The sequence below is a fragment of the Callospermophilus lateralis genome, chromosome 15, assembly GCF_048772815.1.
Source record: "Callospermophilus lateralis isolate mCalLat2 chromosome 15, mCalLat2.hap1, whole genome shotgun sequence".
NCBI classification, from domain to species: domain Eukaryota; kingdom Metazoa; phylum Chordata; class Mammalia; order Rodentia; family Sciuridae; genus Callospermophilus; species Callospermophilus lateralis.
Window position 1 is genome coordinate 69,816,915 of NC_135319.1, and position 115,516 is coordinate 69,932,430.

A 115,516-nucleotide genomic window follows, 5' to 3' on the forward strand; every position below is an offset into this window, starting at 1 on the left:
TGGCAAACTTTTTTTTTTTTTTTTTAAGGCAAAGACAGTAGTTTATTTAGGAAGATAGATATACATTCAAGAGAAAATATGGGCTGTCTCAAGAGTGAGAAGCTGTGCCGTCGGCTGAGGGTCCAATATTTATAGAAAGGCGATATCAGGGGCTGGACTAGAGATGGATCCAGGGTGGAGGTGCACAATTTCGCATCTGTTTTTTCCTCCCTTGAGTGTTTTCCTTATTTTACAAGGCTATGGGCCAAAGGCATGTTACTCAAGATTATAACTGTGTTTTCTGCACCTCAAGGCTTTTGGCCATTTCCATTAAGATCCAGTATTTTTCTCTATCCTAAATCCCAGTCTCACTCTCCTCCCTCACCAGACTTGGATCCCTCAATTTTAAGGGTTAGTGAGAGTAAAGATCTGGATTCTTGCGCTTCTTCATGCTAGCAAGGAACGATGACCCTGCCTAATAGGGAATCAAAAATCTCACCCTGATTGCGGGGGTGGTGGTGCACTCCGGTAATCCCAGCATTTTGGGAGGCTGAGACAGGAGGATCACGAGTTCAAAACCAGCCTCAGCAAGGGCAAGGCACTAAGCAACTCAGTGAGACCCTGTCTCTAAATAAAATACAAAATAGGGCTGGGGATGTGGCTCAGTGACCGAGTGCTCCGGAGTTCAATCCCCGGTACCCACCCCCCACCCCACCCCCGCCGCAACCAAAAAATCCTGAATTTCCATCTTCACACTTCCTTTTTCTTGTGTGATTCTGACAAGTTACTTAACCTCTTTGGGTTTCGGTTAAGCCATCCGTAAAGTCAACAGGGATAATGGGGACAAGATTGCTGAATTAAATGACATATCATGTAAGATGTCTATCACAGTGCGTGTATATAGCTGGCCAGCAATAATTGGTAATTATTATCAAGCAAATGTAATAGGCGGTCACCAGCTCCCATTTCCTGCCTGCCCTTCACTCACTTTTGAAAGTAGCTCTCACGCCTATTCCTTTCCTCCTTCTCTTTCGCTCCTCCTCCTGCCGTAAATTGCCTACCACAGATGTCGTGAAATGCTCCTCCCCGCCCTCCATGTGGCGAAAACGCAATCACGCTTAACGGCGCGAGGTGGCTCAGCCGCAAGATGGCGGCGCTGGCGGAGGAGCAGACGGAGGTGGCGGTCAAGCTAGAGCCTGAGGGACCGCCAACGCTGCTACCTCCACAGGCGGGCGACGGCGCAGGCGAGGGTAGCGGCGGCACTCCCAACAACGGCCCCAACGGCGGCGGCGGGAACGTTGCGGCATCGTCATCGGCTGGCGGGGATGGCGGGACCCCCAAGCCCGCGGTGGCTGTCTCTGCTGCTGCCCCGGCGGGGGCGGCCCCGGTGCCCACCGCTGCTTCAGAGGCCGGCGCTCCCCACGACCGACAGACTCTGCTGGCGGTGTTGCAATTCCTACGGCAGAGTAACCTCCGAGAGGCCGAGGAGGCGCTGCGCCGTGAGGCCCGGCTGCTGGAAGAGGCAGTGGCGGGCTCCGGAACCCCGGGAGAGGTGGACGGTGCCGGCACTGAGGCGGCGAGCGCGCTTCTCAGCCGGGTCACGGCCTCTGCCCCCGGCTCTACGGCCTCCGATCCTCCCAGCACTGGTGCTTCAGGGGCCACAGTCGTCTCAGGATCAGCTTCAGGTTCTGTGGCTCCGGGGAAAGGTGAGCCGCGGTGTCCAGGGGAAGAAGGACCGGCTCAAAGGGGAGCAAGCCGGGAAGGCAGGGGCTGGCAGGCCTGCACCTCTGCGGGCTTGTTTTGAATTTCCTGGGCCCGCCTCTAGGGCCACATGCCCGCCCCTTTCTCCAGTGCGCCGGCTGCGCAGTCAAACCCTCTTCCTAGCTGTCAGTTCCAGCTAGAGGCTGAGCAGAGCTATTGAGCAGCGGGATGCATGGGGAAGAGGGGCGCAGAAAGGCGGGGAGCTCAGATTTTTGATTTTCCTCTTATTGGACTTTTGAGCCTTGGACAGGTCCGCACTAACACTATTTGTACAGTTCTCTACTATTGTTCTATAAGTACTTTAAGTTATATATTTTAATTTTCCCAATGGAACTGTGAGGTAGACATTACTTCCACTATAGAGATGAGGAAACAGATTTCTTGAGGACTTGCTTTGGACCACTAAGCCAGGGACTGATCGAACACAGTGTTGCAATATTTCTCAAAATATGGGCCACATACCACCAGTGTTAAATGTTTTGAGGATGCAAATTGTTAGGCATCAGTCCAGGCTCTGACTATCTAGAGGTGAAGTCTGTGAATCTGCAATAGTGCTTTTAAGGAGTATTAATGTATGGCAGAATTTGAGAGCCACAAATTCAGGAACAGGTGTGGGACAGACCTTTTTGTCCCTACTGGTTTTACTTGTGTGTTGCCTGTTCCTAAGGTTGAGTTTTTTCTATTAAATAGGTTATTATGAGGCTCAGATATATATGAAATGCCTAATTCTGAAAAGTTCATGCTTCTGTATTCATTCCTGAAACTTGTGTCCCCCACTTTCTCTCAGCAACTGTTGTCACAAAGTCCATGCAGTGAAACTTTTATGGGATATAAGATGTCAAAGGTGATCAATAAATATTGAATTAAATTATCCAGTGCAGCCCTCTCATAGCTAATCTGTACTTAGGAGGCCTAATCTTTGTAGCATTGCCAAAAGTGAAGTTTGAATACATAGCATTTTAATCCATAAATAGAAATGTGCTAAAATGTGATTGAGAAGAATCTTTTTTAAAATAGTTTTTTAGTTGTCAATGGATCTCCTTTCTATCTATCTATCTCTTTATATGTGGTGCTGAGGATCAAACCCAGGGCCTCACACATACCAGGCAAGTGCTATACCACTGAGCCACAACTCCAGCCCCAGAGAAGAATCTTTTTTTGGGTAGGGTTACTGGGGTTTGAACCCAGGGCCTTAAGCATTGCTAGGGAAGCATTCTATCACTGAGCTACATCCCCAGCCTCCCTGTCCTTTATACACATGCAAACACACACACACACACACACACACACACACACACACACAAAGCACATACCACTGTTTCTTTCACATTTTATTTCAAGACAGGATCTTGCTAAGACTTTGAACTTGTTATCCTCCTTCTCAGCTTCCTGAGTGAGATTGCAGATGTGTTCTACCAAAAATCTTTTCTGAATACTGAATTTTGTGAATGAACTGTAAAACAAATCATATTGTTATATTGCTATTATCTCTTATTTCTTAAGAAGCCTTTTTACTTATTTTTGGTTCTGAGGATTGGACTCAGGGACACTTTATTACTGTGCCACATCCCCAGCCCTTTTAAAAAATATTTTTAAATTTTGAGACCAGGTCTTGCTAAGTTGCTTAGGGCCTTGCTAAGTAGTTTATTATCATCATTTTTTTTTTTTTTGGTACTGAAGACTGAACCCAGGGACTCTTAACCACTGAGCCACATCCCCAACCTTTTTTATTTTTAATTTTGAGACAGTGTCTCACTAAGTTTTTCAGGGCTTAAGTTGCTGAAGTTGGCCTCGGACTTGCTGTCCTCCTGCCTCAGCATCTTGAATGGCTGGGATTGTAGGTGTGTGCCACCATGCCCAGCACTTCAGAAGCTTATTTTTAGATCTTAACTGAGAAACCAGAAAGGAGGAAAAGAAGCCATCAGAGTGATCCATAGCTGTGAACCCAGCAGTAGAGTGCTTGCTTAGCATGACTAAGGCCTTAGGTTCAAAACCCAGTATTGTCAGGTTTGATTGACAACTGTATCATTGTTTGGCATTGCTATGTTACTAAATACCCATGTTTTCTGCCTTGAAATAGTAGTTACGGAGGTTGCTTTAAGCTTATATAATTGAGTAACAACTCATTATCTTTTGGAGATAATAAAAGGCATCCTAAAATGCTGACATTTTACATGTGTACATATGAAAATAACACAAGATAGAAAGCGTTGGGCTGGGGATATAGCCCAATTGGCAGAGTGTTTGCCTCGCATTCACAAGGCCCTGGGTTCAATTCCCATCACCCCCCCCCACACACACACACACACACGAGACAGAAAATATTGCAGCAATGTCACAAATTATTTGGGTAGCTCAGAGAGTGGGAAATGTTTATAGCTGGTGGCTTGGTGGTGGGAGATGCCGTTTGCACTGAGCCTTGAGAGGAGATTAATAAACTGTTTGATTTGCATGTATTTATGTGTGTGGTGCTGGGGATTCAATCCAGGGCCTCATCCCTGCATATATGATTTTTTATACAATTTGTGTTTAAAAATAATGTAATTCTAGGAAAAATATTGAATTTTTTGTTATTGATTTGAAAACTTATTTTAAGATGTATACATGTGAAGGGGTTTTGGCCTGGGTAACTGAAACAAGTGCAAAATCCTATTAAAAGATTATGTGATTGGGTTGGGGAAGAGAGGTTGAGAGGAAAGGGACAAACTGAGAAACAGTTTACTTTTGAGGCATATCAAAACAGCAGTAGTCACATGGTACATATCAGATCATTTTCTTAAAAGTTGTCTTTCATTTTTTAAACAGTTGGAAATGTAGCTGTGGAAGACCAGCCAGATGTCAGTGCTGTCTTGTCGGCCTACAACCAACAAGGAGACCCTACAATGTATGAAGAATATTATAGTGGACTGAAACACTTCATCGAATGTTCTCTGGACTGCCATCGGGCAGAATTATCCCAACTCTTTTATCCTCTGTTTGTACACATGTACTTGGAGCTAGTCTATAATCAACATGAGAATGAAGCAAAATCATTCTTTGAGAAGTATGTGGATTTTTACATATATTTTATTTATACACACATACACACAACTGTAATCACACAAATGTAAAATTGCAATTCAGAAAGTACTTTGTGAATCTAGCATAGGATATTATTGAATTGGAGAAGTCAGGAGAAGCTTCCAGAGGAAGCCATACTTAAGGTGAGGTCTGAAGATTGCGTAGGAATTAATCAGATAAAGAAAAGAGGGGAAAACCATATATGAAAGCTTTGTGGCACGAGGGTCATGGTAGCTGCAAAGACTGAAAGAAGACTACAGTAGTTGGAATAGAGAATGGGGTGGGTTATGATAAAATATGCAGCTGGAAAATTGGTTAGGGGCTAGAACAATAGGTTCTTAGACCACGTTGAAATTCTGTTTGTCCTTAGAGCAGAAGAGAGTTGTATTGAGTAGGATTGAATTTGACTGAGAGTCACTGAAAATAATGATGGCATAAATAAAATTCTTCTTTTTATCTTTATCTAAGAGCAATAAGAAACTGATAGATTAGACTGAAAACCCAAGAAGAGACTTAAATATAGACTTAAACATAGTCAAAGTTTATTTCTCATAAAGGTAGAAAAGTTCAGAACTGGTTTTAAGCGTCCTTGATTATTGGGGATACAGGCTCCCTTGGCCTTATTGTTCTATCATTCTTGTCATGAAGCTTCCACCATGTGACATGATGGCTTTCTAGCTCTAAGTAGTCATATCTCTGTTATAGTCAGCAGGGAAGGCCACATTCTTCCTAGAAGATACACACATTTACAATTTTTCAGCCAGTGGTTATACTAGATACAAAGGAGGTAGGGAATGTGGTCTTAGGTGTCTATGTGCCCAGCTAATATTCAGGTGTTTTGGATATTTGGGGGTAGTGAGGCATTTCTGCTATAGAAGTCATTGGAGGGCCATGTCATTATTAAATGTGCAACTTCAAGGATCTTTCTTGCATGGTATGGGGAACAGATGGTGAGGAGACTGACTATTGATTGACCAGTCTTAGAAATTTCTGAGTGGTTCTCATTAGGGCTGATATTTCTTCTTTCCCTAGGTCATTTGCCAATGCAAGGAGATGTTGTTTTTTGTTTTTATTTGTTTTGGTGGTCATAGTGATTAGGGGGAGGAGCAAGGATACTGAATGTTCTAGGATAGGCAGGTAGTATACTTTTTTTTTTTAAAGAGAGAGAGAGAATTTTAATATTTATTTTTTAGTTTTCGGCGGACATAACATCTTTGTTTGTATGTGGTGCTGAGGATTGAACCCGGGCCGCACGCATGCCAGGCGAGCGTGCTACCGCTTGAGCCACATCCCCAGCCCCAGGTAGTATACTTAAAGAATTGTCCTACCTCAAATGCTAATAGCATTTGAGAAACAGGACTAGATCATGGTTGTGGTAGTGGGGGTAAAGAGAAATAGATCAACTGATGAAACACTTGATGGATTGAATATGGAGGTAAAGGAGATGGAAGTATCATTGATAATCCCAGGTTTCTGGCCCCCCATATGCATAGGGATTCCCTTCAGCTGACATAGAAAACTCTGGAAGAGGACTTGGTTTGTCAGGTATGAGAATAGTCTTTAGTTGCAATTCAGATATGCTCCAACTCATTTAAGTAACCTCCAAACCTGATCAATCAATAGTCACCTTTTCCCCTTCCTGTTTTTCCCTTGTTATAAGAGCTTAGAGAAATAAGGAGTGGAATCATAAATTGGAGTTATGTGCAATATTGATGGATATGGATGTGATTGTAGGAGAATATAAAATTAATAAGAGAACTAAGTCCAAGCCTTGGGGAGCTCTAGCATTTAATGGTAAAGTATAAAATAAAGGCTAGTGAAAAGGAAGAAAATCAGGAGAGTGTTGAGCTGTAGAAGCCAAGGGAAAGCAGCATTTAATAGTTTGAATGAGAGCTCTTTAAGGCAAGTAATAGAGCTTGAAGCCAGGACTTGTCAGATAACACAGTAGTGATAGAGGAACAATAGAACTCTTATGTCATTGTATACATTTATTATAGTAGGATGCTTCATAGAAAGTATAGAAATGCTCTGTAGCTTAGTATTCTTAAAAAAAATATTAAGGTTGACAATGACAAAACTTCTACTCTGGAAGCTAATTTCTCTTACAGTACTATCATCAAAAAACCTCTTGTGAGCTGGGCATAGTGGCACCTTCATGTAATCCCAGTGGCTCTGGAGGCTGAGGCAGGAGGATCTTGAGTTCAAAGCCAGTCTCAGCAATGGCAAGGTGCTAAGCAAGTCAGTGAGACCCTGTGTCTATATAAAATACAAAAAAGGGCTGGGGATGTGGTTCAGTGATTGAGTACCTCTGAGTTCAATCCCTGGTACTCCCTCCGCCCCCCCAAAAAATACCTCTTGCTCTTCCAGTCTCATGTTATAGCCATCTCCCCTCATAGGAAGATAGGAAGCTGAAATATCATAGAGGACTCTGTCTCCCAGACAGTTATGGACAAGCTCAGCCTTTGCCAGGACCCCACCATGCTCAGATGAAGGTAATAGGCAGTGATTGATATGAACCCCAAGAGGCTGAGATTTCTAATTTCATTCAAATCTTAGAAACTCTGAGTTCATTTAATGATGAGTCTATATGGGTAACAAGTAATAGTTTAGGAATCCATTGATATTGTATCTCAGAGCTAGAGCCCTATATCTTAAATCATTGTTTTCTTTTTTGGTACTGGGGGTTGAACCCTGGGGCACTCTACCACTGAGCCACATCCCCAGTCCTTTTTATTTTGAGATAGGTAGACTTGCTAAGTTGCTGAGGCTGACCTTGAACTTGGAATTTTCCTGCCTCAGCCTCCAGAGATAGTCATTGTTTTATAAATATTTTTCTTTAATGCTGCTCTTAGTGCCAAATATATATCTTTAATTTTACTTTTTAGGAAAGTTAAGATTTGTTAAAACAGAGAAGCACATTTAAATTTACCAATTGTTTGTAAGGCTGAAGGCTTTATTTAATTGCTTTTGGAATAGTAAATGGAAATGCTTATTGTTTATTATCAATATTTGTTCTTTAGTAATAGTATTAAATATAAGTATTTAATAAATGTTTGATATTAAGAACATTGGGAATAATTAAAAATGGTGGATTTATGAGAATCCATGTATTGATTGTTGTTGAGGCTGTAATAGGTACATTGAATACACTATATAACATTTTCTGCTTTTATATGTGTTTGAAATTTTTTATAATAAAGTTTTAAAATGTAGGGTTTAAAGAAAAAATAATTCAGCAAAGTAAGAGCTCTGACATTCTCAAATGTCTATCAAAGATGGTAAACAAAAGAAACTGTCTAACAGTGGTGGGTATCTTATCTTTCATTCACTTATGATGTTTATTTCAAATTCTTCTCTTAAAAATGTTAATGATAAATTTCATTAGAGAATTAAATTGGTCATTTTTAGGACAAATTTAGAAACTGAATTATAGTAATTTTTAAATGAGTTACTTCTGGTCCTACAGCTTAGTTCAGGGTTTTCTGAAAATATTCTGGGATGGTTTATAAATATATGGGGGAAAGGCAGATCCCTTGATGATTACATTGAAAAATGACTTTTTAAAATCACTGAAACAGGTTCCATGGAGATCAGGAATGTTATTACCAGGATGACCTACGAGTATTATCTAGTCTTACCAAAAAGGAACACATGAAAGGGAATGAAACCATGTTGGATTTTCGAACAAGTAAATTTGTTCTGCGTATTTCCCGTGACTCGTACCAACTCTTGAAGAGGCATCTTCAGGAGAAACAGAACAATCAGATATGGAACATAGTTCAGGAGCACCTCTACATTGACATCTTTGATGGGATGCCGCGTAGTAAGCAACAGATAGATGCGATGGTGGGAAGTTTGGCAGGAGAGGCTAAACGAGAGGCAAACAAATCAAAGGTATGGGAATAAACCTAAGAACTATATAATGCAGATTATGAAAAATCATAACATTTTCATCTACATAATTTATATTTTTTTGTAGCTAGTTTGAGAATAATTTTACACTGTATTTAAAATTTCATGCCCTAAGGACGGTGTATATATGTGAGGATTTGGGAATAATTGCATTAACAGAACCCTGACTACAGTGGCTGAAACAAGTAAGGAGTTTATCTTCAAGTGAAATGAAATGCAGAGGAAGGTCCTCTAGGACTGGCATGGTAGCTTTACAATACCATCAATGTCCCTGGCTCTTTCAAGTTTTTGGTCCACCACTTTTAGAATGTGACCTTCTTTGTGCTCACAAATGGCTGTTGCAGTGCCAGCATTGCAACTACTAGGAAGGAAAAAGGGAAAGGACAAAAGGCCGACTGAATCTCCTTTTTTATCAAGGAGATAAACTTTTTTTTTTTTTTTTTGGTAAACCATACCCAATATACTCAGAATTATGTTATATGTCCATTCCTAGTTGCAAGGGAGCCTGAGAACAGAAATGATTTAACTACTCCAATAAAATCAGGGTTCTGTTAGTAAAGAAAAAGGGGCATATGGCTATTGGTAAACAAATTCAGAACCCTGCCTTGGGGCATAAATTACTATATGTAATTGTGATTCATCCTGTCAAAGATGTGCAAAGAGTATATTAATGAACAAAAAATTAATTTAAAAAAATGCCGGTTCTTTTGACTTGTAGGTATTTTTTGGTTTGTTAAAAGAACCAGAAATTGAGGTACCTTTGGATGATGAGGATGAGGAAGGAGAAAATGAAGAAGGAAAACCTAAAAAGAAGAAGCCTAAAAAAGATAGTATTGGATCCAAAAGCAAAAAACAAGATCCCAATGCTCCACCTCAAAACAGGTGAGGAAGAAACCTCAGCATTTGTATGGAGCTTTAAGATATGTTACACAGGATTTGAGTTTGTTAATATTCAAACAGTAATTCCCACTCTCCCCACTTACCCCCACAGAATCCCTCTTCCAGAATTGAAAGATTCAGATAAGTTGGATAAGATAATGAATATGAAAGAAACCACCAAACGAGTGCGCCTTGGGCCAGACTGCTTACCCTCCATTTGTTTCTATACTTTCCTCAATGCTTACCAGGTTGGTAAAATAATTGGACAATATCTGCCTAGAGAGTCATATAAAATGGTGATTTACTATTAGGAGAAATGTAAATGTGTTAACTAAAATGGAGTTTTGTCATTTAAATTGTTGATATAATTTAAAGATAGGAAAAGAGAATTGGATACTATAGAGAATAGATAGAAGGCCATGTTTAAAAGACCCTTGCTTATACTAGTTCCTCATTTCACTGATTAGAATTCTTCCAGTCTTTGACTGGTTCATCCCTATTGAATTTGGTGTAAAAATTCATATAAATTTAATATTTTTTTGGTTTGTTTTTGTTTTTTTGTGGTGCTGGGATTGAACCCAGGGCCTTGTACATGCGAGACAAGCACTCTACCAACTGAGTTATATCTCCAACCCTAAACTTAATATTTTTTATTAAGCATTCTACATGTCTTGCCAGGGATGGTGGTGTACTTCTATAATCCCAGCGACTGGGGAGGTTGAGGCAGGAGAATTTCAAGTTCAAGGTCAGCCTCAGCAATTTAGCTAGGCTCTAAGCAATTTAATGAGAACCTGTCTCAAAAAGTGAAAAGGGATATGTTGCTTGAGATACTGGCATATGAATTGTGATATCTGCAGCATTCCCTTCCTCATTGGGCTAAGCCAAACCAGGATAGGTTAGGTGGGCAGACTTGTGCATAATCTCTTAGAGAAAGCAGGCTAACTGGCCTTTTCCACTGGGGATGGCCACCATATTTCTTGAACATGAGATGGAGACATGTGGCCTGGATTCGTAGCTAATGAGAAATTGGAGTTGTCCCCCCAAACTCTAGACTGCATCCCCTCCTGTTTATGGGGCTTTCCCTGTGTTGTGAGCCTTAAGACTCCTCCAGGACAAAACCCTGCAGGCCGGTAGAAGCTTGGTAGAAGAAGTTTAATCCCCCTACCTTTAATTTAAACCAGGAACATGAGTAACTGTAAAATAGGAAGACACTTAAACCCAGAGAAATGAAATGACTAATTCAAGGTCACACATTGATAGGGATGGAATCCAGACTTCCTGATTTCCTTATTGACCTGCACTATCTTTCAAATCCCACATTACCCATTTTATGGATGAAACCATGGGGATATTGAAGAGTGGACTGAATAGTCACTGCCTGCCCCTGGAGCCTGATGCATAACTCTTCTCTCACTTAAATGATAACAGCTGGTTGCCCTAACCCTATAGAATGTAAGCCCCATTTTGTTGGGGACCATCTTGCCACCCCAAGGAGAAAACTACACAAGAATGAAACTGACAGAGATGACAGCTGAGTTGTGAGATGGAAAGAGCTGGAGACTGGATAGTGTCTTGAGTACCTGGATCTAACCATGCCTTAAGCTGGTGTAACTCTGGACATTTCCTTTATGTGGGCCCAGACCCTCCCCCCCCATGAAAGTTTCATATGGATTTTTGTCACCTGCAGCCAAAAGTGTCTTAATTAATCCATGCCATAAGTTGTATATTGTTCTCAAAAATAAATAAAAAACAAAAAGGGCTGGGAATATAGCTTAGTGACAGAGGACCCCTGGGTTCAATCTCCAGTACAAAAAAAACCCAAAATAACAACAAAAAACCCTACGTATCTTAATAGATACAGTAAGCTACTGATGATATATTCAGTAAACTACAAAAAACAGCATTTGTTTCCTGTTATGTTCTCCATAGATAGAGGGCAAAAAGTGGGTAAATAATAACATGTTTTTCAAATAAGAGTTTTCAGACATGGGTTTTATAGGGGAATATAATCTCAAATGATCTTTTTTTAAAAAAAAATTTTTAAAGAGAGAGAGAGAGAGAATTTTAATATTTATTTTTTAGTTCTCGGCGGACACAACATCTTTGTTTGTATGTGGTGCTGAGGATCAAACCCGGGCCGCACGCATGCCAGGCGAGCGTGCTACCGCTTGAGCCACATCCCCAGCCCCTCAAATTATCTTTTTATATGAGAAAAATAGCCATCATTATGAAGTCTCTAACATATGGTTGTATTTTTTTTTCCTTTAAAAGAGTACTGTTTAGTCTAAAACTTCTTTTTATCGGCAGGGCCTTACTGCAGTGGATGTCACTGATGATTCTAGTCTGATTGCTGGAGGTTTTGCAGATTCAACAGTTAGAGTCTGGTCTGTGACACCCAAAAAGCTTCGTAGTGTCAAACAAGCATCAGGTAACTGAGATGACTTTTTGGGGTGTGAGCTTTCCATTAGTCTACACCAGTCTTGATTCCATGGAATATACATAGGAGATACTGATTTTTTCAGAAATTCACTTAATTTCTTTAAAGATGCTAACATTTCCAGCAGTGAAAAAGCATCAGAATAACTATTAGGAGACTGGGGTGCTAGTATTCTTAAATAGTAGAATAATACTTTTTGTTTCAGCCATAAAATTGGGTAAAAAAGATCTAATAAGTTCAGAATTCCATTTTTAAAGGTTTTTTTTTTTTTTTTTTGGCTAAACTTAAATTATCTAACCATAGTAACACATTTAAAATCATTGTGTATTTACATAGTTTTCATTTTTGTAAAACATTGTGGTATAATGGAAAAACTTGAATTTCAATCTAGTTCCAATACTGAGTACCTGTGTGCACTCTAGCAAACCAACTGTTCTGAACCTCAGTTTCATCTTCTACACACTGGGATGATATCACCTAATTTAGAGATGTTAGCACAGTGATTGGTATATAGGAAGAACTATTCAAATGTTAGTTCTTCTCCTGAACTATAATGTGATTGTCTTAAAATGTTTTGATTAATGTACTTTAAAAAAATATTTCTGGACCATTTTAGATCTTAACCTCATAGACAAAGAATCAGACGATGTCTTAGAAAGAATCATGGATGAGAAAACTGCAAGTGAGTTGAAGATTTTATATGGTCACAGTGGGCCTGTCTATGGAGCCAGCTTCAGTCCAGATAGGTAAAATACAAACAATAAAAATTAAATACTGCTATACCATGTAGAGGTAATATAAAAATATCTGGAAGGTATTTTTATATTACCTCCATATTACAGAGATAATATCTGGAAGCATAGTACAAATGCCTGGAAAATTTTCTTAGAAAAATCTCATGGTTGCCTATCATTCATAACCTTTTTTTAAAAGACTTTATTTATTTATTTATTTATTTATTTATTTATTTATTTATTCATATGTGGTGTTAAGGATCGAACCCAGGGCCTTGCATGTGCGGGGCAAGTGCTCTACCACTGAGCCATAACCCTAGACCTCATTTATAACCTTTTATAATCTTGCCATTTGCTAATTCATTTTGGGGTACTGGAGTACAAGATAGCAACTTCATATATATCTCAATTTATAGACTTCAAGATGCCCAGTTCTGGGCTGGGGTTGTGGCTCTGTGATAGAGCACTTGCCTAGCATGTGTAAGGCACTGGGTTCGATTCTCAGTACCACATATAAGTAAATAAATGAAATAAATGTCCATTAATAGCTAAAAAAATTTTTTTTGAAAGATGCACAGTTCAGAGCTAACTGGGTTTCAAAAATCAGCTTTAGCTTTGTATAACCCTAATTAGGGGTTGAATTGCTTGAGTCCTTGCGTTGTGTCTGTTGGTACATAAAAAATAAATTCCTGATATTAATGGCATACTAACTATGAAGTGGAACTTTATCTTTTGTATAATCAGAAGATAAAGAGGACTGGGGTTGTGGCTCAGAGTTAGAGAGCTCATCTGGCATGTGTGAGGCACTGGGTTTGATTCTCAACACCACATAAAAATAATTAATAAGTAAAATAAATATCATGTCCATCTACAACTAAAAAAATAAGTACTAAAGACTGCCTTTTTTCTTTGTTTTTCCATATTTTTATTGGTGTACTATATTTATACATCATGTTTGGGATTTGTTGTTCCATACTCTTACATGCACAAAATATAACATATTATTTGGAAAAAAAAAAAAAGTACTAAGAAATCCAGGCACTGTTGTATGTGATGTGTACCTGTAATCCTAGCTACTCAGGAGGCTGAAGCAAGAGGATTGTGAGACTTGCCTCGGCAACTTAGTAAGACCATGTCAAAAATTAAGAAGATACTAAAAGGAAATTTATAATTGCTATTGGTATTTTAGGTCTTTCTTCACTTTAGCCATATGATTCCAAAGTATGTATGTAGTTATTTACCTGTTTTTTCATGATCTGTAAGGTATAGTAATGGGTTGGGTATTTTATATTCATAAGACCATCTGTATCTTACTTAGCTAGATAATAGCTTTCAATCTATTAAGATTTTCCTCTTGAAACTTTTTTTTCCCTCCCATGGTGCTGGGGATTGAACCCAGGGCCTGTACATGTGAGGCGAGGCAAGCACTCTACCAACTGAGTTATATATCCCAGCCCCTCCTCTATGAAACTTTTTGGATGAGTTTTTGTTGTTGTTGTTTGACAGATAATATATATTTATATATATATATATATATATATATATATTTATTTATATATATTTATTTATTTATATATATATTTATTTATTTAGTTATTTATTTTTAGTGTTTGATAGATCTTTATTTATTTATGAGTGGTGCTGAGAATTGACCTTAGTGCCTTGCACATGCCAGGCAGGTGTGCTGCTGCTGAGCCACAGCCCCAGCCCCAGACAGATCATGATACATTTTTATTTGATTTCAGATTTAATTCTGATTTTAGTGAAAACTGTCAGGTTTTGTATTTATCCTTGTAGAGTATTGTTACCATGTTTGTAGTCTGCCCACTGCCCATAAAAGCCTTTTTTTTTTGTAGTGGTGGGTGCTAGAGATTAAACCCAGGGCTTTACATACATGCAAAGCACATGCTATACTGCTGAGCTACACTTCCAATCCCCTCTTTAATTCTTAAACAATTTATATAGAATAGGAAAATAGCATCTCCATTTTAGAGCCAAAAATTGTTGAGTTTTACATGGCAGCACATTTCTTTTTTTTTTTTAATATTTATTTTTTACTTCTTGGTGGACACAACATCTTTGTATGTGGTGCTGAGGATCGAACCCGGGCCGCATGCTTGCCAGGCGAGCGTGCTACCGCTTGAGCCACATCCCCAGCCCAAAGCAGCAGCACGTTTCTTAAACTTTCCCAATTAAGCTTCTTTGACTATACATTTTATTACCCAACATTTTTTTTTCTAAAGAACTGACATTTATCCTTTTATTATTTTTTAAAAATAATCTAATCTCATTCAGTAGGTGTTCACTATAAGTAATGTCAAGGCTAACATTTGGTTTTAACAATAGTTTAGTACTTTCAGCTTTTGGTATCTGTGAATTCCATGTATAAATTGAGAGTGATGTAACATGTTAATAAGTTACGTTTTATGTTCAAATGTAAGGAAAATCTGGGCAGGTAACCAAATGTTATTTTGGGAATATAATCTGGGAATGTACCAATTTTTCTTCTCTCAGGAACTACCTGCTTTCCTCTTCAGAGGATGGAACTGTTAGATTGTGGAGCCTTCAAACGTTTACTTGCTTGGTGGGATATAAAGGACACAACTATCCAGTATGGGACACACAGTTTTCTCCATATGGATATTATTTTGTATCAGGGGGCCACGACCGAGTAGCTCGGTAAGAACATGGTAATCTTGTGATTGTGTTTATTCAGTGAACAAACTGGTTTCTTGTTGAGCATTACCAACTTCATCCAACCTAATTTTCACTTCCATTATTTAAGAAAGAACAACTTGGGCTGGGGATGTGGCTCAAGTGGTAGCGCACTAGCCTGGCATGCATGCAACCCGGGTTCGATCCTCAGCACCACAAACAAACAAAGATGTTGTGTCCGCCGAAAACTAAAAAATAAATATTAAAAAAAAAAATTATCTCTCTCTTTAAAAAAAGAAAAAAAAAAAAAACCAAAAGAACAACTTTTGGAGAACATCTGAATTTATAGCTATTATTTGAAAATGAATTTGGGACAGGAGTTACCATATCAATATGTCTATACCAAGAGTCCTGCTTTTTTTTTAAGTTAGCTTATAAAATCTCCCCCATTAGATGATTATTTCTTCCATTACCACTTTGAGTAGCTTTGTTTCCCTATCGTTGTCTCTTTAAAAGTTCCAGATGAGGTACCTCAGGTTAGAAACTATATGGTTCACAAAACTAGGGGAAAATATATTTTAATGGTTTAGACTAAACTAGGAGTGAAGAGGAGGAAGGGGCAATATAGAATATTAAATACAGAAAGTACATAAAATTAAAGAATTATGAGGGGCTGGGAATGTGGCTCAAGCGGTAGCGCACTCGCCTGGCATGTGTGCGGCCCGGGTTCGATCCTCAGCACCACATACAAACAAAGATGTTGTGTCCGCCGAAAACTAAAAAAATAAATATTAAAATTCTCTCTCAAAAAAAGAAAAAAAGAATTATGAAAGCTAAAGATTCGTACCAGATCAATTCTTTTTCTAAAGAATGTCTCAGTCATTCCATCTTCTTCCATATAGTTGGCTGGCTTAATGGGAACCCATCTATTTTGGCATTTTACAGTTATAACTCCTAATTATCATCTTTCATATTTCATAACTTTTAAAAGGCTCTGGGCTACAGACCATTATCAGCCTTTAAGGATATTTGCTGGTCATCTTGCTGATGTGAATTGTACCAGATTTCATCCAAATTCAAATTACGTTGCTACGGGCTCAGCAGACAGAACTGTGCGGCTCTGGGATGTCCTGAATGGTAATTGTGTAAGGATCTTCACTGGACACAAGGTATTTTATATAAAACTTCATTATTCCAGCACTCAAAGATGATTTCCAGATAAATGTATTTTTTAAAGTAACCAGTGACTCATACATTTTAAAGATAACATTCATACCACTAAACTAAAATTCTAACTTTGTGTTATTTCCTTAGATATATTTAACTCTACTTTGATACTCTCCATGGAATTCTTTTCTAGGGACCAATTCATTCCTTGACATTTTCTCCCAATGGGAGATTCCTGGCTACAGGAGCAACAGATGGCAGAGTACTCCTTTGGGATATTGGACATGGTTTGATGGTTGGAGAATTAAAAGGCCACACTGACACAGTCTGTTCACTTAGGTTTAGTAGAGATGGTGAAATTTTGGCATCAGGTAATGGCTTTGTGGCAAACATATAAAATATATACAGCAAAATGTCAGAATCTAAATATGATGGATGCAACTAATGGTTTCCTTTGACTTCCCCTTAGGTTCAATGGACAATACAGTTCGGTTATGGGATGCCATCAAAGCATTTGAAGATTTAGAGACTGATGACTTTACTACAGCCACTGGGCATATAAATTTACCTGAGAATTCACAGGAGTTATTATTGGGTACATATATGACCAAATCAACACCAGTTGTACACCTCCATTTTACTCGAAGAAATTTGGTTCTAGCTGCAGGAGCTTATAGTCCGCAATAAACCATCGGTATTAAAGACCTTTTGGAAGCTACTGTTTGAAAAAGGGAGACTAAAAAGCAAATACCTCAGTGATTAATATTTAAGCTACAAAGAATGTTTTTGTCTATATGGATCTGGAAGTATGCTGCTTAGAAAATCTGAACAGGACAGTTCCACGTTTCTACAGCAACCACATTTAACTAATTTCCGTTAGTTGAATAAGAGAGATACTATGTTCGTGGAGGGGACATTTATGGTGCTTTGGATTGTGTGGAAACTATGCATTTTCTGTTCAAATGCTATTTTAATTTATTATGTTTAGAAAAAAATTTGATCTTAAAAATTCATCCTGCTTCAAGATTCAAATTAAGAAATATAATACTGTCTTGAATTTTAGCTGAAGAATTCTATGAGCATGTATGTTTCTGCTGTAAAAATGAAGTTACTGTATGGCACTCAAGTACTATGTTAAATGACCCACTAACATTTTTCTTGGCCCATGATTAGTGGAATTTATGTAACTGGGTAGGGTGAACTATAATTCCTTCCTAAGATGTAGATGAAGTACAACCACCCACTAACATCTCAATTTATACCTTCTGAGTTTCGAGTGCACCAAAACACTCTAAAAACAGGTGAAGAGATTTAGCTATCATGTTCTACTTCAGCTAAAATGGCTACATATACAACCTAGTACACTTGAAGTCAGACAGACATTTCAGTTGCTTACCTCCAGTACTGAGCCTTGCTTTGGAAAACTAAAAGATTTAGACCAAGTCACTGCCAGTTTTTGCCTTTGTTGCATTTTGTACAGTTTTTATATTTTTGATATCTTGTAAATAAAGACAACCAGCTTTTCCAGGTTCATAATTTATTGTACAAATTGAATATTACATGATGAGTTGACATTAGCTTCTCCAGGGATGGGAACTTAACAGATGAGGTCACACATTTTAGAATCCTATAAACAAAGCAAAGACAATTTTGACATAAATGTGTTCCAATACTACTTTTAAGTAATTACAAAATAGGACTATTTAAATCCCCAGAAACTGAATGTAAATTCATCAGATTCTTTTTAATTTTTTTTTTTTTTTTTTAGTTGTAGACAGACACAATACCTTTACTTATTGTGTAGTGCTGAGAATCAAATCCAGTGCCTCACACATGCTAGGCAAGTGCTGTACCACTGAGCCACAAACACAGCCCTCATCAGATTCTCAAACAGGTAAGGCCTAAACAAGGTGTTGCTCAGATTGATGCATTTTAACCTAATGCTCCACCTTTAAAGAACTGCCAACAAATTTAGTATGACCTTAAAGGCAAACATTTTAAGTAGCAGAAAGGAGATATCCATCTGTTATTTAAAATTCGAGGCATAATTTTACATTTTTTATGAGGCTACTACCACTTTCCCCAAATTAGGAGTTAACTTGCATAGAAAATTGGGCAAAATACTACCTTTTTGTAAAGAAGAAGCCATGGATCATTCTGGAATATGCAATCCCTAAGGTCAACAATTTTGACTGGAAAAACTTCACAGAAGAAAATCAGAATCTGAAGGAGAGCTATATTAGATAAAGATGTGAATTTGGGGATTCCTGAATATTACCTGCCACTAATGCCACAGATAGTTACTCATTTAAGAATGGGCAAGTGAGAGGCTGGGGATATAGCTCAGTTGGTACAGTATGTGCCTTGCATGCACAAGACCCTGGGTTCAATTCCCAGCACCATACATACAAAAGAAGAATGGGCAAAAGGAGTCTGAGGAGAAAATATAAGAAAATAAACTTTATGGGGGTTCAGGGAAAAGACAATTCAGTATTTGAAAACTGAAACTAGCAAAGAAATTACTGAAAAGAACATATGTAACTGTATACAAAAGGTCAGTTAAGGTTAGGGGAGCAGCTTAAGTGGCAAGAGTGCTTGCCCAGGCTGTACAGGGCCTTGGGTTTAATTCCTAGCACTGCCAAAAAAAGTATTATGTAAAGAGCATACGCAAGTTGTCTAACAAATAAGGACAAAAAACAATTTTAAGAAAAATACAAATAGTAAAAAAGGGAAACAACTTTATTTTACTCATCAAATTTGCAAAAATTAGAAACAAGATTCCACATTGGATAGACAAGACATACCCTTAGAAAATTGGTACCCCATAATCTTTGGGAAAGCACTTCAGCCTAAGGAAACATTCATAGATATAGACTATATTTCATGCTCAAAAACATTCATTGTAATATTTATCTTCAAAAAATTCTAGATTTTTTCTGTGAAGTATAGTTCCTATGTCAATGAACATGTGCATTCAAATCATAATAGTTATAAAATTAAAGACATGCCCGAAACTACTGGAAATGAAATACATTTTTTAAAAAAGTTAAAAAGAACAAAAATAGATTAATAAGATGGGCAAATTTTGCTTGCTTGCTTGCTTATATGCAATAATATTTGCAAAAAATGACAATAGTTTACTTTTATAGTTGGGGAGGGAGGCCCCTAACATCAAAGTGGCTTAGTTACGGACTTGGAAATGTCAACTTACTATTTATGTTGCTTTCACAGCTGGAGTTTTTTTAGATCTTAGCTTGAAGTATAAGACAGCCAAAGCAATGCCTCCATATGTAGCCAGTACACACTGAAAAAGAAAGAAAAATATAAATAAAAGTTACTGTTATATCCATATTATTGAAAAATACAACTCCTTAAAGATATCATCAATACTTACATTCATTCTACCAGTGAGAGTATAAGAGTTGAAATATTTTTTAATACCAGTGAACTGGAATTGGGCATCATTTTCTGGACCTGCCATTATTTCAATCTTAAAAAAAAAAAAAAAGAAAGCAACAATAAATTGGTTTTGAAGAAATTTAAAATAAAATAAGGATTTTTTCTTAGTTAAAAAACTCTAAAGTCAGTGCAAATAACTATTGTGGTAAAATTTCATCTATGTTTCATCCAACACAGGAGTAGCAAAAATGGTGACAAAAGCCTTGCCAGTTAAGAGGAGCTTTTGGAAGTAGGACTTCATCTTGACTGCTTTCTTTAAAAAAAAAAAAAAAATGTTTAGTTGTAGATGGATACAATACCTTTATTTAATTTATATGTGGTGCTGAGGATTTAACCCAGTGCATAACATGTGCTAGGCAAGAGCTCTCTTACTGAGCTACAACACCAACCCCTTGATTATAATTTCATAAACACCCCAGAATATGTCACATCATCCAGCATAGGAAAAGAACACAGTAGTTACTAAGTTCACTCTGAACCAGTATAGCTTAACATTTTTAATTCCAAGTTTTAGTCACATTAGTATACTGTATATTGAATTAACCAGTTTTAAGATTAGTTGAAAGTTGGAGCCTATGATACTTTCAAATTTTCTCAGGTGGACACCAATTAGCTTAACTCTCAGCTCCCTATTATAAGTCACTTAGGACTTCCAAGGGAGGGTAGACAAGGTAACATCTACTAAATGGAGTTGATACTAGCCACTGAAGATGGTGGGAAAGCTGAAATTCTTAACTTCTTATTCCAAAATAGATAAAGGATGTTGAAATGAACAGTGAAACCAAAAAGTCTAGGAAAAAAACCCGGGCAAACATTTTAATTATCTTAGGAAAGGAAAAATATAGGGCTGGGGATATATAGCTCAGTTGGTAGAATGCTTGCCTTGCATGCACAAGGCCCCAAGTTCAATCCCCAGCACCAAAAAAAAAAAAAAAAAAAAAAAAGGAAAACTGGTAGACATAAAATAGAAGTTTGCAAAAAAAATTATAAGCTTGCTTGGAGTGTAAACTGGTACAATTTTCCTAAAGCACAACTTGTAGTATCAATTATTTGTATACTCTTCCATTTAGCTAGTTCATTTTTCCTCTAGGAATTTCTTTTTACAGAAATATTATTCCTGTTTCAGCTTCCTGAGTAGTTGGGATGACAGATGTGTGTCACCATGCCAGGAGGCTGAAACAGGAGGATCTGAGTTTGAGTCCATTCTGGGAAACATAGCAAAACCCCATAAAAAAAAATACTGTAGCCAGGCGTGGGGGCACATGCCAGTAATCCCAACAGCTTGGGAAGCTGAGGCAGGAGGATCATGAGTTCAAAGCCAGCCTCAGCAAAAGCAGGGCATAAGCAACTCAGTGAGACCCTGTCTCTAAATAAAATACAAAATAGGCCTGGGGATGTGCCTCAGTGGTCAAGTGTCCCTGAGTTCAATCCCTGGTACCAAAAACAAACAAACAAACAAAAAAAACACCTGTTATGAATGAAAAAACTGAAAAGTTCATTAGGATTCTGTTGGAGGAAATAATAATGTGCATAGAACTTTGTGTATGGATGTGGAAAGAGGTTCCCAGGTAATGTTAAAAAAAAAAAAAAATCCAATTTCCGGATCTTGGGAGCATATCAATGGTTCTCAAAGTGTAGTCTAGATCACTAAGAAGAATCAGCATCACTGGAAACTTGTTAGAAACGCCAATTCCCAGATTCCACCATAGACTTATTGAATTAGAAACTCTAGAGCCTAGCAATCTGTTTTAACAAGGCCACTGATAATTCTAATGAACACTGAAGAAATGGAAACAGAAAATCAAATGTAATTTTATATACCCACCCCCCCCAAAAAATGCTACCAAGACATATTTAGGTGGGCATGGTGGCACACATCCATAATCCCAGTGATTCGAGAGGCTGTGGTAGGAGGATTGCAAGTTCAAAACCAGTCTCAGCAACTTAACAAGGCCCTAAACAATTTAGGAGACCCTGTCTCAAAACAAAAAAAAATAAAAAGGGCTGGAGATATGACTCAGTGGTTGAATACCCCTGGGTTCAATCTCCAGTACCCCCCTCCCCCCAAAAAGAGACATGTTCAAAAGGTCACCATAAATATCAGAATATCAGTTGGAAATTCATATGTGTGACCACCTATCTACCACAACTTGGCACACTGTGAGTTCACTGGCAACACAGACCAATCAGGTTGATCTCTGGTGGAGATTGGTAAGCAGTGGCAATGACTCAGTTAGGTCTTGAAATGGAAGAGGGAGTTGTTGCTATGGAAACTGGCACGTCTTTGTTGATCATTCAAAGCATTCACTTGCAAAGAATTGGCAATGAAAATTTGAGACCTTAATTTGAAAACTGATTTAGAAAGGTTCTTGGATCAATGAAGAAAATCCAAACTTTTTTAGATTCCTTCACAGGCCTTGACCAGTTTAAACCCATTAGGAAAGACTCCATTAAAAGAAAGCTTTATGTCAGTTACCTAGAAGGCTGAAGCAGGTAAACTGCAAGTTCAAGGCCAGTCTCAGCAACTTAGCAAGACGCCATCTCAAAATAAAAAGGGGACTGGGCGACTGGGGTTGTGGTTCAGTGGAAGAGCACTTGCCTGGCATGTGTGAGGCCTGGGTTTGATCCTCAGCATCACATATAAATAAAGTAAAAAATCCATTAGCAACTAAAAATATTTAAAAAAAGGGGGGGGGGACTGGGATGTAGCTCAGTGATGAGCACTCTTGGGTTCAATTCTCAGTACCAAACAAACAAAAAACCCTTTATGATGTATTTTCATATCAACTGTTTCATTTTACTAAACCTATTATAAACTAATTTTTCATTCATTTCATGATACTTTTTTAAAAAATTATGGGATGATGTCTTATTTTTGTACCAGGGATTGAACCCGGGGTGCTTAACCACTGAGCCTCATCCCCAGTCCTTTTTTATATTTTAGAGACAGGGTCTCACTGAGTTGCTTAGGGTCTCACTAAATTGTGGGGGCTGGCTTTGAACTTACAATTCTCCTCCCCTAGCCTACCATGCCACTAGGATTACAGGGCAGGCGCCACCAGGTCTAGTCTGATGTCGTTCTTGAGAAACCCTACAGAAAACATGGCTTAACTTCTTCAAGTCATTAACTGATAACCCCTATTACCTCGTGTCTAACAAAACTTTTTAGGGGGGAGTGGTGTCCAACTGAAACAATATTATGATGCTTTAAATTTCACTCTTAACTTACACAACATAGAAGGCTGATGTTCGATATTTCTCAAAACAACTTTGATCCTAGGAAAGGGCATGGTATAGGAACTGAAATTTAGAGTGTCTTAAAGGAGGTCAACACAGAAAAGATTGAGACAGATGGGCAGTGGAAATGTTGCTGGTGTGATAAACAATGGATGTAAACCTCAAAACATCTAGGTCTGCACCTTTCAACAAAGGGCAAGTTATTTTAGGGCAAAGATCAGGAACCTTCATGTTGGAGTACCCTTTATGGAATAATTGAACTGAAACTTGCTTTTGTCTTTGTCACACCTAAGTTTAGAAAGCTATGTAAATGAAGGAGAAAATCAACTAACACTCCTTGTGAACTTGTGATTTAATGTTAAACACTGCTTATGGGAAGGTCTAAGTAGATGAATCTCCTCATTTATTTCTAATTAAGCCACTAACCAGTATTAAATATAACCAATCCTTTCAAGCCTGTCTCTGCCTATAAAATGGTCATTTCATTAAAGGCTTAAAATGACCAGTTGCCCTTGCTTTTTCTCTGTTCTTCGATATTGCTATTCTGCTGTCTGATTGGACAGCCACCTGGAGTGGTGAGTTCATCACTTAGGGGTAAAACCAAACACAAGAGAGAGCTACAGCTCTCTCTCAGGAAGGCCTTTCGCTGTTCGTGCGCAGGCCTGGAGAAAAAAGCAAGCGCCAGGCCACACTAGCTCTCGCTCTGAAAAAGGTTGCCGCACAACTAAAGGGGGCTTGGTTGCCAGTTTCTTAATCAAAACTTAGTGTCAACAAACATCCACAGCCATACAGGCGAAAAGAGAGATGGGGTCAGAAGTCCGAGTCCTCATTCAATTTTTATCCGTGGGTGACCTTGGGAGACTTCTGCGTCGGGTCTCATCTTTTCCCACTAGAAAAAGCAATTTAAGAGTCTTCGGAAAGCGGCTGAGCCTAACCGCTGCTCTCTGAGGTTTCCTAGCTGCTGCAGGAGCCTTTAGGCCTCGATCCTCATTTTCTCTAGCCCCTTTACCATTCCCCACAGTTCTCGACTCCCAAAGAAAAGACCTCGTGGAGTTCCCGAATCAGAAAGTCTAGCTCAGCTCCACAAAGCCGAGGTACTAGGTCCGAGCCGGGGAGCCCTCCTGACTTACCCTGTTAAAGCCACAAATTCGACAGCCGACGTCCTTCAACTTACACAGCTATCTCCTGGACCCAGCCGGAAGAAGCCACCTCCTCCGTTCGATTTTAACGGGCCACAGCGATTCAGCCTTCTGCATCGATTGGTGAGGGCTCCAAGTCCCGCCCTTCCGCTTCCTGTCTATACAAAGCTTCCCAGGCCTGCAGGCAGCGACATAGTAACGGAAGTAGGGTGTTGGGCCCGCCCACACTTCCGGAAGAGCTTCACGCGCTTGTAGGTTTGGTCTCCGCGTGTATGAGTACGTCTGGACCTACTCCGGGGTAGAGAGGCTCGCGGAGCTGGTGAGTGAGGTCGGGAGCGAGAAGGGAGGAAACTTCATGGCTTTCAGATCCGCTTCTGGGCTAGGTACATCGGGTCCTTGTCATGCACCCACCTGTTGAATTGAGTACTTTGTACACTCGAGCCCAGTTCTGCTCTAGCGGTTCCTGTAACCCCAAGCTATCCTCGGGAAATAGCTTAAGTTCCTTCTGTTCTCCTGAATGGCCTTAGTTGTTGGAGCCTCGGTTTCCTTTTGTCTGAAATAAGATTGAGGGTCGAGTGCCCAGCGAACTAAATCCCTTGCACTTTCCTGTTTCTATGAAGCCCGCACTTATACTTTGATTCCAAACCCTAAGGTCTTTCCCGGTCGTTACTTCTATTAAGTCTCGAGCCCTTCTAGATTCTTATTTCCAAGTATCTCACAGAACCAATACCTCCTATTTTCTGTTCTCACTTGTACCTACTTCTGGTTTTCATGGTTTCTTGGCTATTGCATTTAAATCCTACCCGATTTCCTTCTGCAAGTCTCCTCGTTACCAGTCCAGTCTATATTCTTTATTACTGCTCTCTCGCTTCCCCACATAAGAATCTTACTTGCCAAAGTAAACATAAACTGCCAATTTCTAATTCAGATCTTTTCTCCAAATCCCAACCTTTTAGAATTTAACTCTAATTATTATGCATTAATTTTCCCTATGATCTAATTGAACAACTGTTCAAAGGCAATAGCAAGCCATTGAACAATTGATAGGCAAATTATTAGTGTTTATTGAGTCTCCCAAGGTCACCCACTTTTCCTTTTTCATACATTACTTTCCTACCCATCAAATTCCTATTTATCTTTTTTTTAATCTTTATTTTTATTTATTTATTTTTATGTGGTGAACTTAGGGCCACACACCTAGGAGGCAAGTGCTCTACCACTGAGCTACAGCCCCAGCCCTCCTATTTATCTTTTAACATTAAGCTCAGAAGCATTTTCCTTATGAAGCTTGCTTTCTTTTCCAAGGCACCACTTCCAAGCTCTTTGTTTATGGTTTATAATCTGATTTTTAGCAGTCATTGAACCAGGGTGCTTCAGTCCACTGAGTCACATTCCTAGCTCTTTTTATTTATTTATTTTATTTTTATTTTAAAAAACTTTTTAGTTGTATACGGACACAATGTTTTTATTTATTTTTATGTGGTGCTGAGGATCAAACCTAGTGTCTCATACAACTCCAGACCCCCCCTTTTATTTATTTATTTATTTATTTATTTATGGAATTGGGTCTTGAGGACACAATATCTTTATTTTTACGTGGTGCTGAGGATCGAACCCAGTGCCTCACGTATGCTAGGCAAGTACTCTACCTCTAAGCCACAAGCCCAGCCCCGCCTTTTTATTTTTTGACACAGGGTTTCGCTAAATTACTTAGGGCTGCACTAAGTTGCTGAGGCTAGCTTTGTATTTGTGACCCTTCTGCCTCAGCCTTCTGAGCTGCTAGGATTACATGCATGTGCCACTGCACCCAACTGATTTATATTTTAAATTACTTGTGTAATTGTTTTGTTTTCTTTTTTTCCATTGAACACAGGTGTGCTTTACCAATGAGCTACATCACCAACCCTTTATTTTTTTTTTAAGTTTATTTATTCTAATCAGTTATACATGACAGCAGAATGCTCTTTGATTCATTGTACACAAATGGGGCACGATTTTTCACTTTTCTGGTTGTACACAAAGAAGGGTCACATCATTCGTGCAATCATACATGTACCTAGGGTAATGATGTCTGTCTCATTCCACCATCTCACCTATCCCCATGCCTTCTTCCCACCCATCCCTCCCCTTTGGCCATTCCAAAGTTCCTCCACTGGATCCCATGCCCCCCACCCCATAATGGATTAGCATCCACTTATCAGAGAAAAACATTTGTCCAGCCTTTTATCTTGAAAGAGGGTCTCAGTACGTTGCCCAGGTTTTCCTAGAACTTGATGAGGCTGTCATTGAACTTGAGATCCTCCTGCCTCAGCCTCTTGAATTGCTGGGATTACAGGGGTGCACCACTGCACCCAGTTTATTTTATCTTTTATTTCTGTATCTCTGACATAATTGTAGCTGCTTAATGTATTTAATGTATTTGCTACATTAAATCTAAGTCTTTTTCATGAAGGAACGTGAGTGGTTTGTGGTTTTGAAGCAGAGATATTTGGAAAGATAAAATATGGATTAATAGAGGCCTGATATCTCAACCATCTGTCTCATAGTCTTAAATCTTATCTTCATGTGACCCTTTACTACTCTTTGGTATTTATTCTAAAGAATTAAAGTTATACTATAGCAATACATACATACCTATATTTATAGTGGCACAGTTCACAGTAGCCAACCTATGGAACCAACCTAGGTGTTCATAGAGGAATGGATAAAGAAAATGTGGTATGTATCCACAGTGGAGTTTCATTCAGCCATAAAGAAAGATGAGATTATGTCATTTGTAGGCAAATGGATGGAACTAGAGACTATTATGTGAAACAAAATATGCCAGACTTAGAAATTCAAGGGTCATATGTTGTCTGTCCTATGTAGAAGCTAGAGAGGAAAAAGAAAAAGGCTGGGGAATCTCATGAAAATCAAAGGGAGAGCAGTAGAACAGAGGAAAGGGACAAGGGAGTGGGGAGCGGGAAGTGCTAGGGAGTGCTATTGGCCAAATTATATTGTGTACATGTGTGATTATGTAGCAACAAACCCTACCATTTTGAACAACTATAATGCACAATAAAAAATATGGGAGGGAAAATCTTGTCTTGCATATTGGTAGGAAGTTCTCTTGCTCATTGATCACAGCCTTTATGAAACCTGCCATTAATGCTACTTCTCACCATTGTTCTTTGCATTGTTTTTAGGAGACCCAAATATGGCAACTGTAGAAGAAAGCTTCCCCCGAGGGGGTACAAGAAAGACCCACAAATTAGAGAAATCTTTCCAGGAGTCAGTTGAACAAGACAACTTATTTGATGTAGGTTATATGCTGCTGTGGTGAGACTCACTTGAAACTTTCTCTCTAACATTTTTGTGGAGAATGAGCCGTATTCGAGACTTGTTATTTTTCAGAATTGTTTTTCGTTGAAGTTCACTTCTGTAATTGAACTCATTATCGAGGCTCTACCATCACAAAGCTGTATTTTTGAAGCATGACATTTAGTAATTGAGTTTGAAGTAATGTTGTACCTTGTCCTTGGGAATTCTGTGCCATGTTGGTTAAGGAGAGGGGGGAAAAAGCATGTTTATTATTATGTTTTTAAATGGGATCTTTGCCGCATACCGTGGTCAGAATTTGCATTAGAATTTTTTTTAAATATTGTATTTTTCAGTTACTGATAGAGCTTTTATTTTAATTATTTATATGTGGTGCTGAGAATTGAACCCAGTGCCTCACACATGCTAGGCAAGTGCCCTACCATTGAGCCCCAGTCCCAGCTCCATGCATTAGAATTTGTAGTCAGTCTCACCTCAAGTAGACTGTATTCCGTAAGCTAGAGGAAACTAACATTTGAGTGTATGGCCTTAGATCTATTTTATGTAATCTTTCCAACTATATTATAATGTAGAAATTGTCATTCTGTTATGAGGAACTGAGGCTTAGGAAGGTTATTTACTAAGACTGCATAGCTTATCATGGAAGAGTTTGGGAGTTCAGCTTGGGTGTCTTGACCACAGATTCTGTTTTCATGCAGTGTTGCATATTTCTTCTTAAGCTGGGAACCTCAGTGTTCATTTCCAATCAAGGAAAGAAGAATACAGGAAAGAAAAGACTTAGGAACATGAAGGCAGCTTCTCAAACTTTGGCAGTGATGGGTGAATGGGAGAGTTGGGATTACAGCAGGAATTAAAGAAACAGTTGGGAGTGGAGAGGGAGAGTAGCAGAGTAATAAAACAAGGTGACATAACCTGAAATGTGAGGTAAAGACCAGGATTGCTGCTTCTCGTTCTTTTAGATCTTTGTGGGTCTTTTTTTCCCCTTTAGATTTCCACTGAAGAAGAATCCACCAAAAGGAAAAAGAGCCAGAAAGGACCAGCAAAAACAAAAAAGTTGAAAATTGAAAAAAAAGAAAACAGCAAGTCTGTCAAAGAGAAATTTGAAATTCTTAGTGTTGAGGTTTGTTAATTTTTTTTTTTTCTTTTTTTGTACCAGGGATTGAACTCAGGGTTATTCAACCACTGAGCCACATCCCCAGCCCTATTTTGTATTTTATTTAGAGACAGGATCTCACTGAGTTGCTTAGTGCCTTGCTTTTGCTAAGGCTGGCTTTGAACTTGCCATCCTCCTGTCTCAGCCTCCTGAGCCACTAGGATTACAGACGTGTGCCGCCTTGCCTGGCTTGGTTTTCTTTTTGACATATTATCTTGATTAAGTTTGTGTGTTCTTTCCTGCTTTTCTTTCATTTTTGCCTTTTATATATAGATTTCATCTATATATATGTAAGATTTTTACAGATGTTGAGTATTATTTGATTGCTAAACCAATGCCTAATGTCTTCCTTTTTTAAAAGGTGCTGTCGTCTTGCTTGTGTTTTCATGGGACTTTTAATAGATTCAAAGGTTTGCGCTGACAGTAAATTTAGCAATCATTCTACCCATTCATTTCATTTATTTTTATTTTTTGGCATTCAGGATTGAATCTAGGGCACTTAACCAAATCACCAACCCTTTTTCCTTTTTATTTTGAGACATGGTCTTAGTTGCTAAGGGCTTTGCTGAGTTGCTGAGGCTGGCTTTGAACTTGCTATCCTCCTGCCTCAGTCTCCTGAGCCACTGGGATTATGGGTGTGTGCCACTATGCCTGGCTACCTATTCATTGTATAAAAGTGAAGCTGCCTCAGATATGATGCACTTTATGTTCTTAAAATCTTACATTATTAACTCCTGATACATATTAATTAAAAAGAATGATTTGAGGAGAACGATTCAGCCTGTAGGCATATCTTGTTTGTCTTGTTTACTTAAAAAAAAAATTGTTTAACTTAGTGCCAGCAGTAGAAACTATAGATTTTACATGAAAATGTGATTCCGCCTCATTACAACTTGAAAGTGTCCATGTTCCTTCATGTTTATAGTCAAAAAGGAGCTGCATAGTGGTTGCACTCTTCAGAGCCAACGTGTGCACACCACACTACTTTTGTCTCCGCTGGCCTGCATCTATCACTGTGTTGTCTGCCAGATATTTGAATTTGGGTTGCTTGGGATATGATAAAAAGCAAAAGTGTCTTCTGGTGACTCAGTGCTGTTAATACTGTTGCCTGTAGACCTTTTACAGTGCTCAGATATCTGATAAATATGTGTGAAATTCACACTTTCAAGTGTTGTTTTTTTTTTTTTTTTTTAATTTACAAAATTCCTGTAGCTTTTAATTGTTGCAATTGATACTAGAAACCAGGTCTTCTAACCTTCCTATCATTGTTCTCTTCCTTACTGTACACATTTCCTTTTTTCTCTTCTAGTCCCTTTGTGAGGGAATGCGGATTTTAGGTTGTGTGAAAGAGGTAAATGAGCTGGAACTGGTGATAAGTCTCCCCAATGGCCTCCAGGGATTTGTGCAAGTAACTGAAATCTCTGATGACTATACCAAAATGCTGAATGAACAGGTGGCACAAGAAGACCCTCTGAAGGTAAGGGAAATCTCTGTGAAACCTGTTACTAGAAGTAGGTGGTATTCAAATAAAAGTAAAATTACCACTTTGCTAAATGCTAAGAAGGAAAGGTAAAGGTGCAATGAGAGTTTATAATAAGGTGTGCTTAAAAAATAAATAAATAAATAAAGGGTTTTTCCTTAAGTCCAAGGAGCCTGGAAGATCTCTATGAGGAAAGGATGCTTGAGCTGAGATCTGAAGGATGAGGGCTTCCTGGGTCAGAAGGAAAGGAGTTCAGGTAGAAGATGGATGCTGTGTAACAGAAAAGGCTGGTATGGCTAGAGTAGAGACAGCAAAGGAAAGTGTGGCGTGAGATGGGGCCAGAGAGCTGAGTGGAAGCCAGATTATACATGGCTTTGGTAGACCGTATTAAGGGTTGATTTTAAATTCTATAATCAACAGAAAGTCCTTGAATTGTCCTCACTGGAATGGGTGACACATAGACAACTTAGGAAATAGATTGAAAAGGCATAAGGAGATTCTTACAAATTGGGAAGACATTGTAGTAGTCCAGGCTCTGAGATTGATGGCAGCTTGGGTCCAAGATTTACCAACTTCTGAGAAGGTAAAGCCATTGATGATAGATTTCACATTGGTAGTGAGGCAGACAGGTGGCTGGGACAAGTCTTAGGTTTAGAGACATGGAGGTTACTGGTGATTTTTCTTGGGAGAAAAAAATGGAGTGAGGGGTGGAAAGCAGTTTGCTTTGAGCTGAAGAGTGAGTAGTAGATAAAGTGGAGATAATAAATGTAGATAGCTCTTCTGAGGAGTCCTTGACAACTGCTTATTATTTGGAGACCTTATGCTGAAATTCAAGATTCAAGATTATGACTTGGCCTCAGAACCATCTTCCTTTGTGGTGAACGGCTACTTTTTACTCACTTTTTTATATCTGTAAAAAAATAAAATAAAAATAAAATCCACGGAGCCAAGGAGTGGATTCTTGGTTCAGAGGAAAGGGATGTATCAGTTCTTTCTCATTGGTATTATGCAGGACCTGCTACGCTTGCCTGAACTCTTCTCACCTGGAATGCTGGTGAGATGTGTGGTAAGCAGTCTGAGAATCACAGAGAGGGGCAAAAAAAGTGTCAAGCTATCTCTGAACCCCAAAAATGTCAACAGAGTGCTGAGTGCTGAGGCCCTGAAGCCTGGCATGGTATGTATCCGGGGTCAGGGAAAAGGAGCAGGCAGCATGCCTTTTCCCTCCCCCCACCTCCTTTTACTTTGAGCTTAATGGCTACACACAGAGATGGATCTTTTCCTGGAGGGAAGGTCTCCTGAGGGCTTTGGGTGCTTAATGAACATTGAAGAATTGAGCCTAATTTCATTGTCTTGGAAGGAAGAAAGGGCAAGCAAGTTCAGGTTTGGCTCATCAGCACACAAATGCCTCCAGGGAACCTTAGTGGGGGGCTGGCTGATGGTGAGGAGTTCCTCATAATGACTTCCCAGGACTTCTTCACAGATTAACCCTTTTTCAGAGGCCTTTTGGCATTTGTGTGGAATGCTTGAGGGTAGCTGAGAGCAGGTGGCAGTGTAGATGGGGCCATAAATCTGCCAGCTGTTAGTGGATACCTTGTCACTTTATATCTAGCTCTGTGGAAATTAAGGAGAATTTAATCCTGGCTTGGATCCTTCAAGTCCAATAGGTACAAAAGAATAACTTATAACCTTATAAATAAGTACTCTGGAAATTAAGGGGCAGAAGATGAATGTAATTTTGCAACCTTTGGTTAAAAGTGACATTTGAGAAAAGCCTGGAAAGTTTGGAAGGATGTAGTTGGTTAAAAAGGGAATAAAAATAAGCCAAGTTGCAGGAAATTGCCAAGTTTTGAGAGCCTTCTCATGACAGGTATTGTTTTAAGCACTTTCTCACAGTCAACCAATGAGGCAGATAAACATTCTTTTCTTTCTACATTTGAGAACATGGTCTCAAAGGTTTAAGTGACTTATCAAAAGACCAGGTGGCTAACATCAGAGCCATGCTACTTCCCACAAAATGTAAAAGAGGTTAAAGGATTTTTTTTGATGTCTTGAAGGTGCTTAGAGAAGACATGATGATGGCTGCAATGGTAGAAACTGGAAGATCCTTCAGACCTTGGGAGAAAGTTGATTCCTTTTGTCCTCTAGTGGGATTGTGGCTTAAAGTTTAAAAGTGGGGATTGTGGTTATTGCATAGTGTTCAAGATTAAAAGTGGAAACATTCGTGTTTGGAAGTGAATGTTTCATGTGTCCTGTTGTCTTTGACTTGGAACTTTGGGGCATGCTTTCTTTTCCCCCAGCTGCTGACGGGCACTGTATCTAGCCTGGAAGACCATGGCTACCTAGTGGACATTGGTGTTGGTGGAACCAGAGCTTTTCTGCCATTACAAAAAGCTCAGGACTACATCCAACAAAAGAACAAAGGTGAGAGAAGCCCCTGTATGGTGGTGAGGTGGTACATGCATGTGGGGATTATATTTAAATGCCACTTTGCAGTTAGCATGACAGAATGGTGATTTGGCTATTTGGCTTTTGGGAAAATTGGTGGTTAATCCTAGCTGATGGGAAAGGGAAGATGTACAAAGGGCCAGGGAATGGTAGGACCATTTTCAGTTTTCTTCGCCTAGATGATTTCACTGAATTTGGGGCCCCAGGGCCTCTAACCAGCACTCCCCTGGCTTGTTAAGATTTTCATATTTTTGTGAGATAGTTGAATTTCAGATTCCCTTTTGTAGTTGGTCCTTTAGTGATTTGGAATATGGGGAATATGAGATGCTAATTGGGCATGTAGACCATAGATCTTTTTAGGTGTTGCTTGGGCCTGTGTTAAAGTCCTTCTCATTCTTTTGGGTGTTGGGAATGTGTTTCCAGGTGCTAAACTGAAGGTGGGTCAGTACTTGAACTGTGTAATTGAAGAGGTGAAAAGCAATGGAGGAGTTGTTAGTCTGTCTATAGGGCATTCAGAAGTTTCTACTGCCATTGCTACTGAGGAACAAAATTGGACCCTTAATAACTTGCTACCAGGACTGGTGGTCAAAGCCCAGGTACAGAAGGTAAGCTGTTCATTGTTACTCTTTTCCAAATTTTTGTTATAATAAGAACATGCATACCATCTAAACTGTGCTGTCAGGCAGGCTATCCCCCACATGTGGCCATTCAGCACTTGAAATGTGTCTAGTGCAATATGTTCAAATACTGCTATTCTGGACATAGTTGGTTAAGTAAGCTATTAAAATAAATTTAATGTGTTTCTTTTTTGGTACTGGTGATTGAACCTAGGGGTACTAACCACTGAGACATATCCCCAGCACCCCCTTTTTAAAATATATATTTAAGTTGTAGTTGGACACAATACCTTTATTTTATTTATTTATTTTTTTGTGGTGCTCTACTGCTGAGCTACAACCCAGTACCCGCAACCCCCTTTTTTATATTTTATTTAGAGATAGGGTTTCACTGAGTTTTTTATGACCTCACCAAAAAAAGTTGCTGAGGGTGGCTTTGAATTCGCATTACTCCTGCTTTATCCTCCTAAGCTGCTGGGATTAAGGTGTGCGCCACCGAGGTGGCTTCTTTGTGTTTTTTAAAATGTGACTGCCAGGAACTGAGCGCTGCAGTATAGGTCTGTAATCCAAGGTACTCAGGATCTCAGCTACATGGGAGGCCAAGGCAGGAGGATCACAAGTTCAAGGTCAGCCTGAGTGACTTAGAGAGACCCTTCTCTCAGAATAAAGTAAAAGGGGCTGGAGATGTAGCTCAGTGGTAGAGTACTGGCCCAGCATGTATGAGCCCCTGAGTTCAATCCCCGGTAATGGGGGACCTGGGGATTGATCTGGGGTCGGGGGAGTGACCACTAGGAAACTAAAGTTACATATGTGGCTTGCATTATATTTCTGTTGAACAGTGCTGATCTAAAAGGTCAAATGGTAATAAAAGGCTTATAATAAAGAACTGTCTCAGGGTGTGACTGTGGTTCAGTGGCAGAGTGCTTGCCTAGCATGTGTGAGGCACTGAGTTTGATCCTTAGCACCGCATATAAAAAAATAAGCAAATAAAATAAAGACATGCTGTATATATCTACAATTAGAAAAAAAAATTTTAAAAAATCTGTCATTCCTCCTAACCCTTATCATTTTATGCATGCATGTATTTGTTTATTCAGTGGTACTGGGGATGTAACCTAGGGCTAAGCAAGTGGTCCACCACCCAGCTTCAGCCCTCCCTTCCTCCACTTTTTTTTTTTTTTTTTAATTTCAGACAGGGTCCCACTGTGCCCTGCTCTAACCCATACCATTAACTTTTGTAGCTTGTCCTGTGAAATTTCCCTCCATAATTCCAAGTGATAAGCTGTTTAGCCACAGTTTATCCAAGTTGTGAGTCTGGCAGTTCCCAAACATACTTGTGTGAAGCTCCTTGCACTCCCTTGAGAAATCCCAGAGGATGGAGGGTTGATGTCTGCTATTGGCTAGAAGGGAGGTGAGCTTTCTGAATAAAGAAATAGCCAGTGCTTGGAGTTATCCTGCCAGTTAATTTTATAGGAAGAAAGATTGATAAAAGGTTAGATGGGGAGAGAAATACAGTTATTGTGGATAATGTGGCATCCAGTGTTTGCTATGAACAGTGTCTCTAATACTCCTGGTTCCTTCAGAGAAATGTTTTTTATAACTTGTTCTGTTTATTTCTAGGTGACTCAGTTTGGTCTTAGGCTAAACTTCCTCACATTCTTCACGGGCCTTGTTGACTTTATGCACCTGGAACCCAAGAAAGTTGGGACGTATTTCTCAAACCAAGCAGTAAGAAATGATGCACCTATCTTTTCTTGATTCCAACTGTGTCCCAGACAGCTATACAGTGTCCCAGCTAGCCTCAAGGAAGGTCCTAGCACTGCATATGTACAGGTGTATAGAGAAAAGATGAGGGGAATGATAGAAGTGTTTTGGAGGGAGCACAAGAAACTACTAGTAGTACTTAGGTTGAAATTAGACAAGGAGCAGGTGGTACCAGGGATTGAATTGGGGAACTTACCACTGAGCCACAACCCCAAGCCCTTTTTGTTTTTTATTTTGAGACAGGGTCTTGCTAAGTTGCTCAGGGCATTGCTAAATTGCTGAGGCTGGCTTTGAACTTGTAATTCTCCTGCTTCAGCCTCATGAACTGCTGGGATTACAGGAATGTGGACACTGTGCTCAGCTTGCTTTTATAATTTAAAGTAGTTTGGAAGGGTATTTATCATAGGAAGATACTTTTAAGTAGAAAAACATGGTTCTAAAAAGTTCTATAAGGATTGGGGATGTAGCTTAGTGGTTGAGTGCTTGCTTATCATGCTTGAGGCCCTGAGTTTGATCCGGGTGCCACAAAAACAACAAAAATTTTCTATGAGTAGTATGAATCCAATTTGGAAAAATAATTAAAAAGAATCACCTGGTTAAAAAACTGGAGGATTATGCAATCAGGCATGAATTGTGATTAACCCTGGGTGATTACTCTATTATATATCTAAATATTTGAATTTTTTACAATGAACATGGATATTTGAGAAGGATATGCCACTAAAAGTTATTCAGAATTTTTTAAATCCTCAAATACTTTCTTTTCATTTTTTAACAGTAATGCATTCTCATGGATACTATAGAGAAAAATAATTTTCAGAGAAAAGTAGATTTTTCCATCATCTAGTGATAATACTTTTAATATTTTGTCAAACCTGTTTGTGATAATATATTTCTTTTATAGTACTATTTATGTACAGAGTTGAGACATTTTGCATCTTTTGGCCTTGGGATCAGATCTCATATGTGGTAGGCAAGTGCTTGATCACTAAACCACTGAGTTATATCCCCAGCCTCTTTTTTTTTTTTTTACATTTTCAAATTGGGGCATTATAGCTGTACTTAATGATGGAATTTGTTCTTACATATCACACATATACACAATGTAACAATGTAACTTGACCAATATCACTCTCTAGCACTTCCCACTTCCTACCCCCTTGCCCCTTTCCTCTGTTGATCTCCCTTTGATTTTCATGAGATCCCTTCCCACCCCCAACCTTTCTTTTCCTTTTTCCTCTTTCCCTGACACATACAAGAGGAAATAATATGACCCTTGACCTTCTGAAATTGATATATTTCACTTAACATAATGGTTTCTAATTCCATCCATTTTCCTACCAATGACATAATTTTATGTTTCTTTATGGCTGAATAAAACTTCATTGTGTAAATATACCAGATTTTCTTTATCTATTCGTCTGTTGGTGGATACCTAGGCTAGTTTCATAATTTGACTATTGTGAATTATGCTACATGGGTATGCACTAGAATGCTTCAGAACCAACTATTACCATACTATTACTATAGTATGATGACTTTAATTCCTCAGGATAAATAGTCGTATAGCTGAGTCATATGTTGGTTCCATGTCTAGTCTTTTGAGGAACTATCATACTGATTTCCATAGTGTTTGTACTAACTTATAGTTCTAACAACAGTGTATAAGTGTTCCTTTTTCTCCACATCCTCTCCAGAATTCTTATTTGTATTCTTGATGACTGCCATGCTGACTGGTGTGAGATGAAATCTCAGTGTGGTTTTGACTTGCATTTCTGTAATTGCTTATGATGTTGAATATTTTTTTATATATTTGTTAGCCATTTGTATTTCTTCTTTTGAGCAGTGTCTATTTAATTCATTTGCCCATTCGTTAATTTCCCCAGCTGTTTTTACATTGTATTTTGAGACAAGGGTCTTGGATAAATTGCCCAGGCTGGCCTTGAATTTATAATCTTCCTCCAAGTAGTTGGGATTACAGGTCTGTGCTGCCATGCTCAGCTAGATCAGGCTTCTTGGTGTTACTAGAGCAAAAAACTTATGTTGAGTTACCTATGCTGAGTTTTTGCTGTAGGGACACCATTATGTATTTTCTGTTGTATGTGCATTAGCTTCTTGGCCCCCTAGTTGATTTAGTAAGCATTGATTTAGTCAGATGTAGTTTTTATGGTTTTTTTGTTTTTTTATAGTTTCTTTTTTTTTTTTTAATATATTTTTTAGTTGTCAATAGATCTTTTATTTATTTATATGTGGTGCTGAGGATTGAACTCAGGCCCTCACACGTGCCAGGCATACGCTCTACCACTGAGTCACAATTCTAGCCCTCTTTTTTTTTTTTTTTTTTTGGTTGTTGATAGAACTTTGTTTATTTGTGTGGTGCTGAGAATCAAACCCAGTGCCGCACATATGCTAGGCAAGCACTTTACCACTGAGCTACAGCCCCACCCCCAGATGTAGTTTTTACAGGACTTTTATTTAACTTTTCCTTATTGTACTTGATTGTCCAAGCTAACTTTACTAAATATGTTAATACTTTCATGTGTGATCAGCACATGGGGAGTCTGCTCTATTCCTCCTGCTGCTCATTTTGCCCTTTCTTTTGTCTAGGTTAGGGCCTGCATCCTTTGTGTTCATCCTAGGACCAGAGTTGTGCGCCTGAGCCTGCGCCCTATCTTCCTGCAACCTGGACGCCCACTCACCCGGCTCTCTTGCCAGTACCTAGGAGCTGTGCTGGATGATGTTCCTGTCCAGGGGTTTTTCAACAAGGCTGGGGCCACCTTCAGGCTAAAGGATGGGGCTCTGGCCTATGCCAGGGTAAGAAGCCTTTGTTTGGTCAGGGATCTTGTCACTGGAAGAACTTTGGAGATACATGGGTTCTTTTCTGCTTTCTTCATTTCTTTCTCTCTCTCTCTCTTTTTTTTTTTTTTTTTTTTTTGTTATCAGGAATTGAATCTGGGGCGCTGCACCACCGAGCCAGATCCCTAGCCCATTTTATTTTTTGAGACAGGATCTCACCAAGTTGTTTAGGGCCTTGCTACGTTGCTGAGGCCGGCTTTGAATTTGAGATCCTCCTGCCTCAGCTCCCAAGCCACTGGGATACAGCATGTGCCACTGTGCCTGGCTTGCGGTCTTCATTTATTTTTTGTTTATTTATTTGTTTTGGTACTGGGGATTGAACCCAGAGGTGCTTAACCACTGAGCTGCATCCTCAGCACTTTTTTCTATTTTATTTTGAGATGGGGTCTTGCTAAGTTGCTTATTAGGGCCTCACTAAATAGCTGAGGCTGGCTTTGAATTTGAGATCCACTGTATCAACCTCCTGAGCTGCTGAGATTACAGGCGTGCACCACTATGCTCAGCTCTTTATTTCTTGATATGAGTTTCTCATTTTTATATATCCCCAAGTGTGAAAGACTATTTGCAGGGATTAGAACAATGTCTTTATTATATCAGAGTGTTTTAGAACCAACTTGCCCTATTTGTTTCCTGGTCAATAGTATGTACAAGAATGAGTAAGGGGTTGGGGTTGTGGCTCAGTGGAAGAGTGCTCGCCTAGCATGCATGAGACACTGGGCTCGATCCTCAAAACCACATAAATGTAAAATAAAGATATGTGTCCACCAAAGACTAAAAAATAAATATTAAAAAAAAAAAAAAGAAGAGTTAGGATCTACACCAGGGCTCAGCAAAGTTTTTTTTTTTTTTAATTGCTTTTTAAATACATGACAGTGGAATGCATCACAATTCTTATTACACATATAGAACACAATTTTTTATAATTCTGTTTATTTTATAAGTATGTTCACACCAATTCATGTCTTCATACATATACTTTGGATAGTTTTTCTTAAAGGGCCCAATAGGGAATATTTTGTTTGTGGACTATATGTCTGTGTCCTAGCTATTCATCTCTGTTACAGCACGAAAGCAGCCACAGACAGCATGTAAATGGATGAATATGACTGTTTCAGTAGAAGATTTTTTTTTTTTTTTATACTGGGTATTGAACTATATCACTGATCTTCATTCCTAACCCTTTTTATATTTTGAAATGGGTTTTGGTCAGTTGCTGAGGCTGACCTCAAACTTGCAGTTCTCCTTTCTGCCTTAGCCTCCCAAGTTGCTCGGATTACAAGCATGTGCCACTACGCCCAGCTTCAAATAAACTATTTTTTTAAATTTTAATTTTTGTTTTTTATTTATGTGGTGCTGCGGATTGAACCCAGGGCCTCACACATGTGAGACAAGTGCTTTACCGCTGAGCCACAACCCCAACCCCTTTTTTTAAAAAAATATTTTTTTAGTTATAGATGGACCCAATACCTTTATTTATTTTATTTATTTTTATGTGGTGCCAGGGATCGAACCCAGTGCCTCATGCATGCTAGACAAGTGCTCTACCACTGAACCACAGCCCCGACCCTCAATAAAACTTTTTATTCCATAAAAATGGGTCTTGGCTTATGAGTGCAGTTTACCAACTTGTGATCTAGATTATTCTCTAATGTTACGGAGATTTGGATTCTTTTTTTCTTTTTTGGTTGTAGTTGGATGCAATACCTTTATTTTTATGTGGTGCTGAGGATCGAACCCAAGGCCTTGCATTGCTAGGCAAGCATTCTACAACTGAGCCACAACCCTAGCCCCATGTTGTTAAGATTCTATGATGGTAAAGAGTGAGAAAAAGTATTTTAACAGTTAAACTACTCTTTTTGTCATAAGTGATAAATGTATTGAGTCATCAAGTACTCAATCACTTGGTACTTTGCAGCTCAGCCATCTCTCTGATTCTAAGAAAGTCTTCAGTCCTGAGGCCTTCAAGCCAGGGAACACTCACAAATGTAGAATTATTGACTACAGCCAAATGGATGAACTGGCATTGCTTTCTCTACGGACGTAAGTCTGCCATTATCCCGTGTGGGGGTGTAGAGGAGTGCTCCTGTGTGCATGTGCTCTCAGTATCTCCTGGCCTTGCTGGAATTGGGATTCTTTTCTTGTCAGCAAGATTGTAGTCATGCTGACTTTTAGGCAACTTTAGCCCAAGCTTATTTAATCATGTATTTTCCTTTTGTCCTAGATCTATTATCGAAGCTCAATATCTTGGATATCATGACATCAAAACTGGGTCAGTGGTGAAGGTAAGACCTCAAGCTTATATATAGATACCCACCTTCAGACATTCTGTAGTTCACAGGTTAATTGTAAGTTCATTAGCCTTCCTGTTAACACATGTGAAATCATATTCCTTGCTTCTGCCTGCTAACTGGAATTTCTTTCTCTTCCCTTGGGTAACTTGTAATTAATTTCAAGGTAAGGTCTTAATTAGCAGCAGAGAGGCAGTAGGTGATAGTTCTGGGACTTGGGATTTGGTGGTGGTTATTAGAGCACATTGAAAGTTAGTTCTGTGATAATTGAGCTCTCTGGAATATTAGAAGCCAGTTCAAGTTGCCTGGCCTTCAGTGTACCTCCCCTTTTTGGTAGAGTTTGTTCCTTAGGAGACTTGGTCGCCTCATTTAGGGAATGTATTTTCAGGGCAGACCAAAAGTACATGCTCAACCAAAAGATGTGAATGCTTCCATAAATAAACCTCATTAAATCTTTATCTATGTGGTTATGTGCTTACCCATGTGAGATCTGGAATAACATGCATAGTTAGCCCAGGAAGGTAGGCTTCAAAAGAGGTGTGACATCTCTGTTGTAAAAGATGAAGGGAAACCATTCTTGAGAGACATCGTAGCATTTTTTTCTTTGGATTCCTTAGGGAAAAGTATTGACCATAAAGCCATTTGGGATCTTGGTGAAGGTGGGTGAGCAAATGAGGGGCCTAGTACCTGCCATGCACCTGGCTGACATCCTGATGAAGAATCCAGAGAAGAAGTACCACATTGGGGATGAGGTCAAGTGCCGGGTGAGCCTTTTTTTTTTGTTTTTTGTTTTTGGTACCTGGGATTGAATTCAATCAATTGCACTCAACCACAGAGTCATATCCCCAGCCCTCCTTTGTATTTTATTTAGAGACAGGATCTCACTGAGTTGCTTAGCGCCTTGCTTTTGCTGAGGCTGACTTTGAAATCTTGATCCTCTGTCTCAACCTCCTGAGCCTCTGGGATTACAAGTGTGCACCACCGCACCCAGCCCGGGGAACCTCTTGAAGGGTCTATTGGGGTTTTGACTAGATGGAGTTGAAGTTTCTGCCTTTTCCCGTAAAGCGAGGGTAGAACATCTGCATTATGTACAGGGAAAAGTGATTTCCTGCTCTTAGGAATTGGGTAGTATGATTGGGAGTTATATTATCCATATAGGAAGAGAGAAGCCAATGTGTCACTTTCTGCCACGTTTGATTGCAATCTATATACTGTTGTCATGTCTTAAAAAAGGAGAGGGGAGGGTGAGCTGGAACAACAAAATCATTGATATTATGCATAACAACTACCAAGTAGCATGTGTTCTGTAACAGGTACCTGACATGCATTATTTTCATTTTGTCACTCTATAAAATAAACATTGTCCTCATTTTGCAGACTGAGAAATTAAAGCTAAGGATAGCTGAGTATCTTGCCCCATATCACACAGTTAATTAAACAGCAGAACCAGTTTTCAGGTTTAACTCTGTGATTTTTTTTTTTAATATATTTTTTTAGTTGTCAATGGACCTTTATTTAATTTATTTATTTATATGTGGGGCTGAATCAAACCACATGCTAGGCGAGTGCCATAACCCCAGCCTTCTTATGTGACCTTAATGCCTTCTGGATTTCTGGTAGAGGTGGGACTTGGAACTGGAAAGAATGCTTAGGATTTGGAAGATTGTGGAAGACCAAGAGATGTGTTCCAGTATAGAAATAACCTAGACAAAGCCACAGAAACATGAGTGGTTTTTTTACAAGATCTTGAATTCCAAGAAAAATTTCATAGAGTTGTGAAGATTAAACATGATAATAAACAGAGCACCTAACTTAGGACCTGGTGTATTCAGGTTCTCGGTGTGAAAGTTTCTGAGGATTTTCGAGCCCAGGATTCTGTGCTTGCCAAGCATGTGCCTACCACTGAGCTATACTCCCAACCTTATATTTTCTTCTTTATTTTGTTATTATTGACTCAACAAAGGTAAAGACTGTGCATTGGTACAAAATCTTATATAGTAAAATCAAGAAATAAAAATAGAGGAGTTTCTCTGCCCTTAATGAGATTATCTTCTGAGGGGTGAAAGATGATTGCATCAGTCAGTCCTAGTGTAGAGGGAATAAACAACAATGCTAACGTGGTAAATTGGTCCTGTCATTCATTTCATTAGACTAGCTGTATAACCTACTAGGCAGGAGCTGAGGTGAGGTAAAAGTTACTAGAATACAAGATTCTGGAGGTGCTGTAAAATAATGAGCATTGCTGCATGGCCAGGATGGGTAGTTTTTCATATCTTATGGAAGGAAATACATTTGATGTAGAGATTTATATGCCTTGATGGTCATTCTGCAGGAAGCAGAGAAGATTTGCAACTGAGATTATTAGAGGAGATGAGGTTCTTGGGGAATTGCCCATGGCCTTTGGGTTCAGCGGGGTTATAGATACCAGTTCAGCAGCTTTCTTAATAACAGGTAACTTGATGACCACCATCTTTCCCCTAGGTTTTGCTTTGTGACCCTGAAGCCAAGAAGCTGGTAATGACCTTGAAGAAAACTCTGGTCACGTCCAAACTGCCTGCCATTACCTGCTATGGTGATGCCAAGCCTGGACTACAGACACATGGCGTCATCATCAGGGTCAAGGACTATGGCTGCATTGTGAAGTTCTACAATGATGTACAGGGACTGGTGCCCAAGCATGAGCTTAGTGCCCAGTATATCCCTGACCCAGAGAGGGTCTTTTACATTGGCCAGGTACATTTCCCTTGGATAGGATTCACTACTCTTATGACCTTGTGAACAAAAATTTGAGGGACTAGTAAGCAGGAAGACTACCTTTTACAAAAATATGGAGTAGAGTACAAACAGCTCCTGCACAATAATGTAGTGGTCCTGAGCCAGCTAAATGGAGGAGAAGGGGCGTAGAACATAGATGCCTTTACTGGCTAATTAACGGACCCAGACCCACAATCTGGAAGAAATCAGTCATTACCTATAATGAACCAGTGTCCTTAACATCAGAAATTCTTCTGAAGCCCACTGTCTCCCCAGGGGCATTGCTGTGAAACTAGTAAGTTTAGGTCTGATTAGAAAAAATAATTTTTTAAAACTTAAGGTTGTACCCAAAAAAGTTATTTCTGTCTTCCTTTTATTCAGAAGGCTGGTTTGTGAGGATTCTGTGTCACCTCTGTACATATCTTCTTTTCACTACATTCTTATGTGATCCAAGGTCTTGATGGGTCTCCCGAGGCTTCTGTAGCACTGGTAGAGGACACCATGCTCCTGGGCCTTGAGGCCTGCTGCCTGAGCAGGTAATCGTGTGCTTTCTCACCAGGTGGTAAAGGTTACAGTGCTGAACTGTGAGCCATCCAAGGAGAGGATGCTTTTATCCTTCAAACTACTGAGTGATCCAGAGCCCGAGAACAAGAAAGAGAGTATGGAACATGGTCAGAAGACAGGAAGAGTCGTTAATGTTGGGCAGGTATTTGGACTTCTTCAGACAAGTTATTCTGTTGTTCACTGACAGAGTGGGGAGCCACTAACATATGAGATACTATGTATAGCCCATGTTGGAGAGAAATCAAGGTAGCTCATGAGAGTCTGGGACCAGAGGAGTTTTTGAGAGAGGACTTCGTTTATGTTCTTTTCCTGTGTGCCAGAGTAAATGAGAGCTCTTTTGAAAGGAAAGTTTTGTTACAGGTGGCTTCTCAGCAGAGTGCCACTGGTTTGTGAAGGATTATCTTCTCTGGTCACTAGGGCCAGCCTCTTTTCTCTGGAACCTATTGGAGGGATCAGCAAGAAGTGATAGGACCCCACAGATGAGTCCTGAGTTAGTGGTGGGGTGAGGTCTGGAGGAAAGCTTCCTCCCTGCTTCTGGCCTCTCAGAGATTCCTGGCTCTGGAATTTTGTGCCTCTGACTTCTGCCTGATCCTGACTAGGTTTCTGTCTGCTCAAGACAAGTGCTAGACTTTGTCTTTCTATTCCCTGAGCAGGTGGTGGATGTGAAGGTTTTAGAGAAGACCAAAGATGGGCTTCAGGTGGCTGTCCTGCCCCACAACATCCCTGCTTTCCTCCCTACACCTCATTTGTCAGACCATGTTGCCAACGGTCCGCTATTGTATCGCTGGCTCCAGGCGGGCGACACCCTTCACCGAGTCCTGTGTCTGAGCCAGAGTGAGAAACATGTTGTATCCTTGACTGGTTCTATGGGGCAGTGGAAGGTGTGTGGGGGGGTCCTGGGCCTTTGGGTGGGAAATTCTGGACCAACCTCTACTTAGTTGAAAACCTCAGGGGGGAAAAGAATCAACCGTTTTATGTCAGATATTGCTCCACAGGGCCAAACTAGTGATGAAGCCTGTGCCTGAAAAGTAAAAGCAGGCGTGAGAAAGGGCTACTCACAGATGGTGGTGATAAGGGTGGAGTAGGCAGAAAGTTTGCCTGGGAGAGTAGGAGTCCAGGGGATGAGGAGGAGTTAACGCATACACAGACCCAGTGGAGCAGCCCCAGTGTCACGTGTAGTCTTCTTGGAACATTTAGGTTTGCCCCTTGGGGTGGAACAGTTAATAAGGTGCTGCTGTCCTTCCACTTTTCTCCCTACCACTCTCCTTGGGCACATGGGGCTCATAAATAATCCTTTCAGTGTTTATGTGGGTGTACTGAAGGAAGATATTGTCTTCTCACAGAATATAAAATAAGATCATCTTAAGAGTGGCAGAGGAGGTTTAGTAGGGTTTGTTGTGAAGATGGGTCAGCAGAGAATCGTGCAATGGCTGACCCAACTGCCAGACCTTGGGGATGAGCCGTCCCCTTTTTGGTCCCCTCCAGTAATCTGGAGATGAGCTAATCAGTAAAGGTCTAAAATTGATTTTCAAATATTAAGTGTGCATCAGAAGTCCCTGGAGGGCTTGCTGAAACAGATGGCCAGGCCCTACCCCGCCAGAGTCGCTGATTCATTAGGTGGGTGGTGTTTAGGAACTTGGCTTCTTCTAACCTCTGGGTGATTTTGCTGCTGGTCTGTACACACGCAGACTCGTTGAAGTAGCAGAGGATGTAAGTGAAAAAAGAAAAATGTGAGAGTTGGACATTTCTTCTGCTCTTATGAGATCATTCCTTGACAGAGTACCTACCACTAGCTCCTTTGCAGGAAGCCATCGTTGGTTTCCTCAGTAGAAGGTGGTCAGGATCCCAACAGCTTCTCAGAAATCCATACAGGAATGCTGCTTATTGGTTTTGTGAAGAGCATCAAGGACTATGGTGTGTTTGTCCAGTTCCCCTCCGGTCTTAGTGGACTGGCACCCAAAGCTGTAAGTTTAGTTCCACGAATGAGACACCAAGTTCATGGAACATGAGGGGATGGGAAGGATCAGGATACTTAACTCTTTGAAGATGTCAAGAGGCATCACTTGAGGTGTGTGGTGGGGTGAGTGGAGCTAAGAGCCTGGCTACACCTTTTACCTGCCATGTGGTCCTGGAGAAAGGACACCTATTGTTCCGTACATGGCAGTATTGGGTGAGTGGGCCGTAGCTCCATTTAGTCTCCAATATGAAGAGGATGAAACTATGTTTACACTCAGCATTTTCAGAGTTGGAAATGGATTTTCCTGAACAACCCCCAGTACCAGTTTTATAGCCTTCTGGGGTTTTGAGAAGTTAAGATACCAGAATATCCTTGAAATTATTATTCCCTCCTATTATTGAATTTTAAACTTTTCAGTCAGGAAAGTATCATAGCAATCCTGTGCTTGGACCTCCATTGTGCCTGCTGAATAAACTGGGACCTAGAGAGGGAAGGGCATTCAGACTAGATTCAGTGTAAGATGACACTGAGCAAATGGCACAGAGCTAATTCCTGCCATAGGTTGTTGATAAATATTTTTTTTCTCTTCATTGGTCTCGCTTCTAATATTTTATCAAAGAAAGTCTAATTGCGTTCCCTGCTAGAAAGTTTTTTTTTAAATGGGAACATGGGGGAGGACCCCGGAAACATGCCTAGAGAGGGCAAGAGGGTCACCAATGGGAGTTGGAGACACACAAACAGCCTTGGTCTCTGGTTTGCTAGTAATGTGCCTTCTCTGCTGCTGGGTGTCCTCTCTGAAGGCTGGGTTGGGCAGCCTGGTTCTCTTCCTATGATTTTAGGCATGGGCAGTAGAGCTGTGCTCAGAGAGGGCTGGGTAGAGCTTCCCAGATCCCCTTTCTCCTTACTCCCCCACCCCATTTTTAGACATATAAAATGGGTTGTCTTAATAGAGGCTTCCTTTATTTTCCCCATTTTCTGCCTACTTTTTCTTTCAGATCATGAGTGATAAGTTTGTAACCAACCCAAGTGACCACTTTGTTGAGGGGCAGACAGTGGTTGCAAAAGTGACCAATGTGGATGAGGAGAAGCAGCGAATGCTGCTGTCGCTACGGCTGTCAGACTGCACTCTGGGGGAACCTGCCAGCACCAGCCTCCTCCTCCTGAGCCAGTGCCTGGAGGAGCTGCAGGGTGTGCGCAGCCTCATGAGCAACCAAGGTGGGGGGCCTCTGGGCCTGTTTGGTGGGGCAGGAAGCAGAGGATGGGGGCTGGGGTGGTGGGGGGGCGTGTTGAAAATATACCCATTGTTAGGATAAGTTATTAGGTTTTCCATAATTCAAAAAAGAAAAAAAGGGGCTGGGGATGTGGCTGAAGCGGTAGCGCGCTTGCCTGGCATGTGTGCGACCTGGGTTCAATCCTCAGCACCACATACAAACAAAGATGTTGTGTCTGCCGATAACTAAAAAATAAATAAAATTCTTAAAAAAATATTAAAAAAAAAAAAAAAGAAGAAGAAGAAAAAAAAAGGTAAAACTTTTTTGAGGGAGAGCAGTCTTACTCTTTTACCCAGGCTGCCCTGAACTACTGGGCTCAAGCAGTCCTCCTACCTCAGGCTCCCTTCCCAGTACCTGGGACTACAGCTGCCACCACTGCACCTGGGTTGTCAGACTTTTTTTTTTTTTTTAAATGCAAGTATGACCTGCATCAAAGTACACAAATCATTAAATGCATAGCCTAGTAAATATATTTGAAATGAACACCTCTGTTGCCATCCAGATTAAGATAAAGGTCATTTTGAAAATCTTAGAAGTGCCCTTTGCCCCCTCTGCCAATTGGAATAAAAATTTCCCTTAGTTTTATGGCCTTGGGTTTGCATTTGTTATGAGTTTACTTACCTTTATTTTTCATTCCTTTATTCAGCAAATATATAGTGGATGATAAAAGGTCCCTCTTAGACTTTGAGCCATTATGTAAAATTAATTGCATTAGGCCTGAAAGGATAGATTGAAAATTTAGAAGCCAAAGGAAATCCTGTGTTCCTGGTATTTGTTGGCTGATTTCACAAATTATGGCCGGGTAGGATTAGCAAGTAGCCCAGGTCTGTCTGTCACAAGAACTTTCCTAGATTCTGGACATTTTTGTAAAACCACCTTGTTAGTGCAAGTTTCCACTGCCCTCCTTGGTTGGTGACAGCACATTCTTAGAGGAAAAAAAACAGCAAGTGTTATTTCATCTAACTAATCCCTGCTTCCTTTTGGGCATTTGGCAGACTCTGTGTTGATCCAGACGCTGGCTGAGATGACCCCAGGAATGGTCCTTGACTTAGTGGTGCAGAAAGTGTTGGAAGATGGCTCTGTTGTGTTCAGCGGGGGTCCAGTGCCTGACCTGGTCTTGAGAGCCAGCAGGTATCATCGGGCAGGTGAATGCATTATTTGCTCATTGTGGTTTGTTGATTTGTGCTAGTTGTTCCTCTGCTGGCTATAGCATTTCCAAATAGATAATGGTAAGTGGAGTTGTTCCATCTGAAGCTTTTGGCATGCCTAGTTGTGCGAATGCAAATTAAGGTAACAGCATGCTAAAGAAGGGTTAGGTATGAATTTTTTCTTATAATTGAATAAATCTAGATTTGTATGTATCAGTTGCAGAAATTAAGATCCACCTGAACTTTATCTATGTAGGTCGAACACCTTGGTTTACTTAATTGTTGTCCATAATAAACCCAGGAGATATGTCTTCTTTGCTATTTTGGGTCGAAGGGTCCCAGGAGATGTGCTGTCCTCTACGCACTCTGTTTTAAGGGAATCATCCTTGTTTTATTCTATACTGCAGGTCAGGAAGTAGAATCTGGCCAGAAAAAGAAGGTTGTAATCCTCAATGTTGATATGTTGAAGTTGGAGGTGCATGTTTCCCTTTGTCATGAGTTGGTGAATAGGAAATCTAAAAAGGTAAGCTGTATACCTGGCTTCATTTCTTTCTTTCTTTTTTGCAGGGCGGCGGGGTACCGGGATTGAATCCAGGGGCATTTACCACTGAACTTTTTCCCCAGCCCTTTTTTATATATTTTTAGAGACAGGGTCTCACTGAGTTGCTTAGGGTATTCTTTTTTTTTTTTTTTTTTTTTTTTTTTTTTTAGAGAGAGTGAGAGAGGGGAGAGAGAGAGAGAGAATTAATTTTTAATATTTATTATTTAGTTATTGGCGGATACAACATCTTTGTTTGTATGTGGTGCTGAGGATCGAACCCCGGCCGCACGCATGCCAGGCGAGCGCGCTACCGCTTGAGCCACATCCCCAGCCCTAGGGTATTCTAAAGTTGCTGAGGCAGCTTTGAACTTGCAGTCCTCCTGCCTTAGCCTCTCAAGCTGCTGGGATTACAGGCGTGCACCACCAGATCCGACCTTGATTTGTTTCTGTGGAAGCCTCATAGACTTGTAGCTCAAGGGGTTATAATACAGGCACCTGGAGGTATGGTGACTGGGTGCCTGAATCTGTCTAGGACATGTCTGAATTTTTTTTTTTTTTAAACATGGATCTTTATTTTATTCATTTATTTAAATGTTGTGTTGAGACCCAGGGCCTCACACATGCTAGGTAAGTGCTCTGCCACAACTCCAGCCTCTGATTTTTTTTTTTAATATTTATTTTTTAGTTGTAGTTGGACACAAATACCTTTATTTTATTTATTTATTTTTATGTGGTGCTGAGGATCAAACCTAGGGCCTTGCACGTGGTGCTAGGTGAACTCTTTACTGCTGAGCCACAACCACAACCCCCTGATTTTTTTTTTTTTTAATGTTTCTTTTAGTTGTAGTTGGACACAATACCTTTATTTTTTTGTTTATTTTTGTGTGGTAATGGGGATTGAACCCAGTGCCTCACGCATGGTAAGCAAGTGCTCTACCACTGAGCCGCAACCCCAGCCCAACGTGTCTGATTTTGACCTCTTATCCTGATGAGGTTAAGAGGACTAACTTTCACTAAAGTTCAGGTAATAAATTACATGGTCACCCTATCTTTAGGGCCACGTGGATAATGTAGATGAGTGAGTAAGTCGTGTGAATCAGGGAGTGTAGGGCTAAGACCCTGATAGATGAGAATAAGTACCTACCCATACCAAAGGGGCGTAGAGTATTTTGTTCCATCCTATTTCCAGGTGGGAATATCTGTGTCTAATGCCTTTATTTTTATTTTTTTTTTAATATTTATTTTTAGTTGTAGTTGGACACAATACCTTTATTTTGTTTATTTATTTTTATATGGTGCTGAGGATCAAACCCAGGGCCTTGCATGTGCTAGTCAAGCATTTTACTGCTGAGCCACAACCCCAGCCCTAATGCCTTGATTTTTAAGAGATGACAGAATTTGGATTTTTGTTTGAATGAATGTAGAAAATGTTGGAAACTAATTTGATTTTTACAAAACATTGTATGAACCTGGTTGGTTCTAACCTCCAGGCTGCACATCCTCACTCCTGGTGTGCTTCTTATGCTATGCTTTTGTGTGACGTAAAAAAAGTATTTGAAGAAAATCTGAAAATTAGTAGCATTTTCTTCTGGTACAGATGAGCAGGTTGAGTATTTTTTATTCAAAAGTCTTGAAACCAGTTCAGAGTTCAGTTTTTCAGATTGGAATATTTTCAGTAGTTGAAAACGATACGATTCAAAAGGTTTTGGATTTTAGAGCATTTTGGGTTTTAGATTTTCTGATTAGGAATATGCAACCCATATTTATTTGGTCATCATCCTAAGTACTTATTAAGCACATAATTGCATGAAGTATGGATTAAAATTACCTAAATATAATCCTTGACCTTGAGTTACTTATAGTTTTAAAACTTTACGAGAGACAAAGGGAGAACAGAAAGCAACACTATGGTACTGGGGATTGAACCCAGGGGCATTTAACCATTGAACTAAGTTCCCAGCCCTTTTTTTTTTTTTTTATTTTTAGACAGGGTCTTGCTGAGTTGCTTAGAGTCTTACCAAGTTGCTGATGCTGATCTCAAACTTGAGATCCTCCTGCTTCAACCTCCTGAGTCACAACTGGGATTTTGAGAAAAGTCAGGTTGGGTGCCTTGTGCATGATGATCTCTTTGTAATGATACTGGCTGAATGGTGGAAGTAGTGAACATATTGGTAGGAGAGTCACAGGATTGAGAGTTAGGACCCACCATGTCTTAAGGCCAAAAAGCCACCAAGAGATACCTGGCTGTGCATCAGAATTGTCTAAATAACTTCTAAATTTCAGAACTAACTAGTTCTAGGATAGGGCCAAGAAATCTGAATTCAAAACAGAAATTAAGTCCAGGTGACTCTGATGAGGTTCCATGAGTTGTGTTCAGATAGGGAAAGCTGGTTCTGGGGAGGGAAAATTAGTTGGTTACAGCTTAGTCCTCTGGACACCAGAAGGTTTCTCCAGTCTCACCCTGCCAGGTGAGGCCAAGAACAAGTGATGCTGCTGGGTAAGGAGAGCAGGGATGATTGCTTTCTTCTCTCTTCCAGCTGAAGAAAGGCAGCAAACACCAGGCCATCGTGCAACACCTGGAGGAGTCCTTTGCTGTGGCCTCCTTAGTGGAGACTGGCCACCTGGTAGCTTTCTCCCTGACCTCTCACCTCAATGACACCTTCCGCTTTGACTCAGAGAAATTGCAGGTGGGACAGGGTGTCTGCCTAACCCTCAAGACTACAGAACCAGGAGTGACGGGTCTTCTTCTGGCTGTTGAGGGGCCAGCTGCCAAAAGGACCATGAGAGAGATCCGGAAGGATTCTGAGACAGTTGATGAGGATGAGGAGGGGGATCCAGCTCTGACTGTAGGGACTAAAAAGAAGCACACCTTTGTTATTGGGGACATTGTCACTGGGACTGTGAAGTCGGTTAAGCCCACTCATGTGGTTGTGACTCTGGAAGATGGCATTGTTGGCTGTATCCATGCATCCCATATCTTGGATGATGTTCCAGTGGGCACCTCTCCTACTGCCAAGCTGAAAGTTGGGAAGACAATCACAGCCCGAGTGATTGGTGGACGAGATGTGAAGACTTTTAAGTATGGAGACTTTGAGGGATGGGCTGGCTTTGAGGGGAAGTTGTCATAATATGAGGGGAATATAGGCAGATTTCAAAAAGTTGCATGTAAATCAGATTCTGTAAAGAACCCTTTAGCAGGATACCTTACAAAAATAGGGAGTGGTGGTGAAGATTGTGGGTTTTAAGTCAGACTCTGGGTTTGAATTCCAGATTGACCATACCCAGGTGCTAGTAATTACTTAATTAATTACTTAACTACTTAATTCTCTGAATTTTATTTGTAAAGTGAGAGATTGTAGTGATTACCTTGTAGGGCTGTGGGGAAGACTGAGAGAACACGTATGGTGTGTGCCTAGTAGGCTGCATGGCTAATGGCTCTTGCTCAGTATACATCAGCAGTTGTCATAATCCATCCTCCACTTCACACCTTAATTACACTCATTTTAAATCTGTTATATGTTGTTCTAATGGAAATCCATGGTATAACAAGAAAAGTCAAAAAAAGAGTTCAAAGTCTGCTTGTGAATTTCAGGAACTAAGTGGATCTTCAGTAAGTCATATATCCTTTTTAGGCCTCAGTTTCCTTGTTTCTAGAATAAAGGAGTTAGGAATGTTCTTTTCAGTCCTAAAAGATGAGACAAACCAGCTCCTTATCATTTACTGCAAGGGATGAGAATGGACACATTCCTCTCAGACTGACAAATTTCCATCCATGGTGGTACAGGAGGGTGGTGGCTTAGGTGTGGTTTGTAGTGGAGTAGATAGAAGTCCTGATTTCCAGATCACCATGTTCCAGAGAATAAGAGAAGTGATTTGATTTGTTTGTTTCTCTAGGTTTCTCCCAATCAGTCATCCCAGATTTGTTCGAACTATCCTGGAGCTGAGTGTTCGGCCAAGGTGAGGGGGATCCTAGTGGCACAGTCCTATTACTGAAAGAGATTTGAACTTTGGAATCAGGAATCCTAAGTTTTCATCTTGATTCTGTATTATTTTGCCTCATTGATGAGAACGGCTGTGAAGGGAGGCTGAGGCAGGAAGAATGCAAGGTTGAGGCCAGCCTCAGAAGCTTAGTGAGACTGTCTCAAAAAATTAAAAGGGCTGGGGATGTAGCTCAGTGATAGAATGCATGTTTAGTGGGACCGAGGTCATGGCTCAGCAGTAGAGTGGTAGAGCACTCGCCTGGCACATGAGCACCACATAAAAATAAATAAAATAAAGGCATCATGTCCAACTATAACTAAAAAATTTTAAAAAAGAATGCATGTTTAGCATGTGCCTCAGCCTCCCTGGGGGAGCCGTCCAGGTTGCCATACGCACCTGGGGCTATTACAGAAGGAACTCTAAAGCAGCTTCCAAAGAAGAAGGTCTGGTCAGCATCTTGAAGGGATCAGCATAGAAAGCTAATACTTCTGAGAGGCCTTGTGCCTGACATAATGGAAACAGTCCTGGGACATTGAGTTCCAGAGCTGACCATACTTTTGGAATTTTAAGCGTCAGGCCTGTGGTTTTAAAATAATGAGATTTGATGAATGAACCACATTTCTATTTGCTTACTTCTTGGTTTCCTTAGTTTTTTAGATTTTGATTCTGTCTACTCCAGTCTTTGTTGTGAAATTAAAGAGACTTCATCATGTTAGTGGTTTTAGTCTTTACATCTTCACCTGAGTTGTGATGTCATATTTTAATTGGACCCATAATTAGTATTGAAGTCAAATAGTTTATTAAAACTGAAGGTGGTTGTCTTAAACTAATAGATACTGCCAGGGATAAGTTAGTGAACTCTGTGGGAAGACTCACTGTGGTCCTGAGAGTGCCTGTTGCCTGTCATCGTTACTGCTGTCATTGGTCTACCCTCCTATCCTGGGAGACTGTGGTATAAACCAGAGTGGCAGTGCCTGGCTGTGGCAAAGCAGGCCAAGCCTGAACATGAATAGATTTAATGAAGAGGTGGGAAATGCAGAGATATAATAGCAGATAGACAAATCCCAGGACTTGTCGCTCCTCCAGGCAGCTGTGTTGTATTGTGACTTATTTTAATCTCAGGGGCCCTGAGAAATATGGTATGAACATTATATGATATTTTTCTCATGCTTACATTTTATTTATTTATTTTGGTACTAAAGATTGAACCCAGGGCACTCTACCACTGGAGCCACTTATCTAGCCCTTTCTATTGTTGTATTTTATTTATTTTTATGTAGTGCCAAGGGTTGAACCCAGTGCCTCACACATGCTAGGCAAGTGCTCTGCCACTAAGCTACAGTCCCAGCCTTTATCTTTTGAGACATGGTCCCACTAAGTGAGGGCCTCACTGAATTGTTGGCTGACCTTGGACTTGTGATCCTCCTGCCTCAGCCTCCTGAGTTGCTGGGATTAAAGGTGTGCCCCACTACAACCCAGCCCTGTGCTTATGTTTTAAAATAAATATTTGGAAATCAGGATGAAAAACATTTAATTGATTATTTTTTTATCAGTTTACATGAATTTTCACTTGCTTTATTTCATTCACTATTTTGTTTTTGATATCTATCCATTTTTGTGTCTATAGATAAAATAGTAACCTGTCCTGTGATTGTGCCAAATTGTACAGATTCTCAAACTAATGGATGACATTTGGGGTTGTTTACAATTTTTCTCTAAATTATATAAAAATATTAAAAATTATACCATAGTGAACTTGTTGTATTGGACGTAAACGTAAGAATTTCTCTTGGGTGGAATTAGTGGGTCACAGGACATGTGCCCTTGCAACTTTAGTGTAGGAAGGTACCATTTTCAACCAGCACTTGTAATCATGTTTTGCATTTTTGCCAGCATTAATTGTACCATTTTATTGATGAGGGTTTTTTTTGGTTGTTGTTGTTGTTTAAGAAATTATTTGAAAAGTAGGGGTAGTACTTCGTTATTTTGGGGGAGGGAAAGTGATTTTTGGACTGGTAACTTTCATATCCCATGACTTTTTTGCTTTTCTGAAGAAAATAGAGGAGGGGCTAGCAGAGGGTCCAAGTTCTGGTTTTGAGTCAAGCCTTGACTTTAGCTCCTTTCAATAATGTACAACAGGCTTAATATCTACCCTGCCTAATTCATTATGAGATTGTTGTTAAGTTCTGTGAAGTTATTTGTGAAAGCAGTTCTGCAAATTGTAAAGCAAAAGCTAAAGTACTATGAAAGAAGTAAAACATTTTTATTTCCTAATTTTACAGAAATTGTTATAGTCTGGTTCATGCCTACATGAATGACATAGAAAAGATTAACCCTGGGTCAGTATTGTGAGGATTTCCCTTTAAGGAGAGAAATCAGCCATAGAGGGTAGATAAGAGTAGGGTAATCCTCTACAATTAGTTCACAGCCAATTAGGGGAGATGGTTTCAAACTAGAAGCCTCACCTAGAGGTTGTTTTATGTTTTCCATTGTCTTTCTGCAAACAGTGAGCTGGAGGAGGATGGCCACACTGCTCTTAACACTTATTCTGCCAGTCCCATGGAGAAGATTAAGCAGTACCATGCTGGTCAGATCGTGACTTGCTTCTTAAAGAGGGTGAGTAGTTGCTGCCCTGCAATGTGAGATGGTATGTCTTTCAGAAAAGAAAGGGTTGGGGGGCATGAAAGCTGGAGACATAGGCCATTAGGACTGGGCATTTGGTTCTGTGTTTGCTAGCTACCATGCTGAGCTTGTGAGAGGTGATATGTGGCCTCTGCTCCTAGAAAACCTCTGATCTGATCAGGGAGGTAAATTATATTTTTTAAAACAAGTATCAAGTCCTTTGCAATTCACCATGTTTATAGATTAATTGTATAAATGGAGACAAAAATAGACCATAGGGCAAGATTTGAAATAAGTATAATACTAGGTTTATAGTCTTGCGTTTCATTAAGTTCACCAGTAGTACAAAACAATATATAATCAGGTACCAGGTTATGTTTTCTTTTTTTTTTTTTTTTTTTTTTTTGGTGATGCTAGGAATTGAACCCAGGGCCTTGTGCATGTGAGGAAAGCACTCCACCAATTGAGCCAAATCCCCAGTCCCAGGTTGTGCATTGTGGCTTCTTATTTTATTGTATTGACTTGAACCTTGGGGTCTGTGTTTATGGCAGAACACTATAAACAGTGAATAATCAAATCTAACCCCAAGTGGAATAGGAGTTCCAAAAAGGAGAGATCATAATCATACCCATTAGAGCCTATCAACAGAGGAAATTGGACTGGCCTTGAATTTTAGGGGTACCTCCTTTTAGTTGCCAGAACCTCTTCCATAAACATCTGAGCATGTCAGTGATGCTTGATCTCTTTAGTTATCTACTACCTATAGATGTCCATAAACCCTGGATGCCTTTACAATAGAGTATAAGGCTCTTCCTGAGCTAACCTTAGGCACCTATGTACCTGTCTCTCTGAAAACTCCCTGTCTTTTCCCTTCCTGTACTCATCATGGTTTCTATACCTTGAGTACTCTATTCCCATTGCTTACTACCCTTCAGGGTTCAGCACAGAGCCCCTTTCCTGATTACTCATTATCAGTACTCCTGTAGTGTTTTGTACTCTCTGTATGTTGCTTATGGCTCTGTTATTCACATATTCTTTCAACTTACTGCTTAGACCACAGTTTCCTCAAAGGCAGCACCTGGCTTGTATTTACCATAATGCTCTGTGCATAGTGGCTTCTTGTTTTATTGTATTGACTTGAACCTTGAGGTCTTTGTTTATGGGAGAACACTATAAACAGTGAATAATCAAATTTAAATTGATCTATAAATAAGATGTTGGGGGTTGAGGATATAGCTTAGTTGGTAGAGTGCTTGTCTTGCAAGCACAAGGCCCTGGGTTCAATCCCCAACACCACACACACACACACACACACACACACACACATACAAAAGCATTAAATAAGATGGTGGCCCATGGAGATGGTGAACAATCAACAATCAGTGGGCGTAGCCAATCATGCAGGAGGGTAGAAAGGCTGGTAGGATTGATCCTGATGCATGAAGACATCTTTGAGGTCCTTATTTGCCTCAAGTGAGAAGTTGAGGAGGGATGCATGTTCTGCCATACTAACCAAGGCTGTGGTAGGCTCTGGATGAAGCCTGTGAGAAGTGGAGATTGGGTCAGGCTAGTGGGGTGGAGGGCTGGACTCCTGTCCCTTGGAAAAGTGTGGGAATAAGACCTTTTCAGGCTTGTGGTTTTAAAAGAGTATGTTAGTAGGGGAGAGAAGGGATGATTGTATTTATTCTATCTCATAGCTCCTGTTTTTTTTCCCCAGTATAATGTGGTTAAGAAATGGCTTGAGGTGGAGATTGCACCGGATATCCGGGGGAGAATTCCCTTGTTGCTCACTTCTCTTAGCTTCAAGGTTAGTGTGCATTAGATCTCTGGAAAGGAGGCCCAGGCTCCTGAAGCTTGACTGTCTGATGTGTGTTCCCAGTGGGTACATTCTGTACTTACTTAGGTTTGGGAGGTGTTTACTGTGGATATTTAAATGTTAGGGTTTGGGATAAATGACAGGCATTTCTTGAAGCATCAGAAGAATTTTTTTATCCTTCTAGGTTCTGAAACATCCAGATAAGAAGTTCCAGATTGGACAGGCCTTGAGGGCCACGGTGGTTGGCCCAGACTCCTCCAAGGCCTTCTTGTGTCTCTCACTCATAGGTGTGGGAATGAAGGGGTGCCTGGCTGGGGAAGGGAAGGGAAGCAAGGGGCAAGAAAGGGGAGAAGAAGGGAGGGGAAGGCATCTTCAGTTACTGCCCAGGTTGAAGGATGCCTTCAGAGTTGGAATCTGCGTAAAACCAAGTATGATTTGTTCTGGGAAGTTTTTCTCTTGGAGCTTTTCTCTCTGCTGTGTTTCTTTACCACTGTCAGAGTACCTTTACTTACAGTTATTATTTCAGGTCCCTCAGAAAAGTTGTCCACCATGTAGTTCTGGGATTCTTGCTACATGGTGTTGTGAGCTAGGTCTTTGTGATCCTTGTGGTCTGTTCAGCATGGATGCCCCAGGTCTGGGCAGCCTCCACCTCTCCCAGCCTGTGGTAGAAGAGTATTCCAGTGTTTTCTTCCCTCAATCTGGTTCCTTCTCCCACCAGGTCCTCACAAGCTTGAGAAAGGAGATGTGGCCATGGGCCGAGTGGTGAAGGTGACACCTAATAAGGGGCTGACTGTCTCTTTCCCCTTTGGGAGGATGGGAAGGGTCAGCATATTTCACGTTAGTGACTCCTACTCTGAGACACCCCTGAAGGACTTCATTCCTCAGAAAGTTGTCAGGTATGCCATGTTTCCTTCCTCTTTTTGCCTTCTGTGGAATTGCTGGATATTTTTTTTTTTCTTTTGTAGACGTAATCCATGATTTGATACTGGAAATAAAACAAGAATATAAAAAATTAAAAATGTGAATTTCTATCACTTCTCTCTGTATCCATCAGATTTTACCATTATACACACATGTACGTATAATTTTCCTTTCTATAGTAGTAGAGTTTTGCAACTGTCTTTTCCTTGGAGCAGTTTATCACAGACTTCTTATTTTTTAAAAAATTTATTTTTTAATTGTGGTTGGACACAATACCTTTATTTTATTTATTTATTTTTATGTGGTGCTGAGGATCAAACCTAGGGCCTTACATCTGCTAGGTGAGCACTCTGCCACTGAGCCACAACCCATCACCTCTGTTACCTTATTTTTAATATTTGTTTAGTATTTCATTACCCATTTCTTATCAAAATTTATCTAACCAGATCTGGGGTGTGGTGGTACATGCCAGTAATCCCAGGCACTTAGGAGGCTGAGGCAGAAGGATCAAAAGTTCAAAGCCAGCCTCAGTAACTTGGCAAGACCTGTCTCTAAATAAAATATTAAAAAGGGGTGGGGGCATGCTCAGTGGTTAAGCACCCCTGGGTTCAATCTCCAGTACCCAAAGCGGGAAAAATTATCTAACCTGGTCTCTGTTGATAAGCCATAATGTTAAAGTGAATATCTTTGTATATATGTTTTGGATACTAGAGCAAGTATACCTTGGAAATAAATTTCTAGATGTGAAAATAATGGATGAAATGTCATTATGCATTTTGCCAAATTACCCTCCAAAAAGATTATGCCAGCTTATTTCCCCATTAACAGTATGCAGCATATGACTCTTTCTCACATCCCTACAAACACTGGATATTCTTGGATCTTCCTTCCTTCTTTCCTTTTTTTTCTTTCTTTTTCTGTTTGTCTTTCTGTCTGCCTACCTTCCTTTCCCTCCCTCCTTCACTCCCTCCTTCCCTCCCTCTCTCTCTTTCTTTCTTTCTCTTTCTCCTTCTCTCTTCTTTCCTTCTTTCCTTTCTTCTCTCCTTTTCTTCTTCCTCCTTCCCTCCCTTCCTTCCTTCTTTTCTTCTTTCCTTCCCCCTCCTCCCTCCTTTCCTGTCCAGGACCTCACACGTGCCAGGCTAGATCTCTATCACTGAGCTACTTTTCCAACCTTTTTTATTTTTTATTTCAAGATAGAGTCTTGCTAAGTTGCTAGGTTCAGGCTGTCCTCAAACTTGAAATTCTTCTGCCTCAGCCTCCTGAGTTGCTGGGATTATAAGTGTGTGGTGTATGCCACTGTACCCAGAATCCTGGGTATTTTTAATTTTTATCATAGCCATTGGTTAAGCAGAAATTGATGTCTCAAAAAAAAAAAAAAAAAAAAGTATTGCTGTGAATCTCAATGCAAAAACTATGATGATGATAAAAAATAGTATAGCAGACACATGGGTGTCTCCTTTTAATTTGCATTTTTCATATTATTCATTTTTATTGACTATTTTACATTTGTTCTGTTTTGCCTGTCCAAGTCACTTGCTCATTTTTATTTGATACATATTCTTAATTTGAAATAACTGATCCATAGGTGTTTTCTATAAATGTATAGTAAGTTTTTGGGGTTGGGTAGAAGGGGCTTTATTTATGAACTATCATGTGCCCTAAAATGAACCTACCTCATTTAGAGTTTAAGACTATTTTATAGCTTGAATATATACTGGTGTTGAAAGGGTAGGTTTTAGCTTAACATAATAAAGTTAGCTAGTAGTTAGAACAGAGCCCTTCAGGAGGCAGAGACTGGAGAATATTCATTGCCCTCTCTCATCTCAAGTATCCCAGTCACTAGTACTTCCTAAATTTTCAACGACCTATCAGTTCTAACAACACAGAAATAACCAGGGCTTGGGAAAATAAAAAAAAAAAATAAGTCTCAGAGACCTCCAGAGTCCTCTCTGGTTTGTTTCTTGAGGCTTACAAAAATGAGGGTGAATTTTTAAAAGTGTATTTATTTTAAATACTTTTTGTGACAGCCAGACTACTGAGTAGCATTAAGTTGCAGTTTCATTTGTCAGATGAGAGTAACAAATTACTTGCTTAAGGTTAGGTGATCTCTTGAGACCTTTCTTGTTCTGAGGGCCCTGATGCCTATTATAAAAAGCAGATATCAAACTGTGGGAAAAATTTGGATTGTATTATTGCTGAGATCTTTTTTACTTCTAAGATTCTACACTTTAAAGTTACCACTTAGGATTACGAACAAATTGCCATTTTGGATGAAATAGTTTATAAACACAAGAGTCAACCTTGCTTTCCCGTCAAAACCTTCCCTGCTCAGGTTTTACTGATCCACTACTTATGAACTGCTATTTGTGTCTTCAGTAGATCTTTCCTTGGTTGTGGTCTCTTGTGGTTAATCGGTCTTGTCTGTCTCTCTCTCACTGTCCTAAGATCAGACACTCTTGGGATCTAATGTAGGACTAGTCTCATCTCTCTCCCTCTCTCTCTCTTTTTTTTTTTTTATATTTAGTTTTAGGTGAACACAATATATATATGTATGTATGTATTATGTTTATTTTTTTTAGTTGTAGGTGGACATAGTACCTTTATTTTATTTTTATGTGGTGCTGAGGATCAAACCCAGTGACTCACGCATACGAGGCAAACGCTCTACCACTGAGCCACAACCCCAGCCCTGGTCTCATCTCTTAAATGCACATACACCTCAACTTGTGTGTGTAGAGGGTTCTATCCCAATAAAACCATTGTAAGTTGAAAATATTTTAAGTCAAAATGCATTGAATTCACCTCACCTACCAAATATCCAGCTCAGCCACACTACAGAGCATTGTTTCCCTTATGATTGTGTGACTGGCTGGGAGCTGGGGCTTGCTTCTACATCACCAGAGCACATTCTACTGCTTGTCACTGGCCTGGGAAAAGATCAAAACTCAAAGTATGGTTTCTACTGAATGCATACTACTTTCACACTATTTTATTTTATTTTATTATTTTTTTTTTTAAAGAGAGAGTGGAGAGAGAGGAGAGAGAGAGAGAGAATTTTTAATATTTATTTTTTAGTTTTTCAGCAGGCACAACATCTTTGTTTGTATGTGGTGCTGAGGATCAAACCCGGGCTGCATGCATGCCAGGCGAGCGCGCTACCGCTTGAGCCACATCCCCAGCCCTTCACACTATTTTAAAGTTTAAAAAAAGTAAAATCTTAAACCCCTTGTAAGTCAGGGACCATGTGTACAAGGAGTATGACTCTTTGAGCCTTCCAGAGAGCTTTCACATCTTTACTTTTTTTTTCCTAATACCTTTCTTGGGTAAGAAGACTAGGTAGTGCTGTTTTTACTTGACAGACTAGTAAACTAAGGTCTGGAGAAGTGATGTGACTTAACCAGAGTTCCTTAGCAGGTTTTCAACAGAACAAAGTAGAACCCAGGCCTCGTGTCTCTTTGCTCTTGCCTCTTGTTCACCTCTGGGAAAGACAGCTGAGGCCCTTTGATATTTCCACAGATACTGACAATGAATATTTCCTTCTTTTGCTCTCCTTCCAGATGTTATGTCCTCTCCACTGGAGACCATGTATTAACTTTATCACTGCGATTATCCAGGTGAGTGTCCATGTTGTTGGGATAGGAAGGGAGGAAGACTCAAGTCAGAGGACTGAGGGGCAGCTACATGTGCCTGACATGGAATTTTGGACTTGCCACCTTTCTTCTCTGCTCATCCACTTTATACCCTGAAACTCTTATCCACAAAAGCTGGGGACATTCAGATTGCTGGAAGAACCCTGTCTGCTCAGGCTCTTGTTTCTCAGGGAGAGGTTCAGACATCCAAATGTAGGTGGTAAGAGCAGAGGGGAGATGGATTAATCTCAGGATTTCCATGGTTGGGCATGAGTGTGGCACGAAAGGGATGAAAGTCCTCATGCTCTGTGGATAGAAATGGGTATTTATAAGGCCAATTTTTAGGTTTGACTTCTTACTGACTTGGTCATCTTCTCCCAGTTTCTGCATGGTTGGCTCTTGGGCAAGCATCCCTGGCCTGATAGAACTCCAGGAGAATATAGTCTAGGTGTGGAGATTATTTCCTATGGATAGATCCAGAGGTGTATTCTTACATGCAAAGTACAATTATTGCAGGTGAATTGGGGAAGGTGGGAATGAGAGGCTAAAGCTGTTTGTACGTAAGCCTTTTATTCCTTTAGGACAAACCCAGAGACCAAAAGCAAAGTAGAAGATCCAGAAATTGATTCCATCCACGATGTTAAGGAAGGGCAGCTCCTGAGGGGCTACGTGAGGTCCATCCAGCCAAATGGTGTGCTCTTAGGGTGAGTGAAGTGGACCTTGGGACTTGGACCCAGACCATGCTTGATGATGTATTCTGGTTTACAAAGCCCACTTTATCCTGCTGAATGCCAGGAGCTTTCTGTGTTATAAATGTTGTCACAACTTGGGTCCTTGAGAAAGTGAAGTTGCTAGATGTGGCTGGGATCCTATGGTATCCATGACTGCAGGACTTGTCTGTCTCCTTCCAGTCTTGGGCCCTCAGTTATTGGTTTGGCCCAGTACTCACATGTCTCCCAGCTCAACCTGCCCAACAAGGACCTTTTTCACGAATACCTCCCAGAAGGAAAACTGCTCACCGCCAAGGTCCTAAGGTAGGTGCCTTCTCTCCCTCGCCATCATTCTGTTCCTCTGTGATAGAAATCAGCCTTCTTTTCTCTAGGAACAGATTTCCAGGCTGATGTTAAATATAGTGGCTTGACTGGGCATGGTGGTGCACACCTATAATCTCAGTGACTTCAGAGGCTGAGACATGAGGATCACAAGTTCAAAGAATAAGTTCAAGGCCAGCTTGGACAATTTAGTGAGACTGTATTTCGAATTAAAAAAATAAAAAGGGCTAAGGATGATAGTGGTCAAGTACTCCTTAGTCCAGTCCCTAATCCTAAAAAAACAAACATAATAGCTGGTGTTGGAGTGCTTGTCATGTTCAGATGAGCAAAAGGCTTTTGTTTAGAACCCTCTACCCAAGTCCTAGCCTCAATCCCTTGAACAGATGTGGCCCCTATTGGGGATGATGAAGCAGGGGGTATCACAAATGTCCCCTGAATTTTTACGAGCATAGTACAACATGCACGTCATTCTGAGAATACTGAGTGTATTGCCATAATAAGTGGGGGCAGGGCCTGGAGCCAGGGATGCTGAGGAGAGGCCTAGCTGCCTATGGTGCCCTGTGTGCTTTTTGCTGTCCTCACTTTCTGCCCTTGCCCTCTCCCTGTCATAGCCTGAACCACCAGAAGAACCTGGTAGAGCTCTCATTCCTCCCCAGAGACACTGGGAAGCCTGACGTATTTTCCGCTCCCCTGGAGCTGCCACTTCTGAAGCAAAAGGAAGGGAGAATAGAGACTGAAAAGCAAGATCAAAAAGGAGAAAAGAAGGAGAAGAATAATCAGAAAAGGAAAGAAACAAAGAACCAGAAGGGGCAGGAGGAGGTGAAGGTGCCCAGCAAGAAGAAAGAGCCCCAGAGGCCACAAGTGAAGAGGCAGGATAAGCGGGAGCGCCAGGAATCTGGGAATGAGCAGGTAAGTCCCTCGGGGAGGATTGAGCCTCATCTCCTGAACAAAGGAGTGTTTGAGAAGCCATCCACAGCTGCCCAGGTTTCTCTTGGATTGAGAGCAGCCTATGGGGCTAGGCACAGGGTAGTGTAGGGAGGAGAGGGACAGCATTCAGCTGGGTGCTGGAGGAGACACCTGGGCATTTTCCCACCTGACATCTCAGGAAAGAGCAAACAAGAGGCAGAAGACTGGTCTGGCAGAGGAGGATGACAGTGGCGTGGAAGTGTATTATCGGGAAGGAGAAGAGGAAATAGAAGAGACAAAGGTGCAGCTCAAGGTAAAAAGCCAACCCTTGGTGCAGGGAAAGGATGCGGGGAGGGGGGTTCCTTGGCTTCCTCCCAAAGAATTAGACTCTGTTCTCCTTTACCTCTTTTTTTCCTGTAAAATGTGAAAGGGTAGGGGAATGCTGCTAGTTTCCTCTCCTGGTCATCAGTTCCTTGGAGGTGGGATCTCTTAACCCATGGAGTGAGCTGTGTAAAATGAACTCTAATACACACTGAGTGGTACTTCATGAAATTACAGGGGTGGGCAGATAAAGATGAAACTTACCTCTCTGAGTTTGTTCTCCTCTGGGAAGGGGGAGCAGGGGTACTTGAGCTGAGAAGATGGGTCGGGGGCCCCCAGCAGGGTTTCTAGGCATCAGGTGCTTGCATCCCTATTTTCCACAGAATTTTGGTCCTGTGTCTGTTTCTGCTGTACTGTTGTTTTATACTTACGTTTTATAAATTTGTTGTTCTCTGTCACAGCTGTAGTTTCCCCAGTGAGCTGACTCCTAACTTGGTTGGGAGGCCAGGGAGGGTCTCTGCCTGGCAGGAGTATGTTCCTCCCAGTGGGCTAGGGGAATGGAGTCACTGGAGTCAAGTGCTTTCCTAATACCTGTGATCTTCCAGGGGAGGCTGACCAAGCCCGCAGATGTGCCCCGGCTGCAGCTTTCTTCGGGCTTTATTTGGGACGTTGGACTTGACTCTCTGACCCCAGCCTTGCCACCTCAAGGGGAGAGCTCAGATAGCGAGGAAGATGAGAAGCCACATCAAGCCACGGTGCAGTATTTTCCAGGGCTTTGTCCTTTTGAAGAGACCCCTCGGTATCAGAGTCCTGTGGCTTGTCCTAGCCTGGGTATTATTCCTGGGTGGGGATGATGGGGGGATGGCACCAGTCTCAGGCCACATAGTATTTATAGAGCTGTGCACTGCCCTGGCAGCTCTTGGCTTCCACCATGCACCTCCCCTAGGGTTCAAGGAGCACATGACTCACTCACTTTTCTGCTTTCCATAGCAGAAAAAGAAAAGCAAGAAGGAAAGGGAATTGGAAAAGCAGAAGGCAGAGAAAGAGCTGTCCCGCATTGAGCAGGCTCTCATGGATCCTGGGCGACAGCCAGAATCAGCAGATGATTTTGATCGACTAGTACTAAGCTCCCCCAACAGCTCCATCCTGTGGCTGCAGTACATGGCTTTCCACCTTCAGGCCACAGAGATTGAGAAGGCTCGGGCCGTGGCAGAGAGAGCCCTGAAGACCATCTCTTTCAGGTCTGGACTTTGGCTTCCTCACTGTAGGGAGGAGTCTTCAGACAGAGAGCCCTGTATTGCCCAAGTTCTAACTGCAGAGTTTGCCACCACAGGACATTTCTTTCGAGGCGAGCTAACAGTGTGGGTGGCTGTCCCAGGACTCATTGGTTCCCAGGCTTTCTCTCAGGTGTGGCCATCTGTGAAATAGATCTGCTCATTTATATTTTATGTCCTCTTAACTGAAATAGCTACAGGTGACATTTATTAGAGTCTTTACACTTAAACAAGGTATGCAGTTTGGAGCAGAAGTAGAATGGGGAAGACAGCTCTGTATATACCTGGTAAAAACCCAGGTGGCCATGTTCCAGGCTGAGTAGAGTTGTTCTCTGAAGCCTAAAGAAGGATGACTAGCCTTGTTTCACTTCCTTGGGGAGAGAATCAGACCCAGGAGTCTGCTTCCAGCCCAAACCTCAGGCCAGTTTGTGACCTGGAGGTTTCCTTCCAGGAGTAGAGGTAGAAGCCAGGGGAGCCTCAGTCCTGGCAGTTGGGCAGGGGTACAGATTCCTGATGGTGTGCAAGCTACAGTGGGGATGGGGCCTCTCAGTGTTTGCACTTGCCGGTGGGATCTGAGGACATGGGTGGAGCTTAAGAGAAGGAAGTAGGCCATCAACATCCTAGGTGGGGAGTGGAGGATCGTTGGGTTGAGTTGATGGCGCTTATGTGTGCCTGCTCTGCCCCCAGAGAGGAGCAGGAGAAGCTGAATGTGTGGGTGGCACTGCTGAACCTGGAAAACATGTATGGCTCTCAGGAGTCTTTGGGCAAGGTCTTTGAACGGGCTGTGCAGTACAATGAGCCTCTCAAGGTCTTCCTCCACCTGGCTGACATCTACACCAAGTCTGAGAAGTTCCAGGTAAGATGGCCAGATGGCCAGCTGTAGGGAGCCTTGAGCCTCTCAAAAGGGCCCTCCTAGAGGTCCTAGGGCCAGCACTCTCAGGGAAGAAACTCTGGATTCTAGGTCCTATCCTGCCCCGGGCTCACTGCCTGATTCCTGGGCCTTAAACTTTCTCATCTTCAGGTGAGAGGAGTGGTCTCTTCCCACCTACAGTTTGGGAAACTGAGGTGAAGGAAGTGATGACTTAAGAAATGGAGGGACAGCAGACCCTGGAGTGTATGACTAGGCCACTGGCGAGGCATTGTCGACAAGGTGGCATTCTGACCTGCTGTACCCTTCTCCTCCTGTTCCTACTGTATCCCCACATTCTCTTGTAATCCAGGAACAGCCTGAAGGGTGCTGGATGAATAGGAAAACTCCCACCCTTTCCTGCCACTGCACACCTCACCTCTCCTTTGGCCTCCAGAGATGGGTCTACATGTGACTTGGCATCAGGGAGCCCAAGTCTTGCTTCTCATGAGTGTTGCAGCCTGTCTTTGTTGTTGTCCCTGTGAAATACCCACTCTTCAGCTTAAGCTCTCTTTCCCACAGGAAGCGGGTGAGCTGTACAACCGGATGTTGAAGCGTTTCCGTCAGGAGAAAGCTGTCTGGATCAAGTATGGTGCCTTTCTTTTACGGAGGAGCCAGGCTGGGGCCAGTCACCGTGTGCTGCAGCGGGCCCTTGAGTGCTTGCCTACCAAGGAGCGTGAGTGTTCTCTCCTGGTTCCTGAATATGCTAGGCTCTCTGATATCTGGCAATAGGGATTGGCACCTTCTCTTCCAGGGATGGTAACTTCTGAGTTAGGAAAGCCTTATGGAGGGTATGGAGCTGTCTTTTTATATGCTCATGAATACAGTGATATTTCTTACATTTTAAATGCTAAACGCCAAAGATTGGAGGGTCAAAAAGTAATTAGCATTTATTTTGTTGGCCCTGGAACCCCACACTCTCACCTATCCTGTAGTGCCCATTTGTTGTGTATTTGGCTCTAAACCCACCTCACTGTCCTTTTTCCTCTTTGCCTCTCTTGTCATAACTAGGTCTTGACCCAGGAGTGGAATTAGGCTTAATCTGTCCCTGTAGCACATTGTGTTGAGTAGAGGGGTCTGTTAATTTACTAGGTGTCTTAAGCTCTCTTCTCCCCACAGATGTGGATGTGATTGCCAAGTTTGCCCAGCTGGAATTCCAGCTGGGGGATGCAGAGCGAGCAAAAGCCATTTTTGAAAACACACTGAGCACCTACCCAAAGCGCACAGATGTCTGGTCAGTCTACATTGACATGACCATTAAGCATGGCAGCCAGAAGGAAGTCCGGTGAGAGGGGAAGACAGACTGGGGCTGATTTGGCGGGGGTAATAATGGAGGTGTTGACCCACTGATAAGTTTTTAGCCCCAATGCAGCTCACAGTTCTCTTGTAGTATAGAAAAACAGCTTTGACATGACTGCAAGCTCCATGGCATTCAGTTTTCCAGCCTCAAAAGGCCAGCCTCTGATCCATGTCTGTACCTTTTGGTGGGAAGTGGCCTGGTCCCTGGCTTGGGAGTCAGCAGACTTGAGTTTCCATCACGATGAACACTGTGCCTGATTCTCGTGCAAAACTTACACAGGCAGGATCTCACTTATCCCCCAGCATCCACAGGTAGTGAGGGTAAGAGGTAGGTATACCAAGGTCTAGAAAGAAAAAGTACCTAACTCAGGCCCTTCTTGAGGTTTTGTTTTGTTTTGTTTATTTATTTATTTGTTTAAGTTTTAGATGGACACAATATCCTTATTTTACCTTTATGTGGTGCTGAGGATTGAACCCAGTGCCTCACGCATGCCAGGCGAGCACGCTACCACTTGAGCCACATCCCGAGCCCCTCTTCATGAGTTTTAAGCATTGGTTCTCTCATGGATCTGTGCTTCATTGTGGTCCCTATTCTAGTAGCCTTGTCCCCCATTCATTGTGTGGCTCGAAGCCAGTCCTCTAGCATCTCTAAGTACCTATTCATTTGGAAAATGAAGGTGTGGTGTCACTTCAGTTTATCACAGGATTCTTTTTTTTTTTTTTTAAACAATTTTTTTAATATTTATTTTTTAGTTCTAGTTGGACACAATACCTTTTATTTTATTTTATTTATTTTTATGTGGTGCTGAGGACTGAACTGAGGGCCTCACACATGCTAGGCAAGTGCTTTACCGTTGAGCCACAACCCTAGCCTATCACAGGAATTCTTAATGATGATAAAGTCAGAAGTGGGAGTGCTAGACGACAGAGGGCCCAGAGCCTCAGTGACTGCTAGCTAGGTGGGTGACCACTAGCTAGGAGTCATATGACTGGGACCACGAGACATTTGCTTCTGTTCTTTCTTATAGAGACATATTTGAGCGTGTCATTCATCTGAGCCTGGCCCCCAAGAGAATGAAGTTCTTCTTCAAGCGCTATCTGGACTATGAAAAGCAACATGGCACTGAGAAGGATGTGCAGGCAGTCAAGGCGAAGGCCCTGGAATACGTGGAGGCCAAGAGCTCAGTGCTGGACGATTAGTGGCTGTCTGGCTCCACTGGACACTCAGCAGTGGGCCAGCACCACTGTCCCCCCACCCTCCTTAGGCACCTGGGCACTTGTAAAGCTATTGCCTGAGGATTTTATTTAAGTGCAGCTTTTTCTGCAGCATCTTTGGGGTAATCCTATCAGGATGAAAAAAGAATTGGAGGCCTCCCTTCCTTTTTAAAAATGTGTATATTATTATTATTATCATTTTGCAGGACTGGAGATCAAACTCAAGTCATTGTACATGCTGGGCAATCAATCACTCACCACATTCTCTGGCCCTTGAGGTTTAATTTCTCTTTACTTGTTCTGTTTTATGATGGATTTGTGTCATCTTTTTTGAAGCTGTTCAGTGATTACAGGCAGCAGTTTGGGGGGCTCTCAGAGAAAACAAGTGTCCGTCCTTCAGGAGAGCTCCCTGGGAACCAAGAGTAGAAAGCCTAACTCCTGTGGATCTCATGATCAGGATCCTACTTTGTTCCTTTCAGGCTCTCAGTCCAGCCAGAGGGATTAGTAGTTCCCAGGAAGCAAGCCTTCTGTTAAGGCATTGCCTCAGGCCAGCTAGTACCTCCTGCCCTTTAGTGGAGGCTGGGACAGGAGGACAAAAGCAGGTCCTAGAAAGGAAAATCAAAGAACCTGGATTGCTGAGGAAAGCCACAAGTGTTGACTTAATGTGCCTGGTAATACCCCCAGGCCCACTATGGCCAGGTGACTTCACCTCTCCCAAGCTGGTACATCTCAGAGTTCTGGAAGAATAGTGATCCTTACTAGTTGTTGAACCCTTTTCTTTTTTGGCTTGGTCTTAAGGGAATTAAAAATTTTCTCTGGCACAGCCTTGAATATCCTGAGAGCTTTTCCCTGGGAAATGACTGAGTTGTATGCCAGGAAGCAGGACAGGGATGAAGGAGAGCATCAAAAGGTTTTAAGAGGTGGTGGAGGTAACCAGGGTGAGGCTGGGAGGGAGGAGAAATTGGGGAGGGCTGGTTCTTGGACATTAGCACTGGGTCAGGGGCTACATTTGTCCTATCAAGAACAGGATCTTTTGACTCTTGAAATTTCCAACTGAGCTTCCCTCTGAGAAAGGTCGTGTTCTCACTGGTCCAGATCAAATCAGAAAACTAAATCCAGTTGCCAGAAAATTCAGTCCTCAGACCACCCTTGCATGGACACCTGGCTCTCCCAAGCTATTGCCACTTTTGTGCTTCCTTTTAGTCTTGTCCCCTTCACTCCTATACAAATACAGACTGGGATCTGGGTCTGTGTGCATGACTGTGCCCATTCGGTTACACAGATACCAAGTTAGTCCTTTATAGTAAGAAATGACTTATCCAAAATTTAAATACATGAAATCATGCCAGAGGCATACAACAGAGGACAGCTTCCCAACCTTGCACCACTGAGCTCAATGTCCCTTTGCAATTAGATACACAATGTATTATACAAGGAACCTGCAGTGCATTTCTGTCACCTGGCTCTTCTGACTGAAGCTTCAGCTCAGAGTCCCACCTATCAAAAGAAAACCTATATCATGGTTAATTGGAGTCAATTAACCATGGTCTGGAAAAGTGGCCTTTCCACAAAGCTATGACCCAAGTAGGCAACAGGAGAGGCTTCAGGCCTAAGAGCTCTCCTGTCAGAGCAGACTGCATTGTCCACAGGATCCTTGTGTCCTCTTCCCTGACCTGTTTGGTCAGGAATCTGTGATTTTAAAAGAATTCCCTTCTGGTGCTGATGTGAACAGGCAGTGGGGGAGTGGGGTTCAGTTCGGATCCAAGTGGTACCATTTGCAAAGAGCGAGTCAGGCAGGTTCTTAGGAGGCTAGCAGGGCCATCTCCACGTTGTCGGGGGCTGTGCCATTGCCAGTTAGACCCTGGGCCCACTTGTGCAGGCGACTGTAGAGCGGGAGACCCTGGTTCTCTCGGTACAGATAGACACCAGTGATGGCGTTCCACTGTGGCCGTGGCTGTGTGCCTTGCACTTGGAATTTGGCAACCATCTCTTCTTCATCTTTGTTGAGTGCCACAAAGCCAAAGAAACGGCGCACGTTGTTGGCTGCGAGCACCCTGGAGTGCACCTCTGCCGTGCGCTGGAACAGCTGGTCTTCGTTGGTACGGTACTGTGCCCAGTAGGCCTCCTGGCGGTAGCTGAGTGGTGAGCAGTAATGCTTGAGGCACTTGGTCAGGAACACCAGGATGGCCACCACGCCGATGAGCAGCCACCCAAAGAGCTGGCCAAAGAACGGGCAAGGATCAGGAGGGGTAGGGAGCTGTCTTGTGTCAGTACCTACCCCACGAATAGTGGAAGGAACAGATTCTGCTTCTGTGGGGAGGTAGGAAATGCAGGCCTGTTCTTTCCCTTACTTCCTTTAACTTGTGCACCTTCCCTGTTCTTAAGCTATGCTTCTTGCATGTTCTGTTACTACTTCAAGCCCAAAGGTACCCCTCCATCATTTCACCCATCAAAACCCAGTTCAGCAGTTGGGAGTGTAGCTCAGTGGTAAGAGCATTTTGCTTAGCATGTGTGAGGCCCTAGGTTTGAATGCCAGCGTGTGTACACACACACCCAACCAACTCAACTACCAGGCTTAGTCAGATGCTATCTCCAGGAAATTTTCAAAGGCCCCTCTAGGAGTGATCTTGCCTTCCTGAATCCTTCATGGCCTGGTTCACCTTGGATCACTAATTGCCTTGATTTGAGATCACCCATGTGCTGGTCATGAATGCTTGGGTATAAACCTGTCCAAGATTATGTTGGCAAGGACCATCAAGGCCAATTGTACAGAGATCTGTGGGCATTTGATCAGCATCATTTTTTTTTTTAATATTTATTTTTCAATTTTCAGCGGACACAACATCGTTGTTTGTATGTGGTGCTGAGGATCGAACCCAGGCCGCACGCATGCCAGGCGAGCGCGCTACCGCTTGAGCCACATCCCCAGCTCCCTTTTTTTTTTTTTTTCCTTTGTTGACGTCTCTATCTACTTAGGTTTCTTACATTTCTGAGAGAAGTCCTTTTCAGGAAAGTCTTCTTGTGCTCCTTCCTGTCACCCTCACCCTCTGCTTCTCATTCTCCTGACTAACCTCTTCTCCTTCAAAATGCAGCAAAAGCTGGCCAGGATCGGGCAGTAACTGCTTCTTCCTGACTTAATGCCCTGTCCTGCCCCAGGAGACCCCTTGTATCAGCCACACATGAGGCTGATCCAAGTGTTGGGTCTCAGCCTTTCTGGGACAGGAATGCGATCATCTCAGCCAACTACACTACGTTATCAGTTCACAGCCCACAGCAAATGCTTCTGAGGTGGATTACAGGCCCATGCTCACCCTGGCTAAGGTAAACGGCCTATACATGATCAAAGCTCAGTCTGAACTAGAAGAATGTTCCTTCATTGTTTAAAACTGGGATTGAGGGGCTGGGGTTGTAGCTCAGTGGTAGAGCACTTCTCTCGCATGTGCAGGACCCTGGGTTCGATCCTCAGCACCACGTAAAGAATAAATGAGTGAAATAAAGGTATTGTGAATAAATATAAAAAAACAAAAACGGGTTGACGGGTATGGCTCAGTGGTAGAGTGTGCTTAGCATGGGTGAGGCCGTGGTTTCAACCCCCAGCACCAAAACCAAACCTCTCTTAAATTGGGGCTGAAATTGACTTGTCCCACCAAACACTAATGCACAGTTTGTTAACCAGCTCTGATGCCTAATGCCAACAATCTATTGCTTTCTTGGAAACCTTAACCCCTGAGTATTGACTCCCCCCGCCCCCCATTCAGCACCTCCTCACCACCTAGGGAGGAAGGAAGAGCCGCTTCTTGCACAGCTCCTTACCTGGGACTCATACTTGAGCCTTCGGCTGACCTCCTCCCGGAAGCCTGACAGGTTGGCAGGGCCCTCCCCACAAGGAAACCTAGCCAGGATCTCGGTGGCATGGGCTAGTGGGAAGCCCTCTTCCTCAGCTGTGAGTGAGGAGGGGTCCACAAACTCACTGAGAGCACAGACATAGGCCTCTCCTCGCAGCAGGGAGATGACAGACCAGGTGACGGGGGCCACAGCTGCACGGCCAACGATGGAACTTAGAAGGAGAAAGTTGGGAGCAGCTGAGCAGTTCTTGGTCCTCCGATACTGGCACTCGGCAACTAGGTTCCAGGTGTGGTTGTTGAGGATGACACCGATGAGGAAGAGTGCCAGGGCGGGCACTCCGATGGCTGTCAGCCCATACAAGTAGTTCCGGGCTGGTGAGCAGGGACAGTGGAAGGCCACCACAGAGAATAGCTCCTGGCTGCCCACTGTGCCCAGTGCTACCAGCCCATTGAAAATCATCACATCCTTGCTCTTGAAGAAGAGTGACAGGAAGCGGAAGTTCTCTGCAATCAGGGCTGCCATGGTGACTGGTTGGCTGGAGACTTGGAAAAGGACTGATGGTTCCAGGTGGGACTAGGAAGGCATGCAGGCTTGAGGACACCTGGAGGCAGGGCATGGTTGTACCATTTTATTGGCTATAGTAGCTGGTGTGGTGCTTCCTGCAGGACAGGAGATGGCTGATAAACATTTGCCTATGAACATGGTGGGTATGTGGGGTCTATTGACAAAGGAGGAACCCGAACCTGTGGAACTGATGGTGGCCATTATGCTGAGTCCTTGCCATGTGTCAGGTGCTCTCCATCCCCACAATTCCTCATGGAGCTCTTCTATGGAAGGGGAGGCTTCTTGAAGGTGAGCCACTGGTCAGGGTCACACATGACAGCTGAGATTCAAGGTCTATCTGGCTCTTTTTTTTTTTTTTTTTGCCACCACCACCTCCAGGATAGGGGTTAGGAATGGCCCTGTGGTAGTAGGGGATGTGGGATGCTTTCCTTCTGCGATTTCCGGATGCTAATGTCCCAGACTAAGTGACCTTGGACATTGAGAGATTGTCAAATCTGTAGTGGTTGTCTTGGCTGGGCTGTTATTCCTCTATTTTCTCTAACTCCTGCTGACTTTGCTTGTGATCCCTGTCCTACACAGCAGCCTCCCAGCAGCCCAGCTCCACCAAGTCCTGGGCCTGGGCCCTGCCCCACTTGCCAGCAGGAGGAAGCCTCCTTGAAGCAAGGCTGCCCACCACCCCTTCCGGAGGCTGCTCTGTTTGCTCTGGGCTGCAGCAGTGCTGGCAACCTGCCAGGGAGTGGGCCTGGCCTCAGGCTCCTGCAAAGTTTTTGGCCCCAACTCCTTACCCAAGCGCCACCCACAGGCCCTGAGAGACAAGCCAGGGTGTGGCCCAAGTCCTCCCCATCAGGAGGATGAAAAACAAAACTCCCCAGGCTAGAGGAAGCCAGGGAGTGGAGGGAGGGGTGCACAGCAAGCAGAGGTGGTTCTTTGGGTGATCATCACTACATCTCTGCCTGTCCCCACCTCTTCCAAGTCTGCCAGATGGGCCCAGGCAGGGCCATATGGCCATGTGGGCTCCAGGAAGAAGAGGAGAAATCTGTCTCCACAACTCAGAACCAGGGGCTCCCATCTAACTGCTTGGGAAAAGGACTTTGTCTTATTGCGGGGGATACATGAGCTAATGGCAGTCCTGTCTCCCTCTTTCCTTTTGATTTCTAGGCACCTCATTAGCTCCCTGCGGGGCCCAGAGTCCATAAACCCACCCAAATTTGGGTATAAGAAGTCTGGACAGAGTGGGTGATGAGTAGAGGGTGAATCAGGCTATCTTCTGAGACCACTGTGCTGGGGACAGCCTATTTCCAGTGGAAGTGGGACCTCCTCCAACCATCAGTGAAGATAGGAGACAGGCAGCTGGTGGTGGTTGGGCAGGGGACCGCTCCCTGGGACAAAACCTGGGCCACCTGAGAGGAGCCCTGCCATGCTCCTCTGACACCTGGCACACCCAGGGAGGGGCTCCTTCTTACCTGGGGCTGGCTGCAGGTACTGGTGGCCTTGGCTTCCTGAGGCTGGACTCAGAGTAGTGGTGCAGGCGTGGGAGACTTGAGGAGGCAATCGGGTTGCACCCTAAGTGCCTCCGCAGGCGCTCCGGGCTCCCTCCCGCTTTGCTTCTGCACGGGAGCAAAAGTTTGAGACCAGAGGGCTTGGGGCTGGCGTCTGCAAACAGACTTAACTCCAGGCGTCTGCAGGCAGATCTCAAGCACCTACAGACAAATTTAACTCCAGAAAAGAGAGAAGGAAACAGTGGGATGGAACCCGCGCATCAGCGAATGGAAAAAGAGCCTCCCCGGCCAGGAGAGGAGGGTTGGGCGGGCGGCCGAGGGCGGCGCGAGCGGAGAGGAAGTGGAGACGCTTGTTGAGCTGCTGCTGCCCCGACCAATGCTGCTCGCTGCTGTTGGTGGCTGGCACTCCACCTCCGGCCTCGACCCTACCTGGTGCTCCACACAGGGCGCGGTGGGGGTAGCTGGGGAGGGTCTCAGCAGGAGACAGGCAGCAGCTCTGGCCTGGATCTGCCCCCATTCCAGTTTCAAAAGCACCCCTTGCTTGATCCCACCTCTCCACCCCCCACCCCCAGCATGCAGGCAGAAACTACTAGAAGGAGCCCTAAGTCAGTTCCTAAGGTCGTGGGAGAGTGCCATCAGACAAGGTGGTCTCTCCGAGGACACAAAATGCTAGGCCCCACCCCAGTCTGGCCCTTCTCCTGAGCTGTCTGCCCCTGACTGAACAAACCATCCCCCATGTGGCTCTTCCCTCCATAGTTCAGCTAAGTCCCAGAACCACTTCACATCTCTGGAAGGCTCATAGTTGAATTCAGGAGTCTAGGATCTTCTGAGGCCCAAGGGGCACAGCCTGGCTGGTAGGTGGAAATTAGGAGGCAGATTTCTGAAGGAGCTTCCCAGCCTGCCCCAGAAGTGGTCCTATCCGTGGGAGTGTGCAAGCTGAGGCTGAAGAGTCATGGGTCAGGAATGCTGAAGAAGAGAGTTCTAAGGACAGGCCACATGGCCCCTGCCAGCTCTGCAAGGCTGTGGTTCCCTGATGGTGGAACTGCTGAGGGATGAGGAAACCTTGCCCGGCTTGTCCACACGCAGGAATGAAGGGGAGAGACCATTTTGGTGTGTTTGCTTGTGTGCTTGTTTCAGACCCTATGGCCTCAAATCCTTCCCTAAGAGCTACTTCCTTTTATCCTCACCACAGGCCTAAGAAGCAGGTCTTTTAACAACCCCTGCATGGAGCACACTGCAGCTCCAAGGGCCTAGGTGACTTGCCACAGCTCCTGTAGCTCTGGTGTTTCCACCCGGGTCTGCTGACACAAAGCTTTATTCTTTCATTCAGGTTTGTCTCTCTCAGTATCCCTGGGCTTCCTGTTCTTACTGGTTGCCCCCACCCACCAACACATGTTTGACTGTGCTCATCTGATCCCCTCTTCCCTGGACCTGGGTCAGGTCCCAACTCCTGCAGGGAGCCCTCCCAGACCACTTCTGTCTGCAGGGACCTGCCCTCCTTGCAAATGAAGAGGGAGACTGGGTCTCAGAAGTGTAAACAGAGAATGAGGAAGGATGGAAATCATGACTGGAAGCAAAGTGATTTCTGAGATGGGTGGGACTCAGGTCTGAAAGATAAGAAACCTATCTGAACCCCTGTTTCTTCCTCCTAAACAAAGACTGAAGTTGTTTATTCCTATGTCTCTTGTCCCTCTTTTGGGAGAGGAAGAGAGAAGCCCTCAGATTTAGAAATGAACAAACCCATAAACCACCATGTCCTCAGTGACTACCATGTGCCATGTGCTTTTTGACTTTTAAAAATTTATTTGTTTATTTTTACTTATTTTGGGAACTCACTGAGTTGCTTAGGGCCTCACTGAGTTGCTGAGACTTTGAACTTGCCATCCTCCTGTCTCAGCCTCCCAAGCCACTGGGATCACAGGTGTGCGCCACCGTGCCTGGCTGCTATGTGCTTTTGTACACAACCATCTCGAGTTAAGGGCCCTTGTCCCCATTGTACAATTGAGGGAGCCAAGGCACAGAAAATGAGTCACCTGGCCCAGAACACAGTTTGTAAGTAGTAGAGCACAGCATTGACCCAGTTCTGCCCCGCTCTGCAGTGTGAGCTATTTCCATTTAGGCAACTCCTTTCCCTCCTCATCCCACCTCAGGGCAGAACTTCTAAGTGCTTTAGAGCCCCCCCTTGAGAAAGTGGGAAGCTTCCCCTTCTGTTTCTAACAGGAGACATCTTCTGGGGATGGTGTGATTTCCCCCTGAGATCTGGGCATGAGGCAGGTGTTAGTGTGGTCTCCAAGCACCCCTCCACGGGGAGTGTTTCATGCTTGGTGCTAATTAACACGGAGTTCACCTCAATATTCGTCTAGTGACCTCTGTAGTGACCACAAACCCTGGCATCTCCTCCCTGGACTTAACTCTCAGCATATTGTCTTATCACCTGCTACCTTGGCCCACTCACCCAAAAGATTCTGGCCAATATCACAAGAGGGCTGGATGTCCTCCTGGTTCCCGAGTCCTGAGCTCCTCAAAAGTCATAGATGACAGAGGGTGCAGGGGCAGACCAGCCTGTGAGGCCTGAGAGGAGGTAGTGAGCCACCATAAAAGAAGCAGCTTTAGAAGTAGCCTGGGAAGGCGGTCAGGGGCCAGCCATCTGTCTCCCCAAGTCAGTTCCGAAACTTCTGAACTAATACTGCTTATGGGCCCACTGCCCCAGGGCAGTCTCAAAGCTGGAGGAAAGAGGTCCCCTTCTAGCTCCACAATTCCTTTCCTAAAAGGACAAGTGAGTGCCTGGACATGTGGGCCTGTTCCTGAGGCCTGCTGTGCAGCACCTAAAGCCTTCATTTCTCTATCTTGTTTGAGGGTCTGAGAGCTGTGTTTCCTAAGCCAGCCACAGCTCACACTTTGCTGAAGTAGGTGGCCACCTCCTTGCGTGGAGGCCGAGGCCCGCCCCCAGCCCAGCCATTGCCCATCAGAGGCTCCTGGCCCAGCCGCAGTGGTGGTTTGCATTTGTGCCAACTGGTCAGCAGCCTGTTGATGGCACCTTGGTCGGTGATGCCACGCAGCTTTTCCCTCTCTTCCTCAGTACCTTCGGTGGGGCTGTGGGAGGCAGATGGAGAGGTAGCTGTAGCCAGTGGCCCACGAGCATGACCCAGCTCCAGGTCATGGTTCATGGCTTCGAAGAACTGCTGGATGCAGACCTTGGCGAAGGCCTTGGCGTGCTCTGTGCACGTCTCATCAAAGAGCTTGCGCTCAATGTCGATGTAGTGGGACCAGTACTTGCTCTTGAGGAAAGCAGCCTGTGTGAAGCAGGGCCTCACGGAGCGCACCACAAACGCCAGCAGTGTAGTCAGCAGCACGAAGGACCAGCCCAGTGCCTGCGGGGAGAGGGAAGCGTTAGGCCTCCTGCCTCCCAACCTGTACAAACCCCCAAAGCACTCTCTGGGGCCTTTAGTGAGGAGAGCAGGAACTGGACAAGTGACTTCACCTCCTGGCCTCCTCTGTTTCCTCATCTGCAAAATAGGCGTGGGTATACCCACCTCTTGGGAATGAGAGCTTGTGTGAGGCACCTGTTGTGTTGGCTGGGTCCTCGTGCACAGGGGTAAACTCCAGACCCTGGAGTGAGTCGGCCTGGTTTGAATCCTGTCTGCACTGCTCAGTAGCTGACCAAGAGTGACGCAAACTGACTACTCTGTGGCCTGCCCGTAAGATGGGGCTAGTGATAGCACCTATCTCATAGTTCCCATGAAGACTAAAAGAGGTAATAGACTTAATAGCGCCTGGTACATACATAGCACCCACTAACTTTTAGCCCCCACCATTCCAATAGGCCCTCAGGACCATGCCTCTTCCTTTGGGAAAGCTTCTTCACCTCCCTAGGCCATAGTGGCCCTTCCTCCTCAGAGTTCTGTGCCTCTCCTTTAGCTCCTGCTACTGACACCTGCACCAGGTGAGCCTCTTCTCCACGTGGGTGGAGCTGAGGCCTCAGGGGTCCCAGAGAGGCCCTGGACAAGCTCTCAAACTCCGCTGAAAAACTGGACCCTTGTCTCTAGCTCTGCTCTGTCAGTACTGTGAGGGCGCTGAAGGCCCCACCTGGGCCCCCAGCTGCACACAGCAGCATTGGACAGGTCAGAATGGGCATGAGGGGCAAATGCAAATACCTATCCCAGGGGGCCAGGCCAGGAGCTGCAGAGCATGTGGTTGGTCTCGGGGTGAGGGGGGCGGGGAGCCCTCAGGCTGCTCAATAAGCAAGTGTGTGCCCAGAGGGGCTGGATCTTCAGATGTTTCAAATGAACTTGGAAATGTGGTTTTTATATAAAAAATTCTGAGTTTTAGAGGAAGCCAATTAATTCTAAAGGTGACTTTAGAGTTAAAATTCTGAAGGCCAAATGAAACGTGTCTCTAGACCAGGCAGCCATGGCCTCTGGAGACCCTTTCAGCTTATGATGTGGTAATTTAAAGGTCAGGTAAAGGAACAGCTGCTTAGACCCTAAGGCCTGGGGTGGTGGGACAAGTGCCCACAGGAGTGGAGACACTGGTCTGTCTGGGAGAGAAATCAGAGCTCGGTTTGGGTACTTACAGTGGGAGACTCACAGGTGGCATCTGGGTGGTAAGGAAGGCCTCATTGGAGAAGGGTCCCAGCTGCAGAGGGGAGCCCAGGGGTTTGCACTCACCAGAGCAGAGTGTGCATATTTCTCCAGGCCTTCCAGGGCAGGCCCAGCCTCCTGCCCCTCTCCTTGACTGACCATCAAAGGGCTAACAGAGTGGTCCTTTAATTCGTATCCCAACTGTGGATCTCCCTTACCCACGTGATCCCTTCCAAGACACCCAGACCCTCAGCTCCCACTCTCTGAGCAGGGAGGTGCCAGATAGGGGCATTTGCCAGGGAAATATACCCAAATGGCCCAGCCACCCACCAGCTCTCCAAGGCCCAGGCTGGAAGAGAAAATGATGCAAATTCCCTCAGCTTCCAAGCTCAGAGCTCAGGATGGAGGAGATGGGGTCAGCTGAGCTACTGGGTCCTCTTTAGGGACCTCAGGACAGAGGACAACTCTGCTACACTGAGGGAGCCACAGCACTTTCCCCAAGTGGCCCCAGTCTCAGAGAAAGTTCATTGGCTCTGCTTTCAGTCCCGACTGGGGAAATGTCCCCCCTCTCCCACTCTGTCTGAGGGGAACCCCATTTTGAGAGTTGGGGGAACAGGGCCTTCCAAGAGGGACCCTGGCCTGTGAGCAGACCGGCCCCCTCACCTGGGAGATGCAGCGCAGGTAGCGCACAGCCACCTCACGGGCCAGCAGCCAGTCGCCATCATAGATCTCGGGGCAGGGCACCCGAGCCAGCAGGCGGGCAAGCTCGGGGGCAGACAAGCCAGGTGTCAGGCTGCCATTGCCCAGGGCAGCCACGGGCACAGCAGTGCAGAAGGCACAGAGGAAGCACTTGCCATCGAGCAGTGTGACGGCCACCCACACGACAGGTGCAATGAGGGCTCGCTGGGCCATGGAGCAGAACATGTAGCGCAGCACGGCAGGGTCCTTGGCCCTGCGGCCAGGGGGTCGCTTCCACTCTTCAGCCAGCATGGACACGTTGTTGTTCATGACCAGGCCGAGCAGGAAGAGCACCAGGGGAGGTGCCAGCAGGATGCCTGCGCTGTAGGCTGCGTTGTAGCCTGGCAGGCAGGGACAGTTGAAGTCGAAGGCTGAGTACATCTGGGCGCTGGCCAGCGCCATGATGCCACAGATGCCATTCATGAAGGACTCCTGGTTGGATTGCAGGAACTGAAAGATCATCCGGAACTTGTCCATCGTGTCCCCTACAGGGCCCTGCGGCCTCTCCCCACCTCACTGTTGCCTCCAAAAAGGCTCCTGCAGCCCTCCCTGATCACTGGGTGCCCACCTCATGACTCAGCCCTCCCAGATGGGACTGGCAGAGCTCAGGGCAGAGGCTGAGGTCACTGTCGCTTTGAGGAACCTTCTGGTCAGGTGCTGGCCAAGAGGGTGCAGCTTGGCCAATCCTGTGGGTTCAGCCAGGGTTGTGCCCCTCCCTTCCCCACCCCTCCCTGATTCCTGTCTCTCCCCAGCTGCCTCCGGCGCTAGGAAGCCACAAGGGCCTCACCTGATGGAGATCAGCTCTCTGTGAGTGTGGGAGGGTGGGGAAGGGGAGGGTACAGGCTGGGAAGACAGTGTGTCCAGCAGGGTGGAGTCTGAGGGAGTCCCTGGTGCTGCAGAGGCCTCCAGGCTCCTGGGAAGCATGTCACCCTCCCTCTGCATGTCTTTCCTCCACACTGCATCAGGATCCCAGGGCCACCTCCATCAGTTACACAGAGATGGTCTGCTGATGTGGGGATGGCAGTGGTGGGGTGTCTGCAGCGGGTGTCATGGAGATGGGAAGGATTGGGAGGTGATGTTGGTCACCATGAGGATGGCAGTGGTGGTGGTGGAGATGGTGTAATTGTGGGCATGGCATGGAGTGAAATGTCCTGGATTTGAAATTGGAGGACCTGTAGTGGACAGGCTGCCTGGGCAGGGAGCTGTGGTGTGCAGGCACCTTCAAGTCAGACCTGCCTGTGCCTCTGTGTGCGCTGCATGTGGGTTGCGGATGGCGAATCCTTTCCTGCCTCCACCTCCTAGCTCTATGTCCCCAGATAAAAAAGTTAAGGGGTTGGTGGGGGTGCTTCCTGCCTGGAGCCTGGGCCTCCAAAGTGTCTACAGGACGAGGGCCTCCTCCCTCTACTCATCAAAGGGGAGGGCCTTGATGGGCTCCCTTTGATGCCCACAGCTCTCCCAGAAGGGCAGGTCAGATCTGGCTCCAACTGGATGGTTCCTGTCTGGGGCAAGGGGTGGGGATGGGGGTGAGGCAGAACCCAGACAGGGTGTCTCCACGGGGCCCACAGATCTGTACCTCCCCATGTTTGTGCCCAGGCATGAGCTTGCTGTGGCTCGCATCTGCGCCTGTAGGCGTGCATGTAACCTCATTAGTGGGCTTTGTATCTGTAAAGCTGACAAAAACAGTGTTGACCGGGGCCTTCCCAGTGTGAAGCTCTGGGCAAGAGAAGTCTCTGGAGAAGGGTCCGGGAGATTCCCTGAGGAGAGGGGGAACCCAGCTCAGGACCAGGGAGGTTCTTGGCATATGTGATAGAAAAGAATTTCAGCACAAGGAAAGGCATAGATGGAGGTTTATTTAGGAAGGTAGATCTTCATTTAAGAGGGAATGTGGGCTGTCTTGAGAGTACCTTGGGCCAGAGGTCTCTCATGTATAGAAGGGCTGTATCAGGGGATGAACTGGAGGTGGATCCAAGGTGGAGCTGCACAATTTCATGCCAATCTTTCCTGCACTTGTGTATTTTCCTCATTTTATAGGGGCATGGAACAAGATTTACAACTGTGCTTTTTGTATCTCGACGGCTGATGGGTATTTCCTTTAAGATTCAGAATTTCTCTCTCTTTATCCTGAATCTTGAACTCAGAGAAACCCTGTGGGACAGGCACTGTCCCATTTTACAGAGGTGGGGACTGAGGCTCAGAGAAGGTAAGCTAAAGGTTACCCAGCTTGTAGGTGGGGAGGTGGGATAGGAGCCCAGGCTAGCCCTCTCACAGGGTTAGAGTACAGGGTTGAAGAGAGGTCAGGGCAGTGGGTTTTTGGCTTTTCTCTTCTGGCTGAATCAAGGCCCCCTGTTCTACTAATCCAGGTGGTCTCACAAATATGATACAGATGGGGAAAATGTTGCTCTGGGACAACCGGAGCCCTTAGGCTGGTAGTCCCTAGAGGACCCTTGTCAGCGGCTCACCTGGGACACCTCTTGGTGGGGATGAGGATGAAGGAGATCAAGCAAAGGAGGCAACCATTGATGTGCACTGGCCCATTGCAGGCATGGCCAGCAAAAGGTCTGAGCTGCAGCTGGGGCCTGGCACACAGCCCCAGGAGTGGCGGGTGGGGATGGGATGGGCCTGGGATAGCTCCGGAAACCAGGAGGGGTGGCCCTAGGTAGCTATCTAGAATCTCTATCATGCCTATCTTTGTTGGACATGGCTCCCTGTAGCAATGTCCCTGTTTAGTGGTATCCAAGGTGCCTACTTTACCCTCATATTTATGCCCTGCAAATTCTAACTGCAATGTTATTTTAAAATCTTTGACATAAGGGCTGGTGGTGAAGCTCAGTGGTAAAATACTTGCCTAGGATTTACAAGGACCTGGGTTCAATTCCCAGTACTATTAAGAAAGAAAGAAAGAAAGAAAAGTCTGATATTGCTGGATGTGGGGGTGCATGCCTGTAATCCCAGTGATTCAGGAAGCTGAGGCAAGAGGATTGCAAGTCTGAGACCAACCTCAGCAACATAGTGAGACCCTAAGGACCTAGCAAGACCCTGTCTCAAAATAAAACATAATGGACTGGGGTTGTGGCTCAGCGGTAGAGCGCTCACCTAGCACGTGCCAGGCCCTGGGTTCTATCCTTAGAACCACATAAAAAAATAAATAAAATAAAGGTATTGTGTCTATCTACAACTAAAAAACAAATATTAAAAAAAAAAAAAAAACATAAAAAAGGGCTGGGGATGTAGCTCAGCAGTCGAGTGCCCCTGAGTTCAATCCTTGGTAACTCCCCACAAAATCTGCTTACTGAAGCAACCTCAACTTTTTGTTTTGAGAAGTTTAAAAGATTTAATTTGGATATTTTATAGAAACTCAGTATTTAACACATTTCCTAATACTTTGTTTATTTTTATGATAATTATATAAGATGATCGTTTTGTTTTGTTTTTCACTAAGTTCTATGTGGATGTCTCCAAATCCCCTGTTTGTCCTAGTGTCATAAACCGATGTCATCATGGTAGGTGAAGAGGCGAAGAGTGTTAGGAACAGGCAGATGGGCCGGGCAGGTTGCAGGGGTGGGGGTGGGAAGGAGGGTGTGGCCTTATGAGCACCAGCTGAGGCCAGAGAGCTGGTTGTTGTCCATGGCACAGAAGGGACACAGGCTGCCTGGGACTCTATGCGTTGAACATTTGTCCCCCTATGTTGACAAGTCAGAATCCTAACCCTCAACATAATGGTATTAGGTCATGAGGGTGGAGCTCTCATGGAGAGATTAGTGCCATTATAAAGAGACTCCAGAGAACTCTCTTACCTTTTCTTTACCAGGTGGGGACACAGTGACAAAGTGGCCTTCTATGACTGGAAAGGAGGCCTTCACCAGAACCCAACCCTGCTGACACCCTGGTCTTAGACTTTCAGCCTCTGAACTATGGGAAATAAACATGTGTGGTTTGAGGCAATTCTGTGTTATCTTGTTACAGCATCCTGGACACCTCACCTTCACTTGTGCTGTCCCTCACTGTCCACAGAGTCTGACTCAAGGCCCTGCCTGCTCACTTGTTGTCCCTCTGTGAAAGCTGCATCCCGGAATAGTTGAGAGCAACCTAACTGGTGACCCAGGTTCAAATTTTAGCCGTGCCCCATAGTAGCCAGGGACTTTTGGGCAAGTATTTAATCTGTGGGGGCCTCAGCCTTCTCATCTGTGAAATGGGGAGAATGATAGACCACCTCTCAGGGGGTTGTGAGGGTGCTGTAGGAGGATGCAGGTGAAGCACTCAGCACAGTGCCAGGCCCAGCATGGGCTCTCTGCAGACGATGGTTACAACATTACAGCAGTAAGAACAATCCTCTCCACACCTGAGCCGCAGCAGTGTCTTCGAAAGTTTGTATTAGGTCATGCAAAGGGGGCCCCTGGGGAGAGTGCCTGTCTGTACCTTTAGGGAAATGCCTGATTTGCATAGGAGAGTCACCCAGCAACTGGTGGAGCAGCCAGAGCACGGGGCAGTGGAGGAGGCAGGAGCCCATGGCGGATGCAGCTGCAGGGGCACTCAGGTGTCGTCAGGCTGTGTTTTCAGAGGACCAAGGTCTATTTTTGGTGCTGGGGATTGAGCCCAGGACCTTGCGCAGGCTAAGCAGAGCTCCACCTTCGAGCTCCGCCCCAGCCCCAGTGTGTGGTCTTCACCTAAAGAGGACACAGACTGCTCACCTAAGTCCCCACCTGCTGTAGTCATCCCAGCACTGGGTTTACATTTGGCCTAAGGCAGGCGGGGACCCAGTTAGGGCCCTATTGGGAAAGTGAGGCTGGGAGGAAACAATCCATTGTTCTCCTGAGCTGCTGACTCCACCTGGTCCTCAAGGTCCCCGAGAGATTGCACCCTAGGTGCCACCATGGTGACTGGGGATCTCGTCTGTTCCCCCCAGGGTTTCCTGGCAGCAACTTCCACATAAGCTACTGTACCCACTTCCTCGCCCCAGGCCCTGCCTCTGGGGATACCACGTGTCTTGAGGTGGCCCCATGAGATGGGGGCCATCTGCCAGCTGGGACCCCAAGTGACTCTGCAGAGCAAGTCCCTTCCCCTTCCTCCTCTCCTGAGATTTTGCTTGAGTTAGACATAAATCTTCGTCATGTTAAGCCATTAACTTCTGGCTTTACTTTTACTGCATTCTATCTATCTATTATCTATCTATTTTTGCAGAACTGGGGGTGAAACCCAGGGACACTCTATCACGGAGGGACTACATCCACAGTCCTTTTTATTTTTTATTTTGAGACAGGGTCTTGCTAAGTTGCTGAGACTGGCCTCAGACGGGCCCTCCTTCTGCCTTAGCTTCCTGAGTTCCTGGGGTTACAGGCGTGTGCCACTGCACCTGGCTGCATTGTATTTTTATATCTCAAATCTAGCCTGAATAACATAGAGTCTTTATTTTCTTTCAAATAAAGATTAACTGATTAATTAATTAATTTATTTTGGCATTTGGAATTGAGCCCAGGGGTGCTTTACCACTGAATTACATTCCCAATCCTCTTTATTCTTATTTTTATTTATTTATTTTTTAAAATATATTTTTTAGTTATACATGGACACGATATCTTGATTTTGTTTACTTATTTTTATGTGGTGCTGAGGATCAAACCCAGTGCTTCACATGTGTGAGGCAAGCGCTCTGCCACTGAGCCACAACCCCAGCCCTTTATTTTTTATTTTGAGACAGAATCTTGTTAAGTTGCTGAAATTGGCCTTGAACTCGTGGTCCTCCTGCTTCAGCCTCTGGAGTATTTGGGATCACAGACATGGGTCATTTCCCAAGCTGGTACAGTGTCTGTGTTACATTTTAAGCAGAGTCGGTTCTACCTCCTAAATCTCTGTAACTTACCACTTCCCTCCATCTCCACTCTCATCCAAGCTCGTCAGCGCTCACCTGCCTTTTACAGTTCACACTGGGCCCCCATCAAGCCACTCTGAGGCTATGGCCAGAGTGATATTTTAAAAGCAAATGTCTGATTGATCTATGGCTTCATTCCCTGCAGTAGTGAAGCCCAAAATCCTTCACACAGCCTACAAAATGCCACTCTCCCCCCAGGGTCTACACTTCAGCTCACCAGCTTCCTTTGTATTCCCCACACAGGACAAACCCCTTCCTATCTCAGGGCCTTTGCACATGCTTTGCATGTTCCTGGAATGCTTATTTTTCTATTCTTCATTGCAAAATTCTTGTTCATCTTTAAGTTCTCAGGTTAAGGCTCTCCACTTTAGGGAGGTCTTCCAGTCTCCTTAGCTTAAGTTAGTCTGCTGATATAGGCTTTCATAATGTCCCTTCAAGCACAGGTTACAATCTTAATTACTTAGGGAGTGTGTTTATTGACAATCTGGGGCTCAGGTATGGCTAAAGGTCCACATCTGTCCTATTCATTACTCTACTCTCTAAGCTTAAGTAATCTGGATACATAAAGAGCTCAATTAATAAATGCTGGGTTCACTTAAGTAAGTGAATGAAATGAGCCTTGGCCCAAGATGAAATCCTGGGGAGACACAAACAGGAGACAGTACCTGCCTTTCTCTCCAGGTTTCCCTCCAGTCTGTGAGGAGAGTGAGGAGGGCTAAAGGTGGTGGACGTTCAAAGCTCACTGCCAAGGCAGCCCAGCGTCACCTCTGCTCTCCCCATCTGCCATCCATTTCCCACTGGTCTTCTCTAGACTTTCAGGGATACGCTCCCCATTCCACAGTCCTCCAGCCTCCCCCGGCAGAGCCTCTCAAGCGCAGGCAAGGAGAAGAAATTTCATTTAGTCTCAAAGGGTTGGGTAGAGCTGGGCCCTCACCAGAGAACTCCTTAATTTTTCTATGGGACCCTCGGAAGTGGAAGCATGCTGGGGTGGACACGATTCCTCAGCTCCCATCTGGTCTTTTGATCCTGCTACCTCCCCATAAAGTCACTCCTGTATCAGTATCACAAATTGGGGCAGGCTCCAAACTCCCTACCCTTCCATTATAATCATGGGTGGGGCAGGTGCCCAGGGATTTATATGAATTCCACAGAACCACTCATCTGCTTGGCCTGGACCAATCCCTGGGTGAGCAATTCCCTGTCCTGGGCACTTGCCAATAATCAAGTTCTTTTTCCCTCAGTTCTTCCCTCCTGAGCCTCCCAGAAGTGCTGGATTCGAGTTCATTCCTGTGGCATTTTGAAATTCAGCTGTCTCTGCATTCTCTGCCTCTGGATGCTCTTTCTTTCTCTGCTTCTCCCTCTTCTTCCTCCAAAACTCATCCTCATCTCACTCAAGACTTTCTCATCAAGAACCTTATCTTTTCCTGGGCTTTAAGCATCCTCTTCACGAGGGTGAATCCCAGCTATCACCCCTTTTCCTGCAGGACAAAGTCAAAGTCTAGAACTGAACCCTGAAGGCTCCTCCCACTCTCCCCTCCTCCTGCAGACCTGGTAGACCAGAAGGCTGCAGCTGCCCGGTTGCACAGGGAGGGGATTTGTACAGCCAAAGCCCAAGCTTCTAGTACAATTTTTGCCCTGCGAGACTGTGTCTCTGAGGGAGACTTGATGTATAGGATGAAGTCAGTGGAAGGGAGCGGTGTGGGGGGCGGTATGGGGTGGACAGTAATCAAAATTGGTTGAGGCTTGGAAAATGAGCTTGGGTCCCCAAGACAGTGGCTTTCCTGAGGAAGAAGGATCTTTAGGAGCCAGGTGGGAGCCTGCTACCTGTGTCCCTTACTCTCTGGTGGGGTGGCATCCATGCCCCAGGCCTCTTGCTTTTACACACAGCGTGGCAAAGAGGTTGGGGCTTGGAAATCACATCGTCTAAGGACGGAAGAAGGTGGGCAATGCTTTCAAAGGATGTCAGGGAAGAGGATCCTGAAAATGTGTTGCTGAAACCTGGCTCCCGGCCTCGGTTGCTGTAGCCACTGGCGGGGTCACAGCCCTTTGCTGAAGGAGGGGCTCTTCACAGCTGGGGGTGCCCTTCAGTGTTCAGCCATGGGGACCTGGTTCCTAGGCAGCATGAGCGGGACCTGTGTGGGGATGGTGCTGCAGCTCTCCAGAGCAGGAAATGCCCGCTTACCTTTGCAGCAGACCCCAGTCACCTGCCAGTGACTTCTGTTCGGGTTCTTGTGAATTTTAAGAACAAAACCCCAGACAATGGAGAATGAGATGAAAGAGTAGGATTTTTTGCAAATGAGAAGAAAAGAAATAGAGCTCTCACCAGGCGAGAGGGAACCCTATAGGAGATTGCCATTCAGGGGTGCTAGTCTGGAGGTTAATATGGCTGCCACGTAGGTGCATTGATCATTATGTATGTTTATCAGGTATGGAAAACTACCAAGGCTATTGGTTTGACCTGAGACCTTCTGGTTGCTGGTGCCCCCCCACCTTTTTTTTTTCCTTTTGGTACCAGGGATTGAATTTAGGGCACTTGACCACTGAGCCACATCCCCAGCCCTATTTTGAATTTTATTTAGAGACAGGGTTGCTTAGTGCCTCGTTTTTTGCTGAGGCTGGCTTTGAACTCTCGATCCTCCTGCCTCAGCCTCTCAAGCCACTGGGATTACAGGTGCGCGAGCCACCACACCTGGCGGTAGTGCCCTTTGTAGCCCTTGAGTCTGAAGCCTTCACTCAGTGCATCCCACTTGCCTTTTCCAGCAGCTCTAAGACACAAGAGTTGGCTGGTGTGTTTGGAATTTTCTCCAAGTTAATTTCATGGAGTGGCGTTTACCTTTAGAACAGTCTTTATGGGGCCCATTGCACTAACTGCTGCCCATTTTACTCTCTGTCTATCCTGACCACTGACTGGACTCTTCAGTCCTCTGGCCAAGGCCCTCTACTTTTGCCAGGATGGACTGTCACCTTATTTGATTGTGTGTTCACGGCCCTGTCTCTATCTCTCTGTCCAGAAGCTCCAGTAAGACAGGAGCATGTCTGTCTTGCTCTCTGGGTCTCTAGACATTCAATGAATGTCTGCTGAATGAGAAAACGCAACTAGCCCAGCCCTTCACCAGACTCTTAGCCTTGGTTCTTTCTGTTCCCTCCTTTGAGCTTCCTCTGCACTCTCTCCTCTTTTCTCTTTTCACATGTCAAAACCTTCCCCATCCTTCAAGACCATTCAAATGGCACCTTCACTGTGGAGCCTGCCCTGGTCCCCCAGCTTGGAACTTTACTTCTCCCTGCAAAATCAAAAGGCACATGGCTCCTCCATTATATTGCACTGTTCATTCTGGACTACCACTATTTCTGCACCATCCCTGTTCACCAAATTGACAATGAGCTCCTTGGGGATAGGGCAGGTCATCTTGTTACCCTGTGGCTCTTGTACACTAAGAGGTGAAAATTTCAAGCAAGACAGGAAACAGGACACAAAATGTAATAAAAGTATAGCAAAGTACACCAGAGGAGAAAGGAAAGATGTCCTAAAAGGAAAGGGTGGTCTCCTTTGTTCCCTAGGTTTATGGGGGTCTTAGAGAAGTTTCTAGAAAGTCTTGTCCAGGTACCACCTCTTAATTCAATTTTTTTTTTTGTACCAGAGATTGAATCCAGGGGCACTTAACCATTGAATCACATTCCCAGCCCCTTTTTATTTTTTATGTAGAGACAGTATCTTGCTCAGAGCCTCACTAAGTTGATGAGGCTGGCTTTAAACAAGCAATCCTCCTGCCTCAGCCCCCTGAGCAGATGGGATTACAGGCCCACCTCTTTTTTTAAAATATTTTTTTAGTTATAGAGGAGCATAATGCCTTTATATTTTATTTATTTTTATGTGGTGCTGAGGATCGAACCCAGTGCTTCACACGTGCTAGGCCAGCGCTCTACCACTGAACCACAACTCTAGCCCCACCTCTTAACTTTTGATTGACAGTAGTCTGCACCAGATTTTAAAATCCCTAGTGCATGGTCTTACCACAGGTACTCAAGTGAAACTCATGGTGGGGGAGGGGAAATTTTGCTATGATAATAAGATTAAAATGAGATGTTAAATATCTAAATGCAACTCTTGGTCATCTTGGCCTAGGCTGACTAATTCCACCTGGAACTTGATTTTTTGATTTTCTTTTATAGATTTTATGATAGGGTTGTAGGGACAGATGAGGCAAGGCACCCAAAGATAGCAAGAAACAGTTATTTGGCTGCAGCCAGACTCAGAGGGCATAGCCTTTGCTATAATCAATCAATCCCCTGAACCCCGAGCTCAGGTAGTTTCAGAGTTTTATACCCAGCATATAAGGGGAGGGGCTCAGAAGTTCACAGTCTGCAGAAGTTCACATAAAAGTAGCTTTTTCTTTACTGTTCTGGGCAAGTTAAACCTTCAAGGACAACACCTGAGAAGGGGAGAGCTTCTTCTCCCATTTCTTTCCTCCCCCTGACAGCTGTTACCATGGAGCCCAATTGGTAACTTCTCTTATCTTAGAAATGTAGACATCTCTGTGAAGCCCAGCTCAAGGCCAGAGGCCTTGTTTACACATTTTTACAAACTACTATACTGAATACCTGGAGCGTTGATTTCTTCCCGGCCAGTGGCCAAGTAAAACAGGGCAACACGAAAATAGGAAATTTATCTACATTGAACTCTTTTGCAGAGATTCTTTTGCTGACAGTCCTAAAATCAGCCATGGTGAAGATTTCTGGAGAAGCCCAGTTATGACTTTTCTGTGGAGAAAGAGGGGGCCACTTCAGTAGTTCTGCTTTGCTTTTAATTATCCTATTCTCCTGGGTGTTGGAATTTTTGGTCTGCATAAAGTTCACAAAAGTCCCCTCTTCAGGGTGATTTGTGTTTTATATATATATATACTTGTATTTTATTTGTTTAAAAATGTGGAGCCTGGGACCGAACCCAGTGCCTCATGCATGCTAGGCAAGTACTCTACCATTGAGCCCCAGCCCCAGCCCCTGATCTGTGTTCTTATAAGCAGAGAGAAGTTTTAAATTCTGTGGCTAACAGGTTTTTGGTCAAGGAATGCAGCGTCCTATTGACTTAAATCAGAGCAGAGCCAGAATGGCTTTGGGTAAGGGTAAACTGCCTTTTGAAAGAAAGCACGTGGGCTGGGGTTGTAAAAAAAAAAAAAAAAAAAAAGATATATATATATATATATATACACACACACACACACACACACACACACACACACACACATAATAATAATAAAAGAAAGCATGTAGGGGCCAGTACATAGACCTTAATGTCACCTACCTAATGGTCAGGATGCCACCTCTCGTCTCCATCCTCTTCTTCAATTGCTGTAGCAATTTGCCTAAATCATGCCCTACCCTAGTGCCATTTCAGATATTTGCATGGCCTGACCACACCAGGAGGTAGTGGGAGCTGGGCTGCAGAGATTTTCTTTTCTCACAAGATCCCTTGGCAAGAGCCCAGGAGAGCAGAGATGGCCTGGATGGAGGGAGCTAGGCTCCAGGGGAGATTTCCAGGGGCCTCTGTACTGTCCCGAGGGCCCCAAGGAAATATAAAAGTCTTGGGTGAACCCAGCTCTGCACATGTATAGCAGTCATCTGTGCTGGCAAATCAGGTGTGTGTGTGTGTGTGTGTGTGTGTGTGTGTGTGTGTGTTTGTGTGTGTGTTGGATGAATCATCAGGGAGGGGCAGAGGAGGCCCTGGGTTGCTGAAAGACTAGATCTTCCCCTAACTCTTCCTGTTAGGGTTTCTGGAGAATGAGTGACAGTTTTCCCTGGAGATCTGACACTGGTATTTCAGGGACTTTTGGTCCTGAGCTAGACCCCACACCCATACCTGGCCCTGGACATTGCTGGCCAGGGGCCAACATCTCAGCACAGATAGCCCTGGAAGGGGTAGTGTATAGGACTGTGTTGAGCTCAGGGGTCAGGCTGAGGGCTAGGGAGGTGGAGGTGAGTGGGAATGTGAGGGGGGCAGTTCCTGCCAGCTGAAGGGGAATAGAGGGCTAGACCAAGGAAAGGGCTGCACTGGGCCTGCCCCAGCATTGGTTGGCTGTAAACAGAACTGGTAGAAGCTGGGAAAGTAGTAGCTACACAGAGTAGCCCCCTTGACATAGAAACACAGAAAAATACACTCAACAGGAAAATAGAAACTATTCACTGGAGTGGCCAGTAAGAGGCACTAACTAGGGCTTTCTAGAGGAACTCAAAGGCAGAGCTTACTAGAACTTACTGTAAGAACCTTGATAGAAGCTTTAGGAAACCCAACAAGGGCATTGAAAACCAACCAACCAACCAGCCAATTAACCAACCAACTAACCAACCAACCAACCAACCAACCAACTAACCAAATGGTCTAGAGGGCAGACTGATGTGGTAGCTCAGAGCAGACTCCAAAGTCAGTCCTCTTGGCATCCAATTCCAGTTCCTACATGGGTGACCTTGAGCAACTTAGCCTCTTTAGGCCTCAGTTTTCTTTTCTAAAAACTTGGGCTTATATTTATACCTACTTCATTAGGTTATTATGAGGATTAAATGAGTTAATATACCTAAAGAAGTTAGAACAATGCTGGACACATAATAGTCACCAAATAAGCATTGCTATTTTGATTATTTTTATTATTTAAAATCAACATCTAGGACCCAGAACCCATAACAGTTCTATTTAGACTATCCCCCCCACTCATTTTTAAAATCAGTGCATTGTAATTGTATATAATGGTGGGATTTGTTGTTACATATTTGTACACGCACACAGTATCTATGATACACAGGTTTGGTCCACTGACCAGAAACATCAGTATTACTCAAGAGCTTGTTTTGAGATTCTGTGGTCCAGTCCTGGATGCTCTGAATCAGAACTCACACTTGACTAGAACCCACATTCATAAACTAGGCCGAGACTGGGCCATTTGAGAAGGAGGCCAATGAGGGTAGACTGTCTACCCTGGGGTCCTAAGGCCTTGGAACATGGGTGTCAACATGGGCATTTCACATGGGTGCACTGTTGCCATTCAAGCCTGGCAGGGTCCCTACACATCAGTGTGCTGGGACAGCCTTGTGCCTGGAGCCACCATGGGTGCACGGTGGCTAAGGCCAGCCCCCCAGAACCCCGGGGATGCCGCAAGGTCAAGTGGAGGTTTGCTGGAGTACCAGGTACTTAGGAGGTGGTCCACCTGCTCTTGGCTGCAGACTGCACGCAGGTGGGCCTTCCCACTTCCGCCATCCAGGTCGTCTAGGGGTTCAGGGGTCTCCTCCCCGAGATCCCGGCGCAGTCCCCTTGCCCGCAGCTCGCTCTGCATGCTGGCGAAGAAGTGCAGCACGCAGCGGTGCGCGAAGTCCCGGGCATGCTCACAGCACGTCTCATCAAAGAGCTTCTGTTCCAGGTCCACATAGTTGCTCCAGTATCTGCGCTGCAGCAAGACTGTCTGGTCGAAGCAGGGCCTCAGGCAACGAGCCAGGAAGGCCGCCACAATCAGCAACAGGGTGATACTCCAGCCGATGGCCTAGAGGTTGAGGAGGCATGAGGTGGGGTGCAGTGAGGCTCAGATGCGGTACCATACTGTGGAGGTGCTCCAAAGCCCCCTCTTTACTATTCCCTTCATCCTTCCTCTAATCCATCCACTTTCCCATTCAGTCATGCATCCTACCAGCCATTCTCCATCCATCCATCCATTCATCCATCCACCCATCCATCCATCCATCTTTTCCATTTATTCTCCCATTCTTGTAGCTACTCATCTATCCAACCATCTCTCCACTCATCCATCCAGTCATCTATCCTCTTATCTGACTATATGTCCATCATCTTCCCATCCAGCCTTCCTCCCATCTTGTCCATATCCATCCTCTTAGCCATCCACCTTCCCACCCATTCATGCTTCCATACTCTTAACCTTGTGCTTATCACCCACCCACCCATCACCCATCCTCTCTCCTCTTTTCATTTAGTTCTTCATGTGATCCTCATGTTCATTCATCCATCCATCCTCTCATCCATGCACACATTCATGCTCTATTTTGTGGGAGGCACTGTGCTAGGAATGGGGACAGGGAACAGTGTCCAGGCAGTAAGAAACTGGAAGTCATTCTCTAAGGCTGGAACCCACACCTAGCAGATTCTTCTTTCCTCTACTTTCCAAAATTGCATCTCTTCAAGACCCAGCTTAAATCCTGGAGCAATGAGAAATCACTCCTCGAAACTACAAATCCATCTGAATGCTTGTCATTTATAGATATGATTCCAAACATGTACAAAACTGTCTCATATGGCTGCACACAGGACCCTTCCACCCAAATTTAAGGTGAATATTTTATACATGAGGAGCAGAAAATCAGACAATTTGCTGAGCTTAACATGACTGATGGCTAACAGCTTAGTTAGGGTTTAAACCCTTGTCTGACTTCACTTTCCACTGAACTCAGGAGAGCTTAGTGTTGAAGCCCACAGAGACCAGCAAGGTTGAGGACAGCAACCCTTCCTTGCTTTATTTTGCACAAGAAACCGAGGCACAGAGGTCAGTGCCATGGCCAAAATCACAGTCTGAATCAGAGTCAAGTGCTGCCTGAGCACTAGTCCTCTCTCACTGCACCCCAGGCCTGTGTTTTCACCAGCCTATTTGCCCCCCACAGAAGACAGGGCTTGGGTCTTTATGGCCTGTAACCCTAGTGGTGCTCCGTGTGTAATGGGCTCCTGTAATTCTCTTTGGTGGATACACTCCAGCACAGGGATCTGGGGGTGGTGGGGATGGAATCTGAAATCTGGAAGTGGGCCTGGGTTTGCCCTCAGGATAATGGAGTGGGTACCCTATAGAGAGCCAGGCACTGAGGGGAACCTGCACTGTGGTGAGGGGTTTTAAGGAATAATGACACATGCATTCAGAAACCCCACCCTGCCTCTTATATGCTGTATGGCATTGAACTTGTTAACTAAAAACTCTCAGAGCCTCAGTTTCTTCATTTGCAAATGGGATGATAGTAATTGTATCTGTCTCTGAGGGTTGCGCTGAGAATGAAATGAACAAATGCATAGAAAATGCTAATACCTGTGACAGGCACCGCAGGTATCGAGAGACGGCCTTTCGAGCAGGGTTGTCCCTGACCAGCTCATCTTCCTTGCAGGGCACCTTGGCCAGGAAGAGCTGCACTTGGCTGGGGGTCATGTTGGCAAAGTCCAGAAACTTCTCAGGGTCCACAGAATTGCTGAAGGCACACACAAAGCACTTTCCATCAAGGAGGGCCAGCAGGATCCAGACTATGGGGGCAGCCAGCGCTCTCTGCAGCACAGAGGAGCACATGTACCTGGGAGCAGAGGAAGGAGGAGTCACAAAGAGCAGGCAGAATTCAGCTGTGGAGTCAGTCCGAGTTGGAGTCTGAGTACTGCCACTTCCTAGATGTGAGGGCTTGTACAAGAAACTTAACTTCTTTGTGCCCCAGGTCCTCATCCTTAAAAATGGGTCCTATCAAGGAGTGGACTCAGGGCTGAGGAGAGAATTCAGAGAGGGCACGCTCGTGAGGCCCTTAGCAGAACAAAGCTTGACTCCAGGTTGGAGTGCAGCAGGGGCTGGTGAGCATTGCGAATTGCCAAGATCATCGGCTGATTTTGATACAGGGCAGGTGTCATGCTCTGAGGCACAGGGGTGCTACAGGTGAGATCCTTGTCCTTGGGGAACTTGCAGGAGAGGGCATGCAGCCTTTAAGTAAACCACTGCTTCTCATGACATGCAGAAAACTGCTCTGCGTGCCATGGTTACCCCTGGTGAATGTGGCAAGTTAAATCCACAGCCAGTGTGACATTGGGGAATTCTTGGGAACCCTGTATCATTCATATTTTTATGGCACTGGTCATGGAAAGGTGACCAATGATAGGAACAGAACTACACATGTATTTCTTGGGAAGTTGAGGCAGGAGGATGGTAAGTTTGAGGTCAGCTTGGGCAACTTAGTAAGATTCTTTTTCAAAATAAAGTAATAAAAAAAAAGGGACTGGGGATGTGGTTCGGTAGGAGGGTGCTTGTCTGGCATGTGCTAGGCCCCGAGTTCAATTGCTAGTGCTGCAAAAATGTAGATCTTTCCAGATGGAAACTGGCAACTGGGTCTCTATGAGCTGAAGGAAGTTGGGGAAGGAGGGGGCACACCTGACAGTACCCGGGGGCTGGGTGGGGGAGCCCCTGACAGTGCCCAGGGATTGCTGAGAGAAGAGGTGTGGGATCCTACCAGATGATGCCCGAGTCCTTCCTCCGGTGCCCCTCAGGCCGGCACCACTCCTCCACCATCACCACAGACTGCCGGTTGACCAGGAGACCACAGAGGAAGAGGGCGAGCGGGGGCGTGAGCAGCAGGCCCAGGCCGTAGAGGGTGTTGTAGCGCGCCAAGCAGGGGCAGTTGAAGTCGAAGGAGGAGTACAGCTTGATGGTGACCGCGGCCAGCAGCAGGCAGATGCCGTTCATCACAGACTCGGAGCTGTTCTGGAAGTGTTGGAAAAACAAGCGGAACCTGTCCATGGCTGTTGTAGGGTGGGGGCAGCTGCCAGATGGGTGCACTGAGGTCTGGCCACACTGGACCCCAGGAGTTCTTTCTCCTTTTCCAGGGATCTGAGGAGGAGACCGTGTCTAGTCCTCAGCCCAGCCCCTAAAGACTTAAGGCAGAGGTAGGCCGTCTCCGTGAAGGCTCTTCTGACCAGGCAAATGTCCCCAGTGCTGCTCCCTCTGCGCTGGGCAATGTGTCACTGCTCTGTGACCAACCAGCCCAAAGCACCTCTAGGCAAATGGGTGTCACTCTGTCACTCCACCCCTCCCCACCTCATTCTTTTCTTTGGGGATTTGGATACTCAGGCCAGACAGCTGGGGGGAGAGGCAAATGCGGGGTGTGGTAAGGCAAAGATGCAGATGGGGCCAAATTGTGCTTTCTCGTCTTGGTCAAGAACATGACTTGGCTCAGACCAAGATTTCTGGTGGGCTCCTAGACTGGGATCAAGCCCAGGAGCATCTGTCTTGGCCTGGGGGCTTCTGGAAGAGAAGACTCCTAGGAAAAGCCTTAAACTGTGTCTCAGCATTGGCCTTGAAAAGGGTTGTGGGAAGGGAAGGGCTTCCAGGTGGGGGTTCTGCATAATCAAAGGCCAGGAGGTGAGAAGTGTCAGATGGGAAGTGAAGCTCAGTGGTGGAGACACAGAAGGAGTCCCCAGGTTCAACCCCCAGCACTGCAGAAAAATAGGGGGGAAAAGTGACAGACAGGGGTGTTGGGGAAGGGGCTGCAGGGGGGGTGCTACCTCCCTCGTATCCATTTTGTTCTATGCCCCCCCAGTCTGGTTAAACACAGCTTCTACCACACGCCCCTCGGCACAGCCTGCAGCCTCCTGAGCTTGGCATTCAAGCCCTCCTGATGTACCTGACTCCCACCTCTACACCTTTGCTGATGCCAGGCCCCCCCGCCAGACACTTACCCTTCCCTCCTGCCTGCCCTCCAGCAGGCAGCTCAAATGCAGCCCTTTTACCTTACCTCCCGCCCAGCCCTTGGGAGGGCTGCCTGAGCCAGTTATTAAGCCTTCCCGGGTGTGGGGGTGATGTCCCTTCTAGGTAGCACAGGAACCGGGCCTGCACCTTTTTGTTTCCTGGAGCATCTAGGTTGGTGCTAAGCAAATGTTTGTAAGTGATGGCAAATGTTTGTTCTCATGATATTGACAGGGGGACCCCCTTTATTTCCTCTCCAGCTCTGATCTTTCTCTTTCCACCTCTTGATTTGTACCACCCTCTCTCTCTGCTCCTAAGAAGCAAATGAGTGGACGTAGGTCTTGCCTTCAGTCTCTCTGTCTCTCTCCCTTTGTCTCTGTCTCTCATTCTTTACTCTTCTGTCTCCCTAACTCTCTCTCTTTCTCTCTCTCTCTATCTCTCTTTCTATGGTCCCTTGGTACATATTTCTGAGTGTCTCTGTCTCTCTCGGTTGTTGCCTCTGTCTTTCTGTCTGTCCTTTCTAATTCTCCTGTCCACATGTATTTGACAGTCCTGTGGTCAGTAGCCTGGCGACAGCCACAGCAGCCCAGGGGACCTGTTCCTGAGGTGGGAAGTCACCTGGGTCTGAATGAGGAGTCAGGGTGCTTGAATATCCAGACCCCAACTTCATAGGCTCCTCCTCAGCCTTCTTTTTTCTAGCTCCTTCAAACCTTGCCCACAGCCACTGATAGGGTAAGGGAAGCCTGAGAGTGGGAAGGACTTGACCCCCACTGGCCCCTGCTCCATCAGGCCTGGACTCAACTCCAAGTAATGTCCTTAGTGAAATGCCTGCCTCAGCCCTGTTGTCCCTTCCTTAGGCCCTGGGTCCTCATGGTCATGCATGTGTTTCCCACAGCCCTCTGGAGCACACCAATTAGACATCCTTCTGAATCTGTCCCACCGACACTCCATCTCCATGAACTCACCCTGACTACTGTGGCTGCACAACCAGCATTCCTTCCATACTCTCATGCAACTTTTAGAAAATGAAAGCATCTCTATTTTTTTTCTTTTCCTGATAAAACATATTATGGCCAGGCGTGGTGGTGCACACCTGTAATCTTAACTACTTGGGAGGTTGAGGCAGGAGGATCTCAAGTTCAAGGCCAGCCTGGGCAATGTAGTGAGACCCTGTAGCACCAAACCAAACCAAGCACTCAAAAAAAAAAAAAACCCACAAAAAACCCCACTCTTATGAAAAATTCAAAGATGGCACTATATCTTCCCATCATTGCACATGCAGAGAGTCTGCCTGTCTACAGTGGTGTGTATCCTTCCAGACTTGTGCCAGGGCCCTGTGGCCCAGGCTGGCTGGCCTGCCTGGAGTTTCCCAGGCTGGGGAAGGATTGACTGATGGGTGCTACTGCTGGTCCAAGGAGCTCCAGCAGCACCCACAGCAGAAGCAGCCTATGTGCCTCCCTAACCGTGACTTCCAATTTGGAGCAAGTCTCAGACACCACCATTCCTTCTCCTACCACATGTGATATCACATAGGTCTCTTTCTGTGCCTCAATCTCAGCTTCTCTGAGGGATGACAGCCCACCTTGCTGTGTGATGGACTCCTGGAACCTGCTAAAGGAATACATTGTAGTTCACTTAGCCTATATTTTTATTTCACATAATATGCATGTTAGTCCTGGTCTTCCAAGACAGGATTAACTGTGTGAGGAAAATGGTGGGGGTAGAGTTGAAAGGGCAAGTCCCCTGGAGGTCATCAAAGTGGGACCATGTGGAGGAACAGGCAGGTGTTCTGGGGCAGGAGTTGAGGAACCTTTGTCTCCTAACATCATGGAGGACAACCTCTACCACAATTTCAGGTGGAGGGCAGTCCCAGAAAGGTTGGGTGTCCTGTCTGAGGTCACACAGCCTCGTGGGGACAGAGTCAGGAAGAAAGTTGGGATCCTCTTGTACCTTTTTGCCTTAGTCACCCACTGTGCTGTTGACCAGAAAAGGGTCCAGGCTCCTCCACCCTGAGCCTGCAGAGCAAGAGAACTGGTCTGGGAGGGTCCTCAGCAACACTTGCTCCCATTCTGGTCTGCAGAGGAGGGTGGCCTGAGGTAAGGCTGCTTCTTACCTTGGAAGTCTCCAGAAAGGATTAAACAATGCTTCTGAGAGGTCAAGGTGAGAGGTGAGACAGCTTCAGGTCAGCCCAGGCCCCTGGGTTCCTGCAGGGCAGTGGTGTGCAGTTGAGCACCGACAATTGCCTTGCTAGGTATTTACTGGGAAATGCTTTAGAAGGAAAAAGATGAAGGACTCTAACCATAATTTAGAGATATTATTTCTCACAGGTCAAGGAAATGGCTGTAAAGTTTTTAAAAAATCTATGTTTTCAGAATTGTTTACTTTTATGATTTTTAAAAAATTTCCAATAAAATCATAAAACTTTTTCTTTTTTGTGGGGTGTGTGTGTACTGGGTTTAGCATCCAGGAGTGCTCTACAACTGAACTACATCCCCACTTCTTTTTATTTTTCATTTGGAGACAGGGTCTCACTAAGTTGCCCAGACTGGCCTTGAACTTGTGATCCTCCTGACTCAGCCACCTGAATCAGTGGGATTACAGGTGTGTATCACCACCCAGATGACAAAACATATTTATTGGAAAAATTCAAAGATATAAAGGGACAAGATGAAATGGTTATCATATCTTGTTGCCTTAAGCCTGGGCTTGCTGAACCAGAAGAAGAAACAGAGAAAAGAATAGGAGAAGGACTTAACTTACTCCTGTGTATGGGAAGATATTAAATTGCATATCTGCTGTGTGACAATGCCTATAACCAGACTTTATCAATCTCCTACCCCATCCCAGAGTTCGGCAGCAAAGTTCTTCTGGGTCTTTTAATTCTAAGAGGGTTTTTTTTCTTTCTTTTTCTTTTTTTGAGACAGAATCTTGCTGTGCTGCCCAGGCCAGGCTTGAACTCCCGGGCTCAAGCAATCCTCCTGCCTCAGTTTCCCAAGTAGCTGGCACTACAGATGTTCACATTTAAGAAATTCTTCCTCCTCCTCCTCCTTCTTTTCAGGGCCTCATACACACTAGGCATGTGCTCTGCTGCTGAGCTAAATCCCCAGCACCTCCTTTTAAAAGCGTTTATATTCATATATAAATGATGGCTCTGCTGGAGAAACTCATTGTATCTGGTGGCAGGGGTGCACATGCATGCATGGTTGTACATACATGGGTGTCTGTGTGTGTGTGTGTGTTTGTGTGTACATATCTGCTGTGAGATGGGCATGTGTGTAGTGTGTGTGTGTGTGTGTGTGTGCACTCAGAAATCCGTGTGTGATTAAGTTACCACTTTGTGTATAATGAAGAAACCCTCCCTGAGTTGCTCTTTTTTCTTTTTCCTTCTAAGGAAAGACAGTGGAGTGTGTCCCACTTCTTTCAGGCTGGGGAGGGTGTCTAGAGGAGCAGTAGGTCCCTCTCTGTCCAAGAGTGACAGGATTTTGTCAGCTACCATGAGGACAGAGGCCTTTCTGGGTCCTGGCAGACCTGGGGGAAGCCATGTGTCACTAATGTCACCAGAGTCACATGGCTCCCAAGCGACAGGAGGGAGGAAAACAAGGAAGCGAGACTATTTAGCCAAGGACACTGGAGCAACTGAGTAATCATTCAGGAACAACTTAAAAGAAATCTCTACATCATTTTTTTTTATACTAAAATAAATTCCATAGGGTTCAAAGATCTAAGCATAAAAATTAAAATCATAAAAAATCAGAAAGAAAATGTGGGTGAATTGATTCCTCATTAGAGGCTAGGAAGGCCCCCAGGGAGTAGAGTTCATCTAGTAGTTGTGGAGAAGAACAAAGTGGGCCTCATCAAAACTAGAAAATTCTGTGGGCAAAAATACCCAGTAAGTAAAATAAAATTGCAAACTGAAAAAAAAAGATATTTGCCACACACATATACCCTACAAAGGCCTATCTTTATGAATATGCAGAAGCCTCATATAAATCATTACAAAATGAACAATCATCTAAAAGAAATGGGTAAGGGATGTGAGTAGGCCTATTCACAGAAAAAGAAAGATAAGTGTTCAAAAATCCTGTGAAGATTCTAATCCTTATTCAAAATTAAATAGGAATCTAAACAACCAGGTATTTTTAAAAAGCTTCACAAGTTGCTAGAAACTAAAATGTTGATAATACCCAATACTGACAAAACCAGAGAGATAGTCACCCTCATAAACCAACAGTTGGGGTACTAAGGTAGAGGGCTTTTGTAGGATGGCTTGGTAATAAATTCAAAGCAAGTGGCGCTTAGAACAATAGGGTTAGAATGTTACAATTGACACAAAATAAGACAGTCAGCTTCAAATCCTAACATTCTTCCTCATTTACATTCTTGGTCTTGCCCAGCACAGTGGCACATGCCTGTAATCGAAGCAACTTGGGGGACTGAGGAAGGAGGATTGCAAGTTCAAGACCAGTCTCGACAATTTCGTGAGACTCTGTCTCAAAATGGAAAATAGAAAGGACTGGGCGTGTAGCTCAGTGGTAGAGTGTCCCAGGTTCATTTCCCAGCACCAAAGAAACAAAAAACCATCCCAAACCCCCAATTGATCTTTACCCCACAGGATATAGTTTCCCTGGTTCATAATATACTTTTGACTCCTTCTTTTCTCAGAAGAGACAGATAAGCCTGGGTTTTATAATATTATCTCTCCCCACTTTTATTTTTGGAATGACTAAGAAGCTGTGAAGGAGAATTATAGGACTAAACTGAGATGAAGTTGTTTGCAGACCCTGCGGGAGGGGTTGGTTTCCTGGCTTGGAGATCTTTCTACAATGGCATCAGACCCTACACGTTGGCTCAAATGCAGAGACTTGGGGGCAAAAAAAATGTGGGTTGCTGGGGCAGGAGGGGCGCGTACCCAACTGGATTTCCTGAATTCTACTTCTGCTCCATAAGCACACCAAAGTCAAAGTGACTTCGGGTCACCTTTTCCCCTCTTGCCTATATTCATATTCATGAGAGGAAAGTGATTTCTGAGACAGCCCAGGATGGTTAAATGGATGAAGAAGGGGTTTGTGGGACATGCTGGGGCTGGAAGTGAGTACCCCCAGATTTGAGGGTAATCAGGTGCTCAGAAGGCCACCCTAGGAAGCACCCCTCCTGCTGATCATAACTTCAAGCTTTGGCTCTGAAGTTTCCCAGGTGTCTGCAGAGGGCCAGGTGCTGACCATACACAGGTGTCCACACAGGGCATCTCACCTTGAGCAGGAGTGCTCTGAGCACCCTGATCCATGATTGGGTTTAACCTTTCAAACAGTTGCCCCCATAGGGAGGGCTTCTCCTCTGGCTCAGGGTGAAAGAAGAGAAAGTGGCCTTAGTGAAGTAAACATGCTCAGAGGGTAACCTCGCAGTGGCTAAAGAACTGGGCCAGTTTCCTTAACGACATGTTTTACTTGTAATGAAGCTGCTAATAAAAGCTATAAGAACTTAAATTCCCCCGCCCCCAGAAAAGCTCTCTGCATTTTGAAAGAGGAAAAGAGCACCCGGTAAATGTCTCTTATGGTGTTTTTGTTGTCCGTTTGCCAGAGACAAAGGAAATTCTTGTGGTGTTCTAGTGCTACCTAGTGGTGGCTGGCGAGAGATGGATAGGAAAAAGGAGGGGGAGCGGGAGGTGGGTGGGACACAGGGCTCTCAACTGAAGGGTTCCCTGGGGAACTCTCAGGTGTACCTCTAGGATCCTCTTGGAGAAGAGGGTCAGAGCGAGATAGCACACTGGCTGCAGCAACTGGAGAAAAGTCAGTCCCTACTCGGGGCTGGGGATGAAGGGCACTAGTGGGAGTTAAGGCTAATGGCTCATTGGAGCGGGGCTTCCTGGCTCTTATTTGTCTGCCAGCTTTTGCCATGAAGGAGTTTTACATTTTTATGCAGTCATATTTATCATATTTTTCCATTATGATTCTCTGGTTATGTAAGATGCTTGGAAAGGCTTTCCTGCCAAGTAAAGACCATTTTAAACATCTTTGAGAAAGAGAGATAGGGAGAAAGGAAGACAGAGAAAGACAGAGAGAGATAGAGAGAGGGAGGATGCAGGAATACTGCAATCATTTCAGAGCTTCTTTCTTTGGTCTCAGTGTTGTTCTTTTCTTTCTTTCTTTTTAAAGAGATTCCTTTTTTTATGGGCCTTTATTTTGTTCATTTATTTATATGTGGTGCTGAGAATCGAACCCCCAGTGCCTCACACATACCAGGCAAGTGCTCTACCACTGAGCCACAACCCCAGCTCCTCAGTGTGTTGTTCTTTTAAATCTATTTTGTGTTCATTCGCACCTGGGCACTGACTGGCTAATTTCCAGAGAGTTACAGGGTGTTGTAAGGGGTCTCAAGCAGGAAGGGGCTGTTTCCGGAAGTTGCTGAGGAGATCACCCCTGTAACAAGTGTCACCTCAGGCTGGGGACTCAGAGGAATCCAGCCCAGTACAGGCATGGCATCACATGGGCATGCTAGAGGTGTAACTCAGCTCTTCACTCGCCAGCTCCTAGGCAAGCAAATCTAGGCTTTCCTAAATCTTGGGGTTTTCATTTGTAAAATGGGAAAAAGAAGAAGAGTCAAATCACAACAATGGCAAGAGTTTGTACCTCCCAGGATTGCAATAAAAGTTTGTACCTCCCAGACATGAACCGCTTAGACCAAAGTCTGGTTCCTGGGAATAAGTCCTTCATTGATGTCACTTGCCACAGTGATCTGAATAAGTGGCCTCGGGATGGGTCAATGGACACAGGACTTTGAAGTCATTACACAAGTTTATCAGGTGGGGGCACTTTATCCTCTTTCTGGCATTGAACATTTTCCTTTCTGCTTCCTGAGGGGACTTTCACCTGCCCTTTCAGATGCAACCTTGGGAACATGCAGCCTCAGGCCTGAATTATTTTTATTTTTATTTTTACTGAAGTTGAACCCAGGGGTACTTTACCAATGAACTTTATCTCTAGATCTTTTAATTTTTTAAATTTTGAGACAGGGCTTGTTAAGTTGCTGAGACTGGCCTCCAACTTGTAATCCAACTGTCTGAGTCTCAAGAATCATTTGGGGGCTGGGGATGTGGCTCAAGTGGTAGCGTGCTTGCCTGGCATGTGTGCAGCCCGGGTTCGATCCTCAGCACCACATACAAATAAAGATGTTGTGTCCACCAAAAACTAAAAAATAAATAAATAAATATTAAAAATTCTCTCTCTCTCTCTCTCTCTTTAAAAAAAAAGTTTTTTTTTTTTTTTTTTTTTTTAAAGAATCATTTGGATTAAAGGCATGGCCCACCACACCCAACTCAGGCCTGGATTTTATGAATGCACACTGTAAGCCCAGTATTTAGGCCTATAGGACCTTTAAGGGTCTGCTTGAGACTGGGGGAAAATTACTGGCTCCAAATTATGGAAGGAAAACTTTGAAATAAAAATTTAGAAGTGCTCAGTTAAATGCCTATAAAACTTCACATTGTATCGACTTTATTAATCATTAAATGGTAGTACTCATAAAGATTTCATTATGTTTGAAGACCATCATAGATTTTTCTCACTTAGCAAGAAATTCAACACATACATGATTGCTCAAAAGTAAAACACGTGGTAAATTTGATGAGTTCCCTTTCAAAAAGAATTAGGCAAGAAAATTGTTTCATGTAAAATGTGGTATATTTTAGTATATTTGACCTAATGGAGTTAGACCCCAAAGATAAGAGTTTGGGGCTCTATGAAGATCTTACAATCAATTCAGGGGCTTCCTTCCAGAGGGCAAATCTGTCTGCAGAGCGGGTGAGGGGAGCTAAGGTCCAGGCATGACCACCTCCTGCCCTACCTTCAAGGTGGCTTGCCCTGCTGGCTGGCCTGGTCCCCCAGGTAGTATCCAGTGTTCCCCAGGAAAAGCTGCAGGCCTTCTTTAAACCTCACCCCCCAACTAGAACATGTGGACCAGTTTCCCAAGGTGTGAGCAATAAGTGATCTATAGCAGATTCTATTGAGCCAGAATCTCTTGTGGGGAGGAGGATCTTCATTTTAGTGACCTTCTTCCCCTCTCCCCAAGTTCCTATAGACGATTTGGATGCACACCTAAGTTTGTGAATTATCAGTCTGAAGAGCATGTGTCTCCCAGGAGGAGAGCAAGAGATCTACATTTTACTCAACCATTTGTCTATTTAGGGAAGTTTCCTAATATGAATATAGTATTCCTAATATGAATATATATATATATATATATATATATATATATATATATATATATATATATATATATTAGGGTATACATTTAAAGTTTTATTGCTGCTAGGAGTGCACAATCAAAAAAGTTTGGAGCTCAGAGCCAACTGCCTGGCTCTGCAATCTCTGCAATCAGTATTTGTGAAACTGACTGAGGGGTCAGCCCTGCACACAGGCCTGGGAGGAGGAACTGGAATTAGAACATAGAGATGCACATGACAGGCTCTCCTTGGTGCTAGCAAGGAAACTGCATCCTGCTCAGTGCCAGGTATACAATTAGTGCTCAATAAATAGTCTCTAGTCAATGAATAAACCTGTATCCCAAAGTATCTGAAAACAAGGCAGTATGATGCCCATTCCATGCTAAAATGGGTAGCACAGAGTTCCATCCGGCAGAGGGAAGGCTTCTGGCCTCAGAGAAACTGAGGAAAATGTACTGAGGAAAATGAACTACCGAGAAGGGAACTGCTCTCTGACTGGCTGGGTAGCTGTATTGATAGGTTAATTCATCTGTTTCTTTTTTCATTTAATAAATACATAGTATATTTACTATCATTTTAGTCAGCTCTGAACTTGGCATGACCAAAACTCCTGATAAGAACAATGTAGAGCAGGAAAAGTTTATTTTGGCTCATGGTTTCAGAGGTCTCAGTCTATAGATGGAGACTCCACTGCTATCAGCCCAAAGTGAGGCAGAACATCCTGGTGGAAAGGTGTGGTGGAATAAAACAGCTCAGAACATGGGAACCAGGAAGGGGAGCAGGGGAGAGCGCACACTGGGCTTACCAAGGACAAAATATAAACCTGAAAGGCGTGCCTCCATTGACCTGCTTCCTTGAGCCACATTCTACCTACCTACCCAGATTACCACCCAGTTAATCCATATCAGTGGGTTAATCCACAGATTAGGTTACAACTCTCATAATCATTTCGCCTCTGAACATTCTTCAGTTGTCTCATACTCATGAACTGTCTTCATGAGCATATGGAGAACAACTCATATCTAAACCATAACGACTATGCTTTCAGGCACTTGCAGCCACTCCCTGCAGTAGAGGTAGGACAATCCCACACAGTTTTCTGATAGCCTGATTAACTCTGGACTGACTGGGTCTTGGGGATGTGAGAGGTGTCACATATCCTAGCTAAGGATGCATGTCGCCGTTTCCTGATTGAGGATTAATTTCTCAATGGGGAGAGAGATGTTATTCCATTGACTAAGGTGGTCTCAAGTTCAGAGTGGCCCAGGTTGACCTAGATGACCCCCACTCTTGCCTGCCTGGTAGGGGCCATCCCCTTGGTTGTCTCTGTGTCAGCATTCAGGGGCTCAGGGAAGGAAGAAAGTGGACTCTCAGTCAAATATTTTATTATTTTATCAACCTGGAGACTTTTCAAAATTTGAATATAGCTGGGTAGGAGCTGTTAAGTTAGAAGGGGGCGAGGTGAACCAGGTGGGAAGGAACCATAGGAGCAGAGGGACAGCAAGAGAGGGTGATAATGGTGGGGAGAAGCAGAGAAGGAAAGGTGAGAAAAGCAAGGGAGCTGGAGGGGGTGGGGGGCTGGGAATGGAGAGAGAGAGAGAGAGAGAGAGAGAGAGAGAGAGAACACACACGAGCTCATGCTCAGGAGAACAGCTTGAAGAAGGGAGACGAGGCTGGTAAAGGAAGGGGAGAAAAGGGTTCAGAGCTACTGTTGAAGGAATCTGGTCTCCTCCTTAAGTCCCTGCCTCGGGTCCCTCCTAGTGTAGGCACACCCACCAGCCCTCAGAATCCGCACCACTGGGAGGGGGTTGCCACGGCGACAGGTGCTGGAGCACCACCTTGTGAGTATTAATAGCTTCCATTGGAGTCACTGAAACAGTGACTTCATTCTTTCCCTGGCAGTTTCCTCCTCCCTTCTCCCTTCCAGGATGGGGTGGGTTGCTTCCCTGGCCTGGCGGTGTCTTGGTGGAGATCTGTTCAAAGGCATGGGGGTCCTGGGGGAAGGAGGGTACTGGTGTTCTTTGATCCTCTGACCACAGAAAAAGGTTTCTGGAGCACAGGACCTCTCAGAGGGGTCATGCTCAGCCTCTCTGGGCTGACCACATCTGCCTCTCATAGGTCCCTGCCTGGCCAGAGACCTGCACCTAGTTTACACTTAAAAGTAGGGTCCCCTTCCCCAGTTCAGACGTCCCTAGAAGTTTTACCAGGGTAAGGCTAGGGAAGGGCCTAGAGGGTGACACATGAGGGGCCCTACACTCAGGTTTATGCCAGTACTATGGTGACACCTTGAGGAGAATGGATCTTCTCTGAGTCCTCATATTTATTCTGATTTATAAAAGGTCTGGTCCCAGCAGCCTCTCAAGGTGACTTCATTCTAGCACCCTTCAGGATACACACTGGTACATACATACACACACATATGTGCGTATGTGTGCTTGTTTAGAACGAGGTGTACAAAATGCATGGTAGCAAGTACACTTGTATAGCACGGAGGTGTGTGTGAAAATGTGTGTATTATTATTCAGAGCCCACAGGTTTTTTGATGCATGAGTCATCTGATGGGAGTGAACTTTGGGTAGATCTTGCCCCCAAATAAGATAGCAGTCCCTGACCTTCTGTGTCCATTCTGCAGCTGGCTGTCATGTGATTCTGCACACCCAAGATTCTGGCAGCTGGGACCAGGGGCTGTCTTTCCTTCCAGACTCCAGAGAGTGCCTATCACAGATATTTCTAGCTTGCCTGGAGTTTCTGACATTTAAGGGTGTGATGCCTTGAATGGGGTGGGGGTGGAGAAGAAGGGAAAGAAAGTCATGTCGAAGTGTCTAAGGACACTTAGAGAAGTCCCCTTCCTTCAGGAAGCTTTCTTTGACTGCTATAGGCCACAGATTCCCCTCTCCAGACCTCAGACAACCACTCAGCTCAGAGTGGGTGGTTCTCTGATGGTTTGTTCCTGAGATCTGTTGCCAGGAGACCTGGTCTTATGGTTCTGCTATTAGTCAGGTAATGGGGTCTGTCTAGAATTCTTGCTCTGAGTCATTTCCATGGTGCCCCTGTAGATCTGATTGAGAGCTGAGGGGGAGATCCTCATCTCGATTCCTTTGTTCAACTGTCCATTCACTCTTGAGGGTTTTACTCTGTGCCGGACCCTGAACCTGGTTCTGGGAAGTTATATTAGCACTACCTCGCCCCGCCCTGCCATCAGGGAGCTCAACGTTCCGGCGGTAGTCTCTTGTTTTCAACAAGGAGTTCCACTGTTCCGTGGGAGAATAAGCCCAACCCGGGAGACCCAGTCTGCACTAGACTCTGATTCCCCAGTCGCGCCAGGGACCCCTGCATCGCCGAGGACTTGTGGCAGCTGGGGACGCGGCGCGCCCAGGGGCCACATCTGGCCTAGCGGGCGCGCGCGTGTCACTAAGACGCTCATTCACCAGCGCAGCTGTCACCATAACAACCGAAGCCCGGGAGTCCTGGCGACGGCTGGGCGAGGGCGGGGGCGGCGGTCGCGGGAACGACCCGGTGGGGGTGGGAGCGCGAGCTCGGCGGCCTGGGGACAACAACCAACGCGGCTCCGCCGAGCCCCGCTACATGCAGACCCGCCGGCGGGAGGGCGCCACGCAAGTCACCGCAGCGGCCGTCCCCGCGGGCGGGGACCGAGCCTGCAGCTAAGCAGCCAAGCCACCTGGCAGGCCGAACCGCTAAGCACCCGCGTGCGAAGCCCTGACTCTATGGCCCACGGGGAGTGTGCCCAAGCCGCCGCGCCACCCACCACCAGCCCGAACCCGAGCATCAGCGGGAGGAAGAGCGGAGTGCGGGGAGCCGCTGGGCCTGACCCAGGGGCCCGCCTGCGGCCCCCGTCCCCGCCGCGGGGGATGGGAGACAGGTAGCCGGCTCGCGCGAGGACACCCGCGGCGGGCAGGACCCGCCGAGGACCGCAAAACCCAGAGAGAGGGAGGAGAGGAGAGGCCCGCCCGCCCCCGGCCGCAGCCCCACCAGGGCCCTCCCCCGGCGGCGCGCACTCACGCGCGCACACACTTGCACACATTTTACCTCCGCTCCTGCCCAGCCTCGCCTGCGCCCAGTGAGAGCAGAACCTCCTGGGACCGGATGCCATGGGCAACAACTTCTCCAGTATCCCCTCTCTTCCCCGAGGAAATCCAAGCCGGGCGCCGCGGGGCCACCCCCAAAGCCTCAAAGGTAGGCTTCGCGGTCGAGTGCAGCCGGAGGACTGGGCGCTGAAGGAGGCTAGGGAGAGATGGAGAGGTGTGGTTGAGGAGGCCCGGCAGGTGCCACCTGTTGTGTGCCTTTGGAGACCGGAGATGCCCATCTGACCATGGAGGTGGGCTGGGGAGTGGGCGCTGTCTATGGTGATGGTGAAAATCAGGGAGAATGGCATTAGGTGGGGTCTGCGCAGTTCTCCCTGCCAGCACTGGAAACAGTCACTGTGTCCCCTCAGGGCCATGATGCTAGGCAGCAGGAAGGGGTGGAGAAGGGCATTTGCCAGGTGGATAGGTGAGTGGAGGGAAGCTCAGGTGGTCCATCTGAGCGCAAGGGAGTCACAGCCATCTCCTTTTCATCTGCTTGGGGCTGGAGAGATCAGGCTGGAAGCACTAGTTGCATTTCTAATTAGAAGGTCTTAAGAATCCAGGACTAAAGGGGCCAGAGATGATGCCTTGTTCCTGGGGTCCCCTGAAGCTATTGACTATATGTATCCACTGAATCAGTCCCCCATAGACCAGATATCTAGTTGGAACCCTTAGAAAAGAGGGACTGGGATCCTTGAAACAGAGGTCTTTGCTCTCACTGTCCCTGGATCCACTCTGCACCCTCTGGGGGGCCCTAGGCCCAGACTGGGGCTTTGCAGCTTCCAAGGCCGTCTCCTGACCTTCGGAAGACACAGGGCTGGATCCTCCCAGGCCTTCAACCCCTGCTAATTCCCTTCAGGAAGCTGCTTTTCTGTCATCCTCAGAACAGTTGCACTTGTCCCGGACATGCTGATGGCTAAAAGCCAGGAGGGGGAAGCCCTTGGCTTTCACAAAAAATAATCTACTTCCTCAGTCCCCCAGGTTGTGAGAAGAATTACAGAAGTGCCCTTTAACACAAAGTATTGAAGTGTACAAAGAACTTTCAAAAATATCTTTTCAGTGAGCACAGAAGCCACTTGGGGTAGTCAGCAGAGCAGAGCTAACTGTGCCCATTTTACTGTTGAGGAGAACCAAGGCTTCTTTTAGATTCCCAAGCCAGTGAGAGACAGAGATAGGCTATAGTCCCTTATCTTCTGAATTGGAATTCTGTCCCCTCTCTTGCTGGACAGCTAACCTTGGAGACCAAGGGTGAGGAGGAGAGACAGGACCACCATCTTGCATTCCAACTCCAACTCTCAAAACGTTCGCTCAGGAATATCAATGGGTCTCTTGTGTTTTGCTAAAAATTAATATGGTGATACATGTCCAGACCATTTTTAATTGACCTTGTAATTCCATCTAGGGAACTGATTGTAAGAAAATGGAGATGCAGGCAAACACTTATAGCAGCAAGCTAGGATGTTCTCGGCAGTGTTATTTATAGTAGGAAAGCAACCTAATGCCCAGTAATTGCAGGGGAGCACATGCAGGCACTAAAATTATGTTTTGAAGAATATTTGATGACTTGGTAAAATGATCACAACACAAAGACAGGATATGAAAATATGAAGATTGTATGATCCCAATTTTGTTGAAAAGAAATATGAATGGCAAGGAAAACCAACAAAACAAACAAAACCCCATAAAGAATGTTTCCAAACTGTTAACGAGGCTTTCTTCTGGGTAATGGGATCATACAGGTTTTTATTTCTTTTCTGATTTATATTTCGCTCTTTTCTAAGTTGTGTGCAATAAATATTATTTTTATAATCAGAAATAAGCTGTCATGTTAGCATATCTAAAGACTGTTTCTGGTCATTGAAAACAGATTCCTAATGATGGAGGAATCTTTGGACAGCATTCAGCTCAACCTCCCTTGCAAGCATGAATGATGGGGAAAAGGATAATGATTTGCCCAAATTACTTTGTGGGTCACTCAGGTGGCAACGCTGGACTCTGTCCATCAGGGATCAGAGGTTTGCTGGAGGTTGGAGAGTTGACTTGGTCCTTTAATACTCACAGATTGTCTCTCTAAAAAGGTCCTGTTCCTTTTTTTTGGACTCCATGGAAGTCTAGAGGAGGCTCCAGGAATTGAACTTCATTCTATCTAAAGTTTGGAATTGTGGGGATCTGAGGTCTTTGACAGAAGGAAAGACCAGGCAGGAGAAGCTGTCCCACTTCCCTGTCCCTATTCACACATCATGGTCATGGGAATTTCAATTCTGCTCCTTCCAGTCCTGGAATGAAAGAGAGAATATTTCCAAAGGACATCTATTGGTATTTTCCACCTTTCATCCTGGGTCCATTGATCTTCCTTCTTAGTTTGACTTCTAGGGACCTGTCCCCATGTCCCCACCCTAATAGAGCCATCACCTTTATTCTGTAATTGTTTAGTGTTCACTACAAATTCTCTTCTACTCGGATCAGCATTGACCTAGGTGTCTGCTCTGATGTATCTTTGGTCAGCCAGAATTCCATTCTAATTGTACTGGTGTTAATCCTGGTACAGCATGATTCTAATTCCCCACCCAGAGTTCCGCTGTGGTTGTTTCTGTACTCACCTAGAATTCAGCCTCAATTCTCAGAACTGTTTGTTCAGAAATTTGCTAGGGGTGGAGCAACCCGTTCTATTTTTCCTTCTTCTTCTGTAATTGCAGTCTGTATGGATTCCTTACCATTTTAATTAAAACAATTAGAGGGGACCTGGAATAGTAGGGGGCCTGGGACTGGAGTTCACAGATTGGTCCAGCTCTCAGGCTTATGTGATACGGGGTCCATCTTCATCTTTCAGTGGTAGACTTTGGTCTTCCTGGAGACACACTGCCGTCATTTCCACTGGGGTCTGAAGAGTCTTGGAGGAGGTTCATGGTGTAGTTTAGGGACAACAGGCAGACTGAGGAGCTGCTGTGTGCTGGGCTCAGAGGTGCATGACATTAACACTCCTGGGGTTTCATGGATTGAAGGAGTATTTGGAAAGGCAAGGCCAAGGAAGTGAATCGAACTGTGTGCTTGCATGTTTGGATTGTTGAAACCCCAGGCTCATGGGCTAAGATGGGGCTTCAGGGAAGGATCTGAGGTGACCATGGAAGGAACTGCAGGAATTGGATGGCAAGGGAGTCAGTGGATCCTAGGGTGTATGGGGAAGGGATAGATGGCCAAGGCTTGGGGGAGGGAACACGTGTGTGTATTATCAGTGAGGGTCACGGGGTAACTGAGGCAGGGGTTCATGCTTTCTCGAGAAAAATACAGTGAATAAAGATATTCCCTCCTTGCCCAGCCCCGAGTGTCTGCCTGCTTGGTGCTAAGTGTGGATGGGCAGGCAACTAGGAAAGCTTTTGGGGAGTTACTCAGCCCCAGTGTCACCAATGGATGGCACTTGAGTGGGCCACTTCCCATCTTCTTTTTATAGTAGCAAAATTTGCATAGCACGAAATTCACCATTTTAACCATTTAAAGTATAACTTAGCATTTAGGACCTTTGGTGTTGTGTGACCACTTTTAATTCCAAGCTATTTTATCACCTCAAAAAGAAACCTCATGCCTATTAGGTACCCCCTCCCCTAAATCCCTGGCAACCACTAATCTACTTCCTGTCTCTATGGATTTGCCTATTCTGGACATTTCACATAAATGGAATCACATAATAACTGTCCTTTCGCATTGGGCTTCTTTGATTTAGCATAATATTTTCAAAGTTCATCCATTTTGTAGCATATCTTTTCTTTCATTTTTTTTTGTGGCCAAATAATATTCCACTGTATGAATATGCCACAGTGTGTTCATGCATTTGGTGGACTTTTATGTTGTTTCCACCTTTTGGATATTATGAATAATGAAGCTGCAGACATTGTGTATAAGTTTTTGTTTGAACACCTGTTTTCAATTCTTGCATACCTGGGTGTAGACTGTACATCTTTTATAAAGGTAATGCTTCTGGAATTGAACACTTTACAAAGCCACTGGTTGTGACAGCTGCAGGGAGGTCATCCCCTCCCCCCAGCTTGGGCTGGATGTGACACCAGCCTGACCCCTGGTGTTTGTATACTCTTTTCCACAGTGGCTAAGGCTCCTGGTGACTGAGGGAGGAGCTGCTGGAGTTGGCTAGGGGGCCTGATTATCGAGGTGGACAACAGTGAGCCACAGGAACTTGTCTGCAGATCCGGAACTTCCTCACTGCCCTCTGGGGGTGGTGATGGAGGATGGTCCTCCTTGGACAAGGCCCTAGCAGATTCTCTGCCTTCACATTCCTGCTGCTATTTCCGTGATCTGGGTCCTCCTCCCAGATATTGCAACAGCTGCTGTCTTAATCAGTCTGTCTACGGTCCGTCAGAGAGATCCTCCTACAGCGCTACTTTCCTTGTACCCCTCCCCTTGGACACAGTGGTTGTGGCTGCCATAATCGGATACTCAAGGCCTCCATTCTTTGGCTAGCTTTCAGTTATTTCCATTGCTCTGTCTGGGTTGCTTTCTTGGTTGCCATGACACTTGTAGATTAGATGAGCTCATCTAGCTTTCTGCCTCCAGATGTAACAGACAGACCTGGGTGGGGGTCTTGGCTGGTGTCCTCCTCAGCCACCTGGAGACTTCAGAGAGGCAGGGCTGAGTCAGCACCTTCCCACCTGCCCTGTTGGTTTTCAGTTCAGCTTTACCTTTGAACTCTCTTTTGTTAATCATCATAATAATAACCACCATATGTTGGGTGGTTCCTGTGTGCCAAGTACTTATATGTAGATTTTTTCCATTAAGCCCTCCTTATTTGTTACCATTTTGTCGATGGAGAAGAGAGACTCAGAGGGATAAATAACATCCTGGGTCACACAGTCAGAAGCTAATGGAACTGGGATTCAAACTCAGAGTTCCCTGCCTTTAGAGTTCATTATCATAGCCACTCTATACTATCCTGTTCCTGGGGAATTCTACCTTGGGTGGGTTCTGTCTTCCACTGTGGGAAAGAGACTGGTCAGTGATCACCTGGTTCTGGACTGAGTCCCAGAGGAGGGAAAGGGAGTATTATGGGGTTCTTGCTGCTGTCTCCCTTGGTTAGCCAGAGGACCAAGGGACTGGGCAAACCTGGAATTCCCAGTCCTGCACCTCATACCACCCCTGTGTGGTTTTTAGCCATATAGAAATATCAGCCAGCATCAGACACTTTTGAGAGAACTTCCTTTTTCTCAAAGTGAGGTTTTTCTCCTGCTTATGGTGTAAAATTCAGGCTCCCAACCACTAGCTCAGACCTACTGACTCAGAGATAGGGCCTCCAAATATGCAAGTTAATAAGATCTTCAGGTTATTCTGATATTTATTTCCTAAGACCTGGGAATTATTGAAGCTGTGGGTCCTCAGGACAATCCCACCCTGGTACTTTCAGGGTAGGTGGGATCGGCTTCCAGGGGAGGGGAGCTTGGAGCTGGAGAGGTCCCTCAGTGAGTGGCCCCGCAGCAAAAACAGGAAAGGCAAGGAGGCCAAGAAATGCAAGATGTGCTCGGGTCGGTGAGCAGCTCCTTTGGCCTGGGATTTGGGCCCCACTGGGGAAGTTAATCCATCTTTTAAGATAGGTTGGGATAAGACCTCAGAGGACCGTGGTAGTCAGGACGAGGAGTTTTATATTTTATCCTGTAGTCACTGGGAGACATGGATGGCTTAAGGGATGCAAAAGGGGCGCAGTAATTTTATTTAAACAGTAACAGCAAAAGTAGAGTAGAGGTTGAAGAGAAGAGAAAATGAAAAAAAAAGATTTTTTTAAGAAGCCTAGATTCTAATATTGTGCTAGGTACCTTCATATGAATTAATCTCCCAATAAACATGAGGCAGGTGTTATCATTCCCATTTTATAGATGGGAAACTAATAGATGTTAAGGATGCTGTCCAGAAATACTAGAATAAGAAAAGGCAGAGCTGGGGTTTCTGCCCAGGACCCCAAAGCTCATGAAGGAGAAAACTGGTCTTGGGAAAATTTCTCTGCATTGGTGTCTCTTCTCCCTGACTCTGGGCGATGTCTTAGTCTGCTTGGGCAGCTGACAGTTTTGGGGGTTGGAAGTCTAGGTCATGGTGCCAGCATGTTTGGGTTGTGATGAGGGCTTTCCTCTTGCCTTGCAGATGGC

At 44.3% G+C, this 115,516-nt stretch overlaps 6 protein-coding genes across 10 annotated transcripts; 2 read left to right on the plus strand and 4 right to left on the minus strand.

The window, feature by feature from the left end:
• Positions 1-1,108: 1,108 nt before the first annotated feature.
• Positions 1,109-18,107, plus strand: Taf5 (TATA-box binding protein associated factor 5). Its single transcript, XM_076834180.1, has 11 exons — positions 1,109-1,685; positions 4,546-4,783; positions 8,379-8,694; positions 9,431-9,594; positions 9,704-9,839; positions 11,899-12,019; positions 12,645-12,774; positions 15,277-15,441; positions 16,409-16,586; positions 16,778-16,955; positions 17,054-18,107. The coding sequence occupies exons 1-11, from the start codon at positions 1,127-1,129 to the stop codon at positions 17,269-17,271; spliced, it is 2,403 nt and encodes an 800-aa protein (XP_076690295.1). The 5' UTR covers positions 1,109-1,126; the 3' UTR covers positions 17,272-18,107.
• Atp5mk (ATP synthase membrane subunit k) lies at positions 18,105-24,530 on the minus strand. 2 transcript variants are annotated; one of them, XM_076834181.2, is made up of 4 exons: positions 24,411-24,524; positions 19,979-20,074; positions 19,796-19,888; positions 18,105-18,211 (listed from the first exon to the last, which is right to left on the minus strand). In XM_076834181.2, the coding sequence occupies exons 2-3, from the start codon at positions 20,063-20,065 to the stop codon at positions 19,799-19,801; spliced, it is 177 nt and encodes a 58-aa protein (XP_076690296.1). In that variant the 5' UTR covers positions 20,066-20,074; positions 24,411-24,524; the 3' UTR covers positions 18,105-18,211; positions 19,796-19,798. The 2 variants fall into 2 exon arrangements, with proteins under 2 accessions (XP_076690296.1, XP_076690297.1); XM_076834182.2 differs by lacking the exon at positions 18,105-18,211 and adding an exon at positions 18,710-18,818 and having other exon boundaries at positions 24,411-24,530.
• A 125-nt stretch (positions 24,531-24,655) lies between these two features.
• Positions 24,656-69,681, plus strand: Pdcd11 (programmed cell death 11). 2 transcript variants are annotated; one of them, XM_076834212.1, is made up of 36 exons: positions 24,656-24,738; positions 27,605-27,717; positions 28,726-28,857; positions 30,200-30,367; positions 31,383-31,544; positions 32,668-32,791; positions 33,239-33,420; positions 35,053-35,160; positions 37,804-38,010; positions 39,968-40,092; positions 40,274-40,334; positions 40,958-41,104; positions 42,822-43,073; positions 43,654-43,800; positions 44,312-44,506; positions 45,452-45,622; positions 46,611-46,830; positions 47,882-48,031; positions 48,442-48,557; positions 51,113-51,654; positions 52,470-52,532; positions 55,064-55,172; positions 56,896-56,985; positions 57,179-57,281; positions 57,713-57,890; positions 61,473-61,529; positions 62,126-62,248; positions 62,456-62,578; positions 63,208-63,505; positions 63,702-63,815; positions 64,429-64,578; positions 64,814-65,064; positions 65,785-65,953; positions 66,527-66,680; positions 67,124-67,289; positions 68,332-69,681. In XM_076834212.1, exons 2-36 carry the CDS (start codon positions 27,616-27,618, stop codon positions 68,501-68,503), a joined length of 5,631 nt encoding a protein of 1,876 aa, XP_076690327.1. In that variant the 5' UTR covers positions 24,656-24,738; positions 27,605-27,615; the 3' UTR covers positions 68,504-69,681. The 2 variants fall into 2 exon arrangements, with proteins under 2 accessions (XP_076690327.1, XP_076690328.1); XM_076834213.1 differs by having other exon boundaries at positions 64,817-65,064.
• Calhm2 (calcium homeostasis modulator family member 2) lies at positions 67,750-74,660 on the minus strand. 3 transcript variants are annotated; one of them, XM_076834216.1, is made up of 3 exons: positions 74,392-74,660; positions 72,332-72,965; positions 67,750-70,736 (listed from the first exon to the last, which is right to left on the minus strand). In XM_076834216.1, the coding sequence occupies exons 2-3, from the start codon at positions 72,884-72,886 to the stop codon at positions 70,320-70,322; spliced, it is 972 nt and encodes a 323-aa protein (XP_076690331.1). In that variant the 5' UTR covers positions 72,887-72,965; positions 74,392-74,660; the 3' UTR covers positions 67,750-70,319. The 3 variants fall into 3 exon arrangements, with proteins under 3 accessions (XP_076690331.1, XP_076690329.1, XP_076690332.1); XM_076834214.1 differs by having other exon boundaries at positions 72,332-73,023; XM_076834217.1 differs by lacking the exon at positions 74,392-74,660 and adding an exon at positions 73,108-73,142.
• Positions 74,661-77,318: 2,658 nt separating this feature from the next.
• Calhm1 (calcium homeostasis modulator 1) lies at positions 77,319-80,222 on the minus strand. The gene is made up of 2 exons (XM_076835337.1): positions 79,671-80,222; positions 77,319-77,798 (listed from the first exon to the last, which is right to left on the minus strand). Exons 1-2 carry the CDS (start codon positions 80,220-80,222, stop codon positions 77,319-77,321), a joined length of 1,032 nt encoding a protein of 343 aa, XP_076691452.1.
• Positions 80,223-92,660: 12,438 nt separating this feature from the next.
• On the minus strand, positions 92,661-96,131 carry Calhm3 (calcium homeostasis modulator 3). Its single transcript, XM_076835342.1, has 3 exons — positions 95,845-96,131; positions 94,674-94,929; positions 92,661-93,134 (listed from the first exon to the last, which is right to left on the minus strand). Exons 1-3 carry the CDS (start codon positions 96,129-96,131, stop codon positions 92,661-92,663), a joined length of 1,017 nt encoding a protein of 338 aa, XP_076691457.1.
• Between the last annotated feature and the right edge of the window lie 19,385 nt (positions 96,132-115,516).

Coding starts and splice junctions, on each gene's coding strand:
- Taf5 (XM_076834180.1), top strand. CDS start 1,127: ATGGCGGCGCTGGCGGAGGAGCAGACGGAGGTGGCGGTCAAGCTAGAG. Junction 4,784..8,378: donor GCAAAATCATTCTTTGAGAA/GTATGTGGATTT, acceptor TCACTGAAACAG/GTTCCATGGAGATCAGGAAT. Junction 8,695..9,430: donor GAGAGGCAAACAAATCAAAG/GTATGGGAATAA, acceptor TTTGACTTGTAG/GTATTTTTTGGTTTGTTAAA.
- Atp5mk (XM_076834181.2), bottom strand. CDS start 20,065: ATGGCAGGTCCAGAAAATGATGCCCAATTCCAGTTCACTGGTATTAAA. Junction 19,889..19,978: donor CTCTCACTGGTAGAATGAAT/GTAAGTATTGAT, acceptor TTTCTTTTTCAG/TGTGTACTGGCTACATATGG.
- Pdcd11 (XM_076834212.1), top strand. CDS start 27,616: ATGGCAACTGTAGAAGAAAGCTTCCCCCGAGGGGGTACAAGAAAGACC. Junction 57,282..57,712: donor CTTGTGTCTCTCACTCATAG/GTGTGGGAATGA, acceptor TTCTCCCACCAG/GTCCTCACAAGCTTGAGAAA. Junction 62,579..63,207: donor CTCACCGCCAAGGTCCTAAG/GTAGGTGCCTTC, acceptor TCCCTGTCATAG/CCTGAACCACCAGAAGAACC.
- Calhm2 (XM_076834216.1), bottom strand. CDS start 72,886: ATGGCAGCCCTGATTGCAGAGAACTTCCGCTTCCTGTCACTCTTCTTC. Junction 70,737..72,331: donor GGCTCAAGTATGAGTCCCAG/GTAAGGAGCTGT, acceptor TTCTTTGGCCAG/CTCTTTGGGTGGCTGCTCAT.
- Calhm1 (XM_076835337.1), bottom strand. CDS start 80,222: ATGGACAAGTTCCGGATGATCTTTCAGTTCCTGCAATCCAACCAGGAG. Junction 77,799..79,670: donor ACCTGCGCTGCATCTCCCAG/GTGAGGGGGCCG, acceptor CTCTCCCCGCAG/GCACTGGGCTGGTCCTTCGT.
- Calhm3 (XM_076835342.1), bottom strand. CDS start 96,131: ATGGACAGGTTCCGCTTGTTTTTCCAACACTTCCAGAACAGCTCCGAG. Junction 94,930..95,844: donor AAGGACTCGGGCATCATCTG/GTAGGATCCCAC, acceptor CTCTGCTCCCAG/GTACATGTGCTCCTCTGTGC. Junction 93,135..94,673: donor ACCTGCGGTGCCTGTCACAG/GTATTAGCATTT, acceptor CTCAACCTCTAG/GCCATCGGCTGGAGTATCAC.